Source organism: Heteronotia binoei, chromosome 2 (genome assembly GCF_032191835.1).
Source record: "Heteronotia binoei isolate CCM8104 ecotype False Entrance Well chromosome 2, APGP_CSIRO_Hbin_v1, whole genome shotgun sequence".
Taxonomy (NCBI): Eukaryota; Metazoa; Chordata; class Lepidosauria; order Squamata; family Gekkonidae; genus Heteronotia; species Heteronotia binoei.
In genome coordinates this window covers 205,081,844-205,204,317 of record NC_083224.1, presented here as the reverse complement: position 1 = coordinate 205,204,317, position 122,474 = coordinate 205,081,844, and the positions used below count along the sequence as shown (strand labels likewise).

The window sequence follows — 122,474 nt, the reverse complement described above, 5'->3', positions numbered from 1 at the left end:
CAGGGTGGCTCAGGCTGAGTGGACTGAAATTAAATCCGACGAAGACAGAGGCCCTGTATCTAAGCCGTCGCGGTTTGGGACCAGAGGTCTGCTTACCAACCTTCGATGGCGCGCAGCTCACGCTGGCACCCAGGGTTAAAAGCTTGGGGGTTCTCTTGGGTTCCTCTTTAACAATGGAGATCCAAGTAGCTGCCACTGCCAAGTAAGCTTTTTACCATCTGCGGATGGCAAGGAAGTTGGTCCCCTTTCTCAAACGCGATGACTTGGCAACAGTGATCCATGCTACGGTCACCTCAAGACTGGATTACTGTAATGCCCTCTACATGGTACTGCCCTTGTCTCAAATCTGGCGACTCCAGCTAGTGCAGAATGTTGCAGCCAGGCTGTTAATGGGAGTTCCTCTACGCGAGCACATTCAGCCTGTGCTGAAAGCGCTGCACTGGCTACCGATAATGTACCAGATTCGTTTCAAGGTGCTGATTATTACCTTTAAAGTCCTATATAGTCAGGGTCCTGCATACCTGAGGGACCGCTTTTGCCTGCATATGCCCCAGCGAGCACTTCGGTCCAGGTCTCAAAACCAGTCCCCAGTATCAGAGAAGCAAGGCTCAAATCAACAAGAGCCAGGGCCTTTTCTGTTGCTGCCCCTAGCTGGTGGAATAGATCTGCCAGAATAGATCAAGGCCCTGCGAGAGCTTTCACAGTTCCGCAGGGCCTGCAAAACGGCACTCTTCTGCCTCTCAGACACTGGAATATAACTACAGTAAATGCTTAGCCTCACTGACTCCATTTTCTTAGCATTGATATTAACCATAAGAAAGCTTGCTGCATATCAAAGTAGAGGCCACAGAATGTTACTAATAGTTGGTGTGAACATTCCTTTCCTTGTAAACTAACAAAAGATACTTTCCTTTGAAGATAAGTGCCTCAGGGCTGGCAATTCGGCCATCCCCGTGAAGCAGCAATAACAAAGAGATAAGAGGAAGTACCCGTGTGAAACCTAGCACCCCGACCTAGCAATGTTTAGATGTGTGGGTTTTTGGCATAGCAAGCTTTGATGTAGAATTCTTTAAGATATGTGCTCATATGCAACACTGTATCAGTTCCAATCTTTCTTCGCTCAGATGCTATGGATTTTCTAATAAAGCCTAAACTTTGTATCAAATCGAAGTCTGGTTGATTTGAAGTTCCATTGTCTTGACATTTTGGAATTGATCCACTTTTTTAAGAGTTTATCCGTGCCGGCTACTTTTAAGCCAGATGGCTGCAAAATTTCCAGATAAGGGAGAACCTACCGAAACAGCGAAGGAGCCGAAGACCGCCCCCCCACGTTACTGGGACTAGGGGCACAGGAGGATCCCCGCTGCATTTCCAGACGATCTTCCTCACCCCAAAGCAGTTGAAGCCCTGCACCTCAACCACCTTAATGGACGAGGCGCCGAGTCGATACGAGAAACTACTCGCGAGGCCAGACCAGGGCGAGAACCCGGGAGGCGACGATAACCCGAAACGAGGGGCAACTGAGGAGGGTCGAGGCCGGGGGGGCCGACTTGGACGGAGAGGATGGGAACCCCCCGAAAGGAGAGGAAATCCTCGAGCAGATACGAAAGGAGATGAGAGGCTGGGCCAAAGACCTCCGGAACGAGATCCAGGCCAACACAGTGCACATCGCCAGAGAGGTGCAACAGCAGCTCGACCAGCTACGAGTTCGCCCACCACCAGCACCCGGCCCGCCAGTCGTGCCACCAGGGGAACCTGCAGCACCCCCCGTACCACCAGCGGGGCCGCCCGCCCCGCGGCCCAGACCTTGGGATGGGGGGAGAGGCAGAGGGCTGGATATCACTTTTGACGGAGATCCAAAAGAAGTCGAGTACTTCACGATCCAGGGCAATAGTTACATGCACTACTGGGGGAACACCTTCCCTGATGAACCCAGCCGGGTGGACTACCTTGCCTCAAAGCTGAAAGGGGCAGCCCGGAGATGGTACGTGAGCCTGTACAAGAGTCGGGCCCCCAAGCTGACCAGTGTGGAAGGGTTTTTGCAAGCGATGCTACGCCAGTACGAAGACCCTCTCCAAGAAACCTGGGCCCTGACCACGCTGCACGAAATGCAACAAGGGTCAAAAACGGTGAGAGAGTACACCGCAGAGTTCAGGGCCCACTGCGCGAGGGTCCGAGGCTGGAGCGAATTGATGAAGATCGAAGCTTACCAGCGAGGCCTCAATGCGAGCCTGCTGGACCACGCTTTCCACCAAGCCTGCCCGACCACATTGGTTGGGTGGATGCAGCTAGCTGGGGAAGTGGAGACCAACATGAAGCGCATAGCCCTGCAACGCCAACAGCAGCAAGGAGACTCGGCTGGGGGCGAAGCTAGAGGTGAAGAAGACCCAAACCCCGGGAGGGACCCTTAAACCACTAGGGGGCCGAAAGTGTTACCACTGTGGGGACCGGGGCACCTGGCCGTAAATTGCCCGGAAAAGCCTCGAGCCCCCTGAACCCGAAGGCGGCAGGCCCAAAGAAGACGCCGGGAAAGCCCAAGGAGCCCAGTCGGGGCAACACTGCCATATCGATGGCGATTGACGAGGATAGTATAATTGCTGAGGACCTGAGCGACGAGGCATGGGAACCCGAGCCGGCGAAAAACGAGAACGAACTGCACTAAAGGGTGCCGGGCAACAGGTCCTGGAACTAACAGCACCGTTACGGGTGAGAATAACTGGGTCCCTACTTTTCGTTCCCCTGACTCTATTAAACCCGAGACTTAAGAGATTCATGCACGCCCGGGCCTTGGTCGATTCGGGGTGCACCTGAGAGATCATAACCCTGGGATTGGTGTGGAACACCCTTCCCCACCCAATCCAATTTGAACAAATGGATGGGTCGGCCATGAGGGGGGAGCCATGCACAGAGGAGACCCAGGGGCTACCGGTGGGGATTGAGGAACATTGGGAGGTGGAAGTATTCGTCATCGCTCCATCTTGCTCTTTCGACGTGGTATTGGGGGTGGACTGGCTTGCGAGGCACCAGCCGGACATACAGTGGGGGGCGCAAACTATAGACTTTACGGATCGACAGTGTACGCACCACCACTGGCTGGGAAAGTGGGGGCCCACCCCACCCCCTAAGAATGAGACTATGTGTGTGTCAGTGGAGGAGATCAGGTCGATACCTAAAGAGTGTTTAGCGAGGAGGAAGCCAACGAGCTGCCACCCCACCACAATACCGACTGCACCATTGAACTGATCCTGGGGCGGGAACTCCCAAAGGCAAAACTGTACTCCATGGGGTGGGCAGAGAAGGCGGAATTGAGAAAGTTTATTGACAAAAACCTCAAAAGAGGATTCATCAGACCTGCTACGGCCCCTCACGCTGCCCCAGTCCTCTTCCAGAAGAAGGACGGGAGTCTTAGGCTTTGCACGGACTTTCGCAGGATAAATGGGATTTAAATGTCAAACGCCTATCCCATCCCGTTAATTAAGGACTTGCTAAGTACGGTGTCAGGGGTCCATTTTCACTAAACTGGACCTAAGGACACCTACTTTAGAGTAAGGATTAAGGAGGGGGACGAATGGAAAACGGCGTTCAATACACCGATGGGGCAGTTCGAATACTTGGTGATGCCGTTTGGCCTTCAAGGGGCCCCAGGGGTGTTTATGAACTTTATCAACGAAGTGCTCAGAGAATACCTGTACAAGGGGGTGGTGGTGTACCTGGATGACATCATTATCTATTCCAAGGATCTGCCCTCCCATGTGCAGCTGGTTAGAAAAGTGCTCTCTACCTTGTATGAGCACAAACTGTATACAAAATTGTCAAAGTGTGAATTTCACCAAGCGGAACTGGATTACCTGGGGTTTTGGGTGTCGGGGAAGGGATTGGCTATGGACTCAGCCAAAATACAATCAGCGCTGGACTGGGAACCCCCGAGGACATGTAGACAGCTACAATCCTTCCTCGGCATCGTGAATTTTTATAGGGGGTTCATTCAAGGGTTCGCCAAGGTGATGTTGCCCCTGACCGACCTACTTAAGACTAAGGGAAGGGGGCCGGAGGCTAAGAAACCCGGGGCAAAACTCCAATGGTCGCCGGAGTGCCAAAGGGCATTTGAGGAACTTAAGAGACTATTCACGAGTGAGCCTATCTTGGCCCACCCGAACGAACTCAAGCCCTTCGTGGTCCAGTGCGACGCTTCCGATGTGGCCGTCGGGGCAATATTAATGCAGAAAGACGAGGAGGGGAGGTTAAGACCGTGCATCTACATCTCCCAGAAATTTTCCCCAGAACAACGGAACTGGTAGGTCTGGGACAAAGAGGCGTTTGCAGTAACGTTTGCCCTAAAGACTTGGCGGTCGTGGTTGGAGGGGATGAGAGTCCCGTTTGAGATATGGACTGACCATAAAAACCTAGAGGCCCTGACTGGCCGGTGGAAATTAACCGCCAGGCAGATCCGATGGGCCGGCTTCTTTGCCAAGTTTGACTTCACCTTAAGGCACATCCCGGAGGCAAAGAACTTTCTGGCCGATGCGCTATCCCGGCTCCCCCAGCACGAAAGTCAGAAGGAGGTCACAGACTCCCTGATTCCTCCTTCGGCGGTGGCCGGGGCAGTGACTACTCGCTCCGGGAAAAAACCCAAAGCCTCTAGAACCGTGGGGGGGCAGTAGACTGATTGAGGAGACAGAGAAAGAGGGCGAGCAAAGACCAGATGGAGAAGGGGGGTTTTGGTATCACAAGGAAAAACTGTATGTACCCAAAACCCTCCGCTCTGAGGTCCTGCAACACTGCCACTGCAGCAAAATAGCAGGGCACTTCGGGTATGTGAAGACGCTGCATTTGGTAAATCGGCAGTTTTAGTGGCCAAAAATGAAAAGAGACATTTACGAATTTGTGAACTCCTGCCCGATTTGTATAATGGCAAAAAAGAGGGGAGGTAAAACACCTGGCCTCTTCCAGCCGACCCCCACAGCCACGCGACCGTGGTCGGTAGTGTCCATGGACTTTATAGTAGAGCTCCCAGTATCTCAGGGCAAAACTGTGATCTTGGTAGTAGCGGACACTTTTTCTAAGCAAGCGCATTTCACTCCTTGCAAGCAACTCCCTACTTCCAAAAAATTAGCCTACTTATTTTTCCAACACGATGTTAAATTACTCATTCCTTTTATTTATGTGACTGCACCATCAGTTTGCTTGGGAAATCAATGCATGGATGTTACTAGTTCAGATGAAGCAGTGGCCTTTATATCTTTTCAGCTGGAGGTTTATCATCAATGCCTTCTGTCCATTGAGCTGTATTTACTATCTTCCAGGCTAGATTCAGGATAGCCATGTTGGTCTGAAGCAGCAACAAAGTCTGAGCCCAGCTTCACCTGTAAGATTTTGTGTGCATGCACACTTCTTCATATACACTGAAACATTCCTGGCCCCTCTACTTACCACCCCCACTTCCAATATGTTGCTGCAGCTAAGAGAAGGATGGGGACAGCGTGCTCTGCTTGGCACTCACAGGCCCAGATAAAAGCGACCGCCACCCCCGTCACTCCTCCTGCCTGTGCAGCTGCTGCACCATGGCTTGGTTTCCCAGGCCAGCTAGGCCATGGAGGAGGCCCCCTTGGGCTGCAGGGGCTCCTCTACCTCCTCCGTAGCAGGCACGCAGGCCTCCCAAGGTTCTTGATGTGCTAGGCCCTCTGGTCCTGCAAACGAAAAATCCTGGCTACAGCCCCGCGCACATGTGGAGAGAAGGGGAGGGGGCTGTGTGCGAATCCCCTCTTGAGGAAGCCTGTGTCCATCTATAAGGCGTTAGGTGGGAAGTCTGAAGGAGTGCGCGCGCACACGGAAGCTGCTTTCTCGGATTCAGGCTAGCCTCGGGCCTAGGAAAGGAGAGTCCCGCCCCACTCCTCCGCGCAGGCGCGAGCAGCCCCGTCTCCGCGCGTGCGCAAGGCCTCTCTGCTGTGTCTGCCGCGGCCGGTGCCTTCCCGCCATTTTGTCTGAGGGAGGGGAGACAGAGGACTCTCCGGTCGCCTCCTTCGCTCCGCGCGGAGGGAAGAAAGATCCGAGCCCCCGGCCGCGATGGCGGCGTCTGAGTCCGAATGCCAAGCGTCGTCCGGGTCGGGCGCGGAAGACGCGTCGCCGCTTCTCCCTCCCCCTGCGAGCGCCGCCCCGGCGGGCCGCCGCCTGTGCGACCTGCGGGTGATCGACCTGCGCGCCGAGCTGAAGCGCCGCAACCTGGACAGCGGCGGCAACAAGAGCGTCCTCCTCGAGCGCCTCCGCAGAGTCAGTGAGGGAGGGGGGGAGGGGCCGCGGCGCCATGATGGGCCTGCCTCTCCTGGCGGGCGGGCGGGGGGGGGCCTCGAGCGCCATTGCGGAGGGACCGCTCGCTCCCATTAAGAATTGCTGGGTTGACCCCCCCCCCGGCCATGGGGTGACCTTGGGCTAGGTGCAGTGGGAAGCCGAGAGCTCCTCAGCCGCGGAAATGGTCTCTGCAGTGTGCCTGAGCCCCCGGGGTGCAGGGTGTCAGTATCACAACAGGTAAATAACCAGGCCAGAAGAGAGGAGGAGTAACGACATTTGTAGCAGGGGATGAGCTTTCATGAGTCACTGTTCACTTCGGATTCAACTAGAAAAAGAAGTGAGCAGTGATACATAAAAGCTGCTACAAATTTTGTTAGTTTTTAAGCTGGTATTGTACTCTTGCTTTTTCTGCTGCTACACATAGACTAGGAAAGCATAAGGTACAAGATGCTATTAAACCTTAAAAAGGAAAATGAGTGGCACATTCTCTGGGAATTCTGAAGGGGTAGGTTCAGATGGAGGTGGTGGGAAGTGGGGCAAGGAAGGGGGAAAGAAATGATTTATTTTTACTTATTTAAAACATGTATTAACTGCTTTTCTTGCAGAACTTGAGATGGCATACAATAGAAATAAAACATTAAAATAAATTTTAAAAACACAATGAAAACTACAGTTATAAAATCCCAGTGAAAAGTCAACAGTTTAAAAAAATCCTATCAGGACTGCCAATAAAAAGTCTTATTCAGCCAAATGCAATCCTAAATAAAACTGTCTTCAGCTGAAAGCAATCCAGGCGGATTGGAAAGGAGTGCTCTGGTAGGGAGAAAGGGAGGGTTGTATTCATCCATCTTATATTTTTATCCATCTTCCATGAAGCTATGGGTGACATAGGTCATGTGATCCCCTTCCCCATGTGATCTTTACAACAACCCTATTGAGAGATTGTGACTAGTTGGAGGTTACCCACTCTGAGTTTCATGGTTGAGTGGGGATTAATCTTGATTGTCTGATACTAGTTCACACTCTAACCGCTGGACCACACTGGATGAGACTAGAACAGTGGAGAGATGAGACTGGAATGATGGAGGAAAAACGAAGAAAGAGAGAGGGGGATAATGGGGCAGTAGAATAGGAGAAGGAGAAAGGAAGAAGAAAGCAGGGAGGAAGGAGGCAAAGGAAAATGGGGTGAAGGAGCAGAGATCAAAAGCAAGTGAAGTGGGGGAGGAATGGGAGTCTGCAAACAGTATGACTGAAGGAAGATAGCTCTTACCCTACCATCTTGAAGGAAAAAGATCCTTTTTTTTACTTTTTCTGCTTATCCCATCCTCTCAGATCTAAGGAAGACAAATGTGGAATCCCTTTTGTGGATCTTGACATTTAGGAAGAGAGAAAAGTCAGCACCATTTTATACCAAACAGACTAGGCTGCATTCATCCTTTGTCCCCTTTGAAGCATTATAGTCTTCCATTGGGATTCAGTAGGTTTCTTGTGGTCAGATTGAAATCACCAGAGTCATACAGAGGAACATTTATTTAAAGCTGAAGAAATGCTGGGCTCTCTGTTAGCAGAGCTTAGAAGGTATTCCTAGTGTGTCCTAAAGCTTTGAAGCTGACACTAAAAAATTTGAATTACATTTTTATCCTGTATTACATTTCTTTAGGTCATGATATGTAGAAATAAAACTCTTCGTTCCATTCTGGACAGTTTAAAAGTTCTGGAAGATTGGCCAGATAAGTCACTTTGGAAAGGGCGTTTTGCATTTATTTCAGAAGTGTAAAAACAAGGAATAACAATCAGATATCACAGTAGTTTTGAAACCAAGATAAGACTTTCTATTCCGCTGATTTTAACATTATTTGGTATAAGTAATGTGCTAGTGTAGTGGCCTTCAGTCTTACCTTTTCAGCATTATTATGTCTTGGAAACCCCATCATGTTTTCTGAAACATGTTCAGGATACATGCGTTGTTCTACACAGTCACTCTTAGGTTCCCTTTCTGCTATACAGCATGAATTGAGTGCAGCTTGGAATTCACCAATCAGTTCCCTGCTGTAACATCGCAGAAGCAAAGCAGGAATTATGCATGTTGATCAAGCTGTATGTCAAGGAACTTCTCGCAGCAACATTATTATCTTTGGTGGGTTTCGTCGTTCTTTCAAAGGAACTAGTCAGAACTAGTCGGTGAGAAGGGAAATCCTGTTGGCTGTTTTCCCCCCAGCATTTGCTCCTGCTTCCTTCCTTCACACCTACCTTCACCAATGTCTGCCCTTCTCAGGTGCAAGTTTCCCTCCGGTCCTTGCGGCTCCTCCCCTCCTCCTTTTCTGTCTCGCCTACCCCAGTCAGCTCCTAGTGGAGGTCATGCAATATATGCACATAATGTTACAGTTGTCCACAGCACCACCCAGGTGTCTTTTTTCCTGCATCGTCTGTCTGCACATGTACAGACATCACTTTTTAAATTTTTCTCCCTTTTATGTTTTCATGTTTCTCTGCAAATCCAGGTTACCAGAAACATACTCTGGCCCTGACTGCATCCCCCATGGATTTTTAGATCTACCTGTTGGGGCTGTTAGATATTAAATTCATTTGGGTAAAGTACATATTGGATATTATCTCAATTATCCTTACAGTAAATTTCCAAGGTTGCTGGAAATGTCTTTTATTGCCTGTGCAGCTGGTGCCATGTGTAAGGCTGCCCAGTGAATTCATAGCTGAAATAAAACTTAAACAAGTCAGCTGAATTTCAGATCGCGAGCCCAGGAAAGACCTTGTTACCTGAGGTCTTTTCAAGTAATGGTTGGTCATACCTGGCTAGATATAGCAGTAGTTTGACTGGCATATTATAGTCATAATATGTTTGTAGACAGTGATGGTTATCAAGAGGTGATGTTAAAATAGCCTTAGTTTGCAGAGTTTTTTTAACCAAGTTTTCTGGAAATTTTATAACCTTCCCTTCAGATGCTTCATTTTTCCCTTGTCTGCCAGCCAGTGACTCCAGCTCTGAGCATGTTTACAAGTAGAGATGTAAAATTTCCGGAAACTTCGAAGCTTGGGAAAAAACGGAAAATTTTTGGAAAAATTGAAAAACACTTTTTTTTCCTTTTCCAGATTGAAAGTCATTCTGTTACTTTAGGAACATAAAATATGACTATGGACAATTTTACTTGGCATGAAATTATCACAACTAGCATATTAAAAATATAGTGTATCCAAACAGAATTTACTTTTTAAATAATGTTTTTTTGTAATTGTAACAAATGGAGCAACAGTCTTCTGAACTGTTTACTAGTTTATCTGGAACAGACCAAAAAACCTCCACAAAACAATTTTTTAAAAATCCAGAAGTAACAATTATTCATATTTCCTTTCCACAGTATTAAATAAAAAAAAAAACTCATTCTCATAAAAAGAATTGAGGGGGGGTGTATAGAAGGAAATTTAGGACTAAGTTTCAGTGAATGTGCTTGACTTAACTTGCTTGTCCTCAGTGCACAGAAATTAGAATAATCTGATACAATACATATTTTTTAGAAATGATTTGAAAAATGTTTGAATACCTTGTCTTAAAATATTATATTCATCATGTTAAAAGAAAACGTTCCATAATCAATTTTTCATTTTTCTGGTTTTTTTCCGGACCTTCACATCTATATTTACAAGTAATTCAGTCTACTCTCAGTGCATCTTATGGCCTTCACTCTTCAACACTAATCTTTCAAAACCAGTCTTTGCTTATGATTGGTGCGACAGAACAGGCAGCATTATCTGTCTTCAATTTATGTTTGTGTAGGTAGGGTAACAGTACTTTAGTTGGGTTGTAGAATACAAGGATTAACCTTCATGTTAAAGCATAGCAACCAGTTTTTACTTTTCTGAAACTTCTTTGTGGGGAAGCAGAGAGAGGGAATTGGGATTATCACCACTGGTGTACCCTTTGGAGTTCCAGGGTATGAACCTCTCACGACATCAACTTCCGATCCCAAAATGCCTCCCTGCGCATTTCACGAAACTTCAAGCATCAGTGATTTCAGTTTAGATAGCCTCTGCTTCAGTTCAACTGCTTTTTCTTTTTTAAAAAGTCCAACAATAGTTTTGAGCTCTTTGTTCCTGTGAATGTTGCAAGGGTAGGCCTTGTACCATGCTTTCCTTTGGTATCCATTATGAAGACAGTGAAACTTCCTTTCTGAAATGCAGAGCAGAGAAGACCTTTACTACTTTTAGGGAGTGTTCTACAGTGTATCTAGTAGTAGAAAAGAGTCCAGTTGCACCCTAAAACCTAACAAAATTTGTGGCAAGATAGAAGCTTCTTATGAGCAGTGTCATAAAAGTTCCTACCCTGCCACAAATGTTCTTACTCGTGTTACTCAACATGGCTCATACCCATCTTAATGTATGTAGTGATAGTGTTCTTGCAGAAGTACTCATAATTGTGTCTTTCTAACAGGCCATTGAGGAAGAGGGGGGGAATCCTGATGAAATTCCAGCTGCTGCTGAAATTACCAATAAGAGAACACCCAAAAGAACCATAAAAGGTACAGAGAAATCATGTTTATCTTGCCATTGGGTTGAATTTGTTGTACACAGCGGTTTTCTTGTCTCCAGAGCTTTTCTCTGATATAGAGGTAGGTGCATGTTTCAAGCTATCACCAGATTTTAATACAGCACCTTTGCAGAACACTTTGTACTGAGGTTTTTTAATTAAAGGGGGGCTGTGTTTGTGCTTTTATATAAATGTTGGCACTTCCAAGCTGGGGTGAGTCAGTGGTTTTGCAAAATAATCTGCTCTGTAGTTCTCATTTAACTAATGGGAAGGTTTTAAATGCCTCTATTGATGTGGCTAAATAGGTTTAATTACTGAAGGGTTTTTAGCTCAAATTTTATACTTCATGTTAGGGTTGGATAACCTTTGTATTCTCCAGGATTACTAGGTTCTCCATAGAGTAATCTAAGAACTGATTTGACCTCATAAACTGACCCTGTAATGAACAGACTGGTAGTATTATCTTTCTCCGTAGGGCACTTTTTTTCTTGCCATTTCTTCAAAGAATGTGAGATGCCTTCACCTTCCCCATATAACCTTCACAATAACCCTGCATGGTAGGTTAGCCTGAGAGTGTGTGAGTGGCCCAGGGTCATCAAGCAAGCTTCTTGTTTCCAGATCCTAGTCTGACATACTGACCACTACATCACACTGGTTCTTAATCACACTTATGAGCAATAAGAGCTTCATTGTTATAGAGCTGAAATTTATAGCATTACATATATGCATTGATGGGTTTGTTATATGTTTAGTTGTTTTGTTTGCATTCTGCTTTTCTTTATTGGAACACAAGGAAACATAAGAGTTCCCAGATGGTATCCAGAGCAGGGTATCCTGCTTAACCTCAGGAAGGCTTTTGGGTGGCATTTTCAGACAGTGCAGTTACATACATAACCCTGATCATCTTGATTATCTGGTTTCAAAAGAAACCAGATTAGTATTTGGTTAGTATTTGGATGGGAGACTACCAAGGAAGTCCAGGGTTGCTACTCAGAGGCAAGCAGTAGCAAACCACCTTTGCATGTCTCTTGCCTTGAAAACCCTTGAAGGAGGGGTCGCATAAGTTGGCTGAGACTTGATAGCAATTCCACCATTATATACATACATATTTGCACGTTAGCAGACAAAATCTCCTCCTCCTTCTCCTCCCCCTGAAAAAGCTATGGTTTGAGTGGAATTTTTGTTTTACACTTTTCTTTGTCTTCCATAAAAAAAAAATGGAAGGCAGATTCCTCACTGGGTAATTCCAAATTTGCTGGGTTAGAGTAGTGCTTCAGACCCCATAATCAGCATTCCTGTAGTATATTCTTAAAACAGAGTGTAAAATTTGAAGGAGGTTATGTAGTAATTTCCCTACTCTTGAGCCTCTGTTGGTTTTTAGGACGTAAACCAGAAGAGGAAGATGGTGAAGATAATGGATTGGAGGAGAACTCGAGAGATGGGCAGGTATGAAAGGAAAAGGACATTTCACTTACTGCTTTAGTGTTTCTTAACAGACTTTTCAAGCTTGCTGCTAATAGTCTCTTTTTGTGCCCATCCTTCTCCACCTACAGGAGAATACTGAAGCAAGTTCAGATAACTTGCAGGATATTGACATGATGGACATTAGTGTGTTAGATGAAGCTGAAACCGATAATTCCAGTGCCATCGATTGCAAGGATGATTACATTGCTGAAAATGTTCTTGACTCTGATGAGAAAGATAATACTGACACAGAACTGAAGGAACTTCCTGATCAGCTGATGGATAATGAGGTCAGTAACTGGTGATGTCCTTCTATATATGTCAGAAATTCACACAATTGGTTGGTTGGTTCAAATCGTTACATGAAATTTAGATCCTCCTGTCCTCCGATACTCTCCATCCTGGTTGCTACTCTCTAGAAATGCCCAACCCAGCATATCCTGTATCTTTACTCTCTCCCTCATTCCCAGTTGTCCCTTCCCTTTTTCCTAGGACACACACACTCCAGTCCGTGACCATCAATGTTCTGTTGCTGACATCTTAAACTTGAGCTGTTAGAATATTCATGAACATTCTGTGCAGTGTCTGACTTTGAGATAGCTATCTAGCAACAGTCAGTGTTATGTGTGTATGATTGATTTGAGAGCTGACAGACTTGTGTTACTTCTATGCAGTTACAGATATGTGCTGGAATGTGTGCAAATTTATGCATGTCAGTTTTTTCTTCATCTTCTTCCGAGTAAAATTAATATTTTTTGGCAAGGAATATGTATTTTGTTTCCATTCTTTCAGGAGAATGGTGAGAAACTTGATAACATGCTGGATGCTGCTTCCTCTGATTTAGCAGCAGAGAAGGTAATAGCCAAAAGCAGCCTCATGGGCTCAAAGTGTATTCTAATACCTCAGTCATCACTTTGTTTTTAACAGGGGCCATATTTGTAACACTGACTTATAGAGGCAAATAACTCTGTTCCCTCTTTCTCAGGGTGAACTTCAGCTTTTTGGCATCTGTTATTCACTCTCATTTGCCCACAAGCAGCCAGCATGCATTAGAATGGGAGCACTGTGTCAGGACCTCGAGTCAAGAAATAACACAGTCCAACAATTCAGCAGTTTATTCCATAAGCATCTTAAGGCAGTACACCATCTTTGCTAAGACTAACGTCTTAGCCGAGCAACTCTCCTTTTAACCCCTCGCCCCAACCGTTACATTTCAAGCACATAAGCACGGCAAAGCGGGAATATCTTTTGGCGGGACCCCCCTCTCACCCCAAGTCTTAGAGTCCAGGTACCTAATCTTTATTTCACTAGCGTCTGACCTTAAGGCCGGTTGAAACAGTTTGAATAATAAGTTCCCCGGATAAACGTGCAGGGAGGAAAGCTAAGCAGGAATGCACCCAGGCAAAATTACATTACAGAATGCATGGCAAGAGGAATACAGAGAGGATGACTGTTGACACACTGTGCAGAAGTTTTCCTTGCTGTTCATTTTGCAGGAGAAGGGTAGCTTAAAAACCGAGGAAGGCATCTGAAGTGTGCAACTGCTTCTGCTTGGTAGGTTTGGAGTGAAGGGCTATTTTGATGGCTGTGGAGGCTTGGGAGTCTGGATTTGGCCTCAAGCTACCAGGCTTCCAATGGCTGATGCAGTAGACCTTAGTTGCCATTGCTCCATAAAATCTTTTAACTATCTACATCCCAGTAACTTGTCCAAACGTGGCAGTTGTGTAGATCTCTCTCTGTGTGCTTGTGTCGAGATTTTGTATTAAAGGGACAGGCAGCTGTGGTGTAATTTTGTAAAGCAGCTTGGCTCATAGGCTCTTGGAGCTGTTGTGAGATACACAGAAGCACATGGAGTTGCAATTGGTCCATCAGTCTTGCCTGCTCTGACTGGTTGTGGCTCTCCAGGGTTTCTCTACTTTCTAACAAATCTTTTCAACTTTCTCCCTACCTCATACTGCTTTTTAACTGATTAGTTTTAAGGAGATTATTCAAACACTAGGAATAAGGCCTATCATGGAGAAAAATACAACGGGCTCTAGAAAAAGGTTCTGGGTGAGTGCCCCCCCCCACTGCTGTCTTCTCACCCAGGTGAAGGCAATCACTTATCCTCCTCCCCACCTCAAGGGGAGCTGATCTCTGCCGTTTGGAGAGCACCAATAATTGTGAGTGATCTCCAACCCCAGGAGGAGATGGCTTATTTGGAGAGTTGAGTCTATGCCTTTGTACCTGCCTGAGGTCCCAGCCCCCCTCAAATCCTCCTTCTCTAGGTTCCACCCCTTAAATCGCCAGGAATTTCCTAACCTGGAGTTGGCAACCCTACTTCCTTCCCTTTATTTGCCCCTCTGACTTCAGCTTTCCATCACCTTCCCTCTCTCTGCAGCCTCTACAATGGAAAAGGACAGTGGGGAGGGAGGAGAATCAAAGAAGCTTACATCATTCTCTCCCCTTTCTGATCTGCACCACAACCCTGCAAGATAGATTAGGCTGGAAGTCTGTGACTGGTCCAAAATCACCCAACCAGCTTCCACAGCAAGAACCTGGGTCTGGCAGATCCCATTCTGAAGCTCTAACTCCTATGCCCTCATCAAACTCCAACACAAAATCTACAAGAATTTCCCACCAACCTGGAACTGGCATCCCTAAGTCAGGACTGGCCTCAATGAGTTCTGCCTCAACGGCCTTACTGTAAAGCAGTGAGACAGGCGGCTTAGCCAATAAGAGAGTAGGGAGAGCCAGAAACTGCCAAAACCAAGGTTGGTTGCCTTTTACTGACAGAATCAGCCTGGCTGGCTAACAACAGCCTCTCGGGCAGGAGAGAAGAGTGGAGTCAACCAATGAGTTATACTCTAAAGGCCAAAAAGAGCTTGAAAGGGCCTCCCCTGCTGCCTTTTACTGAGAGAACCAAGTTTGGTTGCTTTTTACTGAGATAAGTAAGGTTAATTCCCTAGCAGCAGTCATGCCTAGCACCTTCCCCAGAGGGCCAAACCTCGTCTGTCCTGGGGCCAGTAGCAAGAGCAGTTGATGGTTTGATGGGCCAAAGTTTGATGCACAATCCCAACCAATCAGGGTACTCTGTTTTGTCAAGACAAAAGAACTTTTTATTATATAAAGGATAGAAAAAGCTAGACCCAATTTGAATGGATGTGAAAATCTACCACAGATAAGTAAGATTTCACAGCTAAGAGTGACAGATCTGTAATTACCGTTTAATAAGAGGTAATGCATCCATAAGATCTATATTTTGGAGCAAAGGAAGAATTAAAAGATTTCTAGACTCAGGAATTATTGCGTTCAAAGGTCACATGATACAGGGCGTCTGCATTACCTGCACTACAGTCGTATACTCTATCAGAGGATGGTTTCTTAAGAGACCTCCCTTGAAAAATTCTAGAGGGTAGGACATTAAGGCACACCAACATAAAGGCACACCTATAGCGAGGTACAGTCAAATATGAGCCATAATCAAGGAGCTCTCCAGGTGGAAGAATATCAGCAAATTGAGTAGAACAAACACATGCTCTACAGATTGCGCTGTTAAAAATCATACTTAAATAGACATTTCTTGATCATTCTTATGGCTTCCTGTCTAGTAACTGAGTAAAGGGCATCCAAGGAAAGACTGAGGAACTGTAGTCACTGCTTGACAAGGTTATCCCAATGGGAACATAAGTTCTCTCTGACTAAACAGAGCCCTCTTGGATGTTAGTGTGTAAAATTTTAACATCAAGAGGAAAAGCCTTTAACCAGGCTCGAGTTTCAAGAGATGGTTGGGTAAGGGTTAACTGCAAATGACAGGATTGAATTTGGGACCATGTCCTGCCGCTAAGCAATGGCCCTGTCTTGCAACAATAGATAATTTATTTGTATCCCGCCCTCCCCGCCGAGGCAATGGGAGAAACATACACAAAAATAGATCCCTATTTTCCTTGTGTTCCCAATAAAATAAGGAGAGCCACATAAACAGGATTTAAAAGGGGACTGTATATTTTAAAAAATGCTATCATGAAGGTAGAATGCCAACAGGGGGGTGGGGGCTTTCCAGTGTTTTGCACTGAGTGTCACATGTATGACTATCTGCACACAGGACAGAAGTCTTGGGTGTGTGCTCGATGCAAGGAGCTCCTGGTCCTCAGGGAACGAGTTCGTACCCTTGAGGTCGAGTTGACTGACCTGGAGAAGCAGAGACAGTCAGTTAGGCACTCAGAGAAGACTCTCGGGGACGTATTAGATGAGCCCCACTCGGAACGTGGCAGCCCCGTTGCTGCCAGGGAGCATGAGGGTCGAGAGGGAACAGGGCACTGTGCTGAGGATAAGGGGAATGCCCCCTCAGAAGGACCTCTTCTTCAGTTGGTGAGCAGGTATCCTTTGCGCCAAGGAACCATCTCTGGGCAGCGAGAGAAGAGGGTCTTGGTAGTTGGTGATTTGACCTTAGGCAAGTAGACAGCTGGGTGGCAAAACCACGTACTGACCGTATGGTGACTTGCCTGCCTGGTGTGAAGGTAGAGGTGTGAACGCTTGTTGTAGATAGGCTAATAGACAGTGCTGGGGAGGAGCCAGTGGTCGTGGTGCATGTTGGCACCAACGATGTGGGGAAATGCAGTCGTGAGGTCCTGGAGGAAAAATTTAGGCTGCTAGGCAAGAGACTTAAGGCCAGGACATCCAAGGTAGCCTTCTCAGAAGTGCTACCTGTTCCACGCACGGGGCTGGAGAGACAGGCACAAATTAGAAGTCTCAATGTGTGGATGAGACAATGGTGTAGGGAGAAAGGGTTTAAGTTTGTTAGGCACTGGGATGCTTTCTGGAACAAGCGGGAGCTGTACAAAAGAGACGGTCTCCACTTGTCCCCAGATGGAACCAAGCTGCTGGTGCTTAAAATCAAAAAGTTGGCAGAGCAGGTTTTGAACTAAATCTTGGGGGAAAGCCGACAGGAGATGAAATGTCTCTGGTTCGGGAGGACTCATCTCAAAGAGATGAAGGGTTAGCTGTTACTTTTCTACCGGGTAATGGATCAGAGTTGTACACTGAGATGGTGACAAACACTATGGAGTGTCTGCCAAAGTCTCGAGGCAGCAGGAGGAAGGTTGCGGACCTAACTTGCCTGGGAAATTATAGATGTTTGTATACAAATGCTAGAAGTGTTTGAAGTAAAATTGGTGAGTTGGAATGTTTAGTGTTGGGGGAAAACATAGACATTGTGGAATTTCAGAAACTTGGTGGAATGAGGAGAATCAGTGGGACACGGTGATTCCTGGATATAAGTTATATCGGAAGGATAGGGAGGGAAGGGTTGGAGGTAGGGTGGCTCTGTATGCCAGAGAGGGTATACAGTCCAGTAAGACTGAGGTCAAAGAATTAGATTCCCTTCTAGAAATGCTTTGGGTCGAAATAGAGGGCCCAAAAGGAAATTTAACTATGGGAGTTTGTTATCGCCCACCAAATCAAAAGATAGAGGATGATTATAATACGATGGAAGGATTAAAGATAGCGGCTAAACGTAAAAACTGTGTCGTAATAGGTGATTTTAACTACCCGCAGATTGATTGGGTCAATATGTGTTCAGGTTGAGAGAAAGAGATTGAGTTTCTAGATGCTCTCAATGACTGTGCTGTGGAGCACAGAATCTACCAGGTCACAGAACCTACCAGGGGTGGGGAGATCCTGGATTTGGTCCTGAAGTAATGCCCAACACTTGGTGAGAGATGTAAAAGTGATCGCACTGCTTGGGAGCAGTGACCATAATGATCTTCTTCGTGGTCTCTGTGCAGTCCCACACATGGCTCTTGCCGCAGGCAACGGATCCATACCTCGGAGCTCCAATAGCTCGCCTATAGCGCTTTTTGGCGCGCTTTCCTCCCGCCCTGGGGAGCAGGCAGCGACTGCGCATTCCACAAAGTTTCTTTCCTACCGCCGCCCGGACAACACCTACCTCGCTGCGTTCCTCCTTAGCTCGTCCTTCTCCTCATTCTTCTCCTCGTTGGTATCGTATTCCTCTTCTTTCTTCATTATTCTTCCTAGATTTTCGTCCCTAAAATATATATATATATAAAAAAAATCCGTCTCTGCGCTTCCTTTCCCCCTCTTTTCTTTCCCTCCCTCCCCTCCCCTGTCCGGAGCATATGGAAGGGAAAGTTACCTTTAAAAAGTGCAGGCGCTGTGGGGCCAAAATCCCCACCTCTGACGGCCACAGCTACTGCTTATTTTGTCTTGGGGAAGCTCATCGAGTGGACTCCTGCTCTCAGTGTGCTAACTTCGGCAAGCAAGCCCGTAAGAACCGTGCAGCAAGGCTTCAGAGCTTCCTGCTTGAACGGTCCCTGAGGGCTATGCCCACGTCGGACTCGCCGCCTCCCCCACAACGAGTGGGAGATTCGGCTTCTTCGGACGCGCTTCTCTCTCAAAAACAGAAGCACAAGTCCGGAAAGAAACTCTCGAAGCACACCGATACCGGCCATAAGGCTTAAAAAAAAATCGCGTCATTCCGAATCCACGGATTTGGCGCCCAAGAAATCTCGTCATTCCGAATCAGCTGATTCGGCTTCGAGAAGACCCCACGAGTCCCACTCGGCTCCCAAGAAACCTCGAACACCGACCTCGGCTTCGGCGATAATGGATCCCATCTCCACGCCTTCGACCCAGCTGGCACTCCCACCGGAACTGTCGGCGCCGACCGATGTCATCACCGACATGCCGCAATTAACGCCCCATTCATCCACGGCAGTGGAAGTGATACCGATCCAATCCCGTTCGCCCTCGGTGCATAGCGTGGTTCCTTCTGAGTTTCTCGAGTTTGACCCGTCTGCTGACCCGACTCAAACATACCTCAGACCATCTCTCCGGCCCGGGTCCTTCCGAGATATCGGGGTTTCTCCCCTGTATAAGGATTCAGCAACTCAGGCTTTCACACACTGAGCCAGCTCTCGTTCGAGATCATCATCGTCATCAGGACGTCTCTAAGCCGCGCACTGCCTCCGCCACGGTTTCGGTCGCTCCGCCGGTCATTGCTCCCACGGACCACCGGGCTCAGATCACCAAGCCTCAGACTGGCGTTTCGGACCCGGCCCCATCACTGCATCCTCCTTCGGGAGAGGACTTCCACTCCGAGGGCGAATCATCAGCATTGTCAGACTCAGAAGACCATCCTGACTCTGTAGTCTCCGACTCGATGCCACAGCCCCGCCTCTCTCCATCTGACGTGTCCAAGGCCTATCTACATCTGATCACCACCATGGCTGAGAATTTAAATATTACTCTTCCGTCGGATTCACCTAAGGTGTCCGACATTGTGCATGATTTGGTCCAAGAGACTTCCCACCGGGGTCACTACTACCCATGCTACCAGTGCATCTCGAGGGCCTCCGCGAGGCTTGGGATAAGCCTGCGCCAATCCCTCCCACCTCTAAACGCTTTGAATCTCTCTATAGAGTTCATGCTCCCGATGCCAAATTTCTGGCTTCCCATCCGGCACCTAATTCTATCATTGTGCACTCAGCCACTAAAGCCAAGCCCTCCAGACATCCGACACCACCAGACCGAGAGGGCAGAAAGCTAGACACTCTGGCTAGAAAAATATTCAACCTAGCCTCTACAAACTCTAAATTGAATAACTACCTAGCCTACTTCTCAGCCTACATTTTCAACTTGGCTAATCAATTTACGCCCCTCATTCCTTCCCTTCCCGAGACTTCTCAAAGAATGGCCTCTAATTTGGTATCCGAACTGTCCAGAGTGTCGAAACAACAAATTAACTCCATACGCCATGCTGTTTCCTGTTCATCTAGGGTCTTTGCTTCGTCTGTTGCTCTGCGCCGCCACGCTTGGCTAAGGTCCACTAACTTGCAACCGGACATTAAACAAAAAATTGAAGACCCCCCTTTTGATGGTCTAGGCCTCTTCCATGCTTCCACGGACGAAGTGCTCACCTCAGTCGATGATGGCCGTAAGCGTGCTAAACGTTTGGGAGTCTCCCAACCTTTCTCCCAACAATTCAATCGTGCAAAACCCTGGAGACCATCGTTCCAGAAACGCCAACGGTCACCCAAGAGGAATGACTTCTGGAAGAGGAAGAGCGTGCAGCAGAAGCCTCAGTTCCAACAAAGGCCTCGGTCACAACAGGCCAAGAAGACCTCTCTCCCCCCCAAGCAGTCTCTTTGACTCTCTCCAAACCCCACCTGCTTACCACACATGTCTCTCCCCAATCCTTCCCACTTGGAACTCAATCACCACCGACTCCTGGGTGCTGACCATCGTGCGCCTAGGTTACGCAATCGAGTTCATTTTTCCACCTCGCCACCACTACTTCACTCCTACTCCCCCTTCTTCACTCCTCCATCAGGAAATTCTGGACTTGCTCCAGAAAAATGCCATAGAACCGGTTCCTCCTCAACATCGAGGAACGGGCTTCTACTCGAGATACTTCCTGGTCCCCAAGAGGGATTGAGGCAAGCGCCCTATCCTAGATCTTTGGAAGCTAAACAGGTACATCGAATACAGGAAGTTCAGAATGATCTCCCTACAGTCCATCCTACCTCTAATCCCCAGAAATTCCTGGATGGCTTCCCTAGATCTTCAGGACGCTTACTTCCATGTGACAATTCGACCTCAACATCGGAGTATCTGCGATTCGCCATGGGCCAGGACCACTTCCAATACATCTCCCTGCCATTTGGCCTTTCCACTGCACCCAGGGCTTTCACCAAGTGCATGGCAGTGGTGGCAGCTGCCCTTCGCATTCGGAACATCCCTGTCTTCCCATATATCGACGACTGTCTCTTCATAGCACCAACTCAACATCAGTTAGAGATGAATCTCCACACAGCCCTTCTCCTTCTGGATTCCCTGGGCCTGCGTGTGAATTCCACCAAATCACACCTCACTCCCACCCAGGACCTCAAGTTCATAGGGGCCCGTCTGTGCACCTCCCTTCACCGTGCCTTCCTCCCCGAGGATCGAGCGCTCACAATCATCGCCCTAGCAAAGTCAGTCCAACAGGAGCCGCTGCAGTCTGCATTCACCATCCAACGCTTGCTGGGCCTTATGGCCGCCACGACATCGGTCATTTATTTTGCCAGGCTACAGATGAGACAACTACAGCTCTGGTTTGTGCGTGCCTACCATCCTCACGTGCAACCGCAGAGCATTTTACTCACTGTTCCCCAGAGAGCACTTCTTTCTCTCACTTGGTGGACCGTACCCAACAACCTCCTTGCGGGCATGCCGTTTCTCCCGACTCCTCCGATGGCTACGGTGACAACAGACGCCTCCAAGTGGGGATGGGGAGCCCACTTAGAGGACAAGACTGTCAGAGGGCTTTGGACTCCCTCGGAGAGGGCGATGCACATAAACTGCTTAGAACTGATTGCTGTGCACAGAGCCCTCCAATCGTTCCTCCCACTGATCAAGGGTCGGCACGTTCAGATTTCCACAGACAATATGGCAACGGTGTTCTACATAAACAAACAGGGAGGCACCAGATCCCTCCGGCTGTGCCGTATAGCCATACTGCTCTGGGAATGGTGTGTCAAGCACATCTATATCACTGCCATCCACCTCCCGGACGTGGAGAATGTTCTGGCCAACTCTCTCAGCAGGGTTCGGATAGACGACCACGAATGGTCCATCAATCTGACCTACCTTCATCGCATCTTTCGGTGCTTTGGAACACCCAAAGTGGACGTCTTTGCCTCCAGGGACAATGCCAAATGTCCTCGATTCTATTCCAGGAGGGGCAACGACGCCTTCCTGCAGGTCTGGAGAGGTCCTCTTCACTACCTTTTTCCTCCAACCCCCCTGCTGACACGAGTACTGATAAAGATCACACGGGATGGCACGGACTGTATCCTCATTGCTCCATGGTGGCCACGGCAACCATGGTTCACGAGGCTCCTTCAAATGTCCCGCCACAACTACCGACGCCTCCCTCCTGTGGGCGACCTTCTATCTCAAGCCAATGGTCAGGTACTACATCACAACCCCCAGGTTCTGGCCCTAACAGCCTGGAGAATACATCCTCCTGTCTCTCCACTGAGGTAGCCAACATCATTCTCAATGCGAGAAAGCCCTCAACAAGACTTTCATATCAACGCAAGTGGAAGCGTTTCTGCTCATTCGCGACATCGAATCATCTGCAGGCAGAATCAGCCCCTCTAAACCTAATTCTGGATTACCTGCTATCCTTACAGAGATCAGGACTCTGCTATTCCTCCTTAAAAGTTCACCTCTCTGCTATTTTTGCGTTCCATGACCCCGTTGATGGCAAGACGGTGTTCTCCCATAGTTTGTCCAAATCCTTTCTCAGGGGCATGTTGCACCTTCATCCCCCGGTTAAACCCTTTGTTCCGACTTGGAGTTTATCCCTAGTTCTTTCTTGCTTAATGAAAGCTCCCTTTGAACCTATGGCTACCATAGATCTCAACCTCCTCTCTTGGAAGACAGCGCTGTTAGTGGCCCTTACCTCAGGTAAACGGGCAAGTGACTTATGTGCCTTCTGTCACGATTCCCCTTACACCATTTTCCACAAGGACAAGGTTGTTCTGCGACCAGATCCTGCATTCCTTCCTAAAGTTGTCTCCCAGTTCCACCTATCGACTTCCACTTCCTTGCCGACATTTTTCTCCAACCCAACCGACCCGGGACAACGAGCCCTGCATTCCTTGGACGTTAGAAGGGCTTTATCTTTCTACCTTGCTCGTACACAACCTTTCCGTAAGGACCCTAACCTGTTTGTGGCCTACGCTAAACCTCATAAAGGACACAAAATTTCTACCCAGAGACTATCTAAATGGGTAGTTAGTGCCATCAGGTTGTGCTACGAACTGGCTAAGCAGCCTCTACCCGAAGGCCTTAAGGCTCACTCTACCAGAGCGGTCTCGACGTCTTCGGCGTTTCTACAGGGCGTCTCCCTAGAGGACATCTGTGCTGCTGCATCGTGGTCCTCTCCATCCACGTTCGTCTCCCATTATGCCCTGGACGTTCGTGAGAGACGAGACACCGCTTTCGGCCAAGCGGTCCTCAGATCCATCTTCCACTGAAGCTAGGGGTGAGTGCATCCGCTTCCATTATTAACTACTGTGCTATACTTTTGTGACTAACCTTTTTCTTTTACCAACACCCTCCTCCAGGAAATTCAGCTGGCTAGTCACCCATGTGTGGGACTGCACAGAGACCACGAAGAAGATAAACAGGTTGCTTACCTGTAACTGATGATCTTCGAGTGGTCATCTGTGCAGTCACACACGCCCACCCAGCCTTCCCCGCTGCTGGCCTCTTGTGATTGTTGCTTAACCTTGCATATTGTCAGTGCCACTGGCGGCTGGAAGAAACTGAGTGGAATGGGCGCTTTCCCCCCGCTCCAGGCATGCGCAGTCGCTGCCTGCTCCCCAGGGCGGGAGGAAAGCGCGCCAAAAAGCGCTATAGGCGAGCTATTGGAGCTCCGAGGTATGGATCCGTTGCCTGCGGCAAGACCCATGTGTGTGACTGCACAGATGACCACTCGAAGATCATCAGTTACAGGTAAGCAACCTGTTTTTATTGATTTCACCAAGACTAGCACAACAACATTTAACTTTAAAAGGGGTAAATTCTCTGAGATGAGGAGGCATGTGAAGAGGAAACTGAAAAGAAAGGTAAATACAGTCAAAACCTTTGGGGAAGCTTGGAGGCTATTTAAAACTACAACCCTAGAAGCTCAGATAAAATATATACCACAAGTCAGGAAAGGCACAAACAGATATAAGAAAAGGCCTGCATGGTTAACAAACAAAGTAATGGATGCTGTAAAAGGTAAGAAGGACTCCTTTAAGCGGTGGAAAGCTAGTCCAAGTGAGATTAATAAAATGGAACACAGGCTGTAGCAAATCAAATGCAAGACTGTGATCAGGCAGGCAAAAAGGGACTATGAGGAGCATATTGCAAAAAACATAAAGACCAACAGTAAAAATTTCTTCAAATATATTAGAAGCAGGAAACCAGCCAGGGAGGCAGTGGGGCCCTTGGATGACCAAGGAGTAAAAGGATTACTGAAGGAGGATAGGGAAATGGCTGTGAAGCTGAATGCTTTTTTTGCTTCAGTCTTCACTGTGGAAGGTGAGAAGTGTTTGCCCGCTCCAGAACCACTAATTTTGGAAGGGGTGTTGAAAGACCTGAGTCAAATTGAGGTGACAAGAGAGGAGGTCCTACAACTGATTGACGAATTAAAAACTAATAAGTCACCAGGTCTGGATGGCATACATCCAAGAGTTCTGAAAGAACTCAAGTTGAACTTGTGGATCTCCAGACAAAAATATGTAATCTTTCATTGAAATCTGCCTCCGTTCCTGAGGACTGGAAGGTAGCAAATGTCACCCCCATCTTTAAAAAGGGTTCCAGAGGAGATCCGGGAAATTACAGGCCAGTCAGTCTGACTTCAATACTGTGAAAGTTGGTAGAAAGCATTATCAAGGACAGAATGAGTAGGCGCACTGCTGAACACAAGTTATTGAGGAAAGCTCGGCATGGGTTCTATAAGGGAAGATCTTGCCTCATTAACCTGTTACAGTTTTTTGAGGGGATGAACAAACATGTGGACAAAGGGGACCCAATAGATGTTGTTTACCTTGAGTTCCAGAAAGCTTTTGATAAAGTTCCTCATCAAAGGCTCCTTAGTAAGCTTGAGAGTCATGGAGTAAAAGGACAGGTCCTCTTGTGGATCAAAAACTGGCTAATTAATAGGAAGCAGAGAGTGAGTATAAATGGGCAGTCTTCGCAGTGGAAGATGGTAAGCAGCGGGGTGCCGCAGGGCTCAGTACTGGGTCCCATGCTCTTTAACTTGTTCATTAACGATCTGGAGTTGGGAGTAAGCAGTGAAGTGGCCAAGTTTGCAGATGACACTGAATTGTTCAGGGTGGTGAGATGAAGATTCGTGTGTTAGATGAAGCCGAAATAGATAACTGCAGTGCAGTAGAGTGTCGAACAGCTGGCAGTGCCGATAGTGGGCTTGACTCCCTCTCTGGCAGTAAAGGAAATGCTGGGGCAGGAAGGAGAGAACATCCACAGCAGCTTGCAGGATGCCCTGCAGGTGACATGGAGGCACCTCCACAATTGCCAGGCATTAAAGAAGACCCGAGAGAAATACCAGTAGCCGTGGTATGCATCTCTATTCAAATGTGCGGAATCAGATCAATAATCACAGTAACCTTTTAAATTTTTTTCAAAATAGAAAATATAATGGGAGTGTGTCTAAAATAAACACCAGCTGATTCTCCCCTAAAAATGCCTATAATAATACCATTTTTGCCTAAAACCTGAAAAAGTTAAATGCATGAATCATAAACATTGTCTGTAGTAACCAGAACTCAGAAATCTCATTTTTAAATAGTTGAATGTGGGGGGGGGGGGGGTTTGCCTTGTGCATTCCTACTCATTCACCTTTTTTTATGTATGTTCATGTTCAACTGGACTGCAGCTGTATTTTTTACTTCGTCAAGCCCTGGGGTGTTTTGTTACAAACACTAGCCTTGTTCCCTGTCTGAGCTCATTGGAATCAGGCTGTGCCCAAATATTAATGTGAGAGCCAGCTTAACCATTGTATATTGTGCAGTTGTAATTATTTGTGTTTATGATATTTAGTATGTCTTTCTCACTGAGACTCAAGATGGATTACATGGCATTAAGTTGATGCGATCAATAGTTAGTGGATTTCAAAATCTGATTTCTAAGTTAAATATTTAGGGGTGGCCCCATTCTGTCTCCCCTAACCCTCCCCCCCCCAGTATTTTAATTCTAGTTTGTGAATCATTTCAACCTGCCTGAGATCTCAGGAGGGAATGCAAAGTTATTGCTTTTAGAACTAGATTTGGAAAACCAAATTTGAATGTGTCCTTAAAAAATCACCTTTTGGAGATTTTTTTTTTTCATCCTAAATCTGCAGCCAATTCTGAGCAAGCATTTGCTATTTTCGTTAAGTTGTTTGTTACACAGTTTGACTAGGCTGGCTGTTGTGGCAAGATACATTCATAGTGCCAGGCTATCATCTATACCTATGGTTTTCATTCTGTGTGACAGGGAACTCTGAAGGTCCTTGGAAGATTATTGGTGGCATTTTGGTGAGAAGTACGATTTGTAGTACTTACACCAGACTCATCTGCAGTGTGCTAAGTTCTGAAGGCATATTGTGTGCAAGAGTGGGCACATCAGCAGGCTCTCTAGTATGAAATGGCACATTGAACTCATTGTGAAGGCTCCTTCCCTAAGCAGAGTCGGCAGGCCCTTTCATCCACCAGTGAAGGCAGGACTTGTAAACACTTGAGAGTTCACCACTTGAGGGGATCACTCCCTATTTTGGAAATTCTGCAACTGTGGGAAAAGACCTGCCTTGGCCCAAGCTAAAAAGGGTTGCAAACTTGTGGCGTGGGATTACACTAATTATGCGAAATACACAACACTATCCTAGGTCTGGATGTCCTGTCATACTTGAAAAGAACCAGCCTATGTGGTGTAAGCCTCGTGTTTTGGTTCATCTCAGACTGTCCAGCCATTCACATTCCATGACAGAACACTCAATAACAGTCTTCTGGTCCACACAAATGGGTCTTGTGCTGCCTCCATTACACCACTTATTGCAGCCCCCTCCTGCTGAAAGAAGTCTTTTTTTTTAAAACAAATTTTTATTATTCTGTAATATATTTAATATTAAGATTCAATACCAGTACATTGCATTTTCCACCTCCCTCCCCCCCCTTTTCGTGACTTCCACCGGTGCATTTTAATTGATGTACTAAAAAGTACTAAAAAAAAAAAAAAGGTAATTTTAGCATTTTTAGAATCTGCATAGAGAAAAGAAACTTATAACTCTAATAAAATAAAATAAGAAAAAGAATCATTTACTACAATTATACTCCTTTAGTCCTTATCATAAAAGCAAGACTGAAAAAGTATATATTTCCTTAGTCTCATTTTTAACTATAAAAAGGGTCCATTTACAATTCCACAAACCTTCAACTGTTGTCATAAATCACCAAATGTCCCTTATCTTTCCACTGTTTTTCAGCATATTTCTGAAATTTTCCCCACTAATTTTTAAATTTCTCTGCATCATATTCTTTTAAGATTCTTGTAAGCTTGTCCATTTCACTCCAATGCATAACTTTCATAATCCAATCCCACTTTTCTGGTATTTTGTCTTGCTTCCGTGCAGCTGAAAGCATGTACCAGATTATTGTTCTATCTTGTTTTGGAAATTTCTCCATTTGTAATCCCAAACAGAAAGACTTCTGGTGCCTTCTTGATGTTATAGTCCAAAATTTTTGAAATCTCTTGCTGAATCATTCGCCAAAATTGCTTTGCCATTTCACAAGTCCACCACATATGGCAGAAAGAGCCTTCATGTTTTTTACATTTCCAACATCTATCTGACACCTGATTGATCATTTTTGACAGTTTCTTAGGTGTCATATGCCACCTATATAGCATTTTAGAACAGTTTTCTTTAATATTATAACATGTCGATATCCTCATAGAGTTCTTCCCTAAGTACTCCCATTGTTCCATCTGTATTTCTTTATTTATATTTATCGCCCATTTTATCATTTGAGATTTAACTACTTCATCTTCTGTAGACCATTTCAACAATAATTTATAAATTCTTGAAATCAATTTTTCGCTATCGCCAAACTGCATTCTTTCCGGTTCTGTTTGTTCTTGTCTTACTCCATCATTTTTAATATCCCGTTCAAGCAAACTCTTGATTTGTTGTAATTGAAACCAATTATACTTATATTCCAATTCTTCCACTGATTTTAATTCCACCTTACTGCCATGTATTTTTAACAACTGTTTATATGATAACCATTTCTCCTCTTTAATGTTTGAATATAACTTTATTACTTCTGTTGGCACAATCCATAGCGTTTCCTCTCATCCCTGAATCTTTTATATTTCAACCAGGTTTTTAACAAATTACTTCTTATATAATGATGTAAGAAGAAGCTATCCATCTTGCTTTTCCCATAACACAGATATGCATGCCAACCAAAAACATTTCCATGGCCTTCTAATGTTAGTAATTTTCTATTTAGTAATGTCATCCATTCCCTAATCCATACCAAACAAACTGCATCATGGTATAACTTTAGATCTGGTAGTTGAAAGCCTCCCCTCTCTTTTGCGTCGGTCAAAATTTTCATTTTAATTCTCGGTTTCTTACCAGCCCATACAAATTCTGAGGGTTTCCTTTGCCATTTATTAAATTGCTTATTATCCTTCACTATTGGAATCGTTTGAAACAAAAACATAATTTTTGGTAACACATTCATTTTGATTGCTGAGATTCTGCCCAGCATAGACAAGTTCAACTTATTCCATTTTAATAAATCTCTCATCCGAAACATTTTAGCACCTATTTTATATGTTTTATCTATTTAAATAATTTATTTGTAACTGATTTAAACTGTTATGTTTTATGTGAATCATGGGACTCCCATGTCTGTTATGCTGTTTTATGTGAATCATGGGTCTCCCATGTCTGTTAGCCGCCCTGAGCCCGCCTGGCGGGGAGGGCGGGATATAAAAATAAAATATTATTATTATTATTATTATTATTAGTTTTCCGCCAGAGCTTCTCATAATTATTTTTATACAAGTAATGTTTTTTGTTGTTGTTTCTATACCTAAATACTTTACTTTAGAGGTCACTTCACACTTTGTTAGACTTTGTAGTTCTTTCTGTTTAGTCTTTGACATATCTTTACACAAAATTTTTGACTTCTCTTTATTTATATAGAAGCCTGCCATCTCTCCATATTCTTGTATCTTTTGAAGCAGCAACAGTGTAACTTGAGTTGGATTTTCATTTATAAACATTACATCATCTGCAAACGCTCTGTATTTATAAGAAAAAACTTTCAATTTCAGTCCCTCTATCTCTTTATCTTCTTGGATTCGCATAAGCAATATCTCTAAAGTCATTATAAATATCAATGGAGATAGAGGGCAACCTTGTCTCATTCCTTGTCTGATTATCATTTTCTCTGTCAAATCTGCATTTATACAGAGTCTTGCTTGTTGTTCAGTATATAGAGCCTTCACCATTCTTACAAAATCGTTTCCCAATCTCAGTTTCTCCATCACTGCAAACATATAGTCCCAGTGCACATTATCAAATACTTTCTCTGCATCTGCGAAGAATAATGCTACTTCTTTTTCAGGATCTTTCTCATAATATTCAATAATATCTGTTACCATTCTAATATTGTCTCTAATTTGCCTCCTGGGAAGAAACCCTGCTTGCTCTTCTTTAATAAAATTATTCAAATTAAGTTTCAGGTGTTAATATTCTGCTAATATTCTGGCATATATTTTGCAATCATTGTTAAGTAATGAAATTGGTCTATAATTTTTTACGTTCGTGGCATCTCTATCTTCTTTCGGTATCAACGAAATTACTGCTTCTTTCCAAGTATTAGGTATTTTCCCATCTAGTCTTATAATATTCATCAATTTCTGAAGTTTTGGTAGTAGGGCCTCCATGAGGACTTTATAAAATTTTGCTGTAAACCATCTGGACCGGGTGCTTTCCCCAATTTTATTGAATTAATTGCCGCCTCTATTTCTTCCTTTCCGATTGGTTCATTGGTTCTCCATATTTTCAATTAAGGGGTTTACATTAATTTTCTGTAACTATGCATTAATTTTTTCCTTGTCCACTGCATAACTTTTAAACAACTTGGCATAATATTTATAAAATTCTCTTTTAATTCCTTCCTGGTCAACAATTTCCTTGTCTCCCAAAATAATTTTATTAATAATTTTATTTTCCCTTTTTCTTTTCATTTGCCAGGCCAGGTATTTTCCAGGTTTATTCGCACCTTCAAAAGATTTTTGTTGAAACCTTTTTAGATTCCATTCCACTTCTTTGTTTAACAAATGTCTTAGTTGACTTTGTAATATTGTAATCTCCCTTATAATTTTCTTTTTCCCCAGTTTCTTTTTGAGCTCCTCCTTCTTTCCAATCTCTTTTTGCAAGTCTATCATTTGTTTATCTTTGGCTTTTTTATCTTTATTATTCAATGTAATTAGGATGCCCCTCATTACCGCTTTATATGCATCCCACACCGTTTGAAATTGAATGTCCTCATTTTCATTTATTTGAAAGAAAGATTAAGTCTCCTTTTCCAGAGACTCTACTACCCCCTTTTCCTGCAGCAAATCTTCATTTATCCACCATCTTAAAGTCTTTTTTATGGGTTTTGCAGACTACATTAATGGATTGTGGTCTGCCCCTATTTTAGGAAGAATCTCTATTTTTTTTGTTGTAAGTCCCAGATTTTTTGTAATCTTATAACATATCGATTCTTGAGAAAGAATTATGTCTTGCTGAAAAGAAAGTATAGTCCCGTACTTTAGGGTTAAATTCCCGCCATATATCCACCAGACTTTCTTGTTTAACTAGTTCGAAAAATGACTTTGGTAGTTTTCCTTCACTATTTTTTCCCCCAGATCTGTCCAAAATATTTTTAACCGTTCCATTAAAGTCTTCCATTAGCATAATTTGCTCATATGTCACTTGATCTAGTTGTTGCATAATATCCTTAAAGAAAGAGTCTTTTGCTCCATTTGGGGCATACATTCCCAATGACAAAGTTCTTTTATGGTTCAGCATCACTTCCACCGCAATAAATCTACCATCATCTTTAAAAATCAGCTTTGGATCTAATTCTTGCTTCACATAAAAAACCACACCTTTTTTCATAGAAGTAACTGGTTTCATCAGCCAATGAACAAAATTCCACACCTAGTTGCTTATTCAATAAAAAATTGTAATCCATTTGTTTGATATGTACTTCTTGTAGACAAATTATGTTACATTTTTGCTTCCCAATCCAATGAAAAGTTGCCCTTCTTTTTTGTGGTGAATCAAGTCCATTTACGTTCCAAGATATTACCGTAGTTTTTGGACCGTAAGACGCACTCCCCCCCCAAAAAAAAGTGGGGGGGGGGGAAAGTGTGCGTGTCTTATGGAACAAAGGGACGATAGGACGTACCTTCCTCCGGGGGGGGGGCGATCCGCTGCCTCTGCCTCCGATGCCGTCGCTTCCCCCGTGCCTGCCTGCCTGCCTGGCTCCAGCTCTGCTTCCAGCAAGTGCTGGGATCACTCCACGCTGCCCCCACCGCAAACCCAGCGCTTCGCGAGCGCCGGCTGCAGAGGGGGCAGTGTGCTTCCTCTGTGCCTGTCTGCCTGGCTCCAGCTCTGACGCTTACAGCAAGCGCCAGGATCGCTCCCTCCACCCTCCGATCCCGGCGCTTGCTTTAAGCATCAGAGCTGGAGCCAGGCAGACAGGCACGGAGGAAGCACCTGCCCCCTCCGCAAACCCAGCGCTTCGCGAGCTCTGGCTGCGAAGGAGGCGGCAGGCATTTAAATCACCTTCTCTGCCCAGAACAGAGGTTCTGGTCTGCTCCTCTGTTGAGAAGCATGTCAATCCTCCATGACACCAAGCCGGAAGTCCCTGCTGAAAGAAGTCTTTGAAGCTCCTACCTGTGCTAGTGGTTGAGGACTGGCTGCCCACCCCTGGGTGTTGCTTGACTGAGAGTGTCCTGTGGAGGGTGGAAGTTCTGATAACCTAGAGAACAGAATTACCCCTGAGAGAGGGCAAGTGGAAAGGTGTCTGCCTTGACTTTCTGTCCTTATTGCACACCAGCTGTGAATTTCCTGAGCAGCCTGGATCAAGCTTTGCTTTTGCTCCCCTTGATCCCCAGTGCAGTAAATGTGAAGCGTAGTGGGCTCTCTCACAAGGTACTTGAGGATGGAGTGCGGGGTCTCTAAAACAGGGGTGTCAAACTGATTTGTTATGTGGACCAGATCTGACATAAATTTATTTATTTATTTATTCATTCATTCTATGATTTGTATCCCACCTTTCCCATAGATGGCTCAGGGCGGCTCACAGCTGTCGATAAAACAGAATTTAAATTAACATTTGCATATATAAGCAGTTAAAAAGTCAGAACATTTAGAACCTAAAAACCTTAAAACCTTAACATCAAATCTTATACAATATAGTTAAGAGTCTAGTAAGCTACATTTGCTTCCCAGTTAGGTGTAGGCTAGCCGGAAGAGGGTTGTCTTACAGGCCCTGCGGAGCTGAATAAGGTCCCGCAGGGCCCTCACCTCCTCCAGCAGCTGGTTCCACCATGTAGGGGCCATTATGGAAAAGGCCAGGCCATGTATGTCATAAATGAGACCTTGCTGGGCCAGGCCATGTGTGTCATAAAATGTAGTGACAGGTAGCAGAGAGATAAACCTTATAGCGCATAAACACAACTAAATATTTTTTTACTTAAAATAAAACATGCTTAAAACATTACCATATTTGCAATATTATGTTTAGCAGTTTGTGATAACTAACACCTCTTGCTCTGAATTATTGCATCAAAGTCTGGAGACCATATTTGTGATGTCGCAATCTTGACTATGCTGTTAAGGTGTGTATCTGTAAATTGCAAGCCTACTTTTGAATTATTGATGTTCACAATAGAAATTCCACGGTTAGTGCTTTGTGTCCTAGGACTCAGGGGAAAGCATGAAATGGCTGGGCATTATGAGCTTTTGTATGTAAGTGCTTTGTGTGCTGGTCAAGAACATTTGAAGGCACCATAGACTGAGGGCTATGTGTTTATCTATAAAACTATAATCTTCCCCAGAAAAATAACTGCAACTTCTATGGGGCAGTGCAACAATAGAGAAACAGCCAGCATAGCGATCATTATCAGCCTACTATTTGGGAAGCCTGGGTTCAAATCTGCTTTCTACACAGGAAATGTGCTGGACACACACTCTCAGTGTAATTCATCTCACTGTGGATTGTGATTATTCCTCATCTAAACTGTTCCCATCACTTTTCTATTGAGAAAGACTGGAACTCAGGGGGGGGACTCAGTTGCACCCAGGACAGCCCTAACAAAACAAGCTTAACAACACAGAGAGAGAGAATAGCAAGGCAAAAAGCTCATTCCTGCAATAAAACTGTGTTAAAGTTCTCATGGATGTTTTCTGCATTTCTCCAGTGGGATTGAGGCAGTTGATCAAAGCAGCCTCTGTGCTTTCCCCTCCCTTTTCCCCAAGGGAGGAGGAGGGAGTAGAAGCCTCAGCCAGTGTATGGGCTTGGTTCTGTAACTCTACTGTTTGATTAAGAGAACCAGGCTGTATCAGTTGCATAGCAGAGCTACAGAGCAAAGCCTGTCCATTGACTGAAGCTTCTCCATCCTCCTCCTTTCGGGAGAAGGGAGGGGAGAAGAGGGAAAGAGCAGAGGCTGTTTTGATCAGCTGCATCACAGGGAGAAATACAAAAATGGCAACCAGAGGAAGCAGGCGAGGGAGAAGGAAGCAGAGGGCCATTTGCTGGTGGGCCTGATTGGAGCCTTTTGGGGGACGGATTAGGCCTGCAGGCCACACATTTAACATCCCTGCTCTAAAACATACTATACTTGTGTGGATAGCATACCACTTAATAGATTCAAGTGGTTAGCCATGTTGGTCTGGAGCAATAGAACAAAGTTTGAGTCCAGTGGCACCTTTAAGAATAGCAAGTTAAATTCTGGGTATAAGTTTTTGTGTGCATGCACACCTCTTAAGATATGAAGAAGTGTGCATGCACATGAAAGCTTATACGCAGCATAGCACTTTAGTAACAATACGGTATTCATTATGGTACTGTTGTGGCAGTTAATGGGGTCCAACCCTACAATTCCAATTGATAAAGCACGCCTTTGTGAGCAGCCACAAAAAGCTAGAATCTTGCTTTCCCACTGTTGTTTGTTTTAACTGTATTATCTGAATCGACAAACCACTGTGGCAGCTGCTTTTGTACCTCCAGGGTCCCTGCACAGGTATTGTGAGCAAAAGGAAATGTGAACAGGCAAGTGACTCTGAGCTGTGACTTGCTTGAACATTTGAAAGCCTAACTCTCTGCTTAGTGCAAATCATGGTTCGTTGTTAGTTCCAGAGGGGTGTGATGGTTTGGTGTGATGAGTGAATTGAGTTAATGAGAGAAAAACTCAGTGCTGGTAGGGGGAGAAGGAGCAGATGATGAAGCAGGTGTCCAGAGCTGCAGTCCTATGCATGCTTACGTGTGAGTAAGCTATTGAACAAAATAGGATTTGTTTCTGAGTAAATAGATATAGGATTGCGCCATATATCAATCTGGAGAGAACGTGTCCTGTTCGGACTTCGTTATGGGCAAGGTCTGTAGGGATCAGGAGTGGCCAAACTTGCTTAATGTGTGAGCCACATAGAATAAATGTCAGATTTTTGAGAGCTGCAAGACATGAACAAATATTGCACATGTCTTTATTAAAACTCTTAATACTTTGCACGGAAAGATAAAAGTACATATCCATGCACTTTACAGCATGACCATATTAGAAGACTTTTAAAAAAACAAAAGCAGGGAATAAGACCTGTATAGGAAAGGTTATGGAATTATTTTTTGGCACCAGTTTGAGAAAGAAACACACATGTACCGTATAAATCATTGGCTATCATTTTCATCGTTATGCATCTCTCTTTGCCTTCATACCAAAGTTAGTAAATATAGCTCCTATAAGAGCTGTGAAAATGAGGGGGAACCCTGCACTGCCCTCTCTAATTCCATCCCTCTATCTAGTGGCTCTCTTGGCTTTTGCACTGTCTTTCCCCGCTCTCGGTCTCTGGGCGGTCTCTGTGGTGGAGAAGAGCTGACAAGCCTATTTTTCCCTCCTTCCCCGCTTCACACATGGTGGAAATAGTCACCTACCTATGGGTTAGAGCTCAGAGACTGAGACTGCCTTAAGTTCCTCCTTGAACTCCAGGGGCAGCACAGTATGCATGTGGCTCCCAAGCCACAGTTTGGCTGCCTCCTGGTTGAGACTGTGCTGAGGGCAAGCAAAACTACCTCCTCCCCCAAATTTTGTATCAAGAGGATTCTTCTTTGTGCAGAGGTGCTACAGGCTCAGAGAAATGTTATCAAAGTTCCTTGCTACTTTTCTTCATTTCCCTGTCATCTTCCACTTCATTTATTGCTTTTTAAAAAAACACTATGCTGTCTGTTAAGCAAAATGTTGGTTTAATTCAAGCTTCTTTCAGGATAAGGGGTTGTAATAAGGCACCGAAAATCTTATCCTTCATTCTGACTTGTCTTTCCTTGACAGCCATCTGTTACAATTGCTTGTTTTTCTTTCAGGTTGAAGGTGAAGATGCTAGAAGTGCCATGGAGCTGGGACCCTCTGATTTCATCAGTGAAAAGGTAAAATTGTTTTTAAAAGTTGGTTTCCCAATAATTCTGAAAAGCTGCTGAAACAACGGTTGGAAAGTTTATGATGCACGAAGACACTGACTTGCAACCTACTCACTTGCAGCTGCTAGAATGGCTTTGGGTTAGTCATAACTCTCGCAAGAGTTGTCCTTGGAAGGGTGGCTTTCTGTGAGAGCTCTCTCAGCCCCACCAACCTCACAGGGTGTCTGTTGTGGGGGAAGAAGATAAAGGAGATTGTAAGCTGCTCTGAGACTCTGATTCAGAGAGAAGGGTGGGGTATAAATCTAGGTGGGTAGTATGTTAGAGCAGCAGCAGCATTGGTCAGAATGCGCTTGCCTATGTAGTAGCCAGGAGTGGGCCCAGCAGGAGATGTGAGCAGAGCCTGATTTAGTGGATAGTTGGCCTCCACTCTTGGCAGTGGTGGGCGTGTAGGATTTCTGCATATATTTGGAGTGATGCACATCTGGCTGTTAGTATCTCCTCTGTGATAAAGGGAACACAGATGGAAATTGGCTAGGGATGGCCATTCGCTCATAGAAGCATAAGTTGTGCCTAGTTGGTTAGTTATCCGTGTCAGCATGTCTGACTTTGAAAGCAGGCAGCACTTGAAGGCTGCAATCTGAATTGGGGATGATTTCCATCTATGTTTCCTGAGGCCAGAGGGATGGTTCCCTCTTCTAACCTGGTTCGTGTGCTGGCTCCACTTCCTGCCCCAGCTTCACCTCTCTTCTTTAGTCTCTGTCTGCTTCTTCCACAGCTCCTTCTTTGCCTTCTTTCTCTGCTTCCCTTTCTGGCACATCTCCTGGGGGATGGGGAGATGACTTTTTTAGATGGCAGTTGGAGTAACTCCCCAAAATGGTGCCTGAACTGTCTCCCCATGCATGTCCATATAGACATATTGCTCTTGGTGTTTTTGGTTTCTCCCCTTGCCCCTTTCTCCCTCCCCCCTAAAAAAAGCTAGGATTTTTGTTCAAATCTAGTTTCCTTTGATTTTTCTGAGCTGTTGATTGTGCAGATTTTTTAAAAAATTGCATGGGGCCAGATTTTGACCACTAAGATGTAATGATGTTTGAATATAAATGCAGTGAATAAATCTGCATCAACATTTTTTACTGTTGTTTCACATCAGTTTACAGCTCACTTCTAACCATTGCTGCAAATACAGATGTCCCTCAGTGCTGAATGTGGCAAGACAGTGTTACAGCTTTTGCTTTGGTCATAATTATAATTTATACATTATTTATTTATTTATTTGGTAACTTATATCCCGCCCTTCCCACGAGTGGCTCAGGGCGGCTTACAACAAATAATAAAACAATAAAATCGAAACAAAGTTATTACATTTAAAAACAGACATTTAAAACCTAAAAAACCTTAAAATATTTAACATTAGAACTATACAGTATAATCACAGAAATCTGGCAGCTACATTTATCTAATCAGGCATAAGCTAACCGGAAGAGGGTTGTCTTACAGGCCCTGCGGAACTGAGCAAGATCCCGCAGGGCCCTCACCTCTTCCGGTAGCTGGTTCCACCACATAGGGGCCATTGTAGAAAAGGCCCTGTCTCTAGTTGCCTTGAGACGTACTTCCTTAGGCCCGGGGATAGTGAGCAGGTTTTGAGTCCCAGACCTCAGTACTCTCTGGGGAACGTGTGGGGAGAGACGGTCCCTCAGGTAGGCAGGTCCCAGGCCATATAGGGCTTTAAAGGTAATGAGCAGCACCTTGGATGAAGGAATAGAGGCAAAGCTTATTACATTTGCAGTTGATGAATAAAATGAAAGGGTTTACAAATGCCGTCAAACACAGACAGGATACAGGATGATTTTGACAAGCTGGGAAACTGGGCTAAAACATATATAGTGAATTTTAACAGGGATAAATGCAAAGTTCTGCATTTAGGGAGGAAAAAAACCAATGCATGGTTATAGGATGGGGGAGACTTGTCTTGGCAGTAGTTTGTGCAAAAAGGATCTAGGGTTCTTAGTGGATCATACACTGTACATGAGTCAACAGTGTGATGCGGTGGCTAAAAAGGCAAATGCAATTTTGGGCTGTATCAGCAGAAGTATAGTGTCCAGATCACATGAAGTTAAAAAAGCCAGTGTGATTTTGGGCTGTATCAACAGAAATATAGTGTCCAGATGAGGCAAAGTGATCACCTTATTCTGCTCGCATTAGAGCTCACCTAGAGTATTGTGTTCAGTTTTGGGCAGCACAATTTAAGAAGGATATAGCCAAACTGGAACATATCCAGAGGAAGTAACAAAGATGGTGAGGGGTCTGGACACCCAGTCCTATGAGGAAAGGCTGAGGGAGCTGGGTATGTTTTGCCTGGACAAATGACTGAGCGGTGATATGATCACCATCTTCAAGTACTTGAAGGGCTGTCATATAGAAGATGATACAGAGTTGTTTTCTGTTGTCCCAGAAGGTTGGACCAGAATCAGTGGGTTGAAATTACATCACGAGAGTTTTTGACTAAACATTAGGAAGAACTTCTTGCCAGGTTCCTCAGTGGAACAGGCTTCCTTGGGAGATGGTGGGTTCTCCCTTCTTTGGAGGTTTTTAACAGAGGCTAGATGGGCATCTGACAGCAGTGCTGATTCTGTTTTACTTGGGGAGTTCATAAGAAGGAGGACAGGAAGAGTTGCATCAGTTATTAGTTCTTGTGGCCCCTTCTCACATGCCTAGGGAAGTGCTGTTTTCCACTTTGGGGGTCAGTCAGCAATTTTTCTCCTGGCCAGTTTTGCTAGGGATCTTGGACAGTCTTTTTTTAAAAAAAACTATCTTCTGGGCATGGGACTGAGTGTGTGTGCAGGGGGCAGATACTTGTGAATTTCCTACATTGTACAGGGGGTTGGACTAAATGACCCTGGAGGTCCCGTCTAACTCTGTGATTCTATGATTCTGTGGAATAAACTGGAGCTAACCTACATGCGCTTGTTATAGGCCACTTTCTATGCAAAAGGGAAGTGGAGACTGCCAGAGCCCAGTGCAGACTTTACAAGCTCAGCTTTCTCTATTCTACCATGCAAAGGTTAAACTGGCAGTAGACTACAGGCAAAGAAGGGAGTGGAAGCTCCGCAGCAGGCCGTGGCACCCTTGTGTTCTAGATGTGGACCATGCCACTTGTTAGCCCCTGTTCTTTGTGAGACTTTTAATTTCCTCCCCACAGGAGCACATGGCTATAAAGAGTGCGCAGTTGATGAAGGTTTGGATGACTTGACAGGAAGTCTGGGGTGGCTTTACAAGACTTGGTTGAATATGGTTGTCCTTGTTATTTCAAAACAGAAAATGGAAAATGTACCTTCAGGTTGTGAAGTGTGCAGGTGATTAATGTTGGCTAAGAAACCACAATAGAACATTGTCTCTGTAGTTACAGTTCCTAAAATATGGGGATTGGTGTTCTGTAATTATGGAGACCATGAGCCTTGCTTTATACCTCACCTTGGCCACAGTCTCACTGGGTGGCATTCACCAAGCTGTTATTCTCTTGTTGTCAATGCCCTCCCCCCATCTTTGATATGGGGGTATTAACCCTGATCTCTTACAGCTGGGCTACTAGAAGAAATTAAAGGGCTTTTGAAACACGATAAGCTTTTTATGAGCCAAATACTTGCATTATTGTCAAATATTTCACTAGAGGTGTGCAATCAGAAACTGTTACCCTGATAAAATGCCTGATGTTTGTGGATCAAATGTCTTTTTGCAGTACATCCTCCTGATGATTCCTGATTCTGATAATTTCACTCCCAATAATATCGTAAGGTTGGAAAGGCCACAGGAGCAGTGAAAAAGGAAGGGGCATGCCCTGTGGTGCTTTGGCCCTTTAAAATTTAAAGGGTCAAAGCACCTACAGACAATTTAAAGGGCCACTGTTATCTGTGGGTGGATGAGACCCAGTCTCCTGCCCACTGGAAATAATGGTACTTGGAGGTTCAAAAGGTCAATATACTCTGGGTGAGTGAGTGATTCTTTTTCTTTCCTTGATCCTGCTGAATCTGGGTGGGTGGCAGGACTTCCAAATTATCTTTTTTAATTTCCTTGGGTAACTTCATACAGCATATGACTACTGTTTTCACTAAATTTGGGAGTACTGTTCCAGCATTTATTAAAACAAAACATTTTCCCAATGTGACTTTGCAGAATGGTAATGGCACCTTCAGTTTTAAACAAAAGCAATAATTATGCCATTCCCAATTTTTCAGTAAGGAGTTAAAGTGATTTTTTTAAAGTGTATACTTACTTGAGGGCATTTTTTGACTCCTTCAACTTTTATTTTCTCCTGACATCTCATCATGAGATGGGGTAACATATTTTTTCTTTTTTTAACTACTAGGAATTGGAAGAATTTCCTCTGGAATCAGGTACTGTTGCTTAAAGACATGCTGGGCCCCCTCATTTTACCTCCCCCCATGTGTTTTTCATGGATAAAATCCTTTTAGTTGCGTAAAATATTTGGTTTTATTCCATTAATAACTATGGTATATTCTAAATGGTGCACGGTCCAGCAGTCTTGCACACGCAGCCCCCAAAAGCCACAGAGATTGGAAATCTGGTCATATCAGCAGATCTGCTACAGCATACTCCGTCTTGCATGAGGCAAATCTTTGGTGAGAAATGAGCAATTTGCTTGCTTCCTCAAATTGGCTGATGAGCTGCCCTTCAGAAGAGCAGTTCTGCATGTAGAGCAGGTCTTGTGATACGATCTAGTACCTTGAGTCTGTAAACTAAGACTAGAGAAGGACAGTTCAGTCTAAAGCAGAGAGTAGGGAACAAAAACAGGAATCGAAGACAGAAGAGAGGTTCATCACGAAAATTGTGCTTTCTGGACTGCAAACGTATTCTTGTTCCATCTGAAGCTGGTCTGGTTTTGATGTTTGGACTGATTCATCTTAAAGGAGTTCAGTAAAATCTGGAATCTGCACTGTTAAAAGGACTATATAAACATCCTGGACTTTGAAGCTAGAGTGCAGAAGAAAGAAAAAGCTGAGAATGCTACCTGAAGACAGTGAAAAAAAACCCACAAGCCAGGAACATCGTGCATAAAAGGTGTTTTAAGCCGTTTTCTTCTTTCTTTCAGACAGTGCTCTGCTAGGCATGTTAGTCTGCAGTGAGCTTAGGCGTGTGAATGTGATGTACGCAAGGGTTTTCCAATCTCTGTGTGGCATTAGACTGGCAGCCATGCCTGTTCCGCACTTGTCTTTGCTGTGTTTCCCTGGTGATTAAACCTTGTGCCATTCTATTCCTGTTAAATCCATAGAAAATGAGAAAATGCTCGACATTTTGGGTGACACTTGTAAATCTGAGCCCTTTAAAGAAGACACTTCCGAAGCGGAGCAGGCACAGGAAGCGAAAAACCCGTTGGCGGGCGAAAAGGCAGCCGAGGAAGAGGAAGACGCGCTTGCCGCCACCGCCCCTCTGTTGGAAGAAGACCTTTTAGATACGGAGAGCCCCTCAGCCCGGGCTGCAGTCAGGAAGCAGGAGGAGGCGGAGGCAAAGCACTTAGTGGTAGCGGCAGGGGAGCTGAGCGAGCAGACAGGCGAGGAAGCCCAGCTGGACTCGGACTCTGTAGCGGTAGAGAGCAGGAGTGGTGGTGGAGGAGGAGGAGGTGAAGGAGATGAGAGTAGCAAAACAGCAGCCCAGAGTCTGGAAGCCAGTAGTGAGGCCAGTGTGGCCAGCCAAGAGGCCACGAAGATGGAAGAGAAATCTCAGTGTGAGGAAGACTCCTCCTCTGCCACTAGAGAGGCCTCTGCCCCAGAGGGTGGTGATCAGAACACGAGGTTTGTTTTTTCTCCGTTTTAGACCAGATGCTGTCTTTTTTTCTCCCCCACCCCCCCCGGTCATTTTATGAATTCAAAATGTGATTGTCTCAACCAACCCCCACCCAGGGCCTTAACAAGAGGTATAGTTTTATTCTAAATAGAATCTTTAGTTGTTTCTACACACTTTTTTTTCTTTTCTGGTTTGGGTTTTGTTTTTTGGTAGAAGATGGTTTAATTTCTTTTTCTTAAATGCTTTTTAAAATTCTCTGTTGTCTAAGGTCACATCCATTATTGGGAACCATTAGCTCTATTTGGTCACCTTTGACCTTGTTGAGTGTTTTAATTCTAAGCATACCTCTCCCATGCCCTTTAAAAGGCTTAATTTTTATTCTGCAATTCATTTTCTTTTCTGGTAGGTATCTGATCAAAGCCCATAGGGCCTCAATTGCCCTTTTTAATGTGGCCTCTTTTCGTATTTGAGTAACATTCAGTTTTTTTGTCTTTAGTTTGAAAGCAGATCCAGAGGCTAAAGGCACTTCAAGAGATGAGAAGGGTAAGCCATGAGAAAGCCTTTTAGTTCTGTTATACCGATTTTAAATGACTTTTCCCCCCTGAACTTCAAGAACTCAGCTCTTGTCATCGGGCGACCTTGTGGTCTTTCCGCAAGTCAGAGTATTGATCCCTGTAACTTTTAAGATCCCTGTAACTCTGTATTGTCTGTCTTCTCTCAGATGTCCCAGCTCTGCTTCCTGAGTTTCTTTGACTCAGAGATGCCAGAATTTGGACATGGAACCTTAAGGGAGGGTGCAAAGCGCATTCTTTCCCCATGAACTGTGACCCTTCAGTGGAGATCAGGCCTGTTACTCTAGCAGAATATTCTTCATAATAAAGCTGTGAGTTGTTCCAAATGCTTTTAAATATGCAGCACAGCTGAAAGCACTTCAGTGCACAGCATAGGACTGAAAATGATCTCAGTAGTGTGTATATTCCCAGTGTGAAATGTTTTTGCCATTGTTGGCTGCCTTTGTTCGAAGACCAGCATAAATTCCCTTTCTTCATGGAAACTGAGTGGGGCCCTAACAAAAGAGGACTTCCAAAGTTGCTGTCTTTTCTGATACAAAACCTCTTTCTCTTCCCCAGCCCGGACCAGTAGTGGTTCTGGTAGAAATCTGTGGGTTAGCGGACTTTCCTCTTCGACTAGAGCTACAGATCTGAAAAACCTGTTCAGCAGATATGGAAAGGTATAAACAGACATAAACTTGAGTGGTTGGTTAAAGTTGTGCATTTTGTTGGTTAAATTATCACTTCTAACTCTGTGTCAGAATTCCAAAGGTGCCCACAGGCTCAAAAAGGTTGAGGACCCCGAACCAGGGGATTTATATGTCATCATATCTCCAGAGACTCTCACAAAGTAACTAACAGTAACAATACAAAAGTAAAACAAAGTTTGAGTCCGGGGCACTTTTAAGACCAACAAAGTTTTATTCTGGATATAAGATTTTATGTGATGCACACGAAAGCTTTGATGATCTTAAACGGTGCCCCTGGGCTCAAGCTTCATTCTGCTGCTTCAGCCTGACATGGCTACCCACCTGAATATAAAAGTAAACAATTAAAAATGAAAATGTGCTCCCTGCAGATAAAGGCTGTGCTAATTTAACAGTCCTAAACCTGATAGTAAAATCAACAGTGTCTCAGCAGCATAAAACAATGTAAAAGAGAAAAACACAATGGAAAGTAAAATAGGCAGGATATAGGCTGTAAAACTCAGAAAAATAACTTAAATAGAAAAAAAAGTTAAGAAAACATTTCAGTTAAAAGGGCAAACAAATGTTTTTGCATGGCTCCTGAATGCCAGCAGATGAGGAATGATAACTATCTTCTGGCAGAAACAGCTTACCTTAAGTCATGAACACAATCTGCTCTGTGACCTTTGTACTTGTATGGGCCTTGACGTGTGTTTGTGCGTTAAGTGCCATCAAGTCACTTCTGACTTATGGCGATTCTATGTATTAATGATCTCCAAAATGTTCTCTCATTAACAGTCTCTTTCAGGTCTTGCAAACTGAAGACCTTGACTTCCCTTATTGAGTTAGTTTGTCTCACAATGCTTCCTCTTTTGCTCCTGCCTTCAGCCATTCCTAGCATTTCTTTTCCAGTGACTTTTTTCTTCTCACAATGTAACCAGTTTAGTCATTTTAGCTTCTAGGAAGAGTTCAGGCTTGATTTTATCTAGAAATGTCTTCTTGGTGGTCCACAGTATCCATAAAATTTGTCTTTTTGGTGGTCCACAGTATCCATAAAATTTGTCTTTTCGGTGGTCCACAGTATCCATAAAATTATCCTCCATCACCAGATTTCAAAGGAATCAACTTTCTTCCTGTCAGCTTTCTTGAAATGAGAAATTGTCTAATTCAGTAGTTCCAAGAATTAAAACTTCCTGTGCAGACAACCCCCTTGCGTCCCAAAATGTTTGAGCCTCTCTGCAGTCTCCAGCTCTGGTAGCTGAAGGAAGTTTGACTTTGTCACCAGTAGATTTGTTCCCATTGACAGCTGAGAGTCTTGTAGCCATTCCTCAGCCACCACTGTCCAACTTCTTCTCTGTCTCCCTCCATTGACAGGTGGTGGGTGCAAAAGTGGTGACCAATGCCCGTAGCCCTGGGGCTCGTTGTTATGGCTTTGTCACCATGTCTTCATCCGAGGAAGCGACCAAGTGCATCAGCCACCTCCACAGAACAGAGCTGCATGGGAAAATGATCTCTGTGGAAAAAGTAAGCCCCTCCCCCATCCTGCTGACCTCTTGATTTTATGATGATGGAGACCTGTGAAGACACAACTAATCATAGCCTAAGGGATCGTGGCTCTGGGTGGCACCCCTGTTTTGCATGCAGAAGGCCTCAGGCTGATTCTTGGGAACTTCCAGTAAAAGTTTCTTAGCTAGAAGGTGCAGAGAATTGCTTTTCTCTTCTTGGGGCATGGAGAGTGCTGCTAGCCCAAACTAGGACAGAGGGAACAGTGGCCTGATTTTAGGGGGAGAGGGGTCTTGGCTCATTGGTGGAGTATCTGCTTGAAATGCAGAAGGTCCTTTTGGGTTCTGTCCCTGGTGTCTCTAGCGAAAAACATTTAGGAAGTAGTGGTTGCCCTTAAGAGAGTAGCTGCTAGTCAAAGTAGATGATACCCAACTAGATGGATCAGTGGTCTGACTCAGGAGAAAGCAGGTTATGTGATACCCGATAGTGAGTGGCATGTGTGTGAATCGGTAAAACATTTCCAGGATAGCACCACTCTGAGGTATAACTTTTAAGGCAGCCCCCCAATGGATGTAACTCCTGCCCCTCAAAAGCTGGCCTGTCAAGAGGAGGGACCAGCCTGGTCTTCTTTCTCTTGACATGCTGTTTTTTCCTTTGTGCTAAGAGTTTTTTTTGCGGGCGGGGGGGCGCATTCAAAGCAACAGCTTCATAAGAACATTAGAAAAACATAAGAGCCCTGCTGGGTCAGACCAATGGTCCATCTAGTCCAGCATCCTGTCTCTCACAGTTCCTCTGGAGGGTCAGCAACAGTGTAGAGACTGAGGCCTTCCCCTGATGTGATCTCCTGGCTGTTGAGGTTTAATGCTTCTCAATGTGGAGGTTCCCCTCAGCCACCATGGCTACTAGCCATTGAGAGACTTATCCTCCACAAATCTATCTAATCCTCTTTTCAAGCTGTTTATTCCTGTGGTGTCTACATCCTCTGCGACATCATGTGGTACAATCCAGGAAGAGAGCCCCCCCCCCCTCCTTGCTCATATGAACTCTGAGCATCACCTCTTATGTAATTCCAGGCCAAAAATGAACCTGCTGGGAAAAAAACATCCTTGGACAAGAAAGAAAATGAAACCAAAAAAGAAAAGGAGAGACACCATTCTGTTGAGACCAAATCAGAAAAGTAAAGTGGTTACTTACTAATAAATCATATGCTGTGTGTTTTAAAACAGTGAGGGAAAGTTGAGAGCCAGTGTGGTGTATTGGGTAGAGTGTCAGTCTAGGATGTGGGAGGCCCAAGTTAAAATCTCTGCTCTGCCACAGAAGTTTGCTGGGTGCCCTTGGGCAAGTTGTATACCCTCAGCCTAACCTTACCTCACAGGTTAGCTGTGAGGATAAAGTGAAGGAAAGGAGAATTATATAGGGTTGATTGGGTCCCCACTGAGGAGAAAAGCATGGTATACATGAAATGAACATTTCAAGGGGGAGAGCAAACAGCTGAGTTGGATTGGGTCCATCAGAAGCAGAATGGCTGCTGGGTCCCACAGCAGCCAGGGCTGCCAAGGTCCAGGAGGCAGGAAGGGAGGGGCCGTGGCTAGGTGGCAGAACATCTGTTCTACATGCAGAGGTCCCAGGTTCAATCCCTGGCATTGCTGGTTAAAAAAGAGAACCAGGCAGTAGGTGATGTGAAAGATCTCTCCTTGAAGCACAGAATCATAGAGTTGGAAGGGGTTTCTATGGTCATCTAGTCCAACCCCCTGTACAATGCAGGAAATCCACAATTACCTCCCCCACACACATAGATTTCCAAATGAGATCCTGAAGAGCCACTGCCAGCCTGAGTAGATGATACAGATCTCGATGGACTGAAAATATAAGGTAGTTTCATGTTGTATGGGAACACTTCTGTGCATTGCTTCCTCCTCATCTGTAGAGACAATCAGAAGGAGGCATCTTTCTTATGCATAGCATGGCCTTCAGGTCTTCTCTGGTCTCTAAGCCAAGGAAAGAACAGGAGAAAAGCCATGCAGCTGGGTTTTGACCAAAGAAATGCCTTGCTTGCCCCTCCCTTGATTACATCAGGTTTGTAATGTAGGAGCAACTGGTCCAGGTGGGAAATGACCAAAACAAGCTTCTTCATGTAGAACACTTGTCTTGGTTGTAGATCAAGATGAGTAGCTGTGTTAGCCTGTCAAAGCCTAACAAATTTTGTGGCAGGGTATGAGCTTTTATGACTCATGAAAGCTTATTATCTGCCACAAATTTTGTTGTCTTTAAAGTACTACTGGACTCTTGCTCTTTGTCTTGGTTGATGCTTCTAAAACACATTCAGATCAGTACTAGCTGTTTTGTTTCCCAGTTTTGATAGATCAGATTTGAGTGTCTGTGCTGTGATGTGCTAAGCTTATTTTGTTTGCAGGCCACCTGGGGTTAAAAAAGAAGAGAAGGCAGACAAAAAGGATGATACGAGTAAGTTGGAAGAGAGAGGTGGCGAAGAGGAAAAAGAAACAGGCGAGAAGAAAGCAGGCTCCGTGGATCGTGCAGGATCTGTTAAATCAGGTGATTTGGGTGTAATTAAAATGTTGCTGTGGGCTGGCATGTCTCTCTGTTGGAGAGGATTCCTAAATAACCTTACAACATCCTTGACAAAGTTGGTGGGATTTCCCCCTCCATTTTGGAGAATTCTTTGTCGCCAATACATAAAGGCAGGGTATCAGTGCTGGCACTTTAACTGATGCTTTTGAGATCATCTGTTACAACAGATAGGTAAAGCTGTTAGTCTGCCATGAAATAAACAACCTGATAAGCCCACCTATACAGCAGGTTGCTGGCTGCTTCTTTGCATGATGTACTACTCTGGCTTTCCTGCTTTCTAATTCACCATCTTCTGGGGTGGATAATCCTGTAACAGGTACGCTTGCATCATTCAGTTGCTCTTGATAATAAAGATGAAGGTGGCCTTCTCTTGGAGAATAATCAATCTGGGAAACTGTGGTAGTCTGTCTGTAGCAGTAGAAAAGAGCAGGAGTTCAGGAGCACTTTAGAGACTAACAACATTTGTGGCAGGGTATGAACTTTTGAGAGTACTGCTTACTACTTCATATATGGTTAGAATGTGAGTCCATCTGTCAAGTCTCCAAGATATAAGGGCAGATGGATTAATTTTAGCTGTATTTGAAGAAATGAGCAGTGATGCAGAAAAGTTCTTACCCTGCCACAAATTGTGTTATATTTTAAGGTGCTACTGGGGTCTTGCTCATTTCTACTGCCTTGAAGGATAGTGGATGTTTGCCAGCATCGTGTGAAGGAAGGTGCCGAGACTCATGATTCACCCACGGTGGGCTTTTCTGAACCTCAGTGGCATTTCAGTTTTTAATGTGTGGGGAGAAGTATGCTTGTTGCCTCATCTAGAACCTTGGGAAATGCTCTGCCTGGAAGCTTAGATCTTCTGAGTTGAAGTGTGTTTTCTGTTTTCCTGAGTCTCTATATTAGGTCTGAAGGATTTGTGTCCCCCCCCCTCGCAATACTCTCATTAAGATTGATGGCTACAGATGCTTTAGCAGGCAGAAGTCAACCAGTCTAAAATATTTAAAGGAGCTTGGTTTTGAAAACTTAATTGGGCTTGAATATTTCAAGAGACATCTGTCTGACTCCTACAGATGATTTGGGAACCTGAAGTACTTTTATTGTGTGCCCCCCCCCTTTTTTTCTGCATGTGTGATAACAGCCAGTCGAGGAGCTGAACGGACAGTGGTTATGGATAAGTCCAAAGGAGAACCAGTAATTAGTGTGAAAACTACAACCACATCAAAAGAGAGAGTAAGTGACAGTGTAGCCTGATCCCTCTACTACTCCCCACTGCCAGAAGAGTGGCTTGGGAATCAACCATTTATGGGAAAACCTTACTTTTGTTCCTTACCCTGCCCCTTATGAACATAAGAGCGCTACTGGACCAGGTCCATCTTGTCTCGCACAGTGACAGCTAGTTACTCTGGAAGGCCAACATCAGGGCATAGAGGCTAAGACCTTTCCCTGAAGTTGCCTCCTGGCACTTGGATTCAGAGGCTGACTGCCTCTGAATGTGGAGGTTCCCTTTTGTCACTGTGGCTGGTAGCTACTAATACGCTCATTCTTCATGTATCCAATTCCCTTTTAAAACTGTCTGTGCCTGTGGCCATCACTATGTCCTCTGACAGCAAATTCCACATTTTAATTGCATGCTGTGTAAAGAAGTATTTCCTTTTGTCTGTCCTAAATCCTTGATGGCTGTTTCCCTTGCTAATTTCAGAGCACAAAGAGCCAGGATCGCAAGTCAGAGAGCAAAGAGAAGCAAGATATCCTGTCTTTTGATAAGATCAAAGAGCAAAGAGAACGAGAGCGACAGAGACAGCGGGAACGAGAGATCAGAGAGACAGAACGTCGTAGGTGGGTTACACATTCCTCATCCACATCTTGTGAAATTTGTTTCCTCCAGAATGGCACACAGCATTCTCCCCTGGCCATCAGCAGGTTTTTCTTATGTGCTTCATCTTTACTGTCCCTTGGTGCTCAGTTGCTAGCTTAATACTGCTGGGTTCTAAAGCATGGTGTCAGTGACCTAAATGGGTGTGTCCCCCACTAGACAGGGATGTGTTGGTGGGGCTTACAAAAGCAGAATGCCACATGTGCCCAGTACAGATTTGTGTAAAAAGATAGAGAAAAAAGTGGCTACTTATTAATCCAGCCTGCATAGAAGCAGGGCAGTCCCACGTACCAAGCACTCACTGTGAGCAGTGTGGAACTGTCCCTTTGTCAGATCCCATTTCAGTTCAGGCTCTGCTTCATTTTCTGTCCTTGCATGAGGCAAAATCTGTGGCAGGGCCTCCACAGCAGTCTCCCCCTCCCCAGCTGCTTGCTTGTAGAAAGGGCTGTCAGGGTCATCTTTCTCATGATTGTGGTTGAGTGTGTTGTGTTGCTGGCTGTGTGCTTTTTTGTCAGCATCACAGCAGCAAAAAGAGTACACAGCCAGCGACACAACATGTTTGGCCACAGTCATGAGGAGGATGAGTTTCCCCTCCTTATTTACCACCTTTAGGAATTGTTCTATTTTATTTAAGCCTTTAATTTATTTAAGCCTTAATTAATAAACTACGTTGGGGATGCCACTGGCTCAAATACAACCTACCAAATGCTTAATGCTGCCAAATTTTGCAACCGCACTTTTGAAACTCAGGAACCCTGGTGGCATTTTTGTTTTCCTTTGTGTGACACACAAATTGGGTAGTATTTTAGCCTTTGGAAAGTTGACATGTTAATACAAGGACAGATGGCAGTAGTGGCTTTCCTTTTTAGTACCAGAAGCCACTCAGGTGGTATATCAACTGCCTGTTTTTTGGATGACCATGCAGGTATAACATTCCCTCCACTCATAAGGGACACTCATTTCACTAGTTGGCACTGAATTTTGCCGGAGGGGGAGGGTGCAGAGGGAGTCAGGCTAAGGCCTCACCTCCGGTGATGACCTTATTGACAAGCTCATTGTTGAGCAATGGACAGAGTTCTCTGAAAGTGGCCTTCATTCTTCATTGACCAAGTTTGAGCCAGCAGCATCCCCACTGTAGCTTATTAATAGATTTCATTTCATTTGATTTGATTTATATCCCGCCCTACCCCACCAAGGCGGGTTCAGGGCGGCTCACAACATAATAATTCTAACAATAAGGTTTAAAAATTAAAATACAATAATAATTTATATAATTAAAACAACCAGTATATCAATGTATCAATGTCAGTACGCTATCTTATTGTCTTCCTTCAGAATATTTCAATGCCGGTCAGTTATAAGCCAACCGGAAGAGGACTGTCTTACAGGCCCTGCGGAACTGTCCAAAGTCCCGCAGGGTCCTGACCTCCTCCGGTAGCTGGTTCTACCAGCAAGGGGCTGTGATTGACAAGGCCCTGTCCCTAGTTGACTTCAGCCGGGCCTCCTTTGGCCCGGGGATTACAAGCAGATTTCGAGAGCCGGATCGCAGCACTCTCTGGGGAGCATATGGTCCCTAAGGTAGGCAGGTCCTAGGCCATATAGGGCTTTAAAGGTAATAACCAGCACCTTGTACCGCACTCGGTAAATTATTGGCAGCCAGTGCAGTCCCCGGAGCCCCGGCTGAATGTTCTCCCGTCTAGGGAGCCCTAATAACAGCCGAGCGGCGGCGTTCTGCACTAGCTGCAACTTCCGGGTTCGACACAGGGGCAGCTCCATGTAGAGGGCATTACAGTAATCCAACCTTGAGGTGACCATTGCATGGATCACTGTTGCCAGATCGTCCTGCTCCAGGAAAGGAGCCAACTGTCTTGCCCGCCTAAGGTGAAAAAATGTGGACTTAGCTATGGGCCTCCATAGTTAAGGCAGGCTCCAATAGTACCAACAAGCTCTTGACCCTGTGCGCCATTGTCAGTGGCACACCGTCAAAAGCTGGTAGGGGAATTTCCCTTCCCGGACCACGACGACCCAAGAAAAGGAGCTCTGTCTTCACTGGATTTAGTTAATAGATGGTTCAGCTCCTGGAAGGGATATAAGCTGATCCATGTATTTGTGTCTATCTACTGGTATTCCTTTCCTGTGTCTGAAGAACTGTGTTGCATCGCACAAATTCATGCCCCTAGCAAAGGCATTTTCCTGGAGTGCAAGGAAGTCTTTCTTGATGCAAGACACTACTCTTGATGATCACACATAGAGGGGAACTTCCATTGAAGAACCTCACTTGCAGAATGGTGCATTGAATCCTGCATTGTTTGCTTCCTTAGTGGTTCTACTTGTTTTTGTACACTTCCCACTTTGAGGTGGGAGTGCTGCTGAGATACCAATAGCATTGAAGCGAGGGTTTACAGTGATCCCCCCCCCTTTATAGTGAAGTGGCTCAGGCAGAGTTGACTGAAATTGAATCCAGCGAAGATGGAGGTCCTGTGCCGTAGTTGCAGCGGCCTGGGTAGAAAGATCCCTTTGCCAGCCTTTGATGGGACGCCACTGGTGCCAGCATCGAGGGTTAAGAGCTTAGGGGTGCTCCTGGAGTCTTCATTAACAACGGAGGCTCAGGTAGCAGCCACTGCCAAATCTGCATTTTTTCATCGTAGGCAGATTTGGTTCCATACCTGGAGTGTTGTAACGACTTGGCAACAGTGATCCATGCGACGGTCACTTCGAGAATAGACTATTGTAACGCCCTCTACATGGGGCTGTCCTTGACTCAACTCTGGAGGCTGCAAATGGTGCAAAACGCAATAGCCAGGTTGTTGTTAAAGCTACTTGTATGGGAGCGCATCCAACCTGCTCTGGAAATGTTACACTGGTTGCCTGTGGCATTCCGGATTCGTTTCAAGGTGCTGGTTATAACCTTTGGAGCCCTATATGGCCTGGGACCTGTCTACCTTCGGAACCTCCTTTCCCCATATGTGCCACAGAGAGCACTACGTTCAGGGTCCCAAAATCTCCTTCAGATTCCCGGACTGAAAGAAGCTCGATTATCCACCACTAGAGCCAGAGCCAGTCCCACTGGACAAATACAGATATTGAGAAACACCAATATGCATCTTGGATTTTATGGTTAAAATGTGTAGAATTGATTTCATTGTATATTGTTTTTTAGTATTTTATGTGGTTTTTAGCTGTTGTTAGCCAACCTGAGCCCATTAGGGGAGGGCAGGATATAAATCTGATAAAATAAATAAAATGAAATATCTGGATATCAGTTGTTCATGATGAATAACGCAACAAACATGGAGAAATTCTGGAAAACTAGAATCATTTTTCATAAGTGCAATTAATCTTGCATTTCCCCCCACCATGCTAAGTAAAGCAGGACCATGGAGGAAAACAAACTGGAAGAAAGGAACCTCACCTGCCAGTGAAGAAAATAACCACGATTATTTGAAATATTTGAAATATATTAATATGAATAAATAACAGATACTGGTGTGTAAAGCCATATCATTTTCCGTCCCTAGTAGCAAAGATACCCATTTCTTGTAAAACATTCCTGTTAAATTCCACTTTAAAGACTTCTTTATCAGGACATAAGATTTTGTGAGGCAGAGCCCGCTTCCTCAGATGCATGAAGAGTTCCACTCTGTGTAGGCAGGGAAATGTGCACTCAAAGCCACAAACAGCAAAAGAGAAGTGGGGGAGTTATTTGCAAAGAGAAGCTAGAAGGCCAGGTTTCCCAAGATGCAGGTGTTATATTACACTTTGGCTTACAGATGGAATCGATTGTGGCTGGGAGTTCTCCTTGCCTCCCAAGTCCAGTCAAATGGGGCTGAATATATAGGTGCTTGCTTTTCCCCCTTTTAATTTTTTTTTTTTTTGCATTTTGAGCTCTCCTCGCACTCCAATTTCACTCTGAATTTTTTTAAGTTAATTAGAGATTTTTTAAAAAAACATTAGGTGAGCAGTTAGCTAAACTTGGTTTTGGCTGTGCACTCCCAAGGCAGCTGGGAAAGCCTCCTTTGCTGTCCCGCTTCCAAAGACTGAGGCCCTTCTTTTCAAAGGCGCATCTGATAGCTGGTGGAGGGATCCCTGCAGCTGCCGTCACCAGGATAGGGAGCTGCACAGAGTTTTCTTCTGATAACCACTAGTCAATTATTTGTTACTGTTATTGTTAGTCAGTAATTCCTGGCCTTGCAAGTCTCCCTTGAATTGCAGCTGATGATGAGGAAGGCGGGACAAAATAGCATCTTTATTATTGGGCATTATTGGTGAGAAAGGCAGGACGCAATAATGTCTTAATTATTATTGGGTATGATTTGTTCCTCAAGTTTCTGCTCAAGAGGGGCAAAACAAGGGCAGTTAGTGTAAGGGCAAATAAACACAACCCATTTTGTGCAGAAACATGAGGTGAACCTTGTTTGAAACTTCTCTCATCTGGCCTCTCCTTACTGCACTCTTACTGGTCTCACAGATGGTTCTAATAAAGGCGTGTGTGTACTAAGCAGGGAGCGTGACCGGCGGGAGCGAGAGCAGCGGATCCAAGCTGTCCGGGAGCGAGACGAAAGGCAACGGCTGGAGAGAGAACGGGAGAGGCTGGAGTTCCAGAGGCAGCGCCTGGAGCGGGAGCGGATGGAACGTGAACGCCTGGAGCGGGAGCGCATGCACATAGAGCAAGAGCGGCGACGGGAGCAGGAGCGGATCCAGCGTGAGAGGGAGGAACTGCGGCGGCAGCAGGAGCAACTGCGCTATGAGCAGGAAAGGCGCTCAGCCCTGCGGCGGCCCTTTGACCCAGATGGGAGGTGAGCAATTCCATCTGCGTTCCTGCATGTGCACAGTGGTCCTAGGAGTCCACCTGGGAGAATGAGCCATTTTGCTTGAGGAGTTGATAATGTGGCATAGTTCTCCCTGGGTTGAAATCTCAGCCACAAAATGAGCTCAATTCTTATATTCCCCCCCCCCCCCCCACACACACACACACTTTGGCTGTGTGTGCTTTCTGCTCAAGAACATGGTTTTGAAAGATCTTTTCTGGCTGATGTTTTTTGCTTCTAAGTGCAATTCAGAATGCTCTGGCTTTCTGAAAAAAGCATCCGGAGCCTTTTAAGGGCTGCCTCCATGCCTGCAGTCCTGTCTTGACATGCCTGTTATGTGGGCTCATATTGGTTGAGATGAGGCAGGCTGCTGGGAGGTATGCCCTTTCAGTGGTCACAAGGTGCCATTCCTTTACCCTCTGCTTCCCCTTCTTTCCCCCCAGAGCTGCCTCTGATCAGTTTTTATGTGTGAGATGGAAGCATTTTATTCATCCAGGTGTCTCTGTGTTGGCTGGCTTATCTGCTGTTATATGGTGGTGGGTTTTGTTTTGTATCTCATGTTTCAGAGGGTAGCCATGTTGGTCTGCAGTAGAAGAGCTAGATCCAAGTCCAGGAGCTCTTTAAATAGCGGCAAGATTTTCAGGGTTTGTGAGACTTCGAGCTCCTGAGATTCTAGTCCACCAGGACCTGAAAAGCCAAGAAGACATTGGAGGTGTAAGCTTTCACAAGTCAAAATTCCCTCTGTGAGACACCTAACAAATACAAGGTAGCAAATTCTTGATGAGAGAAGCTTTGACTCTTGAAATCTTGTACCCTGAAAATCTTGTTGGTCTTTAGGTGCTAGTGGACGTTGAATCTAGTGCTTACATCTCCCATTGATTCTCCTAAAACAATTTACTGATGCCATTTCTAATCTCTCTGCTTTTAGTGCTGGTGTTGTTTCTGGATTTTAATTTTTTCATTCCATTGTCTTGATCATAGTGTGTGATTATTCTTTTTTATGCTACCCTGAGAGCCTTTGGGCTATGAAAGGGGTTAAAAGCCAGTTTGGTGTAGTGGTTAAGTGCATAGACTGTAATCTGGGAGAACCGGGTTTGATTCCCCACTCCATGTGCACCTGCTGAGTGACCTTAGGTCAGTCATAGTTCTACTTTCAGAGTTGTTCTCTGAAGAGCAGTTCTTGAAAGAGCTCTCTCAGTCCAGCCTTCTTCACAGGGTGCCTGTTGTAGGGAGGGGAAAAAAAGGAGATTGTAAGCCACTCTGAGACTCCCAAGTGAAGGGCGGGGTATAAATCCAATTCCTACTTCTTCTAAAAGTCAGGAGAATGAATGGCTGTTCTGTGTAGGTGGACTAAGGTGCAGTCTGCCCCCTCTGGGATGGGAGGGTAATGCAGGGAAGGGAAGTGCTGCTGAAGATTGAATCAGTCCCTCCTTGCAGGCGGGATGACTCGTACTGGTCGGAGACGAAGCGGATGGCTCTGGAAGACCGATACCACTCTGACTTTGGCCGGCAAGTTCGTTTCCATGGGTTTGACCACCGAGACCGTGGCCGTTACCAGGATCATCCAGCGGACAGGTTAGCTAACATTGTTCCTTCCTCCACTTGCCTTGTCCAAGATTAAGGAAACTTGATGGATGTTTCAAATCCCTCTTGGGTGTAATAGGAAGAGCCCACACTACAAATTCTGAGGTGTACCTCATTTCGTTGCTCTCTTTTTGTTGAGAACAATGACAATAAATTCATCTATCTATCTATCACACATTATCATACAAGCACAGCAGTGTCAGACAAATAGAAACAGCTTCCTTTGGGCAGTGTAATGTGTGACGTGGTTCTACATGGCTTGGAACCTGGGGTAGCTGAAAGATCATCTTTTCCCAGGAACAAATGATCACAGGGAGAGGCCTTCTGAACTACCCCATCTGCCAAAAGAGCTTGTCCGATGGGCACATTAGGGAGGGCCTTTCCAGTGGCAGCCCCATGCCCAGGGAGGTGTGCCTGGCCCCCTCACTCTTGATCTTCAGGAGGCAGCTGAAGATGGTTTTATTCATGATGGCATGTAATTAGATCTTCTGCCTACTTCCAGTTTTAAATTTTTATTTTAATTAGTGGTGCTTTATGTATTTTACTGTATTTTATTTTTATTTACCTCGGGTGGCCAAACTGTGGCTCAGGAGCCACATGTAACTCTCTCACACATATTGTGTGGCTATTGAAGCCCCCACTGCTGCATCGGCCAGCTGAGAAAAGGCATTTGTTTCTTTAAATCACTTCTCCAAGCCAGCCAGTGGCTTGGAACATTCATTTAAAGTTAAAGTTGCTTTCTTTCCACATCTCTCTCCTCCATCTATTTTCCCTCCCTCCCCTTCTCAGACATTTATTCTATGTGACTCTTAAGTTTGGCCACCCCTGATTTCCATTGTATGATAGAAATATGGTTAATACTTTAAATAATAATGGCCTTGAGCCAATGGGTGATGATAAATTGGGGCAGCCATAGCACTTATGAGGCTGGATTCTAATAACAGTTGCCTAGTCACAGTGGCAGCCACATCGCTCTGGTCCACTCAAAGAGGTGTTCTTGATGTCTATGGCCACTTTAGCTCCAGTTCCAGATGTACAGCTGTATAACTCTGTTGCAAGATGTTGCATATGCCATGTTAAATTCCTTTTATCTCCCTCCTAGGAGAGAAAGTTCAAGAGGACTGCCAGATCGAGATGGACAGGTATGAGCATACTAAGCAGTGTTTTTTGGTTTGAGTGTGTACACAGAAAAGCATGTTTTTGTTGCATTCTAAGCTCTAAACTGATTTAATTTATCAGAAGTGCTTTGGCTTTGCCCAGAAGGATTTTCAGTGGCTTAGGATCTGGGTCAGGATTCACAGGCTGTTTCCCAGGCATAGCAGCACGTTGAGAGAAAAACAGTATATTTAGCAAAAAGCCTAAAAAATAATGGAAGGCACCAGGAAGCCTGAGGTTCTCATGAATGGAGGAGGATGCATGAGTCTCTGCTCTTGGTTTTGTCCTGTTCCCCATATCCTTGGCAACATTTTTTCAATCTGTGTAATTTGATAATTCAGCCTTTCTTAATGCAGAGATGTAACATTGTTAGTCCTTGAACAGGGGGACCTTGGATCAGGGACTCATACAGAAGCATATGTGTGCTTGAACTTCCTCTCTGGCAATTTTGCATACTAGGGTGGGAGACTGAAGCCAAAGATTTATCCCCGCCCCCAGGGCTGACTCTCCCACTAGGCAAACTAGGTGGTTGTCTAGGGCTCCGGCAGGACAGGGGCACAGAATTTGCCCTCCCCCACAGGCAAATGCCTAGTTTGCCTGCTCCCCAGCCTCCTACTCCCTCCCTTCCCTGCCAGGTTTATTTCAATGCTCTGGAACAGGCAGTGGAGTGTCACACTCTCAGGCTATCTAAAGGTGCCCCCCCCCCCCCACCAATCAGCTGATCCAATCCAGGAAGAAAGTGGGGAAGAAGCAGCGGTGGCAGCTGCTTTTTCAGCGGCTTGCTGGTCCTTCCCGCTGTTGCTGACCTGCCCCCTCAACCCGGCACTGACAGTGAGCACGCGGGGTGTGTGTGTGTGTGTGTGTGGCATAGGAGCCGGGAGCCTCTGGTGCGGGTTTACCTGCCAATCAGCTGATGGGGGAGTGCCATTAAATAGCCTGGGAGCGCAGTGCTCAACCACCCATTCCCAGGCATTAAAATAGACCTGGCAGGGAAGGGAGGAAGGGGGGTGTGTGATGGAGGGGGGGGGGATGCTGCGGGGGGGGGGCAGTGGGCCCCAAGTCTGCCTAGGGCGCCAATGTGCCCTAGAGCCAGTCCTGCCCACCACTAAAGAGACAAACTGTTTTATCTTTTCGGGGGAAACCACTTGTCCAGAATGCAGAGATCCAATTCTGAATGTACAGTTGGGGATGTGTTCTCTTTTAGCTATCAGAAGTTTGAAAGCAGGAAATAAGATTTCTGTTGGAAAGAAAAGCTAAATTTATGAATGAACTTGCACCATTTTTGGATATAATAAAGTGACCACCATATGGTGTCTTGAGCAAGGGTTTCTAGGTGCTGGATATATGGGAATCACCATATATTGGAGATCTATGGAAAAGCTCCTGTGCCCCTTGCTGCACAAAGACAGCATAACAAGCAACATTCTGATAGCTTTTGAGGCAGTTCCAAATAATGATGCCCTGTTGGTGAATGACTTGTGCACTGTGGGTAAAATCTAGGTGTCGTTTTACCACCAAAGAGCTGCTGTGGTTCCCCTAACTCTGCTTTCTGTAAAGAAAAAGCCGCTTTCTGTAAAGAAAAAGCCGCTTTCTGTAAAGAAAAAGCCGCTTTCTGTAAGAAAAAAGTTAAAAAACTTAAAAACTATTAATACTGGCTTACACTGAATAGGAGGTTACACTATTTCCTTGAAATTGGCAGCATTTAGTTTGGAATTCTAACTCTGCCAGCCAAGTCCTGCAATAGATTGTAGATCCAGTACACTCTGCCATTCAGTCCTACTGGATTCTCATCCTTATACATCCAGTCTTTCTCCAGAAAGTATTTCCAGCAAGTATTGAAAAGAATCAGCTTTTGGTTGAAAGTACTGCCAGTTTGATTCTCAAGGGTTCAAATGCCAGCAAAATAGATTTAGTGCCCTTGACTGACGTTTCAGAGTCTAAGGATGCCTGGCTGCTGTTCCCTTCCACTTACTGGGTCCTCTCCTTGTACTCCGAAGACATGACTTTGTGCTTGTTGTTACTTAGCAACACCCCTACCCATTCCTGCTGGCGTGGGTGGCAAAAGCTTAGGCTGCTACTTTGCTTCTGGTGCCATCCTGCTTGCTTGTGGCCTGGTCTTTCAGCACTACCCTGATGACCGGCATGGAGGACCTGATCGTCACTCACGAGGCTCACGAGACAGCTGGGGCAGCTATGGTTCTGACAGAAGGTTGAGTGAAGGGCGTGGGCTACCTCCAGCATCCAGGTGAGTATCTGGAGCTGCCAGAAGTTGTTCCCTGGTACAGTAGCACCTTTACAAAGAGGGAGGGCTTGTCTGTCTGAGGTCTTCAGCATTGCAGAACTCAGTGTAGGCCTTGGCTTCTGCACCAATGGGAAGCTAAAATAATCCCAACAGGTTCAAGGAACATACGAGTCTTGCTGAATCAGATCTCAGGCTCATCTGGTTAGCCATATGGTTTTGGGAAAGGATGGTATGAAGGCAACACTCCTGACCTGTTGATGGCCTCCTGGGGCCCAGAGTCATTGCTAGACTGCTCCTCCCTTCTCAATGCATGTAAGCCTATTGCTCTCAGTTTATCTTGTGACAGTAAATTCCATCAATTAAGTGCAGAAAAGTTATTTTGTTTGTGTGTTCCTGGTTTACTTTACACTGCACAGTTCTTCCCCTACCTGCCCTGTATTCCTCCACCCAGTTTGTAACGGAGAAGCAATAAGAGGAATCATCTGTAAGGACATTTGGTTCTTTGAAAGGAGTTTGAGTTGCAGTATTTTTGGGTGGTTGTTGGGGGGGAGGGATTCTGCAACTTGCAGTGTAAGCCTTTGTGTCTTCGTGGAAAACCTGAGGTTGGTGCTTGTCCCTGGCACCCAACATTCTGTGAGCCCCTTGAGTCAGGCTATAGGTCCTTGGTGCCCAGCAGAAAAGGGTCTGTGAGATCTGGCCCCTTGTTAGCCTGCTTACAGCACCCCTGAGTCTCCATTTGACCTTTTCTTCTGTGTTTTTCCTCCTCAGAGATGGACGTGACTGGGGAGATCATGGGCGCAAACTTGAGGGTCATCAGGATCGGTCCTGGCAAGATGGGGAGATGATGGGGCGCGACCATGAGAGATGGCAAGGTACTGGATCCCAAGTGAAAATGAGGAAGACTCTGGAACCCCTTCCTTAATCACCTTTCACTTTGCAAGCTTAGTCCAGGTGATGTGTTTCCAAGCCAGACTACAAGAGACTAGTCAATGACTGTTTCTCCGTATAAGAAAGATCTCTTCCTCTCCTTACTGAGGTCCTGGGTTTGCTAATTTCCCATTTTGCAGACAACAGAATTTGACTCGTAATGTGAGGCTGTCTGGCTGATCCATACATGTTCTTCTTTAAACTTCCTCCGGTTGAGCCCCATTCAAGTAGAACCATAGAGTCACAGAGTTGGAAGGAGCCATACAGACTACCCAATCCACCCCCTGCTCAGTACAGGATCAGCTGAGAACATCCTTGACAAGTGTTTGTCCAGCCCCTGCTTAAAGACTGCCAGTGAGGGGGAGTTCACTGCCTCCTTAGAAGCCAGAGAAGATACTGAAGCATCCGCAACAATCTCCTATTAGCTTTGCACTCCTGTTAGCTAATTTCTTCTAATTTGCAAGAAAAAGAAAGACTGAATAACAACTCTTGCTTTTCCTTTGTTAGGTGGGGATCGGGGCATTCCTGGTCCAGCAGGCCCTAGTCCTGCAATGGGCAGAGGAGGAATGTCTGGGTAAGAGTGTGGAAATGGTCCTTGCTATCCTCTCCATCTCTCTCCCCTTCTTCTGAGAAGACAGTTTGCAAGGGCCTTGGATTGTGACAGACATTTCACACCATTGAGAGGGAAATTGGGCAGCTTTAGAGAAACACAGGTAGATGTCACAGAAATCGTGGCATTTTAGAGGGGGTTTGTTTAATAGAATCATAGAGGCAGAGTTGGAACAGGACATACGGACCATCTAGTCCAGGGGTGGGATTGGCCAGCATGGCCAATGGGTGGGATTGATGGGAGTTGTAGGCAGAAAACATCTGGAGAGCTACCGTTGGCCACCCCTGATCTAGTCCAACCTCCTGCTCAATGCAGGATCAGCCTAGAGCATTCCTGACCAGTGTTTATCCAGCCACCGCTTAAAGATTGTCCAGTGCACATTTCAAGGAAATCAAGTGTATGCAGTACACAGATTGTACATACATTTACTGTAGCTTGTATGCAGGGAGTTTTGTGTGAATACTAAGAACATAAGAGAAGCCATGTTGGATCAGGCCAATGTCCATTCAGTCCAACACACTGTCACACAGTGGCCAATATGTGTGTGTACACACAAACACACACACACACATATATACACACACACACACACACTGTGGCTAATAGCCACTGATGGACCTCTGCTCCATATTTTTATCCAGTCCCCTCTTAAAGCTGGCTATGCTTGTAGCTGCCACTACCTCCTGTTGCAGTGAATGCCACATGTTAATCACTCTTTGGGTGAAGAAGTACTTCCTTTTATCCATTTTAACCTGACTGCTCAGCAATTTCATTGAATGCCCATGAATTCCTGTATTGTGAGAAAGGGAGAAAAGGACTTCTTTCTCCATCGCATACATAATCTTGTAAACCCCTATCATGTCACCCCGCAGTTGACGTTTCTCCAAACTAAAGAGCCCTAAGCGTTTTAACCTTTCTTCATAGGGAAAGTGTTCCAAACCTTTAATCATTGTAGTTGCCCTTTTCTGCACTTTTTCCAGTGCTGTAATGTCCTTTTTGAGGTGCGGTGGCCAGAATTGTACACAGTATTCCAAATGAGACCGCAACATCGATTTGTACAGGGGCATTATGATACTGGCTGATTTGTTATCAATTCCCTTCCTAATAATTCCCAGCATGGTGTTGGCCTTTTTTATTGCAATCGCACACTGTCTTGACATTTTCAGTGAGTTATCTACCACGACCCCAAGATCTCTCTCTTGGTCAGTCTCTGCCAGTTCACACCCCATCAACTTGTATTTGTAGCTGGGATTTTTGGCCCCAATGTGCATTACTTTGCACTTGGCCACATTGAACCTCATCTGCCACGTTGACGCCCACTCACCCAGCCTCAACAGATCCCTTTGGAGTGCCTCAAAATCCTCTCTGGTTCTCACCACCCTGAACAATTCAGTGTCATCTGCAAACTTGGCCACTTCACTGCTTACTCCCAACTCCAGATCGTTAATGAACAAGTTAAAGAGCATGGGACCCAGTACTGAGCCCTGCGGCACCCCTCTGCTTACCATCTTCCACTGCAAAGACTGCCCATTTATACTCACTCTCTGCTTCCTATTAATTAGCCAGTTTTTGATCCACAAGAGGACCTATCCTTTTAATCCATGACTCTCGAGCTTACTAAGGAGCCTTTGATGAGGAACTTTATCAAAAGCTTTCTGGAACTCAAGGTAAACAACATCTATTGGGTCCCCTTTGTCTGCATGTTTGTTCATCCCCTCAAAGAACTGTAACAGGTTAATGAGGCAAGATCTTCCCTTATAGAACCCATGCCGAGCTTTCCTCAATAACTTGTGTTCATCAGTGCGCCTACTCATTCTGTCCTTGATAATGCTTTCTACCAACTTTCACAGTATTGAAGTCAGACTGACTGGCCTGTAATTTCCCGGATCTCCTCTGGAACCCTTTTTAAAGATGGGGGTGACATTTGCTACCTTCCAGTCCTCAGGAACGGAGGCAGATTTCAATGAAAGATTACATATTTTTGTCTGGAGATCCACAAGTTCAACTTGAGTTCTTTCAGAACTCTTGGATGTATGCCATCCAGACCTGGTGACTTATTAGTTTTTAATTCGTCAATCAGTTGTAGGACCTCCTCTCTTGTCACCTCAATTTGACTCGGGTCTTTCAACACCCCTTCCAAAATTAGTGGTTCTGGAGTGGGCAAACACTTCTCACCTTCCACAGTGAAGACTGAAGCAAAAAAAGCATTCAGCTTCACAGCCATTTCCCTATCCTCCTTCAGTAATCCTTTTACTCCTTGGTCATCCAAGGGCCCCACTGCCTCCCTGGCTGGTTTCCTGCTTCTAATATATTTGAAGAAATTTTTACTGTTGGTCTTTATGTTTTTTGCAATATGCTCCTCATAGTCCCTTTTTGCCTGCCTGATCACAGTCTTGCATTTGATTTGCTACAGCCTGTGTTCCATTTTATTAATCTCACTTGGACTAGCTTTCCACTGCTTAAAGGAGTCCTTCTTACCTTTTACAGCATCCATTACTTTGTTTGTTAACCATGCAGGCCTTTTCTTATACCTGTTTGTGCCTTTCCTGACTTGTGGTATATATTTTATCTGAGCTTCTAGGGTTGTAGTTTTAAATAGCCTCCAAGCTTCCCCAAAGGTTTTGACTGTATTTACCTTTCCTTTCAGTTTCCTCTTCACATGCCTCCTCATCTCAGAGAATTTACCCCTTTTAAAGTTAAACATTGTTGTGCTAGTCTTGGTGAAATCAATAACATTATGGCCACTGCTCCCAAGCAGTGCAATCACTTTTACATCTCTCACCAAGTGTTGGGCATTACTTAAGGACCAAATCCAGGATCTCCCCACCCCTGGTAGGTTCTGTGACCTGGTAGATTCTGTGCTCCACAGCACAGTCATTGAGAGCATCTAGAAACTCAATCTCTTTCTCTCAACCTGAACACATATTGACCCAATCAATCTGCGGGTAGTTAAAATCACCTATTACGACACAGTTTTTACGTTTAGCCGCTATCTTTAATCCTTCCATCGTATTATAATCATCCTCTATCTTTTGATTTGGTGGGCGATAACAAACTCCCATAGTTAAATTTCCTTTTGGGCCCTCTATTTCGACCCAAAGCATTTCTAGAAGGGAATCTAATTCTTTGACCTCAGTCTTACTGGACTGTATACCCTCTCTGGCATACAGAGCCACCCTACCTCCAACCCTTCCCTCCCTATCCTTCCGATATAACTTATATCCAGGAATCACCGTGTCCCACTGATTCTCCTCATTCCACCAAGTTTCTGAAATTCCACAATGTCTATGTTTTCCCCCAACACTAAACATTCCAACTCACCAATTTTACTTCAAACACTTCTAGCATTTGTATACAAACATCTATAATTTCCCAGGCAAGTTAGGTCCGCAACCTTCCTCCTGCTGCCTCGAGACTTTGGCAGACACTCCATAGTGTTTGTCACCATCTCAGTGTACAACTCTGATCCATTACCCGGTAGAAAAGTAACAGCTAACCCTTCATCTCTTTGAGATGAGTCCTCCCGAACCAGAGACATTTCATCTCCTGTCGGCTTTCCCCCAAGATTTAGTTCAAAACCTGCTCTGCCAACTTTTTGATTTTAAGCACCAGCAGCTTGGTTCCATCTGGGGACAAGTGGAGACCGTCTCTTTTGTACAGCTCCCGCTTGTTCCAGAAAGCATCCCAGTGCCTAACAAACTTAAACCCTTTCTCCCTACACCATTGTCTCATCCACACATTGAGACTTCTAATTTGTGCCTGTCTCTCCAGCCCCGTGCGTGGAACAGGTAGCACTTCTGAGAAGGCTACCTTGGATGTCCTGGCCTTAAGTCTCTTGCCTAGCAGCCTAAATTTTTCCTCCAGGACCTCACGACTGCATTTCCCCACATCGTTGGTGCCAACATGCACCACGACCACTGGCTCCTCCCCAGCACTGTCTATTAGCCTATCTACAACAAGCGTTCACACCTCTACCTTCACACCAGGCAGGCAAGTCACCATACGGTCAGTACGTGGTTTTGCCACCCAGCTGTCTACTTGCCTAAGGTCAAATCACCAACTACCAAGACCCTCTTCTCTCGCTGCCCAGAGATGGTTCCTTGGCGCAAAGGATACCTGCTCACCAACTGAAGAAGAGGTCCTTCTGAGGGGGCATTCCCCTTATCCTCAGCACAGTGCCCTGTTCCCTCTCGACCCTCATGCTCCCTGGCAGCAACGGGGCTGCCACGTTCCGAGTGGGGCTCATCTAATACGTCCCCGAGAGTCTTCTCTGAGTGCCTAACTGACTGTCTCTGCTTCTCCAGGTCAGTCAACTCGACCTCAAGGGTACGAACTCGTTCCCTGAGGACCAGGAGCTCCTTGCATCGAGCACACACCCAAGACTTCTGTCCTGTGTGCAGATAGTCATACATGTGACACTCAGTGCAAAACACTGGAAACCCCCCACCCCCCTGTTGGCATTCTACCTTCATGATAGCATTTTTTAAAATATACAGTCCCCTTTTAAATCCTGTTTATGTGGCTCTCCTTATTTTATTGGGAACACAAGGAAAATAGGGATCTATTTTTGTGTATGTTTCTCCCATTGCCTCGGCGGGGAGGGCGGGATACAAATAAATTATCTATTGTTGCAAGACAGGGCCATTGCTTAGCGGCAGGACATGGTCCCAAATTCAATCCTGTCATTTGCAGTTAACCCTTACCCAACCATCTCTTGAAACTCGGGCCTGGTTAAAGGCTTTTCCTCTTGATGTTAAAATTTTACACACTAACATCCAAGAGGGCTCTGTTTAGTCAGAGAGAACTTATGTTCCCATTGGGATAACCTTGTCAAGCAGTGACTACAGTTCCTCAGTCTTTCCTTGGATGCCCTTTACTCAGTTACTAGACAGGAAGCCATAAGAATGATCAAGAAATGTCTATTTAAGTATGATTTTTAACAGCGCAATCTGTAGAGCATGTGTTTGTTCTACTCAATTTGCTGATATTCTTCCACCTGGAGAGCTCCTTGATTATGGCTCATATTTGACTGTACCTCGCTATAGGTGTGCCTTTATGTTGGTGTGCCTTAATGTCCTACCCTCTAGAATTTTTCAAGGGAGGTCTCTTAAGAAACCATCCTCTGATAGAGTATGCTACTGTAGTGCAGGTAATGCAGACGCCCTGTATCATGTGACCTTTGAACGCAATAATTCCTGAGTCTAGAAATCTTTTAATTCTTCCTTTGCTCCAAAATATAGATCTTATGGATGCATTACCTCTTATTAAACGGTAATTACAGATCTGTCACTCTTAGCTGTGAAATCTTACTTATCTGTGGTAGATTTTCACATCCATTCAAATTGGGTCTAGCTTTTTCTATCCTTTATATAATAAAAAGTTCTTTTGTCTTGACAAAACAGAGTACCCTGATTGGTTGGGATTGTGCATCAAACTTTGGCCCATCAAACCATCAACTGCTCTTGCTACTGGCCCCAGGACAGACGAGGTTTGGCCCTCTGGGGAAGGTGCTAGGCATGACTGCTGCTAGGGAATTAACCTTGCTTATCTCAGTAAAAAGCAACCAAACTTGGTTCTCTCAGTAAAAGGCAGCAGGGGAGGCCCTTTCAAGCTCTTTTTGGCCTTTAGAGTATAACTCATTGGTTGACTCCACTCTTCTCTCCTGCCCGAGTGGCTGTTGCTAGCCAGCCAGGCTGATTCTGTCAGTAAAAGGCAACCAACCTTGGTTTTGGCAGTTTCTGGCTCTCCCTACTCTCTTATTGGCTAAGCCGCCTGTCTCACTGCTTTACAGTAAGGCCGTTGAGGCAGAACTCATTGAGGCCAGTCCTGACTTAGGGATGCCAGTTCCAGGTTGGTGGGAAATTCTTGTAGATTTTGTGTTGGAGTTTGATGAGGGCATAGGAGTTAGAGCTTCAGAATGGGATCTGCCAGACCCAGGTTCTTGCTGTGGAAGCTGGTTGGGTGATTTTGGACCAGTCACAGACTTCCAGCCTAATGTATCTTGCAGGGTTGTGGTGCAGATCAGAAAGGGGAGAGAATGATGTAAGCTTCTTTGATTCTCCTCCCTCCCCACTGTCCTTTTCCATTGTAGAGGCTGCAGAGAGAGGGAAGGTGATGGAAAGCTGAAGTCAGAGGGGCAAATAAAGGGAAGGAAGTAGGGTTGCCAACTCCAGGTTAGGAAATTCCTGGTGATTTAAGGGGTGGAACCTGGAGAAGGAGGATTTGAGGGGGGCTGGGACCTCAGGCAGGTACAAAGGCATAGACTCAACTCTCCAAATAAGCCATCTCCTCCTGGGGTTGGAGATCACTCACAATTATAGCTGCTCTCCAAACGGCAGAGATCAGCTCCCCTTGAGGTGGGGAGGGGGATAAGTGATTGCCTTCACTTGGGTGAGAAGACAGCAGTAGGGGGGGGCACTCACCCAGAACCTTTTTCTAGAGCCCGTTGTATTTTTCTCCATGATAGGCCTTATTCCTAGTGTTTGAATAATCTCCTTAAAACTAATCAGTTAAGAAGCAGTATGAGGTAGGGAGAAAGTTGAAAAGATTTGTTAGAAAGTAGAGAAACCCTGGAGAGCCACAACCAGTCAGAGCAGGCAAGACTGATGGACCAATTGCAACTCCATGTGCTTCTGTGGCAGTCAGTTGACATTCGACTGGCATGTCATTCCTATTTCTGGATCAGGCCTGTTTTTGGTCTGGTCAGTGAGGAGGCCTGACCTGGCGAGTTACAGTTTTGTCACCCTTCTCTGCTGTCTTTGCCTCTTGACCTGAATTGCCCAGCAGCAGGGCCTGATCTCATGCTGTTGAGAAGCAGTGTGTGTGCGCGAAAGAGAAAGAGAAATATGCCAAACATGTGTCTATCTTTCCTCTCCTTCCATGGAGGGAGAATATTAGCTGGATAGGCAAATACCTACATAGCTGACTCCACCCAAATTGGATTCAGTCCAATGGTGCACAAAGAAAACATAAACAGCATAAACCTTCCCCAAATATTTGCTGACTACAAAAGTAAAGCTGTGCCAAGCTTTCCAGCTAAAATGACGATACTATATCAGAGCATCTTCCCTCACTCTGAGCATTTTGGGGTGGGGAGGAATACACTGAATTAATTAGATTTGTGAGCACATCAAAAGCAAACAGTTAGACTCTGACCTGGATAGCCCAGGCAAGCTTCAGATTTTGGAAGCTAAGCAGAGTAGGCCGTGGCCAGTATTTAGGTGGGAGACCTCCTTGGAACACCAGCAGTCAGGAGGTAGGGACAGGCTTTATTCAGCCACCTCTCTGAATTTCCTTCATGTCTCCAGTGTCTAGAGATCGCCTTGACTTCCAAGAGCACACGCACACTCACACACACATATTTTTTTGAAAAGGCAAACAACTAGATTTGAGTCCAGTTAACACCCTAGAGAGCAACAAGATTTCTGAGATGAGGTTTCGAGAATCGAAGGACCCTCTGATTCTTGAAAGCGGGTATCCAGAAGTCTTGCTGACCTCTTACGGTGCTACTGAACTCAAACCCAGATGTTCTTCTGGAAACTAACACAGATAAAAGAAGTCACTCTTCAGTCTAAAATAAATAAATAAATAATGACACTAAACTAAATAACTGTATTTTGCTACCCCACTTCCCACCTCTTGAGTGCCCTGTCAGTTTAAGCTCTGAGCACCTCAGAGAGCTTTATTTGCATTTGTGACAGCTTGAAATCTCCTCAGCTGGGAAGGCCATCCAAAGCCATGTGTTTGCAAGAAAGTAAAACACAGTTCTAATCAACATCCAGTTTTTTGGTTTGCTCAATGAAAGAGACAGTAGCTGTGTGGAATCAGTGTTTATTGTTGTTACGACCCTTTATCCTGCCTTTCTCTGACAAGGGCAGATGATAATGCATTTTACAGTCTAAAAATCACAGCATGGTATACCCAGAATGACTGCAATGATTCACATGATGCCCCCATCCCCCCACCCCCACTGACATTTCCAAACAGCCTCTGCTTTATATAAATTTAGGAAGTCAATAATGTTCTTCTGATGTATTCAGGAAGGGTATTTCTTCCTGAGTCACAGGTTACAGCCAGAATTTTTTTTAATGTTTTATGTCTGGGGTGGGATGGGGTGCTGGGGTGCATTGGCACCTAAAAGAAGGACTGCGGAGGGGCTGATTTCAGAAACTTGCAGGTTAGAACAACAAGGAGACATTAAGAACATCAGAAGAGCCTGCTGGGTCATACTATTGGTCCATCCAGTCCAGCATCTGGGTTCACGCAATGGCCATCTAGATGCCTTGGAGGGCCAATGAACAATGAAGACTTGGAGAGCCAATGAACAATGAAGCCTCTTCCTGATTGATTAGATCAGGAGTCCCCGACCCTTTTGAGCCTGTGAGCACCTTTGGAATTCTAGCACAGCATGGTGGGCACAGCCACAAAATGACTGTCACAGGAGGCACAGCCAACCATGACATGCCTGCCATATCTTTCCATCCCCAGTTGAAGATGCTTGTGTTGTGGTGGCAGCTGCTGTCCAAGCAAGATTTTTAACTCTGAACCCAGCCAGTCAGGTCTCCAGTAGCCAGTCAGAAGCCTTGCTGGGCAAAAGCCCCACCTGTCCCTACCCACCTTCTAAAAACACCTGGAGGATGCCAGGAAAGGTGTCAACAGATACCATGGCATCCACAGGCATCATGTTGAGACCTCTCGTTTAGATGATTGGGAGTCGCTCATATCTTTATTCAGTAAATTGTGATGCTTCATAAGCACTGTTGGTTTCAATGGGATCTCTGAACGCCCTTCACACATGGCTGACTGGTGTTGTTCTGAAGTGAGTGGGGCCCTCACTCAGTCTGTGGAGGTCCTGATCATGTTGTAAATTCTCTTCCCTGCTGCCAGTGAGGTTTTATCCTCTGTCTTGGGGTGTTGTCAGTGAGGGGCGAATAGATACAGGTTTCTGAATAAGAAGCCAGTCCCCATTTGCCTTTGGAGAACCGGAGCTCCAACCTGAAGCTTGTGTTTTTGTTCATCAGGCGTGGTGGGTTCGTGCAAGGCGGAGCCCAGAACCCGGCGGTGCCGGAAGCTGGTGTACAAGGCGGCTTCACAGGCCAGGACAGACCAACCCGACCCAATGACACTCGTTTCACTCGGCGCTATTGAAGACCCTTCTCCCATTTAATGCAAGAACGTCATTACCGGGGTCATCTCCTTGGACTCTTGTCGAGAAAAGGGTTGAACCACAATGCCCTATTGTAGCTTGCAGATAATGTGAACTCCAATACTCCCTCCTCATATGTTTTTGTTTGGCTACCACTTGCTTGTTTCAGAGGAAGCATTCCATTTTCCATGAATAATAAATCTCTGTTGTGCTCTGCGCTGTGGGTTCTGATGGGTAAAAGTGGGGTCCTGTGGGTTGCCTGCTACTGTCCCATGGTGACCATCCCTTTGGGAGTGAAACCTGTCCTTCACATGTGGATTGAACTTTCCAGAGAGTTCCTTAACTGTAGTCCAGTTTGGGCACACCACTCTCTTGTTGGTTGCTTTTTGCTGCTGAGCCTGCACCAAAGATGGGAGTCATGGAGCAATATTGGGCGGGGTGGCGGCAGCATCTTTGTGGATTTACATGCACGAATATAGAGCCTCAGGGACCAGTCCCATGAAATGCATTTCTGAAAATGATTTGAACCCACATCCAATTAGCATTCAAACCTGCACATGTTTGCACCAAACATAACATGCTACACAAATCTTGTAAACTTTAAATGCACATGATTTTTTTTTCAAATTGCAGATCATCCTGCAGCTTTTTTGACTGACTAATTTGAGTTTTTACCTGACCCTGGAGTGGTGAAAGAAATGGCCTGCAATTCCATTTTTAAGGAAAAAGACAAATCTTTGTTGCCCTTGTGTTTAATCCTGATTGGCCCCTTCTCTACCTGGAAGTGTGGGCTGCAGATTGGAGGCCCTGGTCTCAGGGTTGGGGTCACTGTTGTGGAACACATGATGATGCGTGGTTTGTGTGGCCAAGTACCTCTCTACCCCCTCCCAGACAAATGTCAGGAGGATACAACATGAAATCTTAATTACCAGGGGCGAGGAAGGAGAGTCCCATCTACTGGAGTTTGTTACAGTGGCTATCCAAATATCTAGAAGGCTATGAGTAGAGCTCCTTGACAACTAGCGTTTGCAGGCAGATTGCCTCCAAACATGGAGGTTCCATTTAGCCTTTGTGGCAGTGTTGATTTCTCCTATGCATTTGTCCTACCCCTTTTCACAGTCCTCTGAGCTGGTCTCTATTACCCCCATCCCACGGCTGTGAATTCTGCATGTTAATTTTGCAGGGTGGAAGCAGGTCCCTTCCGCCTCTGCCCAGAGACTGCTGCTGCCCCTCAGCTTAATTTGGTGTCTCTCGGGATGGAGGGGCGGGTAAGGGAAAAGTGACATTTCCACCTTCTGCATGATTTTACAAGCCACTATCATGTCTCACCTTAAGTTTTAATTTTTTTAAAAAAAATTGAAAAACCTTAAACCTTTCTAGTCTTTACCAACTGGGAACTTTACAGCCTCCTCTGCCAGGGAGGAGGGGAGCAGGGTATGCAGCTGTTGGGGGGCATGGCTCCAACCTTTTCTTGCTGCCTCCCTTGCAGGGTTGTTATGAGGGCGAAATGTCATGACATGAGAGGGTCTCTCACCCAGAGCCCCTTAAGAGACCCTGACTTTGCAGTACTTTGGGAGCTTTCCAGCACTTGGAACTGGGGCTGGCGAGCAGCAGAGCTATTTGAAAATAAAGTCCATGGTCCAAGGAGTTCTGGCCAGGTTGTGGTTTTTGAACAAGCCAGCACATCATGGGTTCAAATTTCTGCTCTGCCCTGAATCTCATAGAATCATAGAGTTGGAAGGGACCTCTAGGGTCATGTAGTCCAACCCCACTGCACAATGCAGGAAACTCACAAACACTTCCCCCTAAATTCACAGGATCTTCGTTGCTGTCAGATGGCCATCTAGCCTCTCTTTAAAAACCTCCAAGGAAGTAGAGCCCGCCACATCCCAAGGAAGCCTGTTCCACTGAGGAATCATTCTAACAGGAAGTTCTTCCTAATGTTGAGCCGGAAACTCTTGATTTAATTTCAACCCATTGGTTATGGTCCTACCTTCCAGGGCCACAGAAAACAATTTCACACCATCCTCTCTAGGACAGCCCTTCAAGTACTTGAAGATGGTGATCATATCACCTCTCAGCCGCCTTCTCTCCAGGCTAAACATCCCCAGCTCCTTCAACCTTTCCTCATAGGACTTGTTCTCCAGACCCCTCACCATCTTCCTCGCCCTCCTCTGGACCCGTTCCAGCTTGTCTATATCCTTAAAATGTGGTGCCCAAAACTGAAAACAATACTTCAGGTGAGGTCTTACCAGAGCAGACTAAAGCGATACCATCACATCATGTGATCTGGACACTACACTTCTGTTGATACAGCTCAAAATTGCATTTGCCTTTTTAGCCACTGCATCACACTGTTGACTCATGTTCAGTGTATGATCCACTAGGACCACTAGATCCTTTTCGCACATATTACTGCTAAGACAAGTCTCCCCCATCCTATAACCATGCATTGGATTTTTCCTACCTAAATGCAGAACTTAATATTTATCCCTGTTAAAATTAATTGTATTGATTTTATCCCAGTTTTCCAGCCTGTCAAGGTCATCCTGTATCCTGTTTCTGTCTTCTACTGTATTTGCAACCCCTCCCAATTTAATATCATCTGCAAATTTAATAAGCATTCCCTCGTATCTCTTCATCCGAATCATTGATAAAGATTTTGAACAAAACAGGTCCCAGGACAGATCCTTGAGGCACTCCATTTGTCACTCCTCTCCAAGAGGATGAGGATCTCAGTGGATGACTTTAGGCCTGTCCCTCTCAACATACCTCACAGGGTTGTGGGAAGGAAGAACTAACTGTGTTCAACTTGAGCCTCGTGTGGGGAAAGCTGCTTGCACTTGTGGAAGGGATCCATCCTTAGCTGCAGCCCATTTGATCTTTTAACTAGCTGGAGGAAGGACTGGCTTGGCTGCCAAGCACATGCCTTGCAACCAGGGCCGGCCCTAGGGTGTGTAGAGTTCCTGGCAGACCAGTCACCCCCTGCCCATGGTGCTGCTCACCTCCCCTCTTCCGCTGCTGCCCCTCCACCCGTGGAGGACACTCAGAGCGATACAGAAACTGCGCCGGTCAGGAGCCCTCCCCGCCCCTTTCTGATGATCGGATGCTCAGAGGTGCTGTGCCGGCCAGGAGCTCTTGCAGGGCAAAATTTGGGCTTTTGCCTATGGTGCTGGGCCAGGAGGGCCCAATTTGGTGCCCTCCCCATCTTGCCTAGTTTCCCTAATGGGAGGTCTGGCCCTGCTTGCAACTGGAAAGAAGGTTCAGCCCCAAGCGGGTAAGAAACATTTCTAGTATCCCAGTAAGGAAAGATATGAGGGGAGCTGCTGCTTGTTATTGTAGGGAATGCTAAACCAGATGGATGGTCACATTAGCTTTACACAGGGCAGCTTCTTGCACTCAAATGTGCAGAGCAGTTGCTGGGTATGATTTGCTGGTGTTTAGATGGGAGAGGAGTCTACTGCCAGATATCTTTCTGTTGTTCTGGCCAGGACCCCTAGCCTGACTTCTAATCTGCGCAAAGCCCTTAATTTTCTCCCCCACTCTCTGCAGAATTCCCTGTGCTGTCAGATTATTTCTTAACATGATTACTACTTACCTGCTTCAGAGAAAACAAAATCCTTAGTCTCTTGTGCCCAGAATCTCAGCATTTTGCAGAAGGGGAAAGGAGGACAGGACACTTAAGTGGGAGGGGAGCAAATAATGGTAGAGATCCCTGACCTTTGCAAAATACCATCTCTACTGCCTTCTGTCATCTGAGATGGAGTTTGCTGAGGGGTGTAAACTGCAGAAAGAGTAGAGCTTTGCAAATGCTGTTGTATGATTTTGTTTAAATAGATGGAAAAGACCTTAGGGCGAAGACACACTTAGTGTTAAAATGTGAGGCAGGCTAACAGTACAATGAGGAGAGTTACTCCAGTTTATGCCTATTGAAATAAATGGACTTAGATGTTGCTCATGCTAGTTGTGTGCTCAAGTCACACAAACAATGCAGGTATATACTCATAATTGGTGTACCTGGAAAGTTTTTCACATTTTGGATAACAGTTGGCCATGTACTATTCAGTACAACCACAAGATGGCAGTGTGTATTAACTAATTGAATTCATTAAAAAAATAAAAGCCACACTATTTCTCATGCTCACCATCTCCTTCCCCCACCTCAAATGCAAAATAATCTACATTCATCTGCAAAAATAGTCATTCAAGAAGGCTTCCAGAACTATCAAGATGTACTGATGTACTGATGACAATCCTTTGTTCTTTCCCAGCAGGAGCTGGAGTGGAGGTGACTCATCTCATTACCTAGCAAATTTCTCAGTGTGCATGATTTTGTAATCATTACGACAGCCCTGTAAGGTAGCCTGCTATTGCTGATAGGAGAGGAAGAGCTGAGTCTGACAAGCTTTGCTTAAGGCCACTTGATAAATTTGTAGTGGAGATGAAAGTTTAACCCAATGTCTCTCATTTATCGCTCATTTTCTTAATTTCTACAAAGGGAACTTTGACTCTTAAAGGTTAACCCCCCCCCCCCCAAAAAAAAAAACACCACAAACTTGTAGGCCTCTAAAGCAGGGGTCCCCAACCACCAGGCCATGGACCAGTATCAGTCTGGCCTGCTAGCAAGTGGGCCGCAGAGCAAGGCCAAGGCACCACCCCACCCCCACCCACCTGAGAGAGCCAGTTTGGTGTAGTGGTTAAGTGTGCAGACTCTTATCTGGGAGAACCGGGTTTGATTCCCCACTCCTCCTCTTGCACCTGCTAGCATGGCCTTGGGTCAGCCATATCTCTGGCAGAGGTTGTCCTTGAAAGGGCAGCTGCTGTGAGAGCCCTCTCCAGCCCCACCCACCTCACAGGGTGTCTGTTGCGGGGGAGGAAGGTAAAGGAGATTGTGAGCCGCTCTGAGACTCTTCGGAGTGGAGGGCGGGATATAAATCCAATATCATCTTCTTCTTCTGAGACCTGGGTGGACGAAAGGCAGCGCAGCCTCAGGCGGGGGTCTTTAAATGGGAGGCTGAGGCAGATTGGTCTTCTGCTGCCTGGCTACCTAGCAGGGAAGTGGCAGAAACAGCCCCAGTCTCCCCCTTCCCATTTAAGGTCCCCCATGGGAGGGCAGGGATGGGGCATGGTGGGGGGGGGGGAAGCCTGGAGTGTCAACACCCACAGCACCTCCCACCCACTGGTCCGTGGAAAAATTGTCTTCCATGAAACCGGTCCTTGGTGCGAATAAGGTTGGGGGCCACTGCTCTAAAGTAATCCAGGACTTAAATCTAGCTTTCTCTGATGGAGACCAGCATGGCTACCCTCTAAAATTGTTAAAGTTCAAACAAATGCACACAAAACCACCCATCGTGTTACTGGCCACAAAATCAACCTTCCTGAGAATTTTGCAGCTTTCATTTTTTAAAACCAAATCAGGTTTCTAGCCCTTCTGATTAGGTCAGTTCAGCTCGGCATTTTCCAACCCTGGAAGTCTCTGTGCTTGCAACTTTCTGGATTGAGCTACAGTTCCCAGAAAGCGATGGAAGAATGTGCAAAGTATTTGTGCTGTGATTTAGAACATTTGATAAACGTACTCAACAGTGGCTAAATGGAGATCTCCTGGAATTACACTTGACCAGAGGACTACAGAGATCAGTTCCCCTAGAAGAAATGGCAGTTTTTGTAATGTCACTGTAAGCTTTGCATTTCTTTGTTGTAAGAAATGCAGGTCTTACAATGACATTGTAGAATTACTGAGGTCCCTCCCCAAACTCTGCTCTTCTTAGGTCCCACCCCACAAAGTTCCCAAGTTGAAGTTGGCAACCATACTGTGCTAAGAGTGAACTTCATGGCTGCCAGCACTGCCTTGGCACATGGTAGGAGATTTGTTTCTAGGGAGGGTGGAGTTTGGTTAGGATGTGATTTCACTACCAGCACTGCTCTAGGAATTCCCATTAACCTATATGATAAAGACCATAGAGATGGGGGGAGGGGAATTCCTAGAGCATCACTAATGGAGACCCTTTTCTGTCCACCCCCCTCCCCCCACACTCCTCAGTTTCTTGAGGGTTTGGGGATTGGGGCCAAGGTTGGCAAGCCTAGTGAGCATGTGGCCTTCCCAGAGGCATCCAGTTGGCCACTGTCAGATGCTGGACTATAGAGACTGGTTTGGGTCTGATCCAGGAGGGTTTTTCTTCTCTACAGCTGAACTGTCAGAGGAAGGTGGTGCTTGTGAGCACCCTGAGTGATCTGCTTTGCAGCTATTGCAAACAGGATGTTGCACCAGAAGAGTCTGATCCTGCAGCTCCAGCTGGCCCTGTTTACTAGGGTTGGTTCCAGTTTTCTCATTTTAAACCAGGATTAGACCACATTCATACCAGTAGTTTTTTCAGTCATGATAATTAAATGGAACTTCCATGTTCAGAGTCAGTCTCTCTCTCGGCTTGGCTTCGCGAACGAAGATTTAAGAAGGGTGCAATAATCCACATCTGCTGCAGGCTCGCTGGTGGCTGACAAGACCAATGCGGGACAGGCAGGTCCGGCCACAGTGGCTGCAGGGAAAAGTCTGATTTAGGGTTGGTGCTGTAGCAGTGTGATTCTTCCTCAATCTCCTTTTGTCCTCAAGACCAGCTATGCGTGCGTTCTCAAAAGAAGAGACAGCCTGGTGGATGGTGTGTCTCCATGCAGAGTCAGTCTACCTCCAAGTAAAAGACAGCAACAGTAGCTTTTGCCTTCATGTTTTGCTTATGAGCTTCTGCCTGCAGGGGGTGGGACGGTGGGACATGATGCTCCTTCATATGGACATTCTGAGTTCTGATCCAGCAGCTTTTACATTGCTATGTGAGGTTTTAATTTGAGGCTCAGTTCAGACATAATATGAAACCAGGGTTTAACAAAGCAAACTATAGTTCATTTGATTGTCTGAATCTGGATCACTCTATTAATGATGGATAATTGGTGGTGGTGGAAGCTGCAGCTGACTTATGGGAATCACGCCAGGTTTTCAAGGCAAGGAAGTGTTCCCTCTTAGCTGTGTGCGTGAGTGGCCACTCATTAACACAGGATCTGTCCTGGGATGTATTTGTTCAACATCTTTATCAATGATTCGGATGAAGGAATAAAGGGAATGCTTATTAAATTTGCAGATGATACTAAATTGGGAGGGGTTGCAAACACAGAAGAAAACAGAAACAGGATACAGGATGACCTTGACAGGCTGGAAAACTGGACTAAAACCAATAAAATGAATTTTAACAGTGATAAATGTAAAGTTCTGCATTTAGGTAGGAAAAATCCAATGTATGGTTACAGAATGGGGGAGTCTTGTCTTGGCAGTAGTATGTGCGAAAAGGATATAGGGAGCCTTAGTGGATCATACCCTGAACATGAGTCAACAGTGTGATGCGGTGGCTAAAAAGTAGGGTTCCCAATCCCCCCGCTTTAGCGGGAGACTTCTGGGTTCCCAGCTTAATCTCCCGGTCTTCAAAAATTGAGAAGCGGGGGGGGGGGGTGGAGGGGGGAGAACATACCTATAGAGCTCCTGTTGTAGAGCTCCTGAGCAGTTTGTAAAATCCCTGTCCCTTTAAGGCTGGGCAGGAAGGAGGAAACAGGAAGGGCTTCGGAGAACGGCCCCTCCCTTCTTTGCTTTCGTTTTCTCAGCAGGCACAGTTCTCCGGAAGAAGACCAAGTAAATATTTGTGTGTGTGTGAGAGAGGGAGGGGGATTCCCTGGTATGGAGGCTCTCCCTCCCTTTAGAAAGTGTGTGGGGGGGAGGGAAATGTCTACTGGGCACTCTATTATTCCCTATGGAGAATGATTCCCATAGGGAATAATAGGGAATTGATCCGTGGGTATTGGGGGCCCTGGGGGGGCTATTTTTTGAGGTAGAGGCACCAGATTTTTAGTATAGCATCTAGTGCCTCTCCCCAAAATACCCCCCAAGTTTCAAAACGATTGGACCAGAGGGTCCAATTCTATGAGCCCCAAAAGATGGTGCCCCTATCCTTAATTATTTCCTATGGAAGAAAGGCATTTGAAAAGGTGTGCTGCCCCTTTAAATGTGATGGCCAGAACTCCCTTGGAGTTCAATTATGCTTGTCACACCCTTGTTCCTGGCTCCACCCCAGTATCTCCTGGCTCCACCCCCAAAGTCTCCTGGCTCCACCCCCAAAGTCCCCAGATTTTTCTTGAATTGGACTTGGCAACCCTACTAAAAAGGCAAATGCAATTTTGGGCTGTATCAACAGAAGTATAGTGTCCAGATCATGTGATGTGATGGTGTCGCTTTACTCTGCTCTGGTAAGACCTCACCTGGAGTATTGTGTTCAGTTTTGGGCACCACATTTTAAGAAGGATATAGACAAGCTGGAACAGGTCCAGAGGAGGGCGACAAAGATGGTGAGGGGTCTGGAGACCCAAGTTCTATGAGGAAAGGTTGAAGGAGCTGGGGATGTTTAGGCTGGAGAGGAGGCGGCTGAGAGGTGATATGATCACCATTTTCAAGTACTTGAAGGGCTGTCATATAGAAGATGGTGTGGAATTGTTTTCTGTGGCCCCGGAAGGTAGGACCTGAACCAATGGGTTGAAATTAAATCAAAAGAGTTTCCGGCTCAACATTAGGAAGAACTTCCTGACCATTAGAGTGATTCCTCAGTGGAATAGGCTTCCTCAGGAGGTGGTGGGTTCTCCTTCCTTGGAGGTTTTTAAACAGAGGCTAGATGGCCATCTGACAGCAATGAAGATCCTGTGAATTTAGGGGGAAGTGTTTGTGAGTTTCCTGCATTGTGCAGGGGGTTGGACTAGATTACCCTAGAGGTCCCTTCCAACTCTATGATTCTAAGCCTCGCTAAGCAGCAGTCTGGAGCCATGCAGGGTTGCATTGCAACAAGAAGAAGAAGAAGAAAGGGGTTGGTGGTGGTCTAATGGGGTCTGTTATTCCCTAGCATGGTCATATTGTAAAGTGCATACATATGTCTTTCCCATAAACAAGCTTGATAGCTTGTTCCATAACACTTCCAGCTGTAGGGGGATGCCTACAGAATTATGAAGAAAAGACACAAATATAGACAAACCCATTTGAAAACGGCCTCTTGAGTTGGTTCTAAAGGCTGGGAGCGAATAGGACTTATAACCTTCAAGATGAATCGGACTTTGGGACCAAGTCTCTTGGAGTAAGATGACATCAAAGTTCTTAAGGTAACTAATAAATTCAGCATCTTTGGATTTATTCCACCAACCAGCCACGTTCCACGAGATGATCTTAATGTCCGATAATGGAGGAGTATGTGGAATTGAAGACAATGAAGGTGATCTCAGTCAGTCGTCTTGGGAAAATTTGTTTGGCAAGCAGGAAGAAACAAAAGTCATACCTTCATTTTCGAGGCCCCTAGAAATATTTTTGCTAAGTTCACAAAGGCTTGGCCAGATGAAATTATCCTTAGGATTGATGGAATTGTCCTTAGACGTGGTGGGTGCTGGATGGATTTCAGCAACGACCAGCCTTTCTGAAGGCCGCCTGATTTCAGGTTGGGGGTAAGTGGTTAGTGAAATCTCAGATGGGAAAGTAGATATCGTATTATCCACATTCGAATTTGTTAAAGGAGAATTTCCTTAAAGGAGGAAATTGAAGAGTGAGGAGGATCTTGATGATCTAGGTCAATCAAATGCACATCTTGAAGCTCTCTCAACTCGATAGAAGAAGACCCAGGAGAGCTCTTTTGCTGCTCACTCTGCTTCAAAAAGAGGCTTTCTTTCAACAAGTCTAGTCTTTTTAAAATGTCTTGTTGATCATAAGACTGAAGGGATTGGAACTGATCTCTAATATTGTCTTCCAAGATGCTGGTTGCAGAAAGAACCTCCATAGATTCATTAAGAGGGTAAGAGTGAGGTGACAAATTTGCTGTGGCGGATGAAGTGTTTGCATTCAAGATGTCACCTGATCTATCTGCAACTATTGAAGAGTTATCCTGTAGGTCTAGATATTTCTTTCGATGAATCAAGGGTAGAATGATTTCATTCTTGAAGACACGCGTAGGGAAGATTCCTTTGGATGAGAGATATTTTTTTGATCGCAACAGAAGCTGAGGAATCTGCGCTGACCTGAAAGATAAAAGCACCCTCTGTGACTGGGAACAAGCATCAAAGAGATCTATCTCATGTAGATCAATCCAAGCTGTTCCCCCTGGGAATAAAATTCTTAGATGTCTTTTGGATAGTTGCGTAGAGTTCCACAAAGGGCCCCTACCCTTGTAGTTGCAGATGGTTAAACAGATTTTGTTTGAGGAGAGGATGAGTTTATAAAGTTGCTCTCGCTCATCAGATGAAGATTTTAATTTGTAACCTGTTGTTGACTTTGTTACTTACTATCTTGTTCCAGAATTGGATTAAAGCATTTGCTTGTTCGCTGTATCACCTTCCTTAACAACAATAAGCTCCTATTGAACTATGACAAATCTAAAATTGTTGTTTTTTCCAAATCTTGGAAACCAACTAAATGGTCAATAGGCGGCAAAGAGATAGAACAGGTAAAATACTACAAATACCTAGGAATTCATTTTCAATATAACACACTTTGAACTAATCATCGTAACTGTATAATTAAGTCAGTCAATGTTAGCGTTGCAGCTATCCAGCGCTTCTTTTACAGCAGAGGCAATCAGTTTATCCCAGCCGCGCTAAAAATCTTTAAGGCTAAAGTGATACCGCAGCTTTTATATGGGGTCCTAGTGTGGATCACAGCCTTGGATAATAACATTGAAGGCGTCCAATCAAAATTCCTACAGAAAATTCTGGGATTCCCAAAGTGCGTACCATATGCAGTTTTGTATTTAGAAACAGGGACGAATATTGTGGAAACACAAGCATGGCTAATGTCACTACGGCTACATTTCCACTCTGACTCAGAGAGCTTTTTATATCAACTGCTCTCAGAATCTAATTTGTCAAATTGGCTAGTATTTATTGAGAGGAAAATAAAATCTATGGGCATTGATTTAGATTCACTTCTTATGCTATCCTTAAAAGAAGCTTTTTTGAAACTTAAGCTCAGAATTCTAGATATTGAAATGCAAACGTTATATAGCCTGGCCAACAAGTCCTGCTCCCTGCTGAATTTCGAACTTCCTCTCTCAGTAGGGAAATTAGCGTCGTATTTCTCCTCTCTGCAAGCTCCACAGCAACCGCGTGCGTTCTCGTAAACGAGATGTAATGCATTACCATCTGCTATCCTATTTGGTAGATTTAACAGGATTGAGTACTCTAATAGACACTGTCTTTGTAATTCCAAGTGTATTGAAACTATTTCCCATGTATTACTGAACTGTCCTCTTTATGATGATATTCGTTGTATATATTTGAAAGATATCTTAGCAGATATGTTGGGCTGTGCTGATTCAGGCAAAGTCCACAAACTTTTAAATGACACTTGCGCTGAGGTAACTTTAATGGTGGCTAGATTTCTCCAACAGGCCATGGAAATACGACAGAGAATGGTTCCGGAATGACCACATTTTATTTGTTTTAATTATTTAATTTGGCTAAACTCGACTCATATATATTTTACTTATTTTATGTATTTTAGCTCCCTATGTACTCTATAATCTAGGATTTTATATTATTTATATTGCTATTTTACTGCTAAACCTGTTTTATGCCAATAAAGGCTTGCTATTTGCTATTTGCATATGTCTTTCTGTGGACATTGTTCATGTCTTGCAGCTCTTGAACATCTGATGTTTGCTCTGTATGGCTCTTACATTAAATAAGTTTGGCCAACCCTAATCTAGCTAGAGTTTTGCATGGACATGGGTTAATCCTGGCTTGTTCCTGACAATGTTTGCCCACTCCCACAACAGAGGTGCCTGCCCAAAGCAAAGGTGATGAAACCATATTTGTCAAAGTAGATCTGAATGATTTTTCAACAGGTTGAATCCTGCTGAGCATCACATCTTTGCTGAGCTCCCTCCCTTCTCCAGACTTTAGCATCCCAAGGAGCCACGCTCTGGTCTCCAGGAATTTCCTAAGCCATAGCCGGTAATCACCGTTTAAAATTAAAGTGATTTTCCATTTATGGGGCCCCGTGGTGCAGAGCGGTAAAGCTGCAGTACTGCAGTCTGAGCTCTCTGCTCACAATCTGAACTCAATCCTGGCATCCTTGAGCCAGCTAGCTGGGTTCAGCTAGCCGGCTCAAGTTTGGTTCAGCCTTCCATCTTTCTGAGGTTGGTAAAATGAGGACCCAGCTTGTTGGGGGGGGGGGAAGTGTAAAAGACTGGGGAAGGTAATGGCAAACCACCCCATAAAAAGTCTGCTGTGGAAACGTCCTGATAGGACATCTCCCCAGAGTCGGAAATGATTGGTGCTTGCACAGGGGACTACCTTTACTTTACCTGAACTAGGGCTGCTAATCCCCTGATGTGTGTGGGGGGATCCTGCCCCCAGAGAAAATAAACCAAAAAAATGCCCATCAGCTTAATAGTATGATGTCACTGCTGGAGAAAATTCAGAAATGACAGCAGTTCTCTCAAGGAATTCTATAGTTTTATCGTAGAGTGTCAAGCAATGTGAATCTTTCCTTCAATAATACAATGCTAATAGTACGTTGCTAATTAAACGTAACTGTAAAGCTCCATGAATGTTACTAACCCTGAACCAAGCCAGGCACATCAAAGCAGGAAATATCTAGAGTGTAGTTCGTGCCTCTTTTGCCTCTCTTGCTTTCACTAACAAATGCAGGAATTTGCTCTTTGAAGTTAAGCGCCTCCAGGGACAGGTTCTCAGGCCTGATCCCAGGGAAGGAAACCACAGGGGAGATAAGGGGTTGCCGTGTGAAGATTCACACGTGAATACAACATTGTTTAGAGAATGTAGCTTTGTTTAGAAAACCTTTGATGTGCCACCTTTAAGTATGCCTTCCACTGTTACTATGTATCAGTTCCAATACCTATCTCAATAGAAGCATCTTGGATTATCAATAAATCATACTTTGTTTCAAATCAAGGACTGATTTCTTTGAGATCTAATTGCTTGACATAGAGTTTCTGGTGATTCCTAGAGAAGACTGATGTCACTTTCGGGTTTCCCACAGAAGTAATTTCACCACATTGCTGGCAGTGCCCCCCCCATGTCCCCACCCCCGCATTTCTCATTAGTTGGGGGCCATACCTGGCAGTTGGGTTGCCAACTCGTAGCTAGGGCCTAGAGAGCACCCAAATTTACAAATGATCTCCAGAGGATAGAGAAAATGGTTGTTTTGGAGGGTAGACTTTGTGGCAGGATTCCCTCCCAAGTGCCATCTTCTCCCAAACCCTGGCCTCCTCAGGCCAGGCTCCACCCCAGATTTCCAAGAATTTCTCAGCCAGGTGCTGGCAACCCTAATGATTCTGAACTGAGACGAAATGTTCCAGAGGAGAAGCTGGGACTTCTGAGCAACTCCGTGGCTTGGTGAGTGGAAAATTAGGCAGATATAGTGGGATCTGTGAGCTAACATAATATTTTCATGTTGGATGAATTTTTCCTCTTTTCCATATAATGTAGGCTTTCCTGGGAGGTGGTGGGCTCTCCTTCTTGGAAGGTTTTTAAGCAGAGGCTAGATGGCCATAGGGATGCCAGCCTGCAGGTGGGACCTGGGATTCCCCTGGAATTATGGCTCATCTTCAGACTACAGAGATCTGTTATCCCCTGGAGAAAATGGATTCCTTGGAAGGTGGACTATGGTACTGTATCCCACTGAAGTTCCTATTCTCCCCAGGCTCCACCCCTGAATCTCCAGGGGTTTCCCAACCGGGCTCTGGCAATTCTACCCCTCACCAGTGGCCAAGGAGGTCCTGGCAACCCTAAGCAATGCTGATTCTGTGGACTTAGGCTAATCATGATAGGGAGGACTGGAAGGGATGAGCCAGCACTCAGCTCTCATGGTCCTTCCTTACATGCCCAGGGTAAAGCTGATCGCCACTGTGGGGTCAGGAAGGAATTTTCCTCCAAGCCAGATTGGTCCAGGGATCCTGGAGGGGTTTTTTTGTGTGTATGTGCGTGTGTGTTTTGCCTTCCTCTGGGCATAGAGCAGGGGACACTGGGGAAGTGGGGGTTAGTTGTGAATTTCTTGCCTAGTGCAGGGGGTTGGACTAGATGACCCTTGAGGTCCCTTACAGCACTCTCTTTTTTTGTTTCTAATTGTGGAAAACAGAAGGAGGAAGTGGGCACAGAGAACACACATCTATAAATATGGATGCTTTGATTTCTCCTTCCTTGTCTCATGGGTGGCCTCCTTCTTAAATTGCTTTTCTCGTTTTCCTAATGTGTGTTTCTCCTGCCCAGCCTCTTGTTTGCCTTCCAGATGAGCAAAGCGTTAAGTCAATAAAGCTGCCTTTGATTTGTAAATAATACCTGGAGAATGTATGATCAGGGCATCTTCTGGGGGATCTTGGCCATCTCTACTGCTCTGAATATTCAACTGTGATAAAAACCAGAAGGCAGAAAAAAATGTAGAAGAACAGGTGCAAGATGCAAAAATATCTATTAAATTCTTATGGATCTCCAAGTGTTTTGCAATTTGTTTTGTCAGGGGATCTAGTTCATACTGTTTTCTATCTGGAGGATTTATTTTTTTTAATATTGCACATATAGAAGAAGAAGAATTGCAGATTTATACCCCGCCCTTCTCTCTGAATCAGAGACTCAGAGCGGCTTACAATCTCCTAGATCTTCTCCCCCAACAACAGACACCCTGTGAGGTGGGTGGGGCTGAGAGGGCTCTCACAGCAGTTGCCCTTTCAAGGACAACTTCAGCCAGAGCTATGGCTAACCCAAGGCCATTTCAGCAGGTGAAGGTGGAGGAGTGGGGAATCAAACCCAGTTCTCCCAGATAAGAGTCTGCACACTTAACCACTACACCAAACTTGGTGTAGTTTGGTGTCCACACACCAAACTTACTATAAACTTATAGTAAGAACAGTTCCCACACCTGAAATGGCCCAAAGGTCGATATGTACCTGGTAGGAGTGGTTGGTTATTATTTTTAATGGAAGTGTTGCTATGAACCAGCAAATCCTTCATATTGGGTGCCCCTTTGAAACATATTACAGGTTTATATTTACAACCCAGAATATCAGCCAATATGTTGTGTTTTATATAGGGCAGGATATAAATCCAATATCTTCTTCTAGTTTGGCCATTATAGAGTTTAATGAGATGCTGCAGACTAGGGTTGCCAAGTCCAATTCCAGAAATATCTGGGGACTTTGGGGGTGGAGCCAGGAGACACTGGGGTGGAGCTAGGGACAAGGGTGTGACAAGCACAATTGAACTCCAAAGGGAGTTCTGTCCATCACAATTAAAGGGACCTCACAACTTTTTAAATGCCTTCCTTCCCTCCACCCTTCCCTTCTCTGATTTCACCTCAGAGGCGGAGCGGAGCGGGCGACACCACTGTGCAGCTGCTGCCTAAGAACATAAGAGAAGCCATGTTGGATCAGGTCAATGGCCCATCCAGTCCAACACTCTGTGTCACATAAGAACATAAGAGAAGCCATGTTGGATCAGGCCAGTGGCCCATCCAGTCCAACACTCTGTGTCACATAAGAACATAACAGAAGCCCTGTTGGATCAGGCCAATGGCCCATCCAGTCCAACACTCTGCGTCACATAAGAACATAAGAGAAGCCCTGTTGAATCAGGCCAGTGACCCATCCAGTCCAACACTCTGTGTCACATAAGAACATAACAGAAGCCCTGTTGGATCAAGCCAGTGGCCCATCCAGTCCAACACTCTGTGTCACATAAGAACATAAGAGAAGCCCTGTTGGATCAAGCCAGTGGCCCATCCAGTCCAACACTCTGTGTCACATAAGAACATAAGAGAAGCCATGTTGGATCAGGCCAGTGGCCCATCCAGTCCAACACTCTGTGTCACACAGTGGACAAAAAAACAAAGTGCCATCAGGAGGTCCACCAGTGGGTAGAAGTCCTTCCACTGTGTCCCCCTCCCAAGCACCAAGAATAAAGAGCATCACTGCCCCAGACAGAGAGTTCCAACAATATGCTGTGGCTAATAGCCACTGATGGACCTCTGCTCCATATGCTTATCCAATCCCCTCTTGAAGCTGTCTATGCTTGTAGCACAGTTGAATTCTGGGTGTAAGCTTTTGTGTGCAGGCAGGCACACTTCGTCAGATACCTGAAGAAGTGTGCCTGCACACAAAAGCTTATAACCAGAATTAAGCTGTGTTGGTCTTTAAGGTGTCAAACTTGTGGCAGATTCATTCTGAGACCCAAGAATGGAGGTACTCAGGCAATAAAATCAAAATTCAACCAATATTTTCCCCAATGGCATGATCATCCATCCAGCAGAAGAGGCCTTCTACCTCACGTCTGCCACCGACCCAGAGACAAAAGAGGGACGAGAGAATAGGATTTCTGGCCACAGCACTTGGAGGGTCTTAAGAGACAGACTGGGCCCTCCCCCCCCCCCCCCCCCGTTTCAAGTGGCCTCCAGCACAACTGCAGGCTACCTGCGGTGAAAAACTACCTGCTGAGTTGACTGGGCACCCTGCTCTGAACTTCTGCACTGGCCGCGCTTGCCTCTGTGGCGTAGCGGGAAGTTTCAGGAAGGCAGACGCTTCGCCTTCGGCTTCTCAATTGGCATAAACTCTGCTATGGGCGCCGCCGCCGCCCATTGATTAACTGAAGCTGCCTTTTGAGCATAGGGATTCACATGTATTTTTACAGCCGCATTTAGAACCTCCCCAGTTTGCAGAAGGCCGGGCCGAGGAGCGAATATCAAAGGTGCAAACGTAAAGCGTGCTCTTGTCTCTTAACAAACATCATGCCCCTATTTAGGATTTAAGTAGTGTTATGCATTTGCATTCTTTTTTTTTTTTTAGAACAGTTTTAAATATATATCGTAACCCACCCGCAGTCTTCTGGATAAGCTAGGGAGGGATTATTGAATCTAAATGCAATATCATATTTTCAGGGGGGGAAACTCTCTGGAGACGCCGCTAACAACTTTGCCTGCTGCTTTCTCTCCCCCCCCCCCCCACTCCCTCCTTGCTCCTGCTCCCCGTGAGGACTTGCACCGGCTCTGTGTTGGGGAGCGCCAGCTCCCGCAGGCTGCTGCTGCTGCACGAACAGCGCAACTTTGCACGCTGCTTTCTCTTCCCCCCCACTCCCTCCTTGCTCCCGCTCCCCGCGAGGACTCGCACCGGCTCTGTGTTGGGGAGCGCCAGCTCCCGCAGGCTGCTGCTGCACGAACAGCGCAACTTTGCATGCTGCTTTCTCTTCCCCCCCACTCCCTCCTTGCTCCCGCTCCCCGCGAGGACTCGCACCAGCTCCCGCAGGCTGCTGCACGAACAGCGCAACTTTGCACGCTGCATTCTCTTCCCCCCCACTCCCTCCTTGCTCCCGCTCCCCACGAGGACTTGCACCGGCTCTGTGTTGGGGAGCGCCAGCTCCCGCAGGCTGCTGCTGCTGCTGCACAAACAGCGCATGGAGAGAAAGGAAGCGGATCAGCTCCACACCGGTCCCAAAGGCGAAAAGGAAACTGAGGAGGGCCGGAACCAGCAACAAGAAGGGCAGAAACGCCATGGCAGGGGATGGGGGGGAAAGGCGCTTCTCCCGCCGTTTAGAGGAACCGCCCAGTCGGGGGAGGGGCTTTCCTCTTCTCCGCTTCACCGTAGCTATGGTGAAGCAGAGAAAAGGTGGCAGCTGCGCAGTGGCGTCGCCCGCTCCGCGAGTCCGGGTCCTCCGAGATGGGCGCCGTTTCCCCCCCTTCCCCCCGCTTCCATTTTTTGGGGGAGCGGGGGAAGAGGCTGGAAATCCTGGGGTCCCCCGCCAGGGCGGGAGGGTTCGGAAGCCTACTGCAGACTAATCTGTAAAGATCAGTTTGTAGGAGTTCCTTTTTCTTTTGTAGAAGTGTTTTTTGTATGCTGCTCGAAGTGAGTGATCAGGATACCCCCTCTTTGTTAAATTCTTACTTAAAGTTAAGGATTCCCTATGGAAATCTGATATCAGAGCAATTTCTTCACAGCCTTGGCTGTAAGGCAACTTACTAACTCCCCCCCACCTATATGTAAGGCTTGAGGAAACCTTTTTCAATGTATCTGAAGAAGTCTGCATGCAAACAAAAGCCTATACCCTGAATTAAAGCTTGTTGGTCTTAAAGGTGTCACTGGACTCATACATATATATATGTGCACATTTGTTGATTTATTCCAGGCTTAGCCTAGATCTTGTAGTGAAGTTCTTCAGTTAATCAACATTTAGCTCTCTGAGTAGGAGTGTTGGATTATCAGTGGGAAGGCAAGGTTTCAAATTCCCAGTCAGCTACAGTTAGGCTTGCCAGCCTCCAGGTCCGGGTGGGAGATCTCCCCCACTAACAGCCAGCTGAGAGGAAGCCCTGCCCCAACAGCCATGATGTGCCTTTAAATCTCAACAGGACGTTTTAGAAGATGCTTGCAAATTGTCTGTGTTTGAGAATGTGTGTGTGCCTTTAAATTTCAACAGGACAAAAGCTGCATGTGGGAGAGGTGTGAGCAGGCATGAGCCACCTGGCTTTTCCCAGTGAGAGTAAGAGGAAGTGAGCACAATCCCTCTGTTTTCCATTTGTTTCAGAAGTCATGTGTATAGTAGAATAATATCTGCAGAATAATAAAGAGTTAACTAGAACCTGATTATGGGATCGAGGAAAACTTCACCCCATAGACTGCTCTCTTCCTTACTTTTGGTTTTCTGTGTTAATCTGAAGAAGTTGGTTGAAATATAGCAGATTGTTATGTTCAGCAACTCCGATGAGTAAATTGCTTCAGTGATATCACAAAAATGTGGGCTTGCAAACTGTTTTTGTTTGGGAAAGGTTTCATTATTTATTTTGGCTGCTTTTTGAGTGTGTGTTCCTTAATAAAACTATGCTTGAAAATGCTACTGAAGCTTGACAAGGGACTTGTGGGGATATAAAACATTTCACTTTTATTTAGAATCATAGAGTTGGAAGGTACCTCCAGGGTCATCTAGCCAGGCCCGTAGCCATGGGGGGACCTGGGGGGGCCGGCCTCTCCACCCAACCCCCCTTGACCTTTATGGTCCCTCCTTTCCCTGCCACATTGGTGGCCCCCGCTCTCTTCACCACCACTTCTCTGGCAGCCCCCGATCTCCCTGCAGCCCCTTCCTCCCTCCACAACACTTCCCCCCCTCCCAGCCACCCGATGAAGTGCTGGATCCTGGAGCTCTTTCAAGGTGGCCTCCCCTGCCAATCAGCTGATCAGCAGGGCTGCCTTGAAAGAGCCCCAGGAGCCAGCGCTTCACCACTTCACTGGGTGGGTGAGTGGGAGGGAGGGAGGGAAGGCACTGCAGAGGGGGTTGGGGGCCCCTGCACCCAATTTTTTTTCCCGTGGGCTCCCTTACCTAGAATTTTCTGGCTATGAGCCTGTATCTAGCCCAGTGGGGCTTCTAGTGTCCTGGCCCCACTGGTGGACCCCCTGATGGCACCTGGTTTTTTGGCCACTGTGTGACACAGTGTTGGACTGGATGGGCCGTTGGCCTGATCCAACATGGCTTCTCTTATGTTCTTAACCCCCTGCAGAATGCAGGAAATTCACAAATACCTCCCCCCCCAGTGACACCTGCTTCACATCCAGAAGATGGCAAAAACAAAACAAAACAAAAAACCTTCCCTGACCAAAGTGGTTGGGAAACAAATTGCTGCCTGATCCCAAAGTAGTGAACAGCCTTTCCCTGGATGCGTAAGAAATGGTCATGTGAACTGATGCAAATCTTCCTGCCCTCCTTCTTATGAGCTGCCTAAGTTCATAGTGCAAGTACAGCTGCTGGGGACCCCTTGGAAGGGAAAAATGAGGTTGAGGAAATGAACATAATGGCTGTGTTCAGGGGAACTGCACTGCTGTATTTATTTATTGGAATGAGACAGTCTCCAGGCTCAACCCCCAAAGCCCCCTGGTATATTCTGAGTTGGACCTGGCAACCTTAGCTACGGCTGCCATGTTAAGAACACTTCTTGGGAATTAACAAGACATAAGAATTAACAAGACATACTTCTGTACAGACTTACTTTTGTAAGTGGGTTGGGAAAATAAAAGAAACTTATATTATGCTCAAATTAACCTATTTCCAGTGAGGAAAATGTTTTGTAGAGTTAGCTTTGTTATGGTTACTTTTTATAGAACAAAATAATAGTTTAATTACTGTCACTCTCTGTGTTGTGCTTTCTCCAAAGTTAATATATTAATATTTATTTTCATTGTTTGTATTGTTTAGCTAATAATGTTTTTTTATTTCAAAAAGGGTTGCTCCTAATGACCTTGGGCTAATCACTCTCTCCTGGCCTAACCTACCTCACAGGGTGGTTGTGAGCTTAAGAGGTAGGAGGGGACAAAACCATGCCCTCCAGCTTGAGCTCCCGGGAAGGAAGGTGGGGTTAACGATCACTAAGTATAACATAGTTGTTGGGGGGCGGTTGGGGTGGTCTGTCTTCATGTTTCTCATGTTTTAGGGAAACCTTCCCACATTAAGTTGTATTCTTGGTCCATTGCAAAGGATCTGGCAGTCGGGCTCATTTCTGGCACCACATCAGTTGGCTGGAGTGCTGGATTCACTGTTGATCCCCCACGCAACTTGCCAACTATAGGTTGGGAAATACCTGGAGAGTTTGGGGGTAGAGCCTGAGAGTTCACCTTCCAAAGTGGCCATTTTCTGCAGGTGAACTGATCTCTGATGCCTGGAGATAAGTTGTAATAGCAGGAGGAACCCTACATGAACAGAAGGGGTACAGAAAAGACTCTTGGCAACTATGCATTTCCAGGAAATGAGAGATAATCAGATGTGTGGTGGTCTCCAGAATGCTGCAAGAAGAACTGGGAATAGCAAGCAGCACTGACTTAACTGCTGCCCCCCCCCCCCGCTGCACTTCCTTCCTGTTAACATATGAAACCATCAGACTGGCCTGACATAATTGCTTTGGACAGATCATAAGAAGTCCTTAGGCAAGATGAGGGTAGTTAATATACTGCCAGAGTCAGATTTCCTTCTTTGGGCTGTCCTCTTGCTTTTAATAACGGTTTAATGAAAAATTCAAAATTAATTGGAACTGGCGATAGACATTCTGTACAGAAGTTACACTCGGCTTTGCAAGCTTTCTGTATTTCAAGAGACGATATAGCTGGGAGGAGAGGTAGGGGGTTTCCAGAATCTGAGGACAGTGGGTGAGAGAGAATGGAAGCAACCCTGCAGCGCTGGATAATAATCTTTCTCCTCTTTATGGCAGAAATTTCAACAAGTAAAACTCCCCCCCCTCCCCAGAATAAATACCCAGTAATCAAGAAAGGGTTGTCAATGGTCTCCTCTTGAAAGGGTTTTACACCCTTTGGATCAAATAAGTTGTGTGTTCAGGATGGGCAAGAAGATGGACCACGGGGCTTGCTTTCATAGAATCACGTAGTTGGAAGGGACCTCCAGGATCATCTAGTCCAACCCCTTTGTTTGAGTGCCAAACAGGCCCAAAATGTGTGGCTGCAAAATGGAAATCCTACTGAAGGCTTTGTGTGCTGTCAGATTGCCAGTTCCGAAGACTTTCTCTCCCTCCACGCAGGCCTTTCAATGGCCTGGAACGCACATCACAAATCTGAAGCTTTCATGTATGCAGACACAAGGAAAACGTGTAGGGTGTTATGCTGATAGATGAATCACACTCATGCACCACTCAGCAAATGTTTGTTTTCTAAAGCCCTCAGCAGACCTTTGGCTTCAAACAGCCTGGTCAACTCCTTTAACATCTAAATTGACATACTTCAAAGGATCAGTGAAAAAATGAATCAGCTGCCAAGTTTGAGGGAAATGGATTTTATTGATTATGGGATTATGAAATTTCAGGATGATAGTTAACCATTTGATTTTTGATTTACTATGGAGAATGCTCCGTATGTGTGTGTGTGGGGGACCATTAACTAGAGAGACTACAAATATTATTTTCTAAAATGAAGAATTGTAAAATGGTTGATTTTTAAATTCTGTATTGCTTATTTCTAGGATAACAACAACTACCCTTACCTGGATAGCCCTGGATAGCCTGATCTATTCCATGTATGTCATTTTTACAAATAAGATTCTGTGTCATGTATAAATAGTTGCCGTTTATTTTATTTTCTAGTAGCTCAACCTTTTGATTCCTGACTTGATTTTTAGGTTGGATCCCCCACTTTGTCTTTCTCTGGTCTGATCCAGCAGGGCTCTTCTGATGTCCTTATGAAGGCCTCAGCTTCTGTGCTCTGTTGTTGGGCATCCAGAGGAACTGGTTGGCCCCTGTGTGAGACAGGATGCTGGACTAGATAGACCACTGGCTGATCCAGCAGGGCTCTTCTGAAGTTCTTATGAAGGCCTCAGTCTCTGTGCCCAGTGGCAGTGTTCGGGTGCCAGCACAAAGCTGGCACCCCAGACAAGGCTCCACTGCTGCACCCCTCCCCCCACCACACATGAGCCTGAGTGCGAGCACAGTGGCCTGGCCAATGAGGCTCCACGTCCTGTCTGTGGTTCCAGCACAGATGCAGGAGGCAGAGCCACATTTGCTGGCCGGGGTGCTTTGCAGCATCTTTCCTCCACGTCCGAGGCAAGGGTGCCCACTGGCACTCTCTCCCAGCCCCCGCCCCTACGCAGCCGGCTAATGCTGCCTTACGGACATGCTGGGCCTGTCTGTACCCTGTTTGTTCGCCCTTCAGAGGAACTGGCTGGTCACTGTGTGTGACAGGAGGCTGGACTAGGTGAACCACTGGTCTGATCCAGGAGGACTCTTCTTATGTTCTTAGGAAGGCCTTGGCCTCTCTGCCTGTGGTTGACCCTCCAGAGGAACTGATTGGCCACTGTGTGAGATGGGATGCTGGACTAGATGGACTATTGGTCTGATCCAGCTAAGCTCTTCTGATGTTTTTGTGAAGGCCTGAGTTTTTTCGCCCTGTAACTAGACCTCTAGAGGAGCTGGTTGGCCACTGTGTGAGACGGGATGCTGGACTAGATCCAGCAGGGCTCTTCTGATGTTGCCATAATTTGGCTGTGACTTGACAGCCCTTTCCATCACCAATTTAAAAAAACCCAGTGTGGACCACTGATGACTCAATTCCTCGAGTTGCTGGCCACTTAAAGACATTTTATTCGATCAGTATTCTTCCTTTCTAACCCACAAATCAATGTTACGTGGTGGTTTAGATTAATTTGATATGATTGTGGCTGGAAACCTTGGATCCTTTGTGTTTGCCAAGGAGATTTGGTCTGCTGGAAGAACCAAACAGATCTGTAGCTTCCCCTTCATTATCTCACTGAAATCCTTATAACAGTCCTGTAAGGTAGACCAACGCTATTATTCCCTTCTTGCAGGTGGCCAGGAGGAGCCTGAGAGAGTGTGGTTCCTATGGTTGTCAGGTCCCCCGGAACTGTCAGGGAATGGGGTGGGTAGGGTTGCCAGATCCAGGTTGGGACACCCTTGAAGATTTAGGGATGGAGCGTGGGGAGGGCAGACACCTCAGTGGGGCACAATGCCAATAAAGTCCACCCTCGAAAGCATCCATTTTCTCCAGGGAAACTGTAGTCTGGAACAGTAGCTATAATTCCAGGAGATCCCCAGGTCCCAACTGGAGGATGACATCCCTAGCAGGGTTCCTGGTGGAGGTGAAGTTGGAGACTTGTTGAGATTCACCATTTAGCCACCCTGGCACCCCCGTGCTTCATTATTTGAGTACATTTAAATTAATGTATACACTCGCCAAGCCCTCAACATAGATGTCCTTTTGAGGTATTGGAAATATAAGATATAAGATAAGATAAACACAAGCTGGTACTTATCACCACAAGGAAAAGCCATCTGTACACGTTTCATTTCATTCCCTGTTCCAATAACGAGGTAAGAAGAAGTATTGGTTTTTATACCCTGCTTTTCTCTACCTTAAGAGCCCCGTGTCACAGAGTGTTAAAGCTGCAGTACTGCAGTCCTCAGCTCTGCTCACGACCTGAGTTCGATCCCCGGTGGAAGCTGGGTTTTCAGGTAGCCGGCTTCCGAGGTCAGTAAAATGAGTACCCAGCTTGCTGGGGGGGAAGTGTAGATGACTGGGGAAAGCAATGGCAAACCACCCCATAAAATGTCTGCCATGAAAACGTTGTGAAAGCAATGTCACCCCAGAGTTGGAAACAACTGGTGCTTGCACAGGGGACCTTTCCTTTCCTTTTTCTACCTTAAGGAGTCTCAAAATGGCTTCCAATTGGCTCCCCTTCCTCTCTCCACAACAGGCCTCTTGTGAGGCAGGTGGAGCTCAGGGAGAACTATGACTGCCCCAAGGTCACCCAGCAAGCAGGTTTCATGTGGAGGAGTGGGGAATTGAACATGTTCTCTAGATCAGAACCCACTACTCTTAACAATTACACCATGCTGTTGTATAGGAGTTGAGAGTGCTGGACTGAGAGCAGGGGGCCTTGGGTTCCAGTCTCCATCCAGCCATAAACTTCACTGAGTGACCCTGGGCCAACCACATTTTCTCAGCCTAACCTACCTCATAGAGTTGTTGTGAGGATAAAAGAAGAGAAGCAAGTACCATATGGTGAGCTTCTTTGGAGGAAGGGCAAAATAGAAAGGGAATAACTAACTCCATTCATCTGTGGGAGGGGGGGATGGCAGAGGCCTGAAGATTGCCACCTCTGGGCTGAGAAATACCTGGAGATTGGGGGGTGGAGTCCTGAGGAGAGGGGAGTTTGGGTGGACTTCCAGGGTTGGAAAATGCCGAGCTGAATTGCTTCTCAGAAGGGGAGCAGGCTGCGGCTTCTGTTCGGGGTAATGGAGGGCAATTTAATGCCTACTGCCTACTTTTCTCAGTCAGAGATCAGTCCAAGATATGCACAGGAAACTCTGAGGAGATTTACCTTGGCTAAAAGGGAGTCCCGGGGGGGCTCCTTTTGAGGCTTTGAGGGGTCTCCAGAGATGAGTTGCATATTCATCATCTGCAGAAGTTTCCACAGTCATTTATTTGACATCTCGACAGGATCCTAACCTTCTTTGAGACTGCTAAACATCTAAAGCTATATAAGACCGGTATTGGATCTGGATAACTGCAGAAAAAGGTACTGATGACTATCTTCATTCGAAATAGAGATTCAGAAAATTTGGAAGAAGGGGAGAAGGGGTGAAATTTGAACTTTGTAAGTTTAAAGGACAGTGCTTAAAAAGTGGAAAGAAATTTATTGTTATGTCTCCTTGCGGTTTTGGTGAAAAAGCCCCATCGTCACAGATTGCAGCTCTCACAGTCAATACAGGAAATACGTCAAACATCGTGAGATCTTTTTATCAGTGAAAATGGGATTTGGTGGCAAGAAAAGCAGGAAGTGTTGGATGGAAAAGGGAAATCATTGAAGCAGCTAGCCTACTCTAGGACTATAATATCATAAAAAAATTCGGTGGCCATTGCTAGGAGGTCAAAATTTAAACAAATTTTTAAAGTGTTCGGGACATTAAAAATTGGTGAAGCTGACAGAGGTGACAATTATAAGGTAAATACTATTGGACATTATCGCTGATAATTATTTTAGAAGCCTTTTGAAGGAATTTTTTTTTAAAGGGAACCAGAAAGTCGCGACTGCCATTTTGGAAGAAATAAAAAAAATTAAAATTAATATCTGAGCCCAGAAGGTTCTGAGGACGGCGAAATTAGGCTTATTGAAAAGGGCAAGCCTTACTCTATCAAACCTGATAGTTTAAATTTAATTTGGAGAGGTCAAAATTTTCGGTGTTTTTTTAAATGTCAGAGCATTGAGGCAAGAACTGCCTCAATGGAGAAAATGCAAGAGCAATTAGAAGCAATGGAAGCCAGGATGATAAAAGGGGTGAGAGACATGATAACTGCTTCTAAAAAAGAAATTAGAAAAGACATTGAAGAGCTAAGGAAAGATATAGAAGATCTCAGAAATGAGACTGTGGTAACATCAAAGAAAGTGCAAGAGGTGGAAGAGAGAGTGAAAGTACATGATTCCACTTTGCTAAAAATGCAAGAAAAGGTGGCAATTCATGACTGCAAATTGATGGAAACCCAAATACGTCTGAGAGGAGTACCTGAGGATGAAGAGACTGATTTGAAAGGATATATAATAAGAATAATTGCAGAATTTTTGGAGGAAGATCTTGAAGGAACTAAAAGCATGTATGACTATATGTATAGAGTGCCAAGAAAAATAATCTACCAAGAGATGTGGTTATAAAATATATGACAAAAAAAAATGGTTGGAAAAATCTTGAATAAAATTTTTAAAAAGACATTGATAGTGGGAGGCAACAGAGTAAGAATCATGAAAGAATGCCCAAGGCAAGTGATAAATGACAGAAAAGCATACAAAAAATTGACAGAAAAACTACGTGACAATGAAATGAGGTATAGATGGATAATACCTGAAGGTCTGAGCTTTGAGCTGCAAAAAAAAAAAAAAGGATTACAATTACAAGCACACAGGAACTGTGTAGGTTTTATGAAGAACATAAAGAATTTGCACCATAATGGATTACAAATTATTATCTTGGAAAGTAAATTCACCACAAAAAAGAAAGGCAACGTTTCATTGGATTAAAAAGCAAAACTGTAATATAGTTTGTTTACAAGTGCATATCAAACAAAAGGGTTACAAATTTTTATGGAATAAACAACTGGGACTAGAATTTTATTCATTGGCTGAACAGAAGAAAAGGGGAGTGATTTCCTATGTTAAACAACAATTGGAGCCGAAATTAGTGTTTAAAGATAAAGATGGAAGATTTGTGGTGGTAGAAATAATATTAAATGCAAAAAACCCGTTGTTATTGGGATTGTATGCACCAAATGGTGCAAAGGATGCTTTTTAAAAAGACATTTTACAACAATTTGATGAACTGACTTATGACGAAGTTTTGATAATGGGGGACTTTAATGGAACTATTAAGAACACACTGGATAGGTCTAGGGGGAAAAAAATAACAAGGAAGGAAAATTGCCAAAGTCTTTTTTTGAATTGGTCAAACAAAAAAATTTGGAGGATATATGGAGGAAATTTAATCCTGAAGTGCGGGACTATACCTTTTTTTCAGCAAGACATAAAACTTTTTCCAGAATTGACATGTTGTGTGGCACTAAAAACTTAGGCCTTATAACAAAGAAAATAGAGATTTTACCTAAAATTGGGGCTGACCATAACCCGATAATGTGATTTACAAAATTGTCTAAAAAGTTGAGAAGATGGAGATCGAATGAAGATTTACTACAGAATAAAGAAATAGTGATATCTCTAGAAAATGAAACTAAAGCTTTCTTCCAAAGAAACAATAAAGAGGATATAGAATTTCAAATGGTCTGGGATGCTTATAAAGCAGTAATGAGAGGAATATTGATTACATTGAATAACAAAGATAAGAGGGCAAAAGAAAAACAGATGTTGGACATTCAAAATGAAATAAAGAAAAAAGAAGAGGAACTGAGAAAAAAGCCAGGGAAAAAGAAAATTATAAGGAAGATTACAATATTACAAACACAAATGAGACATTTGTTAAATAAAGAACTGGAATGGAATCTGAAAAGATTGCAGCAGAAATCTTTCGAGGGAGCAAACAAACCCGGAAAATATTTGGACTGGCAACTGAAGAAAAAGAGAGAAAGTAAAATTATTAATAAAATTGTGGTGGATGGAAAAGAGGTGGCAGATCAAGGAATAAAAAGAGAATTCTTTAAGTATTATACCAAGTTATTTAAAGGTGTTAAAATAAGGAAAGAAAAGATGGATGAGTACTTACAAAAGATAAACATAGCACCCTTAGAAGAAAATATGCAAAAAGTTTTGAACGATCCAATTGAAAAAAATAGAAATTGAATCAGCAATTAATGCAATGGAAAATGGAAAAGCACCCGGGCCAGATGGATATACAGCTAAATTTTTTAAAACCCTCAAAGAGAAACTTCAGAAATTGATGAATAAGATAAGAACAAAAGGGAAAATACCAAATATGTGGAAGGAAGCTGTTATTTCGTTGATTCCAAAGGAAGATAGAGATGTTACAAATGTAAAAAATAGGCTTCCCAATCCCCAGGTCCCAGTGGGGGATCACCTGGTTTTACAATTCCCCCCCGCCCCCCAGCCAGCTAGCCGGCGGGGGAAAGCCCCACCCCCCACAGCTCTAGATCTCCGGCAGTTTTAGGGAATTGATCCGCGGATATCAGAGGCTCTAGGGGGGCTGTGTTTTGGGGTAGAGGCACCAAATTTTCAGTATAGCATCTAGTGCCTCTTCTCAAAATACCTCCCAAGTTTCAAAATGATTGGACCAGGGAGTCCAATTCTATGAGCCCTCAAAGAAGGTGCCCCTATCCTTCATTATTTCCTATGGAAGGAAGGCATCTAAAAAGGTGTGCTGTCCCTTTCAATGTGATGGCCAGAACTCCCTTGGAGTTCAATTATGCTTGTCACGCCCTTGCTGCTGGCTGCGCCCCCAATGTCTCCTGGCTCCACCCCCAAAGTCTCCTGGCTCCATCCCCAAAGTCCCCAGATATTTCTTGAATTGGACTTGGCAACCCTAGTAAAAAATTATAGACCAATTTCATTATTAAATAATAATTATAAAATATATACAAGAATCTTGGCAGAACGGTTTAAACAATATTTGATAAATTTTATAAAGGAAGATCAAGCGGGGTTTCTTCCCAAAAGGCAAATAAGAGACAATATCAGAACTGTGGTAATATTGTAGAATATTATGAAAGACATCCAGAAAAGGAAGTAGCATTATTCTTTGTGGACGCAGAGAAAGCATTTGACAATTTAAATTGGGATTTTATATTTGCAGTAATGGAGAAAATGGAGCTGGGAGAAAGCTTTATAAGAATGATAAATGCAATATATACTGAACAACATGCAAGGCTATGTATAAATGTTGATCTTACAGAAGACATGATAATTAGTAAAGGTACAAGACAAGGTTGTCCACTTTCCCCACTGTTGTTTATAATGACTCTTGAAATATTACTGATGCAAATTCAAGAAGATAAAGAAATAGAAAGATTAAAAGTAAAAGGATTTACTTACAAATACAGAGCAATTGCAGATGATATAATGTTTATAAATGAAAACCCCATACAAGTCACACCTTTGTTGTTAGCCAAAATACAAGTATATGGGGAGTTGGCGGGACTTTGTATTAATAAAGAAAAATCAAAACTTCTATGTAAAAATATGCAAATAAATAAGCAACAAGAATTGCAGAGATTAACTTCTGGAGAAGTTGTGGAGATAACAATGAAGAATATTGATTTGTTCAAAAATAATTGTGAGAAGCTATGGCGTAAAATGGATGAAGATATGTTAAAGTGGAATAAACTTAATTTGTCACTGTTGGGTAGAATAGCTGCAATTAAAATGAATATTCTACCAAGAATAATGTATTTGTTTCAAACTATTCCGATTGTGAAAGACAGTAAACAATTTAATAGATGGCAAAGAAAAATTTCAGAGTTTGTGTGGGCAGGGAAGAAACCAAGAATTAAAATGAAAATTTTAACAGAAGCAAAAGAGAGAGGCAGCTTTCAATTACCAGACTTAAAATTTTATCATGAAGCAGTTTGCTTAGTATGGATAAAAGAATGGATAATGTTGTTAAACAAAAAACTCTTAGCGTTGGAAGGTGATGGAAATAAATTTGGCTGGCACGCTGATATGTATTATGAGGAAAAAAAGATAGATGGCTTTTTCTCTCACCATTATATTGTCAGGACTTGGATGAACTTCAGTCGAGTCCGATACTTGTTACAAGTTAGGATCTTTATTGAAGAACTACAGTGCTAGAGTAACGAAATAACAGTAATGGCGACTCTTGGCAGTTGGTTACATTTTATGCCAGCAGCAAAGCATAATAAAACAATTATTCACACGGTCTCAAACAGTTGTCTCGTCTTCCCAGCTTTCGTTATCAGAAGGGAGGATGCTCCCCTGTTGTGAAGGCCAAATGGCCTGTCTTCAAAGGGCACCTGTGGATGCTAAGCAGAGACTATCTGCCGCCTGCCCTACTGCCCTAAATATTTGGCATAGCAGAGGGGCCAGGGTTAATGACCGTTGTCAGGCACTCTAAATTACAGCATGGAGTCAGTTTGGTCAAAGCAAGCAAAGTAAAAGTTACAAGTTCTGACATATATAAGAAACAGCTTGCTAAATACATGTATGAAACATAAGAAATATGGAGATGAGAGAAAATCGTTATGGATAGTACCAGCAGAAGTGATAAAAATAACAGCTGAGAAGAAAAGTGGTTGTCATATAATCAACTATTAAAAATACAAAGTGGTAAAACAGAATTGAAAACTGCTGAAGAGCTGAATAATAAATATGATTGGTTTCAAATGCAACAAATAAAGAGTTTGGTGGAGAATGACATTAAAACTGAAGGAATAAGAAAAGAGCAAACAAATGGAAAAAGTTCTGCTTGGAGACAACAAAAAATTAATTTCAAAATTATATAAATTACTTTTAAAATGGTCTATGGAAGATGAAGTAGTGAAATCTCAAATGATTGTGGGCAATTAATGTAAATAAAGAAATACAGGTGGAAACTTGAGAATATTTGTGGAAGAACTCTATGAAGCTTTCGACGTGTCATCATAGTATTAAAGAGAACTGTTTTATAATGATGTATAGATGGTATATGACTCCTAAGAAATTGGCAAATATGAATTTAAGAAAGTTGCAGAGACTTTTCTGTTGGGATTACCAATGGAAAAATTTCCAAAAGAAGACAGAACTATAATTTGGTACTTGCTTTCAGCTGCTAGGACATTATATGCGCAGTTGTGGAAGCAAGAAAAAATACCAGAGAAATGGGATTGGATTGTAAAAGTTATGACATGGAGTGAAATGGACAAATTAACAAGAATTTTAAGAGACGATGATTTAGAAGTTTTTAAGATGGAGTGGAAAAAGTTCAGAAGATATGTAGAAAAAGAGTGGAAAATAAAAGGACATTGGACAATTTTTGATAATGATTAAGTCTTAGAAAAAGAAGAATATTAATTTTTGTTTTTATTAGTTAAGGGTACCTTTAAACATTAGTACTTTAAGTAAATAACACTGGTGGGGGTCAAGTAACGGGGGGAGGGGTGGGTAGAAAGTAATATATGGGATAGATAAAAGAAGTTATTAATGATGCAAGAAATATAATTTGTTACCATGTGTTACCAAATAAAATTGTTTTAACCAAGAGAGTGGAATTTGGGGAGGGGAGCAACCTCAGCAGGGCCTCATGCCATAGAGTCCGCTTTCCAAAGCAGCCTTTTCCCCCATGGGAACTGATCTATGTCAGTTGGAAATCAGTTGTAACCCAGGAAATCTCCAGTCCCCACCTGGAGGTTGGCAACCCTATTAGATGAGTAGATGAAAGGCACAATAATAGTGACACCACATAATGGTTGTTTTTGTTAATACTTTTGCTGATTGACCTGGCACAGTTACAGGTTTCAGCTGTGGCTTGGTATGGCTGTCACTCTCACCCCCTCCCCTGCAACAGGATCTTCCGTGGACATGCTGACCCAAGGGCACTCGTGGAATTCTGACACAGCATGTGTGTGTGTGTGGGGGGGCTGCAGCCACACAACACAGAGGAAGCCCAAGTATAGCGGAGAAGAGGAGTGATTTTAAAGCTCCACTGGGCAAGAGGAGTGAAAGAGAATCAAGTCAAGGCTGTGCTGTTGGCTGTTGCTGAGACTGCATTGTTTCAATCTGCCCAGCCATTCAGATCTCCACTAGCCAATCAGGAGCCCTGCTGGGTATGAGCCCCACTTGCCCTCTCCCACTTTCTAAAAACACTTGCTGGGTGCCAGGAAAGGTGTTGGTGGGTGCCATGGGTCCACAGGCAGCATGCTGGGGACTCCTGTGCTAGATGGTTGAATGCTGATAATAGTACATAATATGAATGTTAGTAATCATACTATGGAAAACTATGGCAGGTGCGCATTGGAACTACACAGATTCCCCCTCATTGAAAAATCAGCAGGCAAGCTAAATTCAGGGCTCTCCTCCTCCAGTAGCAAAACTGCTCTCAAGTGTCCACCCCACAGGGGCAGAGGGCCTATGGAGATGGAGAGGTGGGGCTGTGCAGATACGCAGGGCGCTGTGTCTCAGTGGCTGGAGTGGAGGGGATGGGGACAGAGGGAGCACAGTTAGCCTGCACTCCAGGAGTCTTATCCCATTGCTATTATGGGGGGGAAGTTAAGCCCTTTGGGAAGGCAGGCATATTGAATGAGCCAACAGGAATACAACAGGATCATTGCAGCAAAATCTGCCTATAATTTCCATACATTTCCTAGAAGCCTTGTGTACAAAGCCTGCATGTGAATGAAAATATGCCCTAAAGGATGTACAAACTGTACAAACACAAGGATGGATCCTGCCAGTTTGTTCTACTAGCACTTTCTTCCAGCACAAGGCTCCTCCAGGGTATTGCTTGACACTAACAGTTCTTTATACACCACAACAACTTTTAAAACTGGTTTTTACTTTGTCTGCCTGCAAGCCCTCTCTGCTGCCATAGGCTGAGAGGGAAAATTTGTGGGTGCGTCAACTTCTCTGGCTAAAAATGCCTGCAATAGACTGTTGATGAACATGCATGTTTGGGAAAGGAAAACTTCCCAGAGGGTCCAAAGAGAAGAAAAATCTGTATTCTCTTGTACATTCTCACCAGTAGCACCTTTCCAAGGGCTCTGGCAGCTTTTTTGAGAGATCCTGTCTGGGTCCTGGTCTAGGGTTGCCAGGTGCCCCCAATGTGTGTTGCCAGATCCAGGTTGGGAGATTTTTGGAGATTTGGGGATGGAGCCTGGAAAGGACAAGAACCTCCGTTGGGTTCCATGCCCAAGAACCCACCCTCCAAAGCTGTCATTTTCTCCAGGGAATCTGCTCTCTTTAGTCTGGAGATAAACTTTAATTCCAGGGAATCCCCAGGTCCCACCTGGAGACTGGCACTCCTATGACCTGGAGACTTTACCTCTGGTTCCACCCTTTGGTGTTGCTCGGTCACACAGTCGAGTCCTACACGCACTTTTATATGAAGCTATCTTGTGTTGAATCAAATCACTAGCTCAGGATTGTCTAATCTAACCCTGGAAAAACAGGTCAATCCCTATGAATAGGGACAAAAATCAGGTCATTAATCTGAATAAAATGGACATTAACAATCACAATATTCAGAATATTTAGTGAGTGAACATTTTGAACTTCCAAGGCCTAAATGTTGATGATCTTAAAGTCAAAGAGAAAACTCAATGAATTCCTGCTGCCATGGTCTTAACAAAGACTTGCAATTGTATCCAACCCGTTAAAGGTGTTTAGTTCAGGAATGTCAAGCTCATTTATCATGAGGGCTGGATCTGACATAAATGAGACCTTGTTGAGCCAGGCCATGTGTAGGTCCCCCGCAGCGTGATGATGTCACTTGAAAGTAGAGTTGCTGTGGTAAGTTTCACTTCCAAATTGCTAGAGTGTCTGGGAAAACCATAGAATTTTCCTGGAAGCTCCTAGAGCAGCCAGCGCATGACATTGCTGGCGCAATGATGTAACTTGTGAGTGATGTCATCATGCTGGTGACATTGGAAGGGGATCCCCCTGCTGGCCCAATGTGGAGCTGGCAGGTTGGGGACCTCCGGAATGGGAGAACCCCCACCCGGCTTGGGAGCTCGGCAGCCCTAGCCACGTGTGTCATAAAATATGTCAGGTAGCAGAGAAGTGCTTTATAAAGAGCACAAACACTGTCAAGCTCGACTGATTCTGACCAAAGACTGTTGGGTTCTGGCCTGTCAAAACCAGGCCTGGGTAAAATCATGATGAACCAAATGCTGCTAGTTTATTACCCTTTAGTTGCCCCCCTTTCCTTTATGACTGGTAACTGTTGAGAACAAAGTAATCTGCGCCTTCCCAGAGGGCCTCCTAAGGGAGGAAGATTCGCATAAGAATACAAGGCCAACAGGCTTGATAACTACTCTGGGAAAGTATCTTTGTAGTTATGTGTGAATGTTCCTCTGCTCCCTCCTCCCCGTAGGAATCTCTTTGAAGTGTATCTTAAAACTCCTGTATCAATGTATTGGTTTCATTCCTCTCAAGCCAAGGGCTTGAGCCAAAGTAACGGTCTATCAATAAATGTAGTCTTAGTATCAATTTTGACTCGTCATTGAATCCGTCTACTTGACATTTTGAGAGGAATCCTTTTGAAGCTTAACCGTCCTGGCCACTTTGTAACCTCATGGCTGAAAAGATTCCAGGAGGCGGTGAGCTTCCCGATTTTGAAGAAGGGCTGTCTGTGCCGTGGCACATCCTGGACGCCCATAGAGCAGCGGCCTCTCCTCCGCAGATCCAACAACTCCTAGTCACCCCGTGGCAGTGGCAGCCCCGGACTTCCACCACTATGATGGATGAGGTGCCGGCCAGGAGGGAAGCCATCCTCATGCATCACATGCGGCGAGTGAAGATGGCCAACGCGGAGGCGGCTAACCCGGGGCCAATGGAGCTGGAGGAAATCGACACCATCGTGGTCGTCCCGGTGCCCGATGAATGCCCCGATCCGGATGAGAAGGACCCGGAGGCGCCAACCCCGAAGGATGAGGAGGACGAGGTGGCCAAAGAGTTCAGAGCGATGGTTCGCAAAGAAGTGGAGGGCGTAGTCAAGGGCCTGAAAGACGAGATGCAGGCCATGACCAACAGGATGGCCGGGGAGATCACCAGAGAGATCTCTCAATCTTTAGGGTTGCCAGGACCCCGGAGGGTCCTGCAACCTCCACTGGTCCACCCGCCGGTGGCTCTGGTGGCCCCAGCAGCACCGCCTCCGGCTGGACCGGCGCCCCGGCCAGCCGCACCCCTCCCCGGCGCCTAGAGATGGGGGTTGGGGATGAGAGCTGGATGCCACATTCAATGGGGACCCAGAGGAGGTGGAGTACTTCACGATCCAGGCAAACAGCTACATGCACTACTGGGGGAACACGTTTCCGGACGAATTCAGCCGAGTGGTCTACCTGGGGTCGAAGCTGAAAGGGGCCGCCAAAAGGTGGTACGTGAGTCTGTACAAGGCCATGAGTCCGGAACTGGACTATGCAGCTCTGAGAGACATGCAACAGGGGCCGAAATCAATCCAAGAATACGCCGCAGATTTCCGGGCCAACGCGGTGAAGGTGAGAGGGTGGAGTGAGCTCATGAAAATTGAACACTTCACCTGGGGCCAGAACGCGGGCATATTGGATCGTGGTCGGTGTGGGATAAAGAAGCCTTTGCTGTGACTTTTGTCTTAAAAACGTGGAGGTCCTGGCTGGAGGGGGCTAAACTCCCGTTTGAAATTTGGACTGACCACAAAAACCTTGAAGCCCTCATGGGAAAGAGGAAATTAAGCGAGAAACAGATCAGATGGGTGGGGTTTTTCTCCAAATTCGACTTCGTGCTGAAACACATCCCCAGCACAAAAAATTTCTTAGCCGACGCCCTATCTCGCCTGCCCCAGCACAACAGTCAAAAGGAGGAGGTGATAGATTCCCTGATTTCCCCCTCCCAGGTGGCCGCGGTCGTAACCACCTGGTCTCAAACGAAATGCAAGCTGGAAGGGTGGGGGACGGAAAAGATGGCGTCAGAAACTGAAAAGGAAGGGGACGACAGGCCGGAGGGGGTTCAGAAAAAGGAGGATGGGTTGTGGTATAAAGGGGAAAAGCATGAGAGCGGAGGTGTTGCAGTTCTGCCATTCAAGCAAACTGGCAGGGCATTTTGGATACGTGAAAACACTCCACCTGATCAGTCGGCAGTTCTGGTGGCCGTAGCCTAAAAAGGGACGTATCAGAATTCATCTCATCAGATTCATCTTATCAGAATTCACAATGGGCACATCCACAAACCAATTGCCCTTTCATCACACCCCCTCCAGCCTACAAATAGCAGCTCTCCAGCAGCCCTGGCCCCACTCAATGCACAGCAGCCAAGAAGGTCTGAGCGCCTGCTCCGGCTGCAACGCCACTGAGGATGTTCTCTGCAGCTGAGAACGAAACGTCTGGAAGGAAAACTTTCTCCAGTAGAACACGGCACTTGATCCTGAAAGATTCTACAAACCCTAAAGAATTCATCTCCTCCTGCCCCATTTGTATAATGGCTAAGCGAAGGGGGGGGGGGAAACCTCCAGGACTCCTCAAGCCGATAGAAATGGCTGCTCGGCCCTGGTCAGTAGTCTCTATGGACTTCATTGTGGAGCTACTGCCCTCTCATGGCAAGACAGTGATACTTGTAGTAGTGGACACATTTTCTAAGCAAGCCCACTTCATTCCCTGCGCTCAACTTCCCACAGCGAAGAAATTAGCCTATTTATTTTTCAATCACATGGTTAAACTCCACTCGTTCCCAGACAAGGTAATTAGTGACCAGGGCCCGCAGTTCGTTGCCAACTTCTGGCGGGAGTTTTGCAAATTAATGGGAATGGAGCAGGGTTTGAGCTCAGCCTACCACCCTCAGACTGACAGACGGAACGTGTGAACGCCTTGTTGGAGCAATATCTAAGGTGCTACATCAATCATCAGCAATGCAATTGGGTTGACTTGCTCTCCTTTGCGGAGTATGGCTATAATAACAGCGTGCACAGCTCCACCAAGGTTTCCCCGTTCCAAACTGTGAGTGGTTACGAGGGAAAACCAATCCCCTTGCTACCGGGAGGAGACACTACCAAAGAGCCTAGCTCCTTTGAGCACTGGTGGGGCACTCTGAGTAAAAGGAGATCCAAGAAAATCTGGAGGCGGCCAAGGAAACATACAAAAAACAATATGACAAATCCCATGTCCCCACCTGGGATTTCAAAGTAGGAGATTCAGTATTCGTCTCAATGAAAAATCTGCCATTAAATCAACCTTCCAAAAAACTGGTGTACTGGTACTTGGGGCCTTTTAAGATCAAAAGGGTGATAAACAAAGTCACTGTGGAATTAGAACTACCTAAAATGTTTAGTAAAGTACACCCTGTCTTTCATTGCAGTCTTCTTCGAAAGGACCCTGGTCCTTCTCCTTGGCACCCTCGACCAGCAGCGCCTCAACCTATCCAGATTGGGAATCAGAGTCATCATGAGGTCCAGGAGATCCTGGACTCAAAAATCAAACATGGAAAGTTGTATTACTTGATTAAATGGAAACACTTCCCTTCTAGTGAAAATGAATGGGTAGCTGAAAAGGATGTATCAGCCTCTGATTTAATTAATGAATTCCATAAGAAACACCCTCTAAGACTGAGGGGGTTAGCTTGAGGGGGGCAGTATGTCAAGCTCGACTGATTCTGACCAAAGACTGTTGGGTTCTGGCCTGTCAAAACCAGACCTGGGTAAAATCATGATGAACCAAATGCTGCTAGTTTATTACCCTTTAGTTGCCCCCCTTTCCTTTATGACTGGTAACTGTTGAGAACAAAGTAATCTGTGCATTCCCAGAGGGCCTCCCGCGGGAGGAAGATTCGCATAAGAATACAAGGCCAACAGGCTTGATAACTACCCCGGGAAAGTATCTTTGTAGTTATGTGTGAATGTTCCTCTGCTCCCTCCTCCCCGTAGGAATCTCTTTGAAGTGTATCTTAAAACTCCTGTATCAATGTATTGGTTTCATTCCTCTCAAGCCAAGGGCTTGAGCCAAAGTAACGGTCTATCAATAAATGTAGTCTTAGTATCAATTTTGACTCGTCATTGAATCTGTCTACTTGACAAACACAATTAAAGATTTTTTAAAATTTAAAACATGCTTCAAACATTTGCACTCTTTCATGGCTTTTTTTGTAGCTGGAACTCCTTTACATGTTAGGCCACACACTCCTGACATAGCCAATACTCCAAGAGCTTGCACAGTAGGCCCTGTAAGAACAGCCTTGTAAGCTCTTGGAGGATTGGCTACATCAGGGTGTGTGGCCTAATATGCAAATAGTTCCTGCTACAAATAAAGCCTGACTTGAAATATTTTGTTTATGTAACAGTCTTTGATAACTGACTGCTCTGAATTATTGCATCAAAATCTGGAGTATGCTATTCAGGCATTGTTCAAGTGTGTATCTGTAAGTTGCAAACCTACTTCTAATTTATTGCCATTCATTACAGAAATCTCACTGTCAATGCTCTGTGCCCTAGGACCCAGGGGAAAACATGAATGTCTGGGCATTGTGAGCTTTTGTACATAAGTTGCTTAGTGTGCTGATGAAGAATATGTGAAGGCACAATAGCACAGACTGAGGGCTATGTGTTTATCTAGTAGCTATATTCTTCAGAAAAATAACTCCTGAGGCAGTGCAAAAATAGAGAGACAGCAATATATAGTATCAGCCTACTATTTAGGAAGTCTAAATTCAAAATCCCCAGTCTTGTTATTCCTCATCTAAACAGTTCACATTGCTTTCCTATTGAGAAAGACTGGATCACGAAGGTGTGAATACAGTGAAAAGAAGGAGGGAACCCAGTTGCACCCAGGAAAGCCCAGCTTAATGTGTGTGTGTGTGTGAGAGAGAGGGGGGCAAGGCAAAAAGCTGTTACTTACCTTGAATAAAATTGTGTTGGTCTTAAAGGTGCTTTAGGGCGGCCAAGGAAAGCAACATCTCTGTCTTTCCAAAGGGAGGGAGAGGGAGGAGCATCAACCAATGGAGGAGCTTGGCTCTGTAGCTCTGCTGCATGATTGAGAGAACCTGGCACAGCTCAGGCTTTGATTAGGAGTGCTCTAGTGCGCTAGGCTCTCTCAATCACACAGTGGAGCTACAGAGCCAAGCTCCTCCATTGGCTGAAACTACTACTCCCTCACCCTCCTTTAGGGAAGAGGGAGGGAAAGAGCAAGTAAAGGCTGATTTGCTTGACTGCCTCAATCCAATGGAGAAAAACAAAAATGCTGATGACAGAAGCAGGAAAGAGGGAGAAGGAAGCAGACTATGGTGGGCTTCATAGAAGCCCTCTGGGGGATGGAGTAGGCCCACAGGCCAGACATTTAACACCCCTGGTTCAATTAGTACAGCTGCAGCTCTGTAGCTCACTTTTCAATCAGCTTCTCTTTCTTTGCAGATGACATTTCAGGTTGCTCCTACTTTGCCTATCTAAGAACCATGGTGAGAGGTTTTCACCCACTCTCAATGATTTATGTACTATTTTAATTGGGTCTTGTTTTAAGCTTGTTGCTCCTTACATCTCTTCATAAGCCACTTTCTGGTAATATAAATGCATTGATAAGGTTGCCAGGTCCGACTCAAGTAATATCTGGTGATTTTGGGGGTGTAGAAATGGCGATGACAGAAGGCAGCCAAGGAAAGCAGCATCTCTTTCTTCCCCAAGGGAGGGAAACTTTGGGGGTTAGAGATGGTAACAAGGATGTGACAAGCATGATTGAACTCTGAAGGGAGTTCTGGCCATCACATTTAAAGGGACTGCACACCTTTTAAATGTTTTCCCTCCATTTGGAAATAATTGTCAAGCATTGGTATTTCGAATAATTGAGCTATTGTTTAAATCAAAGACTCGTTTTATTGATAATCCAACACTTGCCCAAGGAACGATACCTTGGAAGTGATGCAGAATGTTACATAGCATGGCATCTTAAAGGCTACTTCAAAGACAAAGTTCAGATAGCTTCAAAACATAACATACAGCATAGAAGGTTCAAAGCACACTATCAACTACCCATTTGGATACTATAACATCTCTTGGTTCCCACACATTCCTGACTTGCTGATATGTATGGGAACTCGGGGGAGAGGCACTTCTACTTTACAATAGGAAGAGATTACTTGCATATCCTGCATCCCTGAGAATCCACAGGTGGGGGAACTTTGAAGAGAGAGCTTTATTCAGAAAAGAGGGAAAATAGGAAGAAGGAGGGGAAAGTGTGAACACAAAATGCATACTAAATTAATACTCAGAAATATTATACTTGACAATAATGAAGAACAGGAGAATCTTCTTTTGGGGTGCATAGAATTGGATCCCCTGGTTCAAGCTTTTTGAAACTTGGGGTGTGTTTTGAGGAGAGGCACCGGATGCTATGCTGAAAATTTGGTGCCTCTACCTTCAAAAACAGCTCCCCCAAAGCCCCAGATACCCATTATATTGTGTGGGAATTTGTCTCCATAGGGAATAATGGAGTCCCCAGCAGACATTTCCCTCTCCTCCCCTTTCTGCTAGCCCTGAAGCGGGGAGAGGACCTCCAAAGCGGAGGATCTCCTGCTCCCAACTGGGGATTGACAACTTATGCATTGGCCTTACATTTGCTGGTGATTTGGAGGGTGGAGTCTGATAAGGACAGGGACCTCAGTGGAATTTGATGCCACACAATCCGCCCCCCCGGCCCCCGCCAGCAGCCATTTTCTCCAGGGGGGCTGATCTCTGCAGAGGATCCCCAGTTCCCACCTGGAGGCTGGCCTGCCATGCTCTGTTGCTGAGCCACAGCCTTTTCAGGAGCCTGGCAGATGGATGTTTCCCAACACCTGATACCTGAGATCCAGGAACCAGAGCTGCCAAGGACTGATGGCTTCATGTCTGCACGTGTTCTGTTGTTCATTATGGAAAGTGGCCTATGACTCTTGGAGATGAGTTTCTTCCCCAGAATGAGAAGCATGCTGTTTGACTGCTGGCCGGGAACCGGTTTGGCCAGCCCCACAGGGTGGTGTTTCCTTCCGAAACTCTGCCGGGGAGGTTTCTCCCTCACTCTCCAGCTTCATGCCTCTGTTGCTGCCTGCCACAGCAGCTGCTGCTTCTCTCAAGTCGGGAGGGATGGAGACCCTGCGAAGAAGCTTCTCCCGCTGGAAGAGGTACCACATCAAAGTCCACCTGGCTGAGGATGATGTCCTGTTGCCCCTGACTGTGCGGCCCACGGACAACATGATGGACCTGCGGGCTTCTCTGGTGAGGGAGGGCGTCACCTCCTGGAAAAAGACCTTTTACTACAATGCCCGGCAGCTCGGGGAACACGAGACAGTGAAGGAGGCCAAAATCCAGAATGGGTCTGTTCTCCTGCTTGTCAGCGATGAAAGGTAGACCTTGAGAAATGTTTGTCAATCCAAGCCCTGGCCTAGCTTAAAGCCACAGAACTGGCCAATGGACTGCACGGGTGTCAGGTAGGGTTGCCAGCTCTATTTTATTTTATCTCTGTTGTAAGCTGCTTTGAGCTATGTAAGGGAGAAAGGTGGCTCTTGAGAGAGACACCATTACCACCGCTTGCTAGCTGAAAACCTTCAGCTGGTGACGCCAGGGACTGAGGCTGGGACTTTTGGCCTGCCGTGTTCTGTTGCTGAGCCACAGCCTTTTCAGGAGCCTGGCAGGTGGATGCTGAGAAATTCCTGGAGATTTGGGAGGTGGAGACAGAGGAGGGGAAGAAGCTCAGCAGGGTCTAAGGACATAGACCCCCCCCCCCGAGGGTTCCCAATCCCCAGGTGGGGGCAGGTGATCCCCTGATTTTGAGGCCCTCAGAAAGTGGGGGGGGGGGGAGAGGGAAATGTCTGCCGGGCACTTCATTATTCCCTATGGAGACCAATTCCCATAGGGTATAATGGAAAATTGATCTGTGAGTATTTGGGGCTCTCTGGGGAGGTGTTTTTTGAGGTAGAGGCATCAAATTTTCAGCATAGCATCTGATGCCTCTCCTCAAAATACCCCCCCCCCCCAAGTTTCAAAAAGATTGGACTGGGGGGGGTGTCTAAGAGCCCCAAAAGAAGGTGCCCCTATCCTTCATTATTCCAAATAGAGGGAAGGCATTTAACAGAAGTGTGGTCCCTTTAAATGTTATGGCTGGAACTCCCTTCGAAGTTCAAATGTGCTTGCCACCCCCAATGTCTCCTGGCTCCACCCCCAAAGTCTCCTGGCTCCACACTCAAAGACCCCAGATATTTCTTGAATTGGACTTGGCAGTATTACAAGAGCTTTTGTGCTTCAACGATGTTTCAGGAAAGGTTGGGGACAATCTGACAAGTTTTTTTTGTGGGGGGAGAGGTTACTGTAGCTTTAACTCCCCAGGCCTTTGATGTTTTGTTAAATGAATACCAGGGACACCCAGCTCCTCTCTCAACCTGGCCTCCCTCACAGGGGTGTTGTGAGGATGAACCGTGCATGCCTCCACCCTGAGCTCCTTGGATGGGAGGTGTACAAACAGATAAAAGAAAGCCCGATGTGAGAGGTCTTTGCTAAAATGGTATCCTCTATCTAATGTTGCCAACTTCAGGATGGGAAATTCCTGAAGATTTGGGGCTGCAGCATCCATATGAACAGCCATTTTCTCCAGGGGAATGGAGCTCTGCTGCCTGGAGACCAGTTGTTATTTCAGGATACCTCCAGGCAGGGCAACCCTACCTCTATCAGAACACAAAGCCTTGGGCACTGATATGGGGCTGTGCTGATGGAAGAATTGTGGGTGCATTTCAGTTGATGGGAGAGAAGTCACACAAATTTGTGCTTTGGGATGTGATCTACCCATGGCCAGCTGCTCTAGGGCTTGTATCCTGGTTTGCATTACATAATTTGTAGAAACAACATAATTTACAAAGGTGTCAGAAGTGGCTCTGTGGATTTTGAGGTGCAAAAAGCAACATCTGTGACATCGATTATCAATAAAGACTACCTTCTTTTTTTTGTAAGTAGACTCTGCTTGTAGATTTATCTGCCTCTGCTTATAAATCAGTACATAGACAACATGATTCCCAAATATAAAACTATAAAGAAAACAAAACAGGATTAAAAAATGAAAACTGTATTATGAATCTGGACGCAGCATCAATTGTTGATCAGTGTGATGTATTTTATTTTATTTTATTTTGATTTAGTTATTTTGTATTTCACCCTTTACCAAGAATGTAGGGTTGCCAAGTCCAATTCAAGAAATATCTGGGGACTTTGAGGGTGGAGCCAGGGTACTTTGGGGGTGGAGCCAGGAACAAGGTTGTGACAACTCCAAAAGGAGTTCTGGCCATCACATTTAAAGGGACCGCACGTTTAAATGTCTTCCCTTCATTGGAAGTAATGAAGCATAGGGGCACCTTCTTTGGGGGCTCATAGAATTGGACCCCCTGGTCCACTCTTTTTGAAACTTGGCGGGGGGGGGGTGTTTTTAAGAGAGGCACCAGATGCTATGCTGAAAATCTGGTGCCTCTACCTCAAACAACAGCTGCCCCCGAGCCCCAGATACTTATGGATCAATTTTCCATTATATTCTATGGGAATCAGTCTCCATAGGGAATAATGAAGTACCCAGTAGACCATTTTAAAAGTAATTTATATAATTTTGAAATTAATTTTTCATTGTCTCCAAGCAGAACTTTCCCCATTTCTGTTTGTTCTTTTCTTATTCCTTCAGTTTTAATGTCATTCTCCAACAAGCTCTTTATTTGTTGCATTTGAAACCAATCATATTTATTATTCAGCTCTTCAGCAGTTTTCAATTCTATTTGCCACTTTGTATTTTTAATAGTTGATTATATGACAACCACATTTCTTCACCCGTCTCAGCTGTTATTTTTATCACTTCTGCTGGCACTATCCATAACGGTTTTCTCTCATCTCCATATTTCTTATATTTCATCCATGTATTTAACAAGCTGTTTCTTATATAATGGTGAGAGAAAAAGCCATCTATTTCCCCCCCCCCCCATAATACATATAAGCGTGCCAGCCAAATTTATTTCCATGACCTTCCAATGCTAAGAGTTTTTTGTTTAACATTATCCATTCTTTTATCCATACTAAGCAAACTGCTTCATTATATAATTCTAAGTATGGTAATTGAAATCTGCCTCTCTCTTTTGCATCTGTTAAAATTTTCATTTTAATTCTTGGTTTCTTCCCCGCCCAAACAAACAGTGAAATTTTTCTTTGCCATCTATTAAATTGTTTACTGTCTTTCACAATCGGAATAGTTTGAAACAAATACATTATTCTTGGAAGAATATTCATTTTAATTGCGGCTATTCTACCCAACAGTGACAAATTAAGTTTATTCCACTTTAACATATCTTCATCCATTTTACGTCATATTTTTTTTACCCCAAGACCTATCCAGTGTGTTCTTAATTGTTCCATTAAAGTCCTCCATTTTCAAAACTTGGTCATAAGTCAGTTCATCAAATTGTTGTATAATGTCTTTTTAAAAAGCATCCTTTGCACTATTTGGTGCATACAATCCCAATAACAACTTTTTTTTGCATTTAATATTATTTCTACCGCTACAAATCTTCCATCTTTATCTTTAAACACTAATTTCGGCTCCAATTCTTGTTTAATATAAAAAATCACTCCCTTTTTCTTCTGTTCAGCCAATGAATAAAATTCTAGTCCCAGTTGTTTATTCCATAAAAATTTGTAACCCTTTTGTTTAATATGCACTTCTTGTAAACAAACTATATTACAGTTTTGCTTTTTAATCCAATGAAACGTTGCCTTTCTTTTTTGTGGTAAATTTAGTCCATTTACATTTTAAGATAATAATTTGTAATCCATCATGGTGCAAATTCTTTATGTTCTTCATAAAACCTACACAGTTCCTGTGTGCTTGTAATTGTAATCCTTTTTCCTTGCAGCTCAAAGCTCAGACCTTCAGGTATTATCCATCTATACTTCATTTCATTGTCACGTAGTTTTTCTGTCAATTTTTTGTATGCTTTTCTGTCATTTATCACTTGTCTTGGGCATTCTTTCATGATTCTTACTCTGCTGCCTCCCACTATCAATGTCTTCTCAAAATTTTTATTCAAGATTTTCCCCACCATTTCTTTTGTCATATCTCTGATAACCACATCTCTTGGTAGATTATTTTTCTTGGCATATAGTGAGTTCACTCTATACATATAGTCATACATGCTTCTAGTTCCTTCAGGATCTTCCTCCAAAAATTCTGCAATTATTCTTATTATATATTTTTTCAAATCAGTCTCTTCATCCTCAGGTACTCCTCTCAGACGTATCTGGGTTTCCATCAATTTGCAGTTATGAATTGCCACCTTTTCTTGCATTTTTAGCAAGTTGGAATCATGTATTTTCACTCTCTCTTCCACCTCTTGCACTTTCTTTGATGTTACCACAGTCTCATTTCTGAGATCTTCTATATCTTTTCTTAGCTCTTCAATGTCTTTTCTAATTTCTTTTTTAGAATCAGTTATCATGTCTCTCACCCCTTTCATCATCCTGACTTCCATTGCTTCTAATTGCTCTTGCATTTTCTCCATTGCACAGGTTAACTTATGCTCTGACATTTAAAAAAACACCGAAAATTTTGACCTCTCCAAATTAAATTTAAACTATCAGGTTTGATAGAGTAAGGCTTGCCCTTTTCAATAAGCCTAATTTCGCCATCTTCAGAGCCTCCTGGGCTTAGATATTAATTTTTGAAGTTTTTATTTCTTCCAAAATGGCGGTCGCTACTTTCTGCTTCCCTTTAAAAAAATTTCCTTCAAAAGGCTTCTAAAATAATTATCAGCAATAATGTCCAATAGTATTTACCTTATAATTGTCACCACTGAGCTTCATCAATTTTTAATGTTCCGAACTCTTTAAAAACATTGTTTAAATTTTGACCTCCTAGCAATGGCTGCCGATGTTTTTCTATGATATTATAGTCCTAGAGTAGGCTAGCTGCTTCAATTATTTCCCTTTTACATCTGACACTTCCTGCTTTTCTTGCCACCAAATCCCGCTTTCTGATGGCCCTGAAGCGGGGGGAGGGCCTCCAAACTGGGAAAACCCCTTCCCCCACCAGGGGATTGGCAACCCTACAAGAATGGGCTCAGGGTGGATAACATCATATTAAAATAACAGTTAAAAGCAATAAAATAAAACAGTCTAGTGAGCTAAACACAAGTCATAAACTGAATTTTGGATGGTGGCATGGTCAGATGCATTTGTAGCATGCTAAGGTCTGTGACTATAATTGAATAGACGATAGTAGGTAGCAGAGATGATGTCATAGCATAGAGGCCAGTCGATGCAGTAGGACAACTGAAGGCCTGGCAGAATAGCTCCGTTTTGCAGGCCCTATGAAAAGGTAGTAATTCAGTGAGGGCCCCGATCTCCATAAGGAGCTGAATCCACTAGGCTGGGCGAGGCCAAAAAGGCCCTGACCTCGGCGAGGCAAGTCGGACATTCTTCGGGCCAGGTAAGGTCAATAGGTGTTGTGTACTAGATCTCAGTTATCTTCAAGGCACATGTGGGGGGAGGCGGTCCCACAGGCAGTTCTGTAGGGTCAAATCAGAACTGGTGAAGAGCTGTATTCAGCACCCCACTCTGCTGTGAATCTCACCAGGTAACCTTGGGCCAGCCACTCTTTTTCAGCCTTGCCTACCTCTTAAGGTTTTCAGGATACTACATGCGAGGAAAGAATAGTGAACCCTGGCTCCTTGCAGGAAAAGTGGGACAAAACTTTACTAACTTTTTGAAAGAAAGTTGGGATAAAACTTCAGTAGAAAGACAAAGGACAGTTTAGTTCCACAGCTTGTGCACTGATTCCAATTATCACCCACTCAGTAGGAGAGGTTTTCAATTCATCTGTTCCATATAAAAAGTAACTCATGAATATATAAATTCAAATTGTGTATTCTCTATCATACATGGATGTGATAATTTTCTATATAAAAGCGATTTCTACTTACTAGATGTCTGTAAAATGGGGAAAGGGATCTCTGTCTGAGGCACCCTCCTGAATGAGAGTCAGTGGCAGAGCTATTTAATGTGGTTGCAAACCAGACCCCCAGGTCTTATTTTGGGCAGGAGCTCACACGAGAGGAGCTCTGGAACCTCTAAATTTTACTGGGCTCTTTCTTACCACCCCCCGCCCCCCAAATACTTGCTTCTAGACTGCATTGTTCGACCCCCTTTGAGAATTTTGCTGAACTTCAAGATTTGACAAACTTTCTAATAATGGGAAAATGATCAAAAAATGGGAAAATTATCAAGCAGACAGATGGAACTCTTCATCATGCCACTGTGTCCACAAAGGAGAAAGTCATTTAAAAAGTATGAAGGGAGTAAGGTTTTATTATGACAATTATAATTCAAGAAATATTTTAAGTTAGATGCTGAGCTGATATAATTTAGTACACCTTCCGGTGATGTCAGGGTTTGTGTGGCATATGCAAATGAGCTCCAGCATCTCTTTTTCTGCTAGATGACCCCTGCAGACCCCTATTTGGTGCGGGGGGAGTATTTTCCAAATTATGGCATATTTAGGGAAGGAAGGAGGGGAAAGATGGAGGCTAGTTTCTCTCTGCAGTTTAATTGACACTTAGGGAAGGGTTGCTAGCTCTGGGTTGGGAAATACTTGGAGATTTTGGGGGTGGACTCTGGGGAGGGTGTCAGCCCTAACTTGGAATTTCATTATGAGAAAATTGTTCAGACTTTGTTTGCCCCCACTTCCATTTGGTTGTGGCTAAAGGAGAAACCTGCAGGAATGCCAGCCAAGGGAGGCTCTTGATCTCACAGGCTGAGGCCAATAGGGCCTAAACAATGCTCCTTGGTCCCCACATAAGCTTCTGGATCAGGTTTGCAAGTGAGCAAATTAGAGATCTCCTCTTTCGCCATGGCCTCACCTGGCTGCACCTGTAAGCCTGCAAGTGGGATGGGGGTTTTGCAGGGCTTTTTGTCTGGAAAAGGACCTGCTGGACCTCTCAAGAGGGAAATGAAGGAGAAACACATGGGATTGTTTGAAACAATATTATTTTCATGTGCTACGGACTTACTTCTACTTTAAAGCAGTTTCCAAACTTTAGACATGTCACCAACTTAGTTCTTTTTTTTTTTGGGGGGGGGTGTTGCTTTTGGTGCCTAATGCTAAATGATGACCTTGAAGCAACTGCGTTTGAACATACTTTGTTGGATCAAATACTGTCATGCTCCTCTGGTACCCCTCATGAACTTTAAGATGTTCTTTGAGAATTTTGTTTCCAAAAATGGTTCTGGAACTCTATTCCAGTGTGTTCCCCCTAAAAAAAAAGCCCTGGTTTTTTGTATGCCCAAATGTCCCCCTACCATGAAATTAACACCCTCCCGCCCTTCCTGCTTGTGAGAAGAATGGTGTGCCAGAGAGGTGAAACCCTCCCCCATCATGCACAGAACTGGGAAGACACCATGGCCTTTTTGCCTGAGCATGATCTTCATGTGATGTTTGGAGAAATTCTAATTAGTGTTCTGGGCTGAAGGTTTTTGCATCCTGCTCAGTATCCTGACTCAGCGCTTAATGATTCTTTGCACTGAAGCCAAGCCAGTTTTTCTAGCTGGATTGGTTTCCCCTTCCCTCCTTCCCTCTTCTTGCCTCTGGAGGATCTTGTCACTGGTTACTGATCTGAGAGACTTCCAAGTAGGTGAACTTAGGGTGAGTGATGGGCCAGACAGGGAGAGGATGAACCAGTTTGCAGCCCTGAGTTTCAGACTAGCTAGACCAGAGACTGAAAACTGACCCAGGCTGATCAGTCATATAACCTGGATGCCAATTGATTTGGTTAATTTTTAAATCTAACGCCACTTGCCCCACATTCTCTGGCTCTTCTGAGGTCCATTCCTTTTATGCTATTGCTTACCAGTCTCTGTATGGGTTGGGTTTTTTTTTTAGTCAGTCACACTATTTATATTCCACATAGCTGCCATTAAAATAGATGAATTAGCTTCCCTTTGGAGTCATAAGAATGAAATAATCATAAGAATGTAACTCAGTGCTCAGGTCTCATGGCCCTTTCTTACATGACACATGTCCAGGGTGATGCTAATTGCCACTTTGGGGTCAGATTGTCCAGGGATCCTGGAGGGCTTTAAGAACATAAGAGAAGCCATGTTAGATCAGGCCAACGGCCCATCCAGTCCAACACTCTGGGTCACACAGTGGCAAAAATTTTTATATATACACACACACTGTGGCTAATAGCCACTGATGGACCTCTGCTCCATATTTTTATCTAAACCCCTCTTGAAGGTGGCTATACTTGTGGCCGCCACCACCTCCTGTGGCAGTGAATTCCACATGTTAATCACCCTTTGGGTGAAGTATTTCCTTTTTTGCTTTCCTTTGGGCATAGAGCAGGGGGTCGCTGGGGGAGTGGGGAGGTAGCTGTGAATCTCCTGCCTGGTGCAGCATATAGAAATGGCACGCTTGACAATCAGGCCTGTGCTTCAAGGTGGTTCAGATCACTTCATTCAGTGTTGCAGTCTCCAATCTTAGCTATCAAAGGCTTGGTGGAAGAGTACAGTCTTGCAAGCCCTGCGGAACTGAGAAAGATCCCGCAGGGCTCTAACCTCCTCAGGAACCTCATTCCAGCAGCATGGAGCTGCAGCAGAGAAGGCTCTGGCTCTGGTTTCCTTGGGAAGGCTATTCTACTGTGAATGGAATCAACACCCCCCCCTGTCCCCAATCTAGCAGAGCTGGATCTTAGGACCTGAGGCACTAAAGTATGAAGAGGAGAAGCAGTTTAGAGGGACCATGCCAGGGCAGATGTTCAGTTTTGCAGACTTTCTTTCTTCTTGACTCCCTGTTATCTTCCATACGCTGTCCCTTCAAACTCCTGCTTTTCATTTCCTCCTACCCCTAAAATTGGCTTGAAGTTTTTCCTCCCTCCATTAAACAACCTTTATTGTTTGTGTGTTTCCTTTGCAAAAAGGGGTGCTGTGACTGGTCACATTCTTTTGCTGACATCATCGGAAGCGCAGTCATTTTTAGCTGGTTGGCCAAAGAGATGATCTGAGGACTGAGGCAGGTAGCAGGTTGATCAGGGAATGGATAGTCCTCTGAAGCAGAGGTGTCAAACTCATTTGTTAGGAGGGCCAGATCTGACATTAATGTGTTTGCCAAGCTGGGCTGTGTGTAATGCCAGGTACTGGAGATATAAACTTGATAAAGGACAGAGGAAACCCAAATAATTATATATTTTTAATTCAAAATATGAAGAAAAGCCAATGTTCAGAGCAGTTGATTTACTGAGGATCATACAAAAAGCCCGGCTCCCCCAGATCCCCACCCCCACCTCCAGTTCTCACCACTCCAGCATTTCCCACAGAAGTGGCAGGCCTCAGGGAAAGGCCTGACAGACAGAGAGTCTATTTCCATAACCTCCATGGGGTGCTTTTTGTCCTCCCGTGACCCTTTTCCCTCAAGGGCTGAGAACAGCACCAATCGCTCACAGGCCAGATAAGAGACCTGGGCAGGCCTGTGGGCCCTACTCTAAAAATGTAGAAAGGGCTACATTTCTAGGATGATTTATACAGCAAATGCCCCAGATAGGGGAGAAAGGAGGGTTTCTAAATCATCATGACTTAATGATGAGCCTAGGTTTAGTTTCCAACACCAGGGCTCAGAAGAAGTAGCAAGACTACCTCTGAGCATTTGCAAGAGTGTTTTTCATCTAGTTAACACACTCAACATCCACATTTTTGGCTTTGTATTAAATCACAGGGTATGGCTGAAGAACTGACATTTTCATTTTAGAGACTAAAAGTGCCATCCTAAGGAGAGTTATACCCTTCTGAGTCTTTAATGAAGGTTCTCTCTCTCTCCCCCCCGCCCCACTCTCTCATCCATCTACCTGCCCTTATAACCAGCGTGTTAATGTGCATTTTAATGTACAGCAGGCTGGCAACACTATCCATGACTGCAAGAAAATATGGACTGAAACCCTTCTAAATGCATTGAAATTCATGGGCTTGGAAGGGTGTAATTGCCCTAAAACGTCTCCCACCCCCTGCTGGTGGTCTGAGAGGGCCCCCTCTCTCCCCTCACCCACAATGCATGGTTGATAATAAGGATGCTGGGCTCCCGGTGGGCCCCGAGGATCACCAAGAATTACAGCTTATCTCTTGATTACTGAGATCAGCCCCCCCCCCCCGGAGAAAAGGGGTGCTTTGGAGGGTGGACATTGTGGTATTCGACCCCACTCCTCCCCAGGCTCCATCCACAAATCTCCAGGAGTTTCCCCACCCAGATCTGGCAACCCTAATTTAGAAACTTCCCAGCTTCTTTTGTGACACAACTGGGGTTACCAATTCCCAGGTGAGGACAGGGGATCCCCTGGTTTGGAGACCCTCCCCCCGCTTCAGGGTCATTGGAGGGAAATGTTTGCTGGGCACTCCATTATTCCCTATTGTAGTGTATCGGACTCAGCGCAAGCGCCGCGCGACCCGAGCCACCCTCGGGTCGCCGTGCGCAGCGCGGGAAAAGCCACCGCCAATCCTGACCAAGGGCGGGAAGTTTAACTGGCCAGGATTGGGCTGGCCAGCGAAGGGGATGTTCCGGGATGCATGTATATATTAGCGGACCCGGCCGCGTGTTCCCAGTTCTTGTGATGTACCAGCCAATAAAGACTTATGCCTTCACCACGACTCGTCTCCCAGTACATTACACTGGCGACGAGGATGGGATCGAGATAGGTCCGGCCGCCCCGAGGGGAACCTGACCGGGCCGGAGACGAGGAAGGCGTGAGACCGCAGGATCGCACAGCCCGCCGCCACCATGGCGAACACTACGGTAACGACGGGCCATCTTGCGGAATTCCACCCGGAGCACCCCGAGAGATGGGAGACCTACACAGAAAGGGTCGAGTGCTACCTGCGGGCGAACCTGATCGAAGATGACGACAGGAAGAGAGACGTCCTGCTGAGCGTCTGTGGAGAAGAAACTTTCGAGATCGCACGAGGCCTCTCCGCTCCAGCTAAGCTGACCGAGAGGACCTACCGGGAAGTCGTGAGACTCCTCACGGGCCACTTTTCGCCCCAACCGTCCATCGTCGCCCGCCGATTCCTCTTCCACAAGAGGGACCAAAAGTCGGGGGAGACAGCGGCAGTCTACCTGGCGGCCCTTCGGCCGGGAACTGCAATTTTGACAAAAGGGACGAAGCCCTGAGGGACCGTTTCGTCTGGGGCCTCCGAGACGAACGACTGCAGCAGAAGCTCTTCGCTAAGGAGGAGCTCACGCTACAACAAGCCTTCAACGAGGCGACGGCGTTCGAGAGGGCCACCAAGGCGTTCGGCCAGCCACGCGGCGAAGCAGTCCACCAAGGAGAAACGGAGCTGGAAGACCGAGCAGAGGAAGAAGCGTTTCAGCTCCGGCGGCCTCAGAGAACGGACACACGGGCCCCAGCGAAACAACGAGCGACGGAGAGGGCCACCGCCACCACCGGTTCCAGGTGCGCCAGCTGCGGCGACCCCCACGAGCGACGGGACTGCCCGTACCGCAACCTGGACTGCCGCAGCTGCGGAAAGACCGGCCACATCGCCCGGGCTTGCCGGGCCAAGAACAGCCGCCGCCAACCGTCAGCGCATCACGACTCCCTGGACACACACACGACGGCATCCACCAGTCTGCAGGTATTGAACTTGCCCCTCTCGGCCCCAGACAAGGTCAAAATGTCGGTCCTAATCGAGGGCGCCCCCTGCATCATGGAAGTAGACTCGGGTTCCTCCATCTCTATCATTTCGGAGGAAACCCTCAAGAAACTATGTCCCCGCCGCCGCATCCAAACGCGGCCAGCGGACTTCGTACTGAGGGACTTTCAGAAGAACCCAGTACACATCGTGGGGTGGGCCCGGGTGCATGTAGAAAGAGGGGGTTTTAGGGGGCCCCTAGACATCCTAGTGGTCAAGCGCCAACTGACCACACTTCTCGGGTTGGCGTGGTTCAATCCACTGGGGATCCAGCTGGTGGGGGTGGACCATCTGCAGGCCAGCAATTTCGACGGGGTCTGCCGGGAGTTCCCCGAGGTCTTCGACGGGTCCTTGGGGAGCTACAAGGGTCCGCCCATCACTTTACCGATAGACCCAATGATCAGGCCCATAAGGCTTAAAGCGAGGCGCGTCCCGTTCGCCCTTAAGCCTAAAATAGAGGCAGAACTGGACCGCCTAACAGCCCAGGACGTCCTAGAACCTGTAACGTATGCGGAATGGGAGACCCCCATAGTAACGCCAGTCAAACCCAACGGGGAGGTTAGGATCTGCGCTGACTACAAGTGCACGATCAATAAGGCGCTGCAAGACAACCCCTACCCAGTCCCGGTGGTTAGCCACGTCCTAGCAGCACTAGCCGGGGCGAGGGTTTTTGGAAAGCTGGACTTAGCACAAGCATACCAGCAACTGCCGGTCGACGCTAAGACAGCGGAGGCGCAGACGATCGTGACCCACAGGGGCGCGTTCAGGGTTAAACGGCTGCAGTTCGGGGTCAGCGTAGCTCCGGGGATATTCCAGAGCATAATGGACTCTCTCTTGAAAGGGATCCCCGGAGTTCAACCCTTCTTTGACGACGTTTTAATCGCCGCCCCCACCGAAGGAGAGTTCAGCTGCCACCTGCGAGAGGTCCTCAGACGGTTCCAAGCGGCGGGGCTGAGAGTCAAAAAGGAGAAATGTTTGTTGGGTGTTCCGCGAGTGGAGTTCCTGGGGTTCGCCGTGGACGCGGCTGGAATTCATCCGACGGCGGACAAGACCAGGGCCATAGTCCAGGCCCCTGCCCCCAAATGCAAGGCAGAACTACAGAGTTTTTTAGGATTATTGAACTTTTATCATGCATTCCTGCCACAC

At 45.3% G+C, this 122,474-nt stretch overlaps 3 protein-coding genes across 3 annotated transcripts in view; all 3 read left to right on the top strand.

Annotated features, from left to right (window-relative positions):
* Positions 1-5,923: 5,923 nt before the first annotated feature.
* On the top strand, positions 5,924-69,205 carry LOC132567480 (scaffold attachment factor B1-like). Its single transcript, XM_060233156.1, has 27 exons — positions 5,924-6,267; positions 10,730-10,817; positions 12,207-12,271; positions 12,379-12,579; positions 13,082-13,176; positions 18,691-19,147; positions 19,230-19,648; positions 20,065-20,388; positions 20,971-21,529; positions 25,163-25,405; positions 35,473-35,535; positions 39,887-39,914; positions 40,811-41,330; positions 41,819-41,865; positions 42,453-42,553; positions 43,934-44,083; positions 45,136-45,239; positions 46,476-46,615; positions 47,784-47,875; positions 48,345-48,481; positions 53,021-53,314; positions 54,764-54,901; positions 56,013-56,052; positions 58,189-58,310; positions 59,076-59,179; positions 59,742-59,808; positions 68,865-69,205. The coding sequence occupies exons 1-27, from the start codon at positions 6,064-6,066 to the stop codon at positions 68,989-68,991; spliced, it is 4,929 nt and encodes a 1,642-aa protein (XP_060089139.1). The 5' UTR covers positions 5,924-6,063; the 3' UTR covers positions 68,992-69,205.
* A 40,483-nt stretch (positions 69,206-109,688) lies between these two features.
* Positions 109,689-109,988, top strand: TINCR (TINCR ubiquitin domain containing). Its single transcript, XM_060233456.1, has one exon. The coding sequence runs from the start codon at positions 109,725-109,727 to the stop codon at positions 109,986-109,988; it is 264 nt and encodes an 87-aa protein (XP_060089439.1). The 5' UTR covers positions 109,689-109,724.
* A 9,709-nt stretch (positions 109,989-119,697) lies between these two features.
* The window catches only part of LOC132567479 (uncharacterized protein K02A2.6-like), a gene marked incomplete at its 3' end in the record, with an annotated part of 4,442 nt that continues 1,665 nt past the window's right edge, over positions 119,698-122,474 (top strand). Inside the window, exon 1 of the mRNA XM_060233155.1 lies at positions 119,698-119,727. Coding sequence (XP_060089138.1) covers positions 119,698-119,727 — 30 coding nt within the window. The remainder of the gene's footprint in view (positions 119,728-122,474) is intronic.

Bases quoted from the DNA above. Each gene is read 5' to 3' on its own strand.
- LOC132567480 (XM_060233156.1), top strand. From the start codon at position 6,064: ATGGCGGCGTCTGAGTCCGAATGCCAAGCGTCGTCCGGGTCGGGCGCG. The intron at 35,536-39,886 runs GTAAAATTGTTT...TTTAACTACTAG, and splicing joins CTGATTTCATCAGTGAAAAG to GAATTGGAAGAATTTCCTCT. The intron at 59,809-68,864 runs GTAAGAGTGTGG...TTTGTTCATCAG, and splicing joins GGCAGAGGAGGAATGTCTGG to GCGTGGTGGGTTCGTGCAAG.
- TINCR (XM_060233456.1), top strand. From the start codon at position 109,725: ATGGAGACCCTGCGAAGAAGCTTCTCCCGCTGGAAGAGGTACCACATC.